Genomic DNA, 144,179 nt, shown 5'->3' on the forward strand with positions numbered 1-144,179 from the left:
GGTAAATTGTAGCTCATAGCAACAAGGTGATAAATCGATCATATTTCAAATACCACTAGAATCGTTAAAGCATTAGTTTATAACCAAGACCATAATAACCTTTACTGATTCAGCCACAAGATCATAGTCAAAATTGATTTATACTCATAAATCGTGGAGGTAAAGCAACAAATTGGCTTGGAAAGCCAGAATCTTTATCCTAAAGACACCACGATCGTCTCTCTATCCTTCCAAATGAGAAATTGACTTGAAATCTTTTATCAATAATTACGGATCCTTCGAATCGTTATTTTAGAGTTCAATCGAAAAAAGGCATAAAATTGTCGTGGAATTAGTCGTATTTCGATCGTCTGAAGTAACAACGATCGCGTAAAAAGTCCTTTTAAATTATTCTAAAGGACAAACTGACTGTAAGGGATCACATTCAAACCAAGGATCGCTCAATGGTTTGAATATGGTCCTTCTTTCAATGACAGTAATATTTACAAAACAAACATATACAACGCGGACTTAAAAGGACCATACAACAATCGGAAGGACCATATTGCAAACGAGAGGTTAAGCTTTTAGTAGCCTTTGAAGTCCAATTTCACCATTACTTTGAATCATACTTTGAAATTTCTCAATTTCTGCCCCAAAACGATTTGATCCTTTTACATCCTACTGTTAATCATATACAATTTTTTCTCCTCACAACAAAATCATTAATGAATAAAAATAAATCTACTACCGTGGGTGCAAAAACTCCACGCACTACAAATTTGTTAAAGAAAAGAGCAAAAATACATTATTATTATTTTTCACACACACACAAAAGACCCAGTTAAAGCAGGACATGATGACAAAAAGAAAAAAAAAAAGAAATGTATGAAAAACGAACTATAAACGGCAGCCAGCCTTCACGGTTTAATTGGTTGCAAACGATATAAATGTCATGCATTCGCATACAACAGCAACAATGAAATGTCAAATGCACAGAAAAAAAACTATGGCAGCCATTGATTTTGTAAAAAGGAAACAGACAGCAGCTTCTGCTAGTTCCTGACAGCTGCTTTGGTTTTTGTATGTTAAACGGCCACAATAATTTGGAGTTTTCCTTTTTTTGGTATATTGCTAGATCATTAATAGCAAATGTTGCTTAATGGTGGTAGTTGCTGGAGTTTATTATAAGGTGGTGGTTAACTGCTGGAAAAGGAAATAAAAAGTAATAGAAAAACACCCTTTTATCAAGAGCCAATCAGATTATCAGGTAAAGATCCATACAGCAACAAAACAAACTCTTGAATACTAGAGTAAAACAAACAACACACTCTCACCAAACTCAAATGCATTCGTGCAAGATTAGCTAACTCACTAAAGCAGAAAAGAGAGGATAGCTACAGCAAAACCTATAGCTGGACTCTTCTTTTAATGCCTTACCAACTCCAAAGAGAGTGCAGTGCAAGCTTTGATCGTTGCCATTGTTTAGCCACCACCAAATGTATAAATGTGTGTTGCCACACAACAAAAAAACGTGAATTAAAACCTTTAAACGGGTTTGAATTTTATTTAATTCACGTTCAATATCAAAATAACGCCCCTTTAGTTATCATATTAAGAGAGTTAGAGAGAATAAGCGCTCTATTAGCACAGCGGGCAGTCTGGCGCGTTTGTTTGTTATTTCAATAATTTTTATTATTTGTCTGTTTCGCGTTTTTATTTCAACGTTTATGGAGGAACCAGTTTTAGTGGTTTTTGTGATCTTGTTGCGGCTTTATTAATTTATGCTCGCGCGCTCTTTAGTTGTTGGCCAAGTGTCGTGCTGTTTGATTGAATAAAAGAAAAATAACGCGTTTTAAACTGCTAAAATAAAAGACAACGTTATTTTAAACAAAAAACGTACCGTTATATTAACAATATATAGTTTTTAGCCTTAAGAAATATTGCTTGCCAAAAAAAACCTCCAAGATAAGAAAAATAACATAAAGCCTTAAAAGCTTTTTAACAACTACCGTCGGTATATGGTTTCTAAAGCTTTTAATTATAGTGTTCAGTGTTTTAACAAAATAAAATTTATAAAAAAATTGAAACAAGAAAAAAAATTCCTTTTAAATTTATATTATAAGTGCAATTTTTATGATATCCTTTCTTTTTGCCAAGGCTAATTTTATGTTTAAGAAAATAAGTTAAAGGATTACTAAAGAATTTCTTTTTGTTGTACAAAAAAAAAAAACAAAAGTTCCTAGCAATATGGATATGTCTAGTGCAAATTCTTTGAATATGCGGCCCCTATTTGCGGGTTATCCTTTTCAAGGTGAGTGATTAAACGAAAATTGGATCTAAACCAAACTATCTGGGCTAAAGGAATCATAGGAACATTTAAAACATCCTTTATTGCAGCATTTTCCCTGTTAGCTTCTGTCTGCTTTCCTGTAGTGCTTCACGGCTCATGTCACCTTGGTGAAGCGCTCATTAGCTTGGTGTTATTGAAAGAGGTGCTACCAATATCTCTAGTCTGTCGTGGCTAGAAACTGGAGGATCTCAACTGTTGTCATATGTTGTCATATTGTGACATGTTAAGGGACTGTGATTGAGGTTTACCACTTCCTTTCAGGACAATTACTAAGTTCAGTGTCAGCACTCGGCACTTTTTCCATAGCTTTTAAAACATTTCCTAAATATCACCTCCTTTATTGCAGCATTTGCCCTGTTAGCTTCTGTCTTCTCTCCTGTAGGGCTCTACGACGCATGTCACATTGGTGAAGCGCTCATTAGCTTGGTGTTATTGAAAGAGGTGCTACCAATATCTCTAATCTGTAGTGGCTAGAAACTGGAGGATCTCAACTGTTGTCATATTGTGACATGTTAAGGGACTGTGATTGAGGTTTACCACTTCCTTTTAAGACAATTACTGAGTTCAGTATCAGCACTAGGCACTCCTTCCATAGCTTTTAAAACATTTCCTATATACCACATCCTTTATTGCAGCATTTTCTCTGTTAGCTTTTGTCTTCTCTTCTGTAAGGCTCCACCGCGCATGTTACCTTAGTGAAGCGCTCATTAGCTTGTTGTTATTGAAATCCCGGGTAATAGATGTGCTACCAATATCTACAGTTTGTCGTGCCTGGAAACTAAAGGATTGTGACATGTTAAGAGACTGTGATTGAGGTTTACCACTTCCTTTCAGGACAATTGCTGAGTTCAGTGTCAGCACTCGTCATTTTTTCCATACCCAATATGTATCTTTCTTTCTGCTTCGAGTGTGTTATTTCGGCTTGTAGAAGTTGAGAAATCGTTGATCTCTGCGGTAGTTGTGCGACTTGAAAAGGTTGAGGATTATGTAGGATCAACATCGCTTTTGACAACGTTGATCTAGGTGGTTCGTATTTCCGGTTAGTTGGAAGAAAAGTGGAGATTGTTGGGAATTGAGAAACCCCTCTCTATTGACTCAACGGAGTAATTGCTTCTTCCCTGTCAGGATATTCATTGGGTTTTACTTTTGGTCTTCGGCACTCAAAACTACCCAATAAGAGTCTATGTGCTGTTATCGAGTATGGTAGCTCGCAGAATTTGAGAAATCGTTGATCTTTGCAGTGGTTGCGCGACTTGAAAAGGTTGAGGAATATGTTGGATGGGTTTACTTCAACATAGCTCTTGACAACGTTGATCTGGGTAGTTCGTATTTCTGCTTAGGTGGAGGCAAAGTGGCCGTTGTTGGGATTTGAGGAACCCCTCTCTATTGATTCAACTGAGTGATTGCATTCTTCTTGTCAGGATATTCATTAGGTTTTGCTCATGATGCCTGTTATGTAGGGCTTCCCAATAGTCCTTTATTTGGTCTTTGACACTTAAAACTACCCAATAAGACTCTGTGTGCGGTCTTCGAGTCTGGTAGAGCGACTTTCCTCCTCGTCAGGATATTTATTGGGTTTTACTCATGATGCCTGTCATGTATTATTACTTCATTATGCGCAAACTTTTTCCAAATTCCCTTTGAAATTTCATAATACTTGGCACATCATACATTACAATCTTCACTGGATTACAGTAATGACAATTTCTCTTCGTGTTTCTTTTCTATTTCTCCTTTTCAATTCGATATTCCATTAGTCTCATAATAGTTTCCTAACATCTCCGTTTCGATTCCTGCAACACCTTTCTTGGGACATCTTTCATTGGAGTACTATTATCGTTCTCTTCTTCCAAGCTTTTCAATTCTAAGATACATTTAGAATGGCTTCAAGGTTTACAAATTCACGTTTCAATTAATACTTAGTTTTGGAAAATGATCATTAGAAACTTGTGTACTCAAATCCAATCTTTTGGAAGACTTCTAAAGCACACACTTTTCTTCAATATGTTCTCTACGAGTGTCACAGAACTATGAAGGGTTTATAAGAAGATCAAAGCCAAAGCTACTGATCCTACATCCAAATCCTAAACATCCTTAAAGCATTTGCAATACTTGATCAACTTTTAAATCATTTAGTGTTAAGGAGGATTATTCCGATCAATTCCAACTTGACTCTAGCTATAATACGTAAGCAAACTTAAAGTTCTTTTCTTTCTTTTTCGATTCCTGCTCGACTTTATCTAAATTCCTTTTGGAATTCCGTGATCGTGCAACACCTTTCTTGGGACATCTTTGATTGGAGTACTTTTATGTTTCTCTTCTTCCAAGCATTTCAATTCTAAGATGCATTTAGAGTGGCTTCAAGGTTTACAAATCCACGTTTTGATTGGTACTTAGTTTTGCGAAATGATCATTAGAAACTTGTGTATTCAAGTCCAACGTTTTGGGATACTTCTAAAGCGCACACTTATCTTTGATATGTTCTCTATGAGTGTCACAGAACTATGAAGGGTTCTTAATAAGACTAAAACCAAAGCTACTGATCTTCATCAGTTTGCATTGCCTTTCGTTAAAATCCTAATCCTTAAATCATTTGCAATACTTGAGCAACTTTTAAATCATTTAGAGTTAAGGAGAATTTTCCGATCAATTCCAACTGCACTCTCGTTATGACGCATAATCAAATATGGACTTCTTTTGAATGGCTACTATCGCTTTTTATAGAGAGCGGAAAGGAGCTAACCATGTTCTCAGTAATCAGATCTTCTCTCATATCTAATGTAACGGAAATCCGACTTTATCACTTTATTGAATACCGCAATGTGAAGGATTTAGTAATGATTTTACTGACATGTTATTTTGAACTAGATCTTTCATATCGTTGAATGGTGTGATCTTGTCAAATACAAAACTTTTTTCCTTTGCAAGTTTTTTAAATCAATTATCCTTTGAAAAGTGAAAATTCGAATAGGAAACTCTGTTGAGTGTTCTATCACTTCGAATATACTTTCGGTGAACTGATCTTTAGTTTCATGACAATACACAACCCATGATCATTTAAAGATCACTGAGTACATTATAAACAAACTATTCTAAAACATTTTCCAAGTCTTTGTAAGATTGTTGTTGAAGTTCTTTTATCGTTCGGGAAAGAAGATCCAATTGTTTTGGGATAATGAATATCTAGTTAGATCAATGATCTTTAAGCAATTCAGATGTGGACTGAATATTATTCCTTTACCATCAGCTACACCATTTAATCTCTGAAACTCTGTTAAAATATTGATAAACTTTCTGATATGATCGCAATAACTGATTGCTCTTTAAATCAAAAGTCCAAAGATGCAAAACCCTCATCGAAGACTAAAATAGATCGGATGCGCAAATAGTATGATCGGAATTATGTATATATCTAGAAGAAGGATCAATCGATATCTTTTAATGCGAAGCTCTAGTATCAACACAATTTGAGTGTTTTGTCGACATCATTCTAACATCTTAATGATCATTTGCCTTATAATGAATGATGGCGTGATCACTGTGAATTATCAGTTTTTTCTATAGCGTCACAGTTTTGGCTCATTAATCGATTTATTAGGTATAGCTTTAGATGTTGAAGTAACGTCACAACTGTAGTTTGAATCCAAATCACAAAAAGATAAAGAGAAAATGATCGATAAAAGTGAAAAACTTTCAAACTTCTTACATTTATGTTTCAAAATTTCCATAAATCTTATCGCAAAATAGTTCATAAGTAAGATCCGTTTTGCAAAGCCATACAGATTTTAAAGTCTCTGTATATGAAGCAAATTGTGCTCAAATGATAAAGCAAGTCAAGGTTCACATAAATGATCGCTTTATCTCTAATATTATCGGTACTTCAAAGGAAGAAATTATTTATTTTTTTATAATTTAATTAATTTTTTATTTATTTTATTTTCTTTTGTATACAGGTCAGGGTCGTGTTAATCAACTAGGCGGTGTCTTTATCAACGGTAGACCGCTACCTAATCATATACGTTTAAAAATCGTCGAAATGGCCGCTAGTGGTGTACGACCCTGTGTTATTTCCCGCCAATTGCGAGTATCACACGGTTGTGTTTCGAAAATATTAAATCGTTATCAAGAAACGGGCTCCATAAGACCGGGTGTTATAGGCGGCTCTAAACCCAAAGTAACCTCACCCGAAATAGAGGGACGCATTAAGGAAATGTGTAAAGCCAACCCGGGTTTATTCAGTTGGGAAATACGAGAAAAACTAATAAAGGTAAGTAGTGTAAAAGATGTTTTTTAGGACAATGAAAGGAATAATTTAAAAGTCTTTTGAAATAAGCAAAACTAAAGGAAACAGTGGCAAAAACCACATATTAACCTTTATAGTTTTTAGTCAAAGGAATTCCAAAAAGTCACGTGTCTGTTGGATAACTACTATAACTTCCGTTTGTTTTGTTATGAATGAAACTAAATTAGACAATGAAATGAAGAACCCCATAGAGTTTGTTTATAGTTTAAGGTCAAATAAATATATAGTGTATTATATAGAGCTAAAATGACATTAAAATGTCTAAGAGAAGGTGTTTTTTAGTTGACACGAAGTGTAATGCCACCCAAACCGTTAAGAAATTGATTTAAGTGAGGCGGCAAGGTGCAAACAAATTACATTTCACAGTCCAACTCTAACTTCCGCCTTGGCACGCACATTTATTTTCTCTTTTCCTACATTATTTTAATCATATATTTGCAAGTCGGTTCGGCTCGTCTGTTCTTAGTCGATTATGTCTATAGATTTTTGTTTGCACGTTGCATGGCATTGCAAATGTTTATTGTTGTTGACACCTTGAAACCTTTAGGCCATAGTTAATGGTATAGTATGTAGGTTCCTACGTTCATTCAGGTTTTTGTGCGGCATTGATTCATGAATGAAAATGTTATCCTTTTATGTGTCACATTTTGTAGCAGAGAGTTACCGCCTTTAAGTTTTTTTTTGTTTATTTTAAATTAGCGTAACTTTTGCATTGATTTTGTGATTTTTTATTATATTTTATAGGTTTTAGTTTTTGTGTGTGTTGCCTCAAAACCTACATCAATGATTCTTATTTTGAATTTGTTAAAGTTTTTCTTTTGTTTTTGTCTTTAAGGCCCAGACCAGTTGACGCTGTGGGTGTAGGTTAAGGGAAAAAGTAATTTCGTAGGTTTCCGTTATAGTTTGCTTTTGAGTGTCGTAGTGTTAAATTTATAGCAGATAGACTTGCTGGGAACGCTGTTCGGTTTACCATTAGAATCAAGGAACTTCACAAAGTTTTCAATGTGTTACCCGCGATATAAGTGCATAACTTCTGTAGTAGGGAATATCCGGAATAAACTGGATCTGATATCGAAGCTGAGTTTTAATCCTTTTGTTTGAAAGTATCCACACTTGACTTGTCTGGACACCAAACAAGAAGTCAATGTTAAGTCTAATTCGGGATATCTGATGCCTCTAGAACTTCTCCTCTAATCCTCTGCAAAGAATTCAAACAGCAATTTCCAACCTCTATGGAAGGAAGTGGTTTTCATCTATATCTCTCCAGCAGATAAATTTCCTAATAAAATGCAATTGTAGAAAGTCTCGTCGGGCCTTTTGATTTAAATCCAAACAGCAATTACCATCCCCTATGGAAAGGAGAAGTACTTTTCTTAATCGAGTGGTCATTGTTAAATTTGGTATATCTTGCGCCTCACGAACTTCTCTTCAGAGTGTCTGAATGGAATGCGCACTGCAATTTCCAATTTCCAAGGACATTTTTATATCATGCGGCTTGTACTGGACTCATTATCTTCGATGAAACCCATGTGTTAAATCTTTGGAATCAACTATAGCTTAATCAGAAGGAAGAGTCATTAATAGGTTGAAGTCCAATGAATGAACACAACCTGTTGTCATCTGGATCAATAGCTCCCTGTGGAAAAAATTCCGAGAGTTCTCATTCCAGAACCATCAAAGCAATTCAATGCTTGTTATGGCATTGAATTGCTGGGGTTCACTTACTACTAGGCGCCAAAGGAGAAATTCTTATCAATCCATTTTTTAAGATTTTTGATTCAACTTTCATTGGGGTGTAAAGGTTCAATCAGTGCGCAATTGAAACTGATATATGACTAAACAAACTTATCTGAATCGATGAAAAGAACCTTTGAGGAGGAACATCGCGACTGTGGTGAACAGTATAAAGAGTTGGGAACGTTTCCATTCTTAGGTTTCTAGAGAATTAACATATTGTGATCAGAGGTTCTTTGTGCTTCCTTTCCAATCGGACTTTTAATGCGGAACTTCGAAAGATAACGTGGAGACTGCTGTTATTAACAATAAGAGGAGTGGACGAACTCTTACTGAGAGCTCTTCTGTGAATAGAGCGTCGGCATTTTTGATACGTCTCCGATTGTAAAGTAAAAGGTAGAAATGTCCGAACTTATTCGGTGTTCCAAGTAAAAGTAGATAATCATCCAGTGTATCGTAAGGCACAACTTTGTATCAGGAGACTCTGGCCTATGATGTTGAACTTCTAGACGTAATACGACGACTGCGTTTTAAATCCAAATCTAAGAAGTACTATAAAAGATCACAGTCTATGAAATTAACGCAAACTTTTTCCTGTCTTTTGACGCACAATTTCAAGAAGTAACATGATAGCTAGGGTTTGCCTCTATATGTCGGAGGCAAACCATTCGGGTCTCTGTAAAGAATTAACGGAACTTTGAGAAATAGTGGAGAGAGAGAGAAATTGTTAGTTCTAGATGCGATCTCCGTCTGACTTTTAACGGAACGTCAGGGAGTAACACACGGCTGTTATTTAATTCGAATTCGTGGAAAAAAGGATACATGGACTTTGTGATTCGTGGAAAAAAGGATACATGGACTTTGTGATATTGATCTCAAATGTCATTAATAGAACGCTTAGAAGTAGTCATCGATTCCCAAACAATGGAAGGATTCTCGTCCATATAACAAAAACCTTGAAGCTCATCCTGTAGGTATAAAAAGTGTCGTTGTACTAAGAATTTTCCTGTTATTCTAGAGCATTGAGGTTGGAGGTCTACAGTTAGACTTGGACTCCCAAATAAGGCGAGGATTTTCATTTAGATAATAACAACCTTTAAGCCTATCCTGTAGGTGATACGTAATGTCTTGTACTGATGATTTGGTTGTTATTCTAGGCCATAGAGAAGAGTAGATCTAGAGTTAACCTTCGACTGCCAAATAAGGCGAGGATTCCCACCAACCTTCAACCGCATTCTGTAGGATATTAGTGACGTACTGTGAAGCATAAGGAAGTTCCATTAAATCCATCAATGATCACGAAAAATGATCCATAGTACATGTCCCAAGATCTTGCTTGATCGCGATCTTTAATCACTATCGGTAAACACTTCTAGCAGTGTCTATCACACTTCCCCCAAAACGGCGTCACATTCCAAAACTACATTTCACCTACGAAATTACTTTAAACCTTCACCAATATCTATCATTTTCAATACATACATGATCATTTCTTTATCAGCTTGCCTCATACTTCTTATAGAATCTTTCCTCTATTCGTCTTTATGAATTATTTGCTGTCTTTTTTTTCAAATTCACCAATGACGTTATTTCTATCTACATTTTGCCGTTTTAGTTTTTATTGTTTCAAACATTACTTTTACTTGAAAGCCGCAATTAGTTACACTTTAATATGCCGATAGTGTTATGATATCTTAACGTATGTATAGATTTATTTATAAGGAGTTAAAGAAACCCTATCTCAAGCCATTAAATATTCTGCAGATAGTTCACAAACATGGCCAAATATATGTTGTATTGATCGATTGATCATCATAATGTTTCATCACTCATTTGTACGTGTATCAGGTTTATCTATATGGTCATCTCTTTATTATCATCGTAGCGATCAATAAATTTCGCGCACACATATGAGTATGACTCCGTTTATTAGGGTATACCCTGATCATGGGGGAAATATTTTCTTTTTATTTAATTTTACTTTTTTTTTGGGAGTTGTGGTTAACTTTATTAATAAACTTCAAATATTTATTCACTGATATTTGGTACGCCCTATCTTATGTTGTTTTTTTCTTTTCCTAAATATTGTTGTTATTTTTTGCCCTCCTTTTCTATATGTTGTTGTTGTTATTATTGTTACATTGAGTAGGCTTTAACAGCCTCCAGGTGCGCTTCACGCTAAATTAGAATATGAGTTGCTTTAAATATATTTTGTTCTTTTAAACAACATTGTTATCCATTCAAGATAAGTCGCCCCGATGGACGAGCCAAATACCCTCTTGTCATCCGCTTTCATAGTTTGGCTGTCTGGCTATTGGCTTGATCTATGATCACTTGTGTTAGGGTTGTTCAATGTTATGTTTTGGTTTTAAGCCAATGCAGCCTACTACAAACATATTGCCGCATACCACATACTTAAAAATAGAAATTTAATCCAGGATTATATAATTCATTAAACATAATACAATTTGCATTTACTTGGCCATACAGAAATGCAAATCTGTTTGCTACTTATCTTAAACAATACAAGATCAATTGCCCATGATCTAATTTTTTCTTCCAAAAATCTTAATTGAATTGCTCTCTTTTTTATCTAAATTTACACTGCTAATTATTTCATAACTCAATATCTGCTGTTGCAACAGCTGCTATGACGCGCGTGTGTTTTTTTGAAATATTTATAAAGAAATTTTCCAATCAATTGTTGTTCGAAGTACTTAGATCATTTAGTTTAACAAATCTTTATTATTTTGTATATATAATTTTAGAGTTCGTGATTTAAAACGCCTCGTAAACGCCTTGTATTGCTTAAACTTTTGCTTTATTTAGTTGACTATAGAAAATAAATCAAATAGATTTGGCAAACATTGTAGCTTAAGGCCTTTTGTAGGTTAACGTTTTTTTTTCTATTTAGTGATTTATAAGATAAGCTTTTTTTAAACATATTTAAGGCGTCCTTATGTCTCTAAGATCGCAAAGATAGAAACTTTGTGGAGACCTTACTTGGGAAAGAGGGTGGGTGGTTGGATCAAAACAGATGTTTTTTTTTTAATTCTTAATGGATTCAGTATCAGATTGCTACTAGTTCTGTTCTAGTTCTATGCTAGTTCTGTTCTAGTTCAGTTCTACTTCAGTTCTAGTTCAGTTTTAGTTCAGTTCAGTTCTAGTTCAGTTCTAGTTCAGTTCTAGTTCAGTTCTAGTTCAGTTCTAGTTCAGTTCTAGTTCAGTTCTAGTTCAGTTCTAGTTCAGTTCTAGTTCAGTTCTAGTTCAGTTCAGTTCTAGTTCAGTTCTAGTTCAGTTCTAGTTCAGTTCTAGTTCAGTTCTAGTTCAGTTCTAGTTCAGTTCTAGTTCAGTTCACTTCAGTTCACTCTTCAATTCTGTTCTAGTTCTAGTTCAGTTCTAGTTCAGTTTCTAGTTCAGCTCTAGTTCAGTTCTAGTTCAGTTCTAGTTCAGTTCTAGTTCAGTTCTAGTTCAGTTCTAGTTCAGTTCTAGTTCAGTTCTAGTTCAGTTCTAGTTCAGTTCTAGTTCAGTTCTAGTTCAGTTCTAGTTCAGTTCTAGTTTAGTTCTAGTTCAGTTCTAGTTCAGTTCTAGTTCAGTTCTAGTTCAGTTCTAGTTCAGTTCTAGTTCAGTTCTAGTTCAGTTCTAGTTCAGTTCTAGTTCTAGTTCAGTTCTAGTTCAGTTCTAGTTCTAGTTCAGTTCTAGTTCAGCTCTAGTTCAGTTCTAGTTCAGTTCTAGTTCAGTTCTAGTTCAGTTCTAGTTCAGTTCTAGTTCCAGTTCAGTTCTAGTTCAGTTCTAGTTCAGTTCTAGTTCAGTTCTAGTTCAGTTCTAGTTCAGTTCTAGTTCAGTTCTAGTTCAGTTCTAGTTCAGTTCTAGTTCAGTTCTAGTTCAGTTCTAGTTCAGTTCTAGTTCAGTTCTAGTTCAGTTCTATTTCAGTTCTAGTTCAGTTCTAGTTCAGTTCTAGTTCAGTTCTATTTCAGTTCTAGTTCAGTTCTAGTTCTAGTTCACTTCCAGTTCACTTCTAATTCTGTTCTAGTTCTGTTCTAGTTCTGTTCTAGTTCTGTTCTAGTTCTGTTCTAGCTCTGTTCTAGTTCCAGTTCAGTTCTAGTTCAGTTCTAGTTCAGTTCTAGTTCAGTTCTAGTTCAGTTCTAGTTCAGTTCTAGTTCTGTTCTAGTTCTGTTCTAGTTCTGTTCTAGTTCTGTTCTAGTTGTTCTAGTTCAGTTCTAGTTCAGTTCTAGTTCAGTTCTAGTTCAGTTCTAGTTCAGTTCTAGTTCAGTTCTAGTTCAGTTCTAGTTCAGTTCTAGTTCAGTTCTAGTTCAGTTCTAGTTCAGTTCAGTTCTAGTTCAGTTCTAGTTCAGTTCTAGTTCTGTTCTAGTTCTGTTCTAGTTCTAGTTCAGTTCTAGTTCAGCTCTAGTTCAGTTCTAGTCAGTTCTAGTTCAGTTCTAGTTCAGTTCTAGTTCAGTTCTAGTTCCAGTTCTAGTTCCAGTTCAGTTCTAGTTCAGTTCTAGTTCAGTTCTAGTTCAGTTCTAGTCAGTTCTAGTTCAGTTCTAGTTCAGTTCTAGTTCAGTTCTAGTTCAGTTCTATTTCAGTTCTAGTTCAGTTCTAGTTCAGTTCTAGTTCAGTTCTAGTTCAGTTCTAGTTCAGTTCTAGTTCAGTTCTAGTTCAGTTCTAGTTCAGTTCTAGTTCAGTTCTAGTTCAGTTCTATTTCAGTTCTAGTTCAGTTCTAGTTCAGTTCTAGTTCAGTTCTAGTTCAGTTCTAGTTCAGTTCTAGTTCAGTTCTAGTTCAGTTCTAGTTCAGTTCTAGTTCAGTTCTAGTTCAGTTCTAGTTCAGTTCTAGTTCAGTTCTAGTTCAGTTCTAGTTCAGTTCTAGTTCTAGTTCAGTTCTAGTTCAGTTCTAGTTCAGTTCTAGTTCAGTTCTAGTTCAGTTCTAGTTCAGTTCTAGTTCAGTTCAGTTCTAGTTCAGTTCTAGTTCAGTTCTAGTTCAGTTCTAGTTCAGTTCTAGTTCAGTTCTAGTTCAGTTCTAGTTCAGTTCTAGTTCAGTTCTAGTTCAGTTCTAGTTCAGTTCTAGTTCAGTTCTAGTTCAGTTCTAGTTCAGTTCTAGTTCAGTTCTAGTTCAGTTCTAGTTCAGTTCTAGTTCAGTTCTAGTTCAGTTCTAGTTCAGTTCTAGTCAGTTCTAGTTCAGTTCTAGTTCAGTTCTAGTTCAGTTCTAGTTCAGTTCTAGTTCAGTTCTAGTTCAGTTCTAGTTCAGTTCTAGTTCAGTTCTAGTTCAGTTCTAGTTCAGTTCTAGTTCAGTTCTAGTTCAGTTCTAGTTCAGTTCTAGTTCAGTTCTAGTTCAGTTCTAGTTCAGTTCTAGTCAGTTCTAGTTCAGTTCTAGTTCAGTTCTAGTTCAGTTCTAGTTCAGTTCTAGTTCAGTTCTAGTTCAGTTCTAGTTCAGTTTCTAGTTCTAGTTCTAGTTCAGTTCTAGTTCTGTTCTAGTTCAGTTCTAGGTTCAGTTCTAGTTCAGTTCTAGTTCAGTTCTAGTTCGTTCTAGTTCAGTTCTAGTTCAGTTCTAGTTCTGTTCTAGTTCTAGTTCTAGTTCATGTTCTAGTTCAGTTCTAGTTCAGTTCTAGTTCTAGTTCTAGTTTCTAGTTCAGTTCTAGTTCAGTTCTAGTCAGTTCTAGTTCAGTTCTAGTTCAGTTCTAGTTCAGTTCTAGTTCAGTTCTAGTTCGTTCTAGTTCAGTTCTAGTTCAGTTCTAGTTCAGTTCTAGTTCAGTTCTAGTTCAGTTCTAGTTCAGTTCTAGTTCAGTTTCTAGTTCAGTTCTAGTTCAGTTCTAGTTCAGTTCTAGTTCAGTTCTAGTTCAGTTTCTAGTTCAGTTCTAGTTCAGTTCTAGTTCAGTTCTAGTTCAGTTCTAGTTCAGTTCTAGTTAGTTCTAGTTCAGTTCTAGTTCAGTTCTATTTCAGTTCTAGTTCAGTTCTAGTTCTAGTTCACTTCCAGTTCACTTCTAATTCTGTTCTAGTTCTGTTCTAGTTCTGTTCTAGATCTGTTCTAGTTCTGTTCTAGTTCTGTTCTAGTTCTGTTCTAGTTCTGTTCTAGTTCTGTTCTAGTTCTGTTCTAGTTCTGTTCTAGTTCTGTTCTAGTTCTGTTCTAGTTCTGTTCTAGTTCTGTTCTAGTTCTGTTCTAGTTCTGTTCTAGTTCTGTTCTAGTTCTGTTCTAGTTCTGTTTCTAGTTCTGTTCTAGTTCTGTTCTAGTTCTGTTCTAGTTCTGTTCTAGTTATGTTCTACTTCTGTTCTAGTTCTGTTCTAGTTCTTTTCTAGTTCTGTTCTAGTTCTGTTCCAGTTCTGTTCCAGTTCTGTTCTAGTTCTGTTCTAGTTCTGTTCTAGTTCTATTTCTTTCACTATTTTCCTCTAAACTCCCTTCCTTCAACGAAAAGTTGAAACTCTTTCCACATTTCCTTTTGCATAATATTTTGCTATAAACTAATATCCGAATGCTTTACAAAATAATTACAAAAAATTTTCTTAGCTAGACATTAAAAATAATTTTCATTGTCCATCATACAGGTGTCTACATGTCTAAGCAAATACAACACCCATCAAATTTTCTTACGAGACATTTTTTATTATTACTTTTTCTTTTCGTAATGCAAATAACTTGACACTAGTTTGGATGCAGCGCAGAAAAACTTGATAGATGAGATTAAAAGACAATTACAAAAAAAATGTAAAAGTATGACACAATTTTAAGATCCTTATGGAAATGTTATAGAAGATGAAATGGTTTCAGAGTTGCATATAAATTAGAAGTTTACTCATTTTAGTTCAAAGTTCTAAAATTGATGGAGTTGAACCTCTCTCCTTCTTGTGAACATTGAACTCAGAGATCTGTTGAAGATCTCTTAGTTTAAACGATCTTATTAATGGATTTCCGATTTGCATAGGTGCTTTTGGACAGTCTTAGATAAATTGACTTCTAACATTTATAACACTACAAGATCTCATTTCCTAAAGATCCGCTAAGAGTCTTACAACTTTGGTATTAAGTATAAAGTAAATAGCTTTGACAGTTTAGTTTGCTGTAATTCAATTTAATGACTTACAAGCAAAGTTATAGACTGTGTTAACTCTTTTGAGTGGCGTGTGCGCTTGAGCCTTTCATGTGGCAATTCGCACCAAGTGCAACTTCAAACTACAATTCAAATCTTTTATACTTTAGGTAACAAACCGACAGTCGCACCACACATTAAACTAACAACAATTTGTGTTATTTGTTGATCTTGTTAAGACTATAACGCCTTTTGGCCATTTCAATGAAAACACGAACAAAAACCCTCTCTTACTCATAGGCAAACATTGGAAACATATGAAAATTGTTGTCGAGAAAAATAAACTGACATTATGTCCATGTCAGAGATGAATAAAAATGTTCTAGGAATTAAGACGGGGTGGGGGTAATGATTTAACTGGAAATTGTTTTTTTTTTGGTCTTTATTGAATATATCATAATGTACGTACATTTACAAAAAGAGAGCCAGAGAAAATGTAATGTTGATTTGGATTTATAACCAACACTTGCTCAGATTTATGACTAAACAAACTGGTCAGAGGAGTTGCCTATTAAATCTGTATAAAATCAGTATTATTTCTTTCTATTTTATTTTTTCTTGAACACACAGTAGTGGTTTATTTATCATTGTTGCTGGATTGTATACCTTTTTTTTGAAAATCTGGTGGTCTTGTACTCTCAGCCACATATTCCAGCTAGGTGACAGCTTATCTTGTTTTTTGACAAGTCTTTGGGTTTGTGTTTTTTTCTTACTCTTTTTTCTATTATTTTTTTATTTAAATTATGTTTTGGTTTAAAGTCGTTATAAAGGAATCTAATGTTAAGATTGTATAGAGTTAAAAGAAAAATGTTTAACAAATTCAATTGAAATTTAATTAATTAGTTGACAGTTGGATTGACACTTGCACAGTATGTTTTCGAAGAGAGAGAGAGGGTTATGTTTGTTAACGGGTTAATAGATTTCTTTGTTGCTTTTTTATACTATTCTATTCTTCGTTAGAATTTTTCTGAAATTATAAGGAATTTGTTAGATTCATAATCTAATAAATCAAATCTTATGACTACATTTCAAATGATTGAAAAAAGTTTCTTTTTATATTGCAATTGAAGGTTTTAGAATTGATGAGGAGTTTGATTATTTGAAACTCTGCTCTAAAGGCAACTCAAAGTACTTGAAACATTTAAAAAAATAAAGAACTTTTTAACTCACGACTGAGTAAATAAAACTGGTTCCGTCAGGGAACACCGTAAGCAATAATTTTTAGTTTTCTTTTATGAACAGAACTAAAACAGAACTAGAACAGAACTAGAACAGAACTAGAACAGAACTAGAACAGAACTAGAACAGAACTAGAACAAAACTAGAACAGAACTAGAACAGAACTAGAACAGAACTAGAACAGAACTAGAACAGAACTAGAACAGAACTAGAACAGAACTAGAACAGAACTAGAACAGAACTAGAACAGAACTAGAACAGAACTAGAACAGAACTAGAACAGAACTAGAACAGAACTAGAACAGAACTAGAACAGAACTAGAACAGAACTAGAACAGAACTAGAACAGAGCTAGAACAGAACTAGAACAGAACTAGAACAGAACTAGAACTAGAACAGAACTTGAGCAGAACTTGAGTAGAACTAGAATAGAACTAGAACAGAACAGAACTAGAACAGAACTAGAACAGAACTAGAACAGAACTAGAACAGAACTAGAACAGAACTAGAACAGAACTAGAACAGAACTAGAACAGAACTAGAACAGAACTAGAACAGAACTAGAACAGAACTAGAACAGAACTAGAAAGAACTAGAACAGAACTAGAACAGAACTAGAACAGAACTAAAACAGAACTAGAACAGAACTAAAATAGAACTAGAACAGAACTAGAAGAGAACTAGAACAGAACTAGAACAGAACTAGAACAGAACTAGAACAGAACTAGAACAGAACTAGAACAGAACTAGAACAGAACAAGAACAGAACAAGAACAGAACTAGAACAGAACTAGAACAGAACTAGAACTGAACTACAACAAGAAAAAAGCCAGACTATAACCAAGACTATAGCGAAAACTATAGACAGTAAGTGCAATTGAAATTTCCTTAAGTTTTTTTAGTATTTTAAAATGTCTTTACAAAGTGTATGGGAATAAGGGATCTCTTGATCTTACGAAAAAGAAGTTATCATTTTTTATAATTGTCTCAATAAGCAGTCATCACATTCAATTTCATAATTTAAGTATTTATGTAAATTTAAATTAATTTTTGATGTGGATACACAATAAAACTCTAATCTATTAATAACTATTAATATGCTAATAAGTGTTTAAATATCTTGTTTTCTTTTTCTATCTCATAAATATTCACAGGAAGGTTTTACAGATCCGCCCTCAACATCATCGATAAGTCGCTTGTTAAGGGGTAACGATCGCAGCAGTGATGATGGACGTAAAGATTATAGTATACACGGTATATTAGGCGGTAAGTCAACTAACTAACAAAACATACAAAACTAACTTTAATTAATTAAAACACCTTCCAAAAAATATTTCTGAAAGAAGAAAAAAACAAACACTTGTTTGTCCCTTTTTTCTGTAAATAGAGGGTTTTAGTGAAAGAAGTAGAAGAAAAAAACTAGAAATCACTATTTTTGATCAAATTATAGATCATTTATTTGATAATTTGAAAATCATCATCAAATCATTTGTTGCACAAATCAACAGCATCGATAACACACCACAAAGCGGCGGCATTTTAACTTTGATCGTCTTAAAGAAACTTAGTGAGTTTTTTTTTTAAACAAAACACAACACTGAAAAGCCGCTCGAAGAAACCAACAGCTAAACAAAAGACTTTTTAGTTGGTTGGTAGAGGGGCAATCGGATTTTTAGTTTTTGTTTAAAGATTTTTCCCATTAGGTTCTCATCAAAACCCATAAAAATCTATAACATTCTAACAGCCGAGTGTACAGACGGACGGACAGACATTGAAATACATGACCAGCTAGCAAAGTGTTGATGATGACACCTTAGAAAATGATAATGATTATTATTTTACATTTCGTTTTCTTTAAATTTTTCTTTATCTTTTACTTGTACTTGCTATGTTACAAAAAAAAAATACGAAAGAAAAAGGTTTCAACCAAAAACACAATTAATAAGCTAGATTTTTTCAACTTGAAGATGTTTTTGGAAAGTAAGAAAATAAAAAGGCTAATTCTATAAATATGCAAAGTCATGCGATAAACGATCTCTAAAATATGTTAGTTGTTGGAATATATATAAGTAAAAACAAAACCTTAAAAAATAAATATAAACTGATAAAATAAAATCGATCTAGAGAGAGAGAAACAATATGTTGTAAAAGTGTTAATGATCTAAAAATGTTATTGTTAAGAAAATTGAGTAGAAAATTGTGTTTTTAGTTTAATTATGGAAGAAGAAAAGTGGAAAATATCTAATAATATGTAGAAAGTTTGGACTTGATGTGTTACATAGAGTTAACTCTTTTGCCATTAGAGACAAGAAAGATTCTCTATGAATCTTACTGTCATTAGTTGGCGAAAGTATTGCTGATTGCTTACCAAATGTATTAAGTTTAATTAGAGAAACAATTTAACTTCATAGAGACAATGAGGATCCGCTCATCAACCCGGTAATCTAGAGAAAAGCTATCCGATACCACAAAACCCTTACATTGGAAGTTTAAGGCATTCTTAACTTCTGAACTCAAACTCCCAGGAGGAACGCTCCTTGTTTTTTTCAATAATTGTTCGGCAGAGTTCGGTAGTAATAGAGAAGGTAGCCAATAGTTTCCTTCCCTTCTTCATTATGACTCACTTTTCAATAGATCGATCCATCATCTTGCATTTGCAATCTCTCAGAAGAGCTTCGCCGCATTTCCAATTTCTTATGATCTCAATAAAATATTTAATCCTGAAAACGATCTTTCCGAGTTTCCACAAAGCTATTACATTGATCTTTGTCTCCTAAAGAACGCTTAAGAGGTACTCTTTTTGTATTTCCAATAATTGTTCGGCAGATATCGTTGGTAAGAAATGAGATACCCACTCAGACCTTGCATTCTCAATAACTGATCAGAAGAATTGCCTCTCACTTCCGATTTCTTAATAGAAGATTTAATCTAGAGTACGAAAATTTCGGGTTTTAACCCTCAGATGGAAATCGAATCCACCACTTCCGGTCTATCAGACTAGAACACTAACCTCTAACCTATAGAAGGCCATATTGATTTTATTCTGCTATTAAACGCTTGGGATGAACTCTCTTTGTATTTCCAGTAATAGGTCAGCAGATATCGATAGTAATAGAGCAGGTGACCAATAGTTTCTTTCTCTCATTCACTCTGATACATCTGGCATAGAATGCCTTAAATGTCTTCATCAGAATAGTTGCCTCGCAGTTCCAGTTTTTTATAATATTTCTTCATAAAAGATTCAATCTACAAGTCGATTGAGTTGCCGATCACAGCCTCCTACAGATTCTTAACGCGGAACTCTCCTTAAATTTCCAAAAATTCCTCAACAGTGATCGATAGTGAAGGAGAGGTATCCAACAAAATCTTCTTCCCGTTCATTTGACTCTGACATCGTTTTCTGAGAGATCTATCAGGATTATATTGCATTCTCAATCTCTAGTCAGAGTATTTTTCTTATAATTTCATGCAGGCAGTTGATCAAGGTTACTGATCGCTGAACAGTTGATCAGAAGGTGACGATTTTCGAAGATTGCTTAGAAGAAGCCATTCAAGTTGTCTCAGTTGGCTGCTCTCGTTTACCATAATAACTCTTAAATAAGCCAATTTTTGGGAGATTCTAGTAGTCGAACAAACGATCAATAGTTGGCAATACCATTGATCGATGAACAGTTTCCGTTTTCCTACAGATATGACGACAGAGTACCCAATGGTTTCTTAATATTCATTATTATTACTCTGACATCGCTTGTAGATAGTTCCATAGAAATCATATTGCCTTCACAATCTCACGTCAGAGTATTTTCTTATAATTTCATTCAACTAATCGATCAATAAATGATTAGTAGGTATTGGTTTCCGACTAGAATACTCAATACTTTTTAAAGTATTTTCTGATCAAACCATAGATATTTTTCAATCGTTAAACTGTTGATCAGATAAGCTGCTTAGCAGTTGCAATCTCTTACAATTTCTCTTCATAGAAGATTCCATTCTTAACACACATCTAGCATTAACAATTTCTCATCAGAAGATGTCTCTCTTCGTCTACATTTGTTAGAGAACCTCCCTTTTGAACGAAGAAAGATCAAAATAAGTCATGAAGGAAGAAGTTGTCGCAATTTATAAATAGAACATAAGCCAATCTCATCATAAAACAATCTTATTAGTACCACGAAGCGGTATATTACTCAACCGACCATATAACAGAAGTAGTAAGATCATCTGGTGTTCGTTTACAAGAGATCCGATCATCAGTAGTTGCACATTTGTTCTTCAGTTTACAGACGATATGGCGCCTGTTACCTTGTAGTTGACAATGTTCCTAAACCCTTTATTGGTTCCACGAAGCGGCAAATTAATCAACCGATCATCAGCAGTCGGTTCTAATGATCAATGTGCATTCATTCTCAATTTAATACACGAAGTAAGATCATTTGATGTTCATTTTCAAGAGATCCGATCATCAGTAGTTCCACATTTGTTCTCCAGTTTACAGATATGTTCCTAAACTCCTCATCATTACGACGAAGCGGTATATTAAGTATCAAATCAAAACCTCTACTGTTAGCTCGATCATCAGTAGTCGGTTATAATGATCATTTAATAGACGCAGTAAAATCATCTGATGTTCGTTTGAAAAGTGATCCGATCATCAGTAGTAGATGCTACTGATCCGTTCGCTATTCTCCAGTTTACAGACGACATGGTGTCTAAGTACAATCAAAACCTATACTATTAGCTTGATAAAAGAGATTGATTGAATCTTCTTAGATTGAGTTACCTCTTTCGGTCAGTAAATCCACAGAAAATTTACAATTTAGATGTCGTTTGACCTTAAAATTATAGAAACATCGTTGCTAAACAATCACTTAAACAAGTTTATATTAGATCGATCATCATCATCATCTCAAATCGAAGATTCTCTTAGAAAAGGAATTACAGTTTCCAATTACACTTTGTTTCCGAAGTCGCAAATTGTAGACCAAGAGTCCTGGAGCTCTCAACTGAATCTCTTTGCATAGACAGCATCTCTCTCGTCAGTCCCTTTGATAAACTCACTATTTGTATAAGTTTTAAATGAAGAAATGAGACCCCATTTAGAGTTCCCTAGCCAAAGTCCGTATTCCACCCATGATCAATACATTAAGGGGGAAAGTTTTGGGTATTTATCGATTCCTGTTTGCCAGTAGCCCCTGTGTCCTTAAATATTTTTATATTTTCCCTTACCAGGAAACGTTAACGCCACAATATCTCAAAAACCTAAGGTATACAAATCTTCTTAACAAATGTTAATTACCTTAACATACAATAACTTCAAGGATTTCTCTCTCCATTGTAGATCGTCGTCCTTTGAAGATCAAACAACGCTAACCGCATTATATTTAACAAAATAAATAAAAACAAGTGAAAAAAATAGACCTAAAATACAAATATTTTGCAAATAATGGTTTAAAAATTTTTATATATTGTTTTATAAAACAACAACATTTTATAACAATTGTCGTGGGAAATTGTCTTTAAAGTCAGGGTCGTTTACCTAAAAACATACAATACCGAAATGGGCTAGTGTTTATTGATAGAAGAAGGAAAAACATAATAACTTTGACAAAAACTAAGTAGTTTAAGATCAATGAAAGAAACAGTTTCTATAATTTTTTCCACTCACTATCTCCTTCTCTCTCTCTCTCTCCGTATTTTCTTAAGGTATCTGTGAATGAATGGAAAACCTTAAGAAACATGTGTGTGAGAGTGTGTGTTTGTATAGATTTTCATGTCACTTAAGGTGACAATATTTTGACATTTCTTGTCTCTAAAACTGTGACCTTGTCGCCGAAATTAAAACAAGGAAAAATACTTTTTTTGTTGCCTTAAAACAATAATGAATATTGATTTTTTTTTTGTATTGTGCAAAACAACAAAAACTGAAAGAAATGTTTACAAAATTGTATAGAAAATGTATACATATAAACAAATAAACAGGTCGGTTGCTAAATTTAATGATTTGTCTTTCAAGTCAAACAGCCAAAACTCATTAAAGTATGTTAAACAATTTAAAAAGTTTTTCTGTTTCGTAACGAATCTTTTCATTTTGTAATTATTTCTTTTGTTATAAAAGATGTCATAAAGTGGGAAAGGAATATATTATAAAGACAAGTTTGTATGATCAAAGTCGGCCGTGAGAAACCCTTAATTAGAAATATGCAAAAAGAAAGGAAAAGGTATCTTTTTCAATTTAGTTTCTGGACTAAAACCAAAATGAGAATAGTTGAGACTTTAGTCGAGTCTTTAGACGAGTCTACAGTCGAGAATAGGCAAGAGATTATAGTCGTGTCTATAGTCGAACGTATAGTCTATAGACCGAACTATAGTCAAGTCTGTAGGCCAAACTAAAGTCGAGTCTATAGTCGAGACTGCTGTCGAAACTATAGTCGAGTCTATAGTCTAGTCTATAGTCGAGACTATTGTCGAGTCTATAGGCCAGACTATAGTCTAGTCTATAGGCCAGACTATAGTCGAGTCTATAGGCCAGACTATAGTCGAATCTATAGGCCAGAATATAGTCGAATCTATAGGCCAGACTATAGTCTAGTCTATAGGCCAGACTATAGTCGAGTCTACAGGCCAGACTATAGTCTAGCCTATAGGCCAGACTATTGTCGAGTCTATAGGCCAGACTATAGTCTAGTCTATAGGCCAGACTATATTCAAATCTATAGACCAGACTATAGTCGAGTCTATAAGCCAGACTATTGTCGAGTCTATAGGCCAGACTATAGTCGAATCTATAGGCCAGAATATAGTCGAATCTATAGGCCAGACTATAGTGTAGTCTAGTCAAGGCTATAGGCCAGACTATAGTCTAGTCTATAGGCCAGACTATAGTCGAGTCTATAAGCCAGACTAGTCTATAGGCCAGACTATAGTCGAGTCTATAGGTCAGACTATAGTCGAGCATATAGGCCAAATTATAGTCAAGTCTATAGGCCAGACTATAGTCGAGTCTATAGGCCAAACTATAGTCTAGCCTATAGGCCAGACTATAGTCGAGTCTATAAGCCAGATTATAGTCTAGTCTATAGGCCAGACTATAGTCTAGTCTATAGGCCAGACTATAGTCTAGTCTATAGGCCAGACTATAGTCTAGTCTATAGGCCAGACTATAGTCAAGGCTATAGTCCAGACTATAGTCTAGTCTATAGGCCAGACTATAGTCTAGTCTATAGGCCAGACTATAGTCTAGTCTATAGGCCAGACTATAGTCGAGTCTATAGGCCAGACTATAGTCTAGTCTATAGGCCAGACTATAGTCTAGTCTATAGGCCAGACTATAGTCGATGAAGTCGATACAAGAATATAGTCGATCCCATTATCGAGTCCAAAGTCGATACTCTCATTTTATATTTAAGATTGTATTCGAATCTATATTCGAGTCAATAGTAGGGATCATAGTGAATCTCTGAATGTAACTGGCCACTTGTATGTTACTACCTAAAGCTTATCTCTATTTGTTTATCAAATTATGTGTTTAATCGTCTGAATAATTAAAAGTTTCTATAAATAGAAATATTTAATTGAAAACTATTAAACTTTTAAAAGTTTTTTTTTTTTTTTTTGTTGCCACAAAATTATAACGAATTTTTTATTTGTTTAAACCTCACAACAATTTTTTTTGTAAATTTCAATGTTATGTTTGGAGTAACAAAAAAGATTACATTGATTGATGACAATACCTTTAGCTTCCATATACAACAGCTAGAAAAATACGAAACAAAATTTGAACGATTCATAGAAAAACCAAATAGAAATAAAAAACAATTAAAATAGTAACCAAAAAAATTGTAATTTTCAAACAATAACATAACAGAGAAGACAAGACACATCTAAAGAGAAATAGAAAAGCCTAAGCAGTAGTAGTAGATACAGTCTAATAAATTGTAAAGTTAACCAAAAGCAATTGATCTTGGCCACTGACAAAAGACATGTTAAGCTGTCTATCACTTATTTATATCAAAAACGATATTTGTGTAACAATTTGAAATATTTCCAACAAAAATTTTCAGCTTAAAAACATAACACATTTTAAAGAATAACATGACAGTTTTTTAAACACTTTTTTTTTATTTCTCTTCAAAGTTCAAGTAACACCCTCGAGGAAAATAACATAAGGAAAAAAAAGGTCAAATATGTTGTTGTGTTTAAAATTTTTTCTAATAAAATTCGAAAACTTTAAAATCTGGGTAATCAATAAAAATTTGACATCAAATGTTTAAAGTTTTTTTTTATTAACACACACTTACTCATTTCTTGTTTATCTTAAATACTGAAAAATTAATGGTTTTAACTTTTTTCTATAGTTTAAATTTTTTTTCTAAAAACAGTAGTTAATTTACTTTTTGAGTGAATGATGTTTAAATTATGTTAATTTCTTTAAATTTTTATTATCAGCATAATGACTGCTGTTTTCAAAACTATTGTTTTTTATTTTAAACTCATGTTGGCATTGGCTCTATATTTCTGGCTGCTATTGGCCATTTAAGGTTATAAATTTCATTTGTAATTTAATATGGCATTAATAAATTGTTATCAAAACTTTAGACGCCCATTTTCAACACCTCTTTAGTACAATAACAAGAAGAAAAATTAAAAGATTAATAACGTGTAATGTAGTAGATTTAATTAAAAGTAGAATGGAAAAAAAAGACTAGAATAAAGAAACGACTGTGCACTGAACTGAATGGTAAGGTTACTCACTCGATTATAGATTTCAAATAAAGTTTCGATTATGGTCGACTCCTTTGCATAACTAAAGAGGATATAGGTAGACTATAGACTCGGCTATAGACTACACTTTAGATTCGACTATGGCCTAGATTACCGACTTGTCTATAGGCTCTACTATAGACTCTTCTTTAAATTCGACTTTTAACTCGACTATATCCTCTTCTAGAGACTCTTCTATAGACTCGACTATAGACACCTCTATCGATTCTACTATAGACTCGACTATAGATTCGACTAAAGGCTCGACTATAGACTCAACTATAGATTCGACTCTAGACTCGACTATAGACTCGATTCTAGACCTGACTATAGGGTCTACTATATACTCAACTATAGATTCGACTATAGACTCAACTATAGACCCAACTATAGACTCGACTATAGAATCAACTATAGATTCGACTATATACTCAACTATAGACTCGACTATTGACTCGACTGTAACCTCGTCTATAGACTGAACTATAGATTCGACTATTGACTCAACTGTAACCTCGTTTATAGACTGAACTATAGATTCGACTATAGACTAGAGTATAGACTCCACTAAAGATTATACTATAGATTTTACTATAGCCTCGACTATAGACTCAACTATAGATTCGACTCTAGACTCAGCTATAGACACAACTATATACTTAACTATAGATTCGACTATAGACTCAACTATAGATTCGACTATAGACTCGACTATAGATTCGACTATAGAGTCGACTATAAACTCCACTATATATTCGACTACACACTCAACTATAGACTCACCTATAAACTCAACTATAAACTCAACTATAGACTCGAATATATACTCGACTACAACCTCGACTATAGACTCAACTATAGATTCGACTATAGACTCGACTATTGACTCTACTATAGATTCGACTATAGACTCGACTATAGACTCAACTATAGACTCAGTTATAGACTCGACTATAGACTCAACTATAGATTCAACTATAGAGTCGACTATTGATTCCACTGTAGATTCGACTCTAGACTCGACTATAGACTCCACTATAGACTCTGCTATAGACTAGACTATATATTCGACTATAGATTCGACTATAGACTCGACTATAGTCTCTTCTATAGACTCGACTATAGTCTCTTCTATAGACTCGACTATAGTCTCTTCTATAGACTCGACTATAGTCTCTTCTATAGACTCGACTATAGTCTCTTCTATAGACTCGACTATAGTCTCTTCTATAGACTCGACTATAGTCTCTTCTATAGACTATAGTCTGGCCTATAGACTCGACTATAGTCTGGCCTATAGACTCGACTATAGTCTGGCCTATAGACTCGACTATAGTCTCTTCTCGACTATAGTCTCTTCTATAGACTCGACTATAGTCTCTTCTATAGACTCGACCATAGTCTCTTCTATAGACTCGACTATAATCTCTTCTATAGACTCGACTATAGTCTCTTCTATAGACTCGACTATAGTCTCTTCTATAGACTCGGCTATAGTCTCTTCTATAGACTCGACTATAGTCTCCTCTATAGACTCGACTATAGACTCGACTTTAGACTAGACCATAGTCTCGAATATAGGCTCGACTATAGAATAGTCTATAGAGTCAACTATAGACTTCACTATAGACTATTCTATAGTCCCGTCTAGCCTCACTTTAGACGGAACTTTGTAATCTCTTATAGTGTTGACTACTGCATTGACTGCAGTCTGGGCAATAGACTGGATTATAACTCTGACTACAGACTCGATTATAGAATTGACTAAAGTCCTGACAATAGATATAAAGCTCTCTACTACGTTTTGTTCCATTTTTTTGACACTTGACGTTAAAATTTCATAAACTAAATGAGAATTCTATTATCGTTACGTTTACCCAACAAATCGTTTAAAATTCCTCTATTAGTCATAATTCCGGTAGCGCGTTTAATACGACAATTACATTAACTTTGTTTTTTAATTCATAATATTACAAACATGTTGCTTAATGTTACTTTTTATACAGTTAATTTCTAATAAAATTAAATTTTAGCTCATTGATTTTTTGTTGCTCTAACTTTCTTATGAATGTCATAAAGCAGTCAGCTGTTGTTATTGCCAAAAAAAAAGGAAATAAGTATATAATTTTCAATTTACTTATTTAAAACGTGCCTATCATAATTTTTAACTTTTTTTTGTTGTTATAATAAAAGGGTATAAAAGCATAAAAATGTTATGTGTCATATAGAGAGCATAAAGAAAATGACAGGCATCAGAGGGGAAAAATATATGTCGGTATTAAATATAAAATTTTAAATAACAGTTAAAAATTTAGGAGGGGAAATTTGTTAAAAAATTTTATAAGAGTATTAAAATTCTATTAAAATGTTTACATATACCTCTAACTCTAAAGGACTTACAGCAGATTTAGTTACAAGTTATATAACTTTAAAACTGTAGATACCTAATTTCTAAAGTTTGATAAACCTTAAATAAATGTTTGATAAATTTTATAATTTTTTCTAATTTTTCGTTTTCATCTTCTAAAAAAAAATTTCAAAACAACCCACGTAAATTTTTTAAATTCATGTTAATTTTTTTTATATTTTTTGCCTTAATACCTTGCTACCGGTTCAGTTAACATTTGTGGTTTTTTTATTGTAACAAAATTTTTTTGTTAAATATTTTTTTTTTATTCATATTCATTCATATTTCAATTTAACACTTTAAAAAAAAATATCTAAATAATGACTTCTTTTTTTTTCTAACCACAATACAAAAAAAAATTCAAAAAAATAACAAGTTTTATGAATCAATTGTAAAGCTAGAGCCACATAAATCAATTTGGTATAGAATTAAAATATTCATATATTTGGTAGGGAATTAATTAAATTATTAAAAAAAGTATTGAATATTTAATAATTAATTAGATTTTGTTTATATTCATAAGTTTTTTTCTCAAAGAAATAAAAGTAAAAGACCTCATAATATAAACGACAATAGGGGAAAATGTATACTAGACTATAAACTTGGCTCTAGACTAGACTAAAAACTAGGCAATAGTCCAAATTATAGACTATAGTCAAGACTATAGTCCAAAACATAATCCAGAATATAGTCCTTACTATAGTAATGACTATAGATTATACAATAGACTATTTGACTATAGTCCAAACCATACCATAGAATATAGTCCATCCTATAGACTATAAAATAGTCCAGACTATAATGTAGACTATAAACTAGACTATAGTCCAGACTTTAGATTAGTGTATAGTATAATTTATAATCAAGAATATACATTATGCTATAGTCCAGACTATAGGCTAGATTATAGATCAGACTAAAGATCAGACTATAGTCTAGACTATTGACTGAACTATAGTCCAAACTTTAGACTACACAATAGACTTAACTATAGGCCAGACTATAGACTAGACTATAGACTAGAATATAGACTAGAATATAGACTAGACTATAGACTAAACTATAGACTAGACTATAGACTAGACTATAGGCCAGACTGTAGACTAAACTATAGAGTAGACTATAGACCAGACTATATATTGGACTATAGGCCAGACTAATGACTGGACTATAGCAAAGACTATAGACTGGACTATAAGCCAGTTTATAGACTAGACTAAACGATAGACTATATACAGGACTATAGGACAGATTATAGACTAGACTAAAGACTAGACTATAGTCCAGAATCTAGACTAGATTATAGTCCCGACTACTCTGGAACACACTGTAGACTAGACTATAGTCCAAACTATAGACTAGACTATAGCCCAAACTATAGACTAGCCAATATTCAAGACAATAGACTAGACTATAGTTCAGACTATACTAGACTATACTGGACTATAGGCCAGACTATAGACTGGACTATAGGCCAGACTATAGACTGGACTATAGGCCAGACTATAGACTGGGCTATAAGCCAGACTATAGACTGGACTATAGGCCAGACTATAGACTGGACTATAGGCCTGACTATAGACTGGACTATAGGCCAGACTATAGACTGGACTATAGGCCAGACAATAGACTAGACTATAGACTGGACTATAGGCCAGACAATAGACTAGACTATAGACTGGACTATACTGGACTATAGGCCAGACTATAGACTGGACTATAGCCCGACTATAGACTGGACTCTAGCCCAGACTATAGACTGGACTATACTCAGACTATAGACTGGATTATAGGCTGGACTATAGGCCAGACTATAGGCCAGACTATAGGCTGGACTATAGCCAACAGTATAGACTAGATATAGGGCAGACTAAAGACTTCGCAATAAAAAATTGAATATGAATCGAAAAAGTACAAAAAAAAACTTACCCTATAATATTTCTGGAAGTTGGCTTCATAATTAGGACTCTATCCGAGAATTTTTTTTTAATAAATTTTATTTTATGATGATTATTTTTAATTACCGAACCGAACCGATAATTTTTAATTACCGCACCGTTTTTTATTATTTATTTTTATTTTTTAATTAAATTAAAACATTTAAACACTTTGCTTTAATAAATTTTATTTGCCATTTTATTTTTAATAATTTTAATTTAATTGCTTTACTAATGACTTTAGATTTTATTAATTACACGATTTTCTATAATTTACTTTTAATAATTGAATTAATTAACACTTTTTCTAACATTTATTTGCCTTTATTCCCTTATTAAAACACTTTATTACACTTCCCCTTTTAATTGAAATTACTCTTCCCCTTTTTTCTTATTTATTTACTTAAAAATGAGAACACTCTCCTTAAACTTCAATTTTAATGAGAGCATACTAAAACGACAACAAGAAATTGACTTAATAAAGCTCTTTACTAAGGCACTATTTACAAAAACTACAACAACAACACTACCGGCATTTATTGCAATCAAACCACTACTACATATTATTGTTGTTGTTAATTTTTCTTTATTCCTTCTTTTTTTTCTTCTTCATTATAAAAATGTTGCAAACTTTTTGCTGTTTACCTTACATTTACACACATTTTTCTTTATTATTTTTAATACTTTTTAATAATATTTTTACACTTTTATAAACTTTAACAATTGCTTAATAATATTATGTAATTTATTTCATATATTCACAACAATAAATTTAATTAATTACAATTTTAATACGAACGATTAACTTTGAAACACGCGTTCACTACGAATAAAACAATGACACTAATGAAAGTGTAAATAAAGCAAAAGGGTAAAGGGTTGCCTGGTGTAAGATGATTTGGTAATATAAGGGGAACATGGTGCGGTTATGGGGGAAGTCTAGTAAATAGTGAAGGTGAGAAGAGAAAGGGGTAATTAGTTAAAATTATATGAAATAAAGTGAATGAATTTAATTAATTCTAATTTATTAGACTTATTAACTGCTTTTTAAATAGTTTATAAAGTAGAATTATAAAAAAGCCCGCAGACTAGATAAAAGCTTAAACTAGACTATGGAATATACTATAAACTAGACTATGGAATATACTATAAACTAGACTATCGACTAGACTATAGACTAGACTGTAGACTAGACTATAGACTAGACAACAGACTAGACTACACTAAAGACTAGACTATAGAATATACTCTAGACTATAGACTACACTATAGACAATACTATAGACCAGACTACAAACTAGACTATAGACTAGACTATAGACTAGACTATAGACTAAACCATAGACTACACTATACTATAGACTATCGACTATACTATAATCTAGACTATACTATCGACTAGACAATGGACTAGACCATAGGCAAGACTAGACTATAGGATAGACTAGACTATGGACTAGCCTAGAATGTAGACTAGAATATAGGCTAGACAATACTATAGTCTAGGCTACACTGTAGATTAGACTAGACCATAGACTATACTATAAACAAGACTATAGACTAGCCTATAGACTGGACTATAGACTGGACTATAGACTAGACAACAGACTAGACTATAGACATATCTATTGACTAGATTAGAAACTAGGCTATTGACTTGCATGTATACTAGATTATAGAATGGACTAAATATTAGGTTATAGATTAGACTAAAGACTAGAACTGAACTGAACTAGTACTGAACTAGAACTGAACTAGAACTGAACTAGAACTGAACTAGAACTGAACTAGAACTGAACTAGAACTGAACTAGAACTGAACTAGAACTGAACTAGAACTGAACTAGAACTGAACTAGAACTGAACTAGAACTGAACTAGAACTGAACTAGATCTGAACTAGAACTGAACTAGAACTGAACTAGAACTGAACTAGAACTGAACTAGAACTGAACTAGAACTGAACTAGAACTGAACTAGAACTGAACTAGAACTGAACTAGAACTGAACTAGAACTGAACTAGAACTGAACTAGAACTGAACTAGAACTGAACTAGAACTGAACTAGAACTGAACTAGAACTGAACTAGAACTGAACTAGAACTGAACTAGAACTGAACTAGAACTGAACTAGAACTGAACTAGAACTGAACTAGAACTGAACTAGAACTGAACTAGAACTGAACTAGAACTGAACTAGAACTGAACTAGAACTGAACTAGAACTGAACTAGAACTGAACTAGAACTGAACTAGAACTGAACTAGAACTGAACTAGAACTGAACTAGAACTGAACTAGAACTGAACTAGAACTGAACTAGAACTGAACTAGAACTGAACTAGAACTGAACTAGAACTGAACTAGAACTGAACTAGAACTGAACTAGAACTAAACTAGAACTAAACTAGAACTGAACTAGAACTGAACTAGAACTGAACTGGAACTGAACTAGCACTGAACTGGAACTGAACTAGAACTGAACTAGAACTGAACTAAAACTGAACTAGAACTGAACTAGAACTGAACTAGAACTGAACTAGAACTGAACTAGAACTGAACTAGAACTGAACTAGAACTGAACTAGAACTGAACTAGAACTGAACTAGAACTGAACTAGAACTGAACTAGAACTGAACTAGAACTGAACTAGAACTGAACTGAACTAGAACTGAACTAGAACTGAACTAGAACTGAACTAGAACTGAACTAGAATGGAACTAGAACTGATCTAAAACTAAACTAGAACTGAACTAGAACGGAACTAGAACTGAACTAAAACTGAACTAGAACTCAACTAGAACTGAACTAGCATTGAACTAGAACTGAAATAGAACTGAAATTTTGAATATGTACGATACAAGATGTCATTGGGTTTTAAGACTTTCTTTCACTTATTATTGAAATCTTCGAACATATTTTTAACATTTTCATACTTAAAACGATTGATTAGCTAAGGATAGCAAAAAATCTAAAAAGATTTCTAGACAAATCTCCTCTAACAATAGACATGTTGTCTAAATGCTGTTAAATATTGCGGTAATTTGTTTTATACCACACCGCAAACCAAACTAACTTAAATAATGTACAAAACAAGCCCACTTCACCTGTGAAAAGATATCGGCCTACAAACAAAAGATCTAAGAAAAGATCTTACAGACCGACAACGAAAAATCACAAAGTCAAAGAGAATAAAATACAAATCACTTGAGCCAATTAATAATACTAGATGAGAAAAAATTAAGAGCAACAGACGTTAAAAAAGCATAACTAAAGCAGAGAAAAAGGATATTAAGGGCAGGTTAACCAAAATATTTCTTTAAGAAGTCACAATAGACAAAACGGAACCTATTGTTTTAGAGTTACATTAACAAATGGTTAAAAAACATATAGGAAGAAAGAAAGGCGGCTTGCTTTTTGAAGAGAGCTACAGTTTGTCGTAATAGTTTTGTAGGGGTTGGAAAAATTTTAGTTGCATAAATACAGGTTATAGAAGAAAGGGAGTTGTTTATATGATTTGCCAATTTCAACAATAACATCTTAAAGAATAAAGAGAATAACCTTTGAGACACAAAGACTCCCCTATTTTCTTTTTAGGGCCACAGAATAAAAGAAAATGCGGCAAGTGTTTGAAGTCAAAAGGCGTTAAATATTTTACACTTTACCTAATCTATACATACACTCTTGGCCTGGAAACCCTTAGGGAATGAGTTGCTATCAATAATACAAATAATACAAGTCACCAAACAAATGAGTTAAAAGGTCACCTAATGAAAACTACACAAAAAAAGGACCCAAATCTAAGCAGTGATAAAGCATATTTTTGCATATTTTAGTTTATTAGCACTTAAGCAAATATGTTTTAAAAAAACGTTAAAGGATATAGTTTTTTTCAAATCCTGGTGTGCGGTCTTTTAAGTTTATAAACTGTTCATTAAACTTATTTTCAAAACACATAAGTCATGTAATAACCTCCACTCCACTGAGAAGACAACGCCTTCGTTAAATTCTCTCACTTATTTTTCATTAAATAAAATTTTCTTTCTTCTTTTATTTCAATTCATTTCGTTTTTTGTTGTGTGTTTTTTGTGATAAATTTCATTTAGTTTCGTAATTTTCATGCCCGAAAAAAAGTGTCAACTTAACAAAAGCATTGACGGTATGAACAAATAAGCCGCCACACTGCGGCATCTTTAATACACCATGGGGAGTCCTGTGCGGTGGTTTTTCATGTCTTTGTACGATCGGCATTTTTCTCATTTGATTTTTGGCTGCCCCTACTGTTAATTCGGCTGCTGCTGCTGTTGCCGCTGGCTATTATTATTGATCGTGGCCAAAAATATAATGATGATGATGATCTTGATCTTAGTTTATGTGTTTTTTGTTATTTTTGTTTAATTTTGTTTGTGTGTTTTTTTCATTAGATGTGTGAGAGAGTAAGAGATTTGATTAGTTACTAAATATTTTATAAATGTTTTATCATACTAGAGGGGAGAAATTTGAAACAAAATGGAGGTGGACGAATAGAACTGTTTTTTAGTTTCCCTAGGGCTGAGGGAACTTGCCCAGAACTATACAGTTACAGAGCTGGTTCTTTGGATAACTGTTTCTTTAACGAACTCTACATTACAGCCAGTTAAAGTCAATTCTTCATAAGCTTTAACGAACAGATTGTTTATGTTTCAAAAAAGGTGGAGAATTTGGATTAGTTACGCTACTGGTTCATTGGTGACAAAGCCCCCAAACTCTTTTCAACATTTTGACTTTAAAAATCCTCTAATGTAAACAATGATAGTTTTTAAAGAATGATCGATGAAGTCCTCCATCAGAACGCTTCAGTTAATACTGATCGCTTTAAAGCATTGATCAATTACTTTATAGTTTCTGAATAAAATCAACTGATGCTATCGATTTGTATTAAGAGAGACTCATAGTCTTTCTACGAAGCATTCTGAAGACTGAAGGATCATTGCTTGTTATTTCTTTAAACGAATAACGAAGCTTCAGGTAATGCTGATCACTTTAAAGCAATGATCAATAACTACATAGTTTCTGAATGAAATCAACTGATGCTTAATACTGCTTGATTTGTATTAAGAGAAACTCCTAGAAAAACTTTTTATATGAAGTATTCTAAAGACTAAAAGATCATTGCTTCTTACTAAAACAATAACGATCTAGAACGTTTCCTCACTTCGAAACTATGTTGATGCGAAGTGATCGTTAATAAAACCAAGTGATCTATTTAATAGTTCTAATGTGTAACTATTGCACGACAAACTTAAGCACCACTTTGCTTTCTAGTGTTCAAAATTATTCTCGAAGATCGTAAGATCCGCCCAATATGCTTTAATGAATGATGTGTGTGCGATCGATATTTTGTCGGGTGATAAATTAGTTTTCCTTGCTTCCCCCGTGAAACATTTCTATTTTCAAACCTGCACTAAAACGATAGTTATAAGAGATCATTTTAAAATAACGATCAACGATCATTAATCCCGAATAGAAACTTTATTGTACAGAAAAATTTGGGTTTCCAATACTTATTTCATTTTGGAGCTGGAAATTAGTCTTTTAAGATCATGTCAATTAAAACTTTAGGATTATCTTTTATGGAACTAATATTCTGTAATAAATGATCGATTTTCACGATCAATCTTTCCGTTTTTAATACGACACTAAACCGAAAGTTATAAGAGATCATTTTGAAATAACGATCAACGATCATTAATCCCGAATAGAAACTTTATTGTACAGAAAAATTTGGGTTTCCAATACTTATTTCATTTTGGAGCTGGAAATTAGTCTTTTAAGATCATGTCAATTAAAACTTTAGGATTATCTTTTATGGAACTAATATTCTGTAATAAATGATCGATTTTCACGATCAATCTTTCCATTTTCTAACCTGCACTAAACCGTAAGTTATAAGAGATCATTTTAAGATAACGATCAACGATCTTTAATCCCAAATAGAATCGTTCTTATATAAAAAAGTTTGGGTTTCGAATGCTTATTTAATTTTGGACCTGGAATGAAGTTTTTTAATTATCTTCTATGGAACTAATATTCTGTACTAAATGATCGATTTTCACGATCAATCTTTCCATTTTCAAACCTACACTAAACCGAAAGTTATAAGAGATCATTTGAGAACAACTATCAACGATCTTTAATCCCGAATAGAAACTTTTTTATATAGAAAAGTTTGGCTTTCCAAAGCTTAGCACTATTATTTTTGTGGACCTGGAAAGTGGATCCTGTCAATTAAGACTTTAGGATTATCTTTTATGAAACTAACATTCTATAATGAATGATCGATTTCCACGATCAATCTCCAAAATTATATTTAAACCTCAAGCTGTTACGAATGTTAATAGTGTTCGTTTTAGAACACTGATCAGTGATCTTCACTTATAAATTGAATGGTTCTATAATTAAAGAGCTGAAGCTTCTAGATTTAATACTTCGGGATTAACTTCTACGATACTGTGTGTGAAATCCTTTCCAAATGTTAGGTAGAATTCCTCAAAATATACTATAATGATAGATATACTAAATGAACGATATCCACGATCAATTTCTGTAAACTGATAAATCATATTTTTTCCGTTTTTAAAAACAACATCGATTTGTAGTGTTTCTTTTCTTTGAACCTGTACCGACTATAACGTAAATAGAGTTTTTTTTTAGAAAACTGATCAGTGATCTTCAGTCTTGAATTGAATCGTTCTGAAATGAAAGAACTGAAGCTTTCAATAACACTAGCTTCCAAGATCCTTGTTAAAAGGCCTGTTTAAGGTCGCTTAATATGTTGCAATAAGTGATCGATCTCTAGAATCGATCGACTTTGAACTCAAAACTTCCTCTGGATGAGAACTTGAGAAATCGCTAAGGCTACAACGCAAAGATGCTGAATTTAAAGAAAACTACTCGAAGGTGCTGCCCATTTAATAAGTTTTAAAAAGGTTCGAACACGAAGATTCAAAGGATTCCTAACACTTTCTGAAACGCATACAGGAAGTAAATTTTTTCTCACCATTTTTCTTCTATTCCCTTTTACATTTCCCCTTAAATCTCATATGATTCCCAGCAATTTTTCTCCCACATTCGGCACAATGTTGAAGCATAACCAAATTGCCGGTAACGCCTAAATAACTCCCCGCTAAATCATCATAAAATAGCGGCTTACATTTTTTCTATCTTACAGAGTTGTATTTCATTTAGTTAGTAAAATGTCACTCACTAGAAACCATGTAAATTGTTATACAATTACCAGTAATAATAGCAAATATTCCTGTGTGTGTGGTTTCCTACAACACTTTTCCTTAACTACAAGCGTACGTAATACTATTTTATATTGACACTGTGTATGACACAATGATGTGTTTGTAATATAATCCTAGCTGTCAACTGGCACTAACCATGCCACCACATGACACTTGGACTACCGCCATTTCCTTTTATATATTAAGAAAGGGGGCTTAACATGTCAAATTAGGTTATTGCTTGCTTTTAACGATGAGATTTTCTTTTGTATTTCTTGAAAATATGAAAAAAATATATTGCGTGTTTTTCAAGTAAAACGGGGTTTAACTCTTAATATTGTCATACTAAATTGTGGACAGAGTTTTTTGTTTCTTTTCCTATTTTCTTTTTATACCCACCATCAAAAAAGATGGGGGGTATATTGATTTTGTCATTCCGTTTGTAACACATAGAAATATTGGTCATAGACCCATAAAAGTATATATATTCTGGGTCCTCATTAAATTCTAAGACGATCTAGCCATGTCTGTCCGTCTGTCCGTCTGTCCGTCCGTCCGTCCGTCTGTCTGTCTGTCTGTCTGTTGAAAGCACGATAGAGTCCGAATGGAAAGAGCTAGAGGGTTGAAATTTCACATAAATATTTCTTATAGGTAAGGTTTGTTTGGTATTGAAAATGGGCAATATCGGTCCACGTTTTCGGATAGCCCCCATACAAGTGGCCCCTCGAAAAACAGCTTTAACAGCCATAACTTGTTTAAAAATACGAATATAGCGATGAAATTCGACATAAGTAAGTTTCTTATGATCCAAAATCAATATGCGAAATTTTATGAGGATCGGTCCATAATTGACCCTGCCCCCCATATAAGGTCCCCTTCAGAAAATAACTTTAACGCTCATTACTGGCTTAAAAATACAAGTATATAGATGAAATTCGACATAAGTAAGTTTCATACGAGTCAAAATCTATATTTTAAAAATTTTATGAGGATCGGTCCATGATTGACCCTAACCCCATATAAGGTCCCCTTCAGAAAATGACTGCAACGCTCATTAATGGTTTAAAAATATGAGTGTAGCGATGAAATTCGACACAAATAAATTTAATACGAACCAAATTCTATCTACCAAATTTTATGAGGATCGACCCATAATTGGCCCTACCCCCCTATATATGGTCCCCTTCAGAAAATTACTTTAACGCTTATAACTGGCCTAAATATAATAATATACTCGTATATAGATAAATTCGACATAAGTAAGTTTCATTCGAGTCAAACGAGGTTTGATGGTGGGTATATAAGATTCGGCATAGCCGAATATAACACTCTTACTTGTTATAGTTTAAAATGTATTTTTTAGTGGGTTGTTTAGAATTTGTTAGAGCATATTATATTTTATGACACTTAATTTACATATATGGCGGTAATCTTTTGACAGATTTGTCACGGCCATAATGACATGTTTAGTATAAACTCTTAAAGACATATGCAATGTAAACACTATTTTTTTGGCTCTCTTTCACTTTGACACTCTTTCACAAACAGAGTTGCCAAAAGGGTTTTTTGTATATCGCTGGGAAATGTTATTTTCATAGTAAACAGATGTTAAACATTGTGAGGAATTTATTCTTTTACTTTTTAATTTAATTTCATTTATATTTTTATAGCCATTGAAAAATTTATGAGTTTTTATGGGCCATTTATAATTTGAAGTAGCTGACAGCAGCAGCAGCATCATCATTTAAAATAAGTTTTAAGAAACAGCTTTGTTCTTGTAGTTTTTCAAACTATTTATTTGTTCAATATTGTAGTATTTTACACAGCATGTTGCTGTTAGTCGAGAATGTATACAGATTGTGAAAGGTCAAAAGTTAAACGACTTCTTATAAAAATATTGATATTGAAGTTTACAAGCTCATAAAAATAATATTAATTATTTAAAAAAATGGAAACTTTTAATAAACAACATAAAATTAATTTGTATAACATAATATGTTAAAAAAGTGATCATGATGTTTGGACTATAATGAAGACTAAAGTCCAGGTAACATTCTAAAAATAACAGAGTAAAGTTCTAGCATGTTCTACATAAGTTTTTGCTCAGTTTTAGTTCAGTCCTAGTTCTGCTCTAGTTCTATTCTAGTTCTGTTCTAATTCTGTTTTAATTCTGTTCTAGTTCAGTTATGTTCTAGTTTAGCTATAGTTCAGTTCTAGTTCAGTTTTAGTTCAGCTCCAGTGTAGTTCTAGTTCAGTTCCAGTTCAGTTCCAGTTCAGTTCTAGTTCTGTTCTAGTACTGTTCTAGTACTGTTGTAGTACTGTTCTAGTTCTGTTCTAGTTCTGTTCTAGTTCTATTCTAGTTCTGTTCTAGTTCTGTTCTAGTTCTGTTCTAGTTCTGTTCTAGTTCTGTTCTAGTTCTGTTCTAGTTCTGTTCTGTTCTAGTTCTGTTCTAGTTCTGTTCTAGTTCTGTTCTAGTTCTGTTCTAATTCTGTTCTAGTTCTGTTCTAGTTCTGTTCTCGTTCTGTTCTAGTTCTGTTCTAGTTCTGTTCTAGTTCTGTTCTAGTTCTGTTCTAGTTCTGTTCTAGTTCTGTTCTAGTTCTGTTCTAGTTCTATTCTAGTTCTATTCTAGTTCTGTTCTAGTTCTGTTCTAGTTCTAGTTCTGTTCTACTTTTGTTCTAGTTCTGTTCTAGTTCTATTCTACTTTTGTTCTAGTTCTGTTCTAGTTCCATTCTAGTTCTATTCTAGTTCTGTTCTAATTCTGTTCTAGTTCTGATCTAGTTATGTACTAGTTTTGTTCTGTTGTAGTTCTGTTCTAGTTCTGTTCTAGTTCTATTCTAGTTCTATTCCAGTTATATTCTAGATCTATTCCAGTTCTATTCTTGTTCTATTCCAGTTCTGTTCTAGTTCAGATCTTGTTCTGTTTTAGTTCAGTTCTAGTTCAGTTCTAGTTCAGTTTCTAGTTCAGTTCTAGTTCAGTTCTAGTTCAGTTCTAGTTCAGTTCTAGTTCAGTTCTAGTTCAGTTCTAGTTCAGTTCTAGTTCAGTTCTAGTTCAGTTCTAGTTCAGTTCTAGTTCAGTTCTAGTTCAGTTCTAGTTCAGTTCTAGTTCAGTTCTAGTTCAGTTCTAGTTCAGTTCTAGTTCAGTTCTAGTTCAGTTCTAGTTCAGTTCTAGTTCAGTTCTAGTTCAGTTCTAGTTCAGTTCTAGTTCAGTTCTAGTTCAGTTCTAGTTCAGTTCTAGTTCAGTCTAGTTCAGTTCTAGTTCAGTTCTAGTTCAGTTCTAGTTCAGTTCTAGTTCAGTTCTAGTTCAGTTCTAGTTCAGTTCTAGTTCAGTTCTAGTTCAGTTCTAGTTCAGTTCTAGTTCAGTTCTAGTTCAGTTCTAGTTCAGTTCTAGTTCAGTTCTAGTTCAGTTCTAGTTCAGTTCTAGTTCAGTTCTAGTTCAGTTCTAGTTCAGTTCTAGTTCATTCTAGTTCTAGTTCTATTCTAGTTCTAGTTCTGTTCTAATTCTAGTTCTAGTTCTGTTCTAGTTCTGTTCTAGTTCTGTTCTAGTTCTGTTCTAGTTCTGTTCTAGTTCTGTTCTAGTTCTGTTCTAGTTCTGTTCTAGTTCTGTTCTAGTTCTGTTCTAGTTCTGTTCTAGTTCTGTTCTAGTTCTGTTCTAGTTCTGTTCTAGTTCTGTTCTAGTTCTGTTCTAGTTCTGTTCTAGTTCTGTCTAGTTCTGTTCTAGTTCTAGTTCTGTTCTAGTTCTGTTCTAGTTCTGTTCTAGTTCTGTTCTAGTTCTGTTCTAGTTCTGTACTAGTTCTGTTCTAGTTCTGTTCTAGTTCTGTTTTAGTTCTGTTTTAGTTCTGTTCTAGTTCTGTTCTAGTTCTGTTCTAGTTCTGTTCAAGTTCTGTTTTAGTTCTGTTTTAGTTCTGTTCTAGTTCTGTTTTAGTTTTGTTCTAGTTCTGTTCTAGTTCTGTTCAAGTTCTGTTTTAGTTCTGTTCTAGTTCTGTTCTAGTTCTGTTCTAGTTCTGTTCTAGTTCTGTTCTAGTTCTGTTCTAGTTCTATTCTAGTTCTATTCTAGTTCTGTTCTAGTTCTGTTCTAGTTATATTCTAGTTCAGTTCTTCATTAATTTCTAAACCTCTAAAATATTAATTAAAAAAATTCTTCTTTGTATTCCTAATAGTTTTTTTCTTAACAAAAGTTGAAATGAAATTCGAAAACCGGATATCCTTACACATTTATAAATTTGTTTGATATCATTTACCTTCTACTTTTGTAGCCAACACTTGCTTTAATTAATTTTTTATTTCCTTTTATAAAATTTTTTGAGGTTATTTTTTTTTTTGGTCTACCTTTTAACACAAAAGCAAACCCGGTGTGTGTGGCGAGGCGGTCGCTGTATTAATTCCTTTTATTTTGTGTGTGTGATAAAAAATATGGAAAAAAGGTCAACTCATGTGTTAAAAGTAGGGAAAATCCTTCCGGCTTTTTAGCCATAATTGATGACAGTTTTATATTACCGCAAACAACACACACGCAAACATGCGACGACAAAAAGGAGAACAAGTGTAAATGTCACATTAATTATTAAGGATTAATTTAAGATGGTGAAAGAAAAGCAAGAAAATGTGTTGAATAATTATTTTTATGTTTTTCTTTTATATTTGCAGCCAGAGATTCGGATTTAAGTGATACCGAATCTGAGCCCGGCATACCACTAAAACGTAAACAAAGAAGATCGAGAACTACCTTTTCGGCCGATCAGTTAGAGGCTTTAGAAAGAGCTTTTGCTCGAACTCAATATCCTGATGTTTATACCCGCGAAGAATTGGCACAATCTACCCAACTAACAGAGGCTCGCATACAGGTGTGGTTTAGCAATAGAAGAGCACGCCTGCGCAAACATTCAGGAGGTGGTGGTGGCGGCAGCATGAACGGTGCTATGGCGGCATCGGGAGTAAGCAACTCTGCAGCTGCTTCTACGGGAGCTAGTGGCTCTACACCCTTAGGTTTTGGTCCTTTAGCTATGGGTTCCATGGGTTATAGTCCAGCAGCAGGTACCACCGCCTCCAGTGGAGGCATGAATGACCAGCACAGTGTTCATGCAGCAGCAGCTGTTGCGGCGGCTGCCGCTCATCACCCAGCCCATCATCATCACCATCCTCACTCACAAATGGGAGGCTACGATTTGATGGCAGCCCAGTCGGCTCATCAAGGTTTTGCGGGCAGTTTTCATAATACCCATTTCAGTGGGCAGAATTATTATCATCAAGGTGGGTTTTCCGAAACTTTAAATTATTGAAATTCTCTCAAATATTGATTCCTTACAGAATACTAATAATTCTTTAAATGTTTTCCTCTTCTTATAGATTACTCCAAACTCTCTATAGATGACTTTTCCAAACTTACCGCCGAAAGTGTATCGAAAATATCACCATCACTACATCTCACCGATAATTATACCAAATTAGAAAATCCCTCAAATTGGTCTCAAGCTGCCGCTTATCAAACAGCCGCCGCCAATTATAATGCAGCAGCGGCCCATCATCATGCTCATGCAGCGGCGGCAACACAACATTCCCTTAATGATTATGCTGCCGCGGCCAATGTCTCGCTCTCACACAATAACCCCATGAACCCAGCAGCTGCAGTGGCAGCTTCAGCCTATCAACATCCCCTGCCTTCACAAGGGGATACCAAATATTGGAGCTAATTTATTTTTAAAAGAAGTTTTTGCACGGAACCCATAACACTGATCTTTTTTTTCATTTGTTCAACTTAAGGAGGCATTAAATAGTTTAATTTTATTGTAATTCTTACTTCAATTTTTGATTCATTGTAATTATTTATAACTGAAATAAACCGCTTATTATTCATATTTATTATTTATATTGACACATAAGAGCAATGCAAACATTAATGAATATTTTCATTCCACAATCAGCAACTCAAGTAGTTTGTTGTTAATACAAAGAAAACTTTTTAATAAAATATTTTTTCGCGTCTATTTTTATAGACATGAATTTATTTATGAAAAAATTACTATTACTTTTTCATATATTGTATATTATTGTCAGTTTAAGTTAGTTTTTAGGAATTTAACATATACGGGCCGAGCCGTTGAACTGTAAAATCGGCACTAACTATATTTATATGTATGTATACCAGTTAAACAAAGATTTATTAAATAAAGTTTAAATATAAAAATATTATTTACCTAAAATTAAAATAATAAGAGTTGTCTTTAATGAACTTGGGATCCGTTAGGATCTAAATTGCTCAGGCTATAGTCAAGATTAAAAAGACTAAAATCAAGAAATGAACTGGAACTAAACTTGAACTTAACTGCTAGAACTGAATTATAAATGAAATAGAACCGAACTAAAACTGAACTGGAATAGAACTAGAACTGAACTAGAACTGAACTAGAACTAAACTAGAACTGAACTAGAACTGAACTAGAACTGAACTAGAACTGAACTAGAACTGAACTAGAACTGAACTAGAACTGAACTAGAACTGAACTAGAACTGAACTAGAACTGAACTAGAACTGAACTAGAACTGAACTAGAACTGAACTAGAACTGAACTAGAACTGAACTAGAACTGAACTAGAACTGTACTAGAACAGAACTAGAATTGAACTAATAGAACTAAACTAAACTACAACTGAACTAGAATTGAATTAGATCTGAACTAGAACCGACTTAGAACTGAACTAAAAATGAACTAGAACTGAACTAGAACTGTACTAGAACAGAACTAGAATTGAACTAATAGAACTGAACTAAACTACAACTGAACTAGAATTGAATTAGATCTGAACTAGAACCGACTTAGAACTGAACTAAAAATGAACTAGAACTGAACTAAAACTGAACTAGAACTAATCTAGAACTGAACTAGAACTGATCTAAAACTGAACTCGAACTGAACCAAAACGGAACTAGAACTGAACTAGAACTGAATTAGAATTGAACTAGAACCGATCTAAAACTAAACTACAAATGAACTTGTACCGAACTGAACTAGAATAGAACCAGAATTAAACTAGAACTGAACTAGAATTGAAATAAAACTGAACTAGAACTTAACTAGATCTGAAATAGAACTAAACTACAACTGAACTAGAAATAGAACTGAACTAGAACTAAACTAGAACTGAACTAGAACTGAACTAGAACTGAAATAGAACTGAACTAGAACTGAACTAGAACTGAACTAAAACTGAACTAGAACTAGACCAGGACAAAACTAGAACTCAACTAGAAAGAATCTAGAACATTATTCAAAATTGTTTTTCTAACTTTATTAAAAAAGTTCATCTAAATTTGAAAATAAAATTTTGAAGCTGATTGTTTAATTTTAAATTTATGTAAACAAAAATCTTAATTCTTAAATTTTTTTTTAAATTTTATTAATTACAATTATCGATCACTCTTTAAACTTGTGTGTTTACTTCAGAGTTTAAAGTAAACACACAACAACGACAAGTAAATACACAACAAAAACAACAACTAAAATAATAGAAACAACAACTAAAACACCAACCTACTTCTTTCCCACTTACTAAACAACAACAAAACTTCACGCCACTTTAAAGTTTATACTTCACCATCAACTATTAACAAAAACAACACAACTAACCTCTTTTCTGACTCTGGCTAGCAGCCACCCATCTTAAACATTGAGACACTTTGTCATTGAATATTGAATTCACAAAAACAACAAAACTTTGCACTACCCCCTCTCCCGTTCTTCTTTTCATATATCATAAAACCAGAAAAAAGCTCCTGCCTGCAGCCTCCTTTAAACTTTGCCAATAATTTTTAGCTTTCAGACTTTTCTATTTCTATTGAATTTATGCAATAACAAAAACAACACTACATTGTAGTAACCTTTTTACTTACTCTTGCTTTCCTACTACTTGTAAAAAGAACTCCGGCCATCAGCCACTAATTTTAAATAACAAAAACAACTAAAAGCTCCCTCCTTCTTTCTTACCATCACTTTTTATCAAAAACAAAAAAGCTCCGGCCAGCAGCCACCTACCAATTTTGGCAACAATTTTTAAATTTGAGACTTCTCTTTTTCGATGGAATTTATGCAATAACAAAAACAACATTACATTTCAATACCTCCTTTCCTGCCTCTTGCTCCATTACACATTATTCTTTTGTTCCCAACAGCCACCTGTAACTTCAACTTTTTTCAGAATTTTCACTTACACTTTTTACTATTAAATTTCATATTTTTCATTAACTTTTTTACATAATATTATTAAGCATTTTTTAATTATAAATTTATGCAAAAATATTTGCAATTTGTTTAGTTTAAATAGCGAAAATTAATTAATTACTACGAGCACTTATTAAAAACCGACGAAACAATTGTATAATTACGCGCAAACTAAAAGAAAAATGTCAAAAAAGTTTGATTTGTTTTGTCTTGTTTATTATTATTGTTGTTGTTATTGATGCTTTACTAAATACTCTAATAAGAAATGTATGAGTGTATGTTTATGTATGAAGGAAGAGTTAGTGAGAATATTAATGCAAAACACTTCTTATTCCCACTTCTCAACCTCTTTTAAAAACAAACATAACAACAAACAACTAGGAAGGGAATAAATAGGCATAACAATAATAACAACAACAATATGGACATCAATTTGACAATTATCGTTTGTTATTCTTGTTAGTTTTAAGTGTTCCCGGTTTTGTTAAGTGTTTGTCATCAATAATTGTTAATAAAATGGGTAAAGATTAAAGAAATTAAAAATATTGTTAATTATTTATATAATTCAAATATTGCTTAATAATATTATATAAAAATATTATTAGAAAAATTAAGGGAAATTAGTAAAAAACCTGTGGAAACATTTTGGAAGGAAATATCAAAGAAACAGTATTGTCGTTAATATTTGTTAATAAAATGGTTATAACATGAAGAAATTAAAAATATTTTTATTTATTTTTATAATTTAATTGCGGTTTTATATGTTTATATAAAAAATTTGTTGATAATTATGAAAGAAAGTGGTGAAAATTAGGAGAGAAAATTTGGGAAGAAAAAAGCATGATGAACTATTTCAGATTAAGCAAAGTGTTGTTGTTTTTTAGTAAATTAAATCATATAGAAAAAACTAGAAATGAACTGGATGAGAACTAGAAAGAACTAAAACTGAATTGGAACTGAACTGAACTTGAACTGAACTAAAACTGAACTAGAACTGAACTAGAACTGAACTAGAACTGAACTAGAACTGAACTAGAACTGAACTAGAACTGAACTAGAACTGAACTAGAACTGAACTAGAACTGAACTAGAACTGAACTAGAACTGAACTAGAACTGAACTAGAACTGAACTAGAACTGAACTAGAACTGAACTAGAACTGAACTAGAACTGAACTAGAACTGAACTAGAACTGAACTAGAACTGAACTAGAACTGAACAAGAACTGAACTAGAACTGAACTAGAACTGAACAAGAACTAACCAGAACTGAACTAGAATTGAACTAGAATTAAACTAGAACTAGACTACAACTGCACTAGAACTGAAGAAAGAGTCTAGAGCATTATGTATTCAAAATTGTTTTTCTAACTTTATTAAAAATGTTCATTTAAATTTGAAAATAAAATTTTGAAATTAATATGTATGTAAATATGTACATATTAATTTCTTTAATTTTTTAACATTTTATTAATTTAAATTACCGATCACTCTTTATACATACGTGTTGTGTGTATTTATATACTTTAAGTAAGGTTTAAAGTAAACACACAACAACACACCAACCTACTTCTTTCCCACTTACTATTTTGCAAAACAACAACAATACTGCACGCCAGAAACAACATAACATGGCACTAACCTCTTTTCGCACTTTAGCTAGTAGCCACCCATCTAAAACATTGAAACACTTTGTCATTGAATTTTTGCATGACCAAAAACAACAAAACTTTGCACTACCTACTACTCTCCCGTTCTTCGGTTCATTATACAGTGGACGTCCAATAGTACGTATACTCTTTATTACGAATATCCAATAATACGAATGGCAAAATTGTTGCATTGTCTACTCTATAGTACGAATAAAGTCACAATTTTTCTGTTCGATAGTACGAATAACGCATTTTTTATTGGAATTTTTGGTTTTATTTACGTATGAATGAAGTTTTTATTATGTTTTTATTTTATTATTTCGGTATCATTGACCTTAAGCTCAGTAATTTTGAAGTTTTTTTGTATTTATTACAAGTGTTTTGTATTTTTAAAAATCCTATACACACAATTTACTGCATGTATATTTACAACAATTATTTAGTGTTATTAATTTATTTTATTGGAATTTTGATGACCCAAGAGAAGAAATTAAATTGGATGATAACGCCAATGAGGAAAGTATTTTATTAGTTCCCGACAATAACTCTGCTGAGAACAATATTGAAGCCTCAAAAGCGCTGTTATTGAAAAAGCCGTAAGAGTCATTTTACAATGTAATAAACAGCGATGTTAAATGATGGATTTTTTAATAAGTAAAATGATATTTATATACATATGTATGTATGAACTGTTAATTTTGAAAGTAGTGTGACTCCACATTCCAAACAATGGGTTTAAGGATAACTATTCTAATTTTTAAGAGAAAATTATAAATTAGAGAATTGTGGTATATTCCATTCAAGTTTCAAATAAAAGTTTTATGTAATCTGAACATTTTAATACATTTTAGAACACATATGTAAATTGCAAATTGTCTTTGGCACACATCTTTTTAAAAACATTAAAATTTAAATCCTTCTACATATATCTCATTTCAACCATTGGACTCACGATACTTTCAAAATTAACAATTCATATATGTACGTAAATATGTCCCTTTTATGCCCGTTTATGTACAAAAAATTTATTTAAAATAATACACATTTATTATATTTTGTTCCGTTATGTAATTTTTCATGAAAAATAAAACAAAAATAAATAAAATCCAATATTTTATGTGTATTATTTGAATTTAAACATACAAAATGTGTTGTTCAATAATACGAATTTTTCGGTATTACGAAAGGGCCTGACACTATATAATTCGTACTAGTGGACGTCCACTGTATTATAAAACCAAAAAAGCTCCGGCCTGCAGTCTCCTTTAAACTTTGCCAACAACTTTTAACTTTGAGACATTTCTATTTCTATTGAATTTATGCAATAACAAAAACAACACTACATTGCAGTAACGTCTTTACTTACTGTTGCTTTCTTACTACTTGTAAAAAGAACTCCGGCCATCAGCCACTAATTTTAAATAACAAAAACAACTAAAAGCTCCCTCCTTCTTTCTCACCATCACTATTTATCAAAAACACAAAAGCTCCGGCCTGCAGCCACCTACCAATTTTGGCAACAATTTATAAATTTAAGACTTCCCTTTTTCGGTGGAATTTATGCAATAACAAAAACAACACTACATTAAAATAACTACTGCCTCTGGCTCCATTACACATTATTCTTTTGTTCCCAACAGCCACCTTTAACTTCTGCTACCCACTTTTTTCACAATTTTCACTTACACTTTTTACTATTAAATTTCACATTTTTCATTAATTTTTTTACATAATATTATTAAGCATTTATTTAATTATAAATTTATGCAAAAATATTTGCAATTTGTTTACTTTTAATAGCAATAATTAATTAATTACTTCGAGCACTTATTAAAAACCGACAAAACAATTGTAAAATTACGCGCAAACTAAAAGAAAAATGTCAAAAATGTTTGATTTGTCTTGTCATGTTTATTATCGTTGTTGTTATTGATGCTTTACTAAATACTCTAATAAGAAATGTATGGAGTAAGTGTGTATGTTTTGTATGAAGGAAGAGTTAGTGAGAATAGTAATGCAAAACACTTCTTATTCCCACTTCTCAACCTCTTTTAAAAACAAATATAACAACAAACAACTAGGAAGGGAATAAATAGGCATAACAATAATAACAACAACAATATGGACATCAATTTGACAATTATCGTTTGTTATTCTTGTTAGTTTTAAGTGTTCCCGGTTTTGTTAAGTATTTGTCATCAATAATTGTTAATAAAATGGGTAAAGATTAAAGAAATTAAAAATATTGTTAATTATTTATATAATTCAAATATTGCTTTATAATATTATGTAAAAATAATATTAGAAAAATTAAGGGAAATTAGCAAAAAATCTGTGGAAACATTTTGGAAGGAAATATCAAAGAAACAGTATTGTCGTCAATTTTGTTAATATATGGTTATAACATGAAGAAATTAAAATATTTTTATTTATTTTTATAATTTAATTGCGGTTTTATATGTTTATATAAAAATTTTTTGATAATTATGAAAGAAAGTGGTAAAAATTAGGAGAGAAAATTTGGGAAGAAAAAAGCATGATGAACTATTTCAGATTAAGCAACGTGTTGTTGTTCTTTAGTAAATAAAATCATATTGTGGACAATTATTGAATTAGAAAAAACTAGAAATGAAGTGGATGAGAACTAGAAAGAACTAAAACTGAATTGGAACTGAACTGAACTAGAACTGAACTAGATCTGAACTAGAACTGAACTAGAACTGAACTAGAACTGAACTAGAACTGAACTAGAACTGAACTAGAACTGAACTAGAACTGAACTAGAACTGAACTAGAACTGAACTAGAACTGAACTAGAACTGAACTAGAACTGAACTAGAACTGAACTAGAACTGAACTAGAACTGAACTAGAACTGAACTAGAACTGAACTAGAACTGAACTAGAACTGAACTAGAACTGAACTAGAACTGAACTAGAACTGAACTAGAACTGAACTAGAACTGAACTAGAACTGAACTAGAACTGAACTAGAACTGAACTAGAACTGAACTAGAACTGAACTAGAACTGAACTAGAACTGAACTAGAACTGAACTAGAACTGAACTAGAACTGAACTAGAACTGAACTAGAACTGAACTAGAACTGAACTAGAACTGAACTAGAACTGAACTAGAACTGAACTAGAACTGAACTAGAACTATAGACTAGACTAGACTATAGACTGAACTACAACTGAACTAAAACTGGAATTGAACTAGAACTGAACTAAACTGAACTAGAACTGAACTAGAACTGAACTAGAACTGAACTAGAACTGAACTAGAACTGAACTAGAACTGAACTAGAACTGAACTAGAACTGAACTAGAACTGAACTAGAACTGAACTAGAACTGAACTAGAACTGAACTAGAACTGAACTAGAACTGAACTAGAACTGAACTAGATACTGAACTAGAACTGAACTAGAACTGAACTAGAACTGAACTAGAACTGAACTAGACTGAACTAGAACTGAACTAGAACTGAAACTAGAACTGAACTAGAACTGAACTAGAACTGAACTAGAACTGACAAACTGAATAATGAACTAGAACTGAAACTAGAACTGACTAGAACTGAACTAGAACTGAACTAGAACTGAACTAGAACTGAACTAGAACTGAACCAGAACTGAACTAGAACTGAACTAGAACTGAACTAGAACTGCACTAGAAACTGACTAAGACTAGTACAAAACTAGAATTTAACTAGAAAGAATCTAAAGCATTATGTATTAAAACTTGTTTTCCCTAGCTTTATTTAAAATGTTCATCTAAATTTGAAAATAAAAATTTTGAAATTAATAAATTCATATTAATTTCTTAGTTTTCTAACATTTTATTAATTAAAATTACCAACCACTCTTTATACGTGTTGTGGGTTATTACTTTTAAATTTAAAGTAAACACACAACAACTACAAGCAAACTCAACAACAACACACCAACCTACTTCTTTCCCACTTACTATTTGCAAAACAACAACAATACTGGACACCATTTAAAACTTTACCGTCAACTATTAACAGAGACATCACAACAAGGCACTAACCTCTTTTCGCACTTTAGCTAGCAGCCACCCATCTTAAACATAGAGACACTTTGTTATTGAATTTTTGCATTAACAAAAACAACAAAACATTGCACTACCCACTCTGCCGTTCTTCCTTTCATTATATTATAAAACCAAAAAAAAGCTCCAGCCTCTAGCCTCCTTAAAAATTTGCCAAAAATGTTTAACTTTGAGACATTTCTATTTCTATTGAATTTATGCAATAACAAAAACAACACTACATTGCAGTAACGTCTTTACTTACTGTTGCTTTCTTACTACTTGTAAAAAGAACTACGGCCATCTGCCACTAATTTCAAATAACAAAAACAACTAAAAGCTCCCTCCTTCTTTCTCACCGTCACTATTTATCAAAAACAAAAAAGCTCCGGCCTGCAGCCACTTACCAATTTTGGCAACAATTTTCAAATTTGAGACTTCTCTTTTTCGATGGAATTTATGCAATAACAAAAACAACACTACATTAAAATACCTACTGCCTCTTGCTCCATTACACAATATTCTTTTGTTCCCAACAGCCACCTGTAACTTCTGCCACCAACTTTTTTCACAATTTTCAGTTACACTTTTTACTATTAAATTTCATATTTTCATTAATTTTATACATAATATTATTAAACAATTATTTATTAATAAATTTATATAAAAATATTTTCAATATGTTTAGTTTAAATAGCGAAAATTAATTAATTTCCAAGAGCACTTATTCAAAAACCGACAAAACAATTGTAAAAATACGCGCAAACTAAAAGAAAAATGTCAAAAATGTTTGATTTGTTTTGTCATGCTTATTATTATTGTTGTTGTTATTAATGCTTTACCAAATACTCTAATAAGAAATTTATGAGTAAGTGTGTATGTTTATGTATGAATGTACAAGTCACGAAAATAACAAAAACAACTACACACCAATCTACTTCTTTCCCACTTACTATTTTGCAAAACAACAACAAAACTCCAGCAAGTTTTCAATTCAAACTTCAGTGTCAATTACATATTAACAAAAACAACACACCATGGCACTAACTAACTTCTGTTATACGTTTGCTTTGCTACAACTTGTAAAAAGAAACTCTGGCCAGCAGCCACCCGTCTCAAACATTGAGACACTTTGTCATTAGCTTTTTGCAATAAAAAAAAACAATAAAAAGTTGCATTACCATCCCTCCTGCTCTTCTTCATACTATTTATCAAACACAAAAAAGCTCCGGCCAGCAGCCTCCTACCAATTTTGGCAACAATTTTTAAATTTGAGACTTCTCTTTTCCAATGAAATTTATGCAATATTGTTATTGCATAAATTGAAATACTCCCTGCCTTCTGCCTATTGCACCACTGTACAATATTCTGTTGTTCCCAATAGTTACCTTTAACTTCTGCCTTCAACTTTTTTCACAATTTTCACTTACACTTTTTACTATTAAATTTCATATTTTTCATTAACTTTTTTACATAATATTATTAAGCATTTATTTAATTATAAATTTATTCAAAAATATTTGCAATTTGTTTACTTTTAACAGCAATTAATTAATTAATTACTACGAGCACTTATTAAAAAACGACGAAACAATTGTAAAATTACGCACAAACTAAAAGAAAAATGTCAAAAATGTTTGATTTTTCTTGTCATTCTTATTATTATTGTTGTTGTTATTAATGCTTTAGCAATTACTCTAATAAGAGTTAAGGAAGAGTTAGTGAGAATAGTAATGCAATGAAATTCTTATTCCCATTTGTCAACCTCTTAAAAATGTTATTAATGAAAATCACTTTAACAGAACAGAGAACAAACAATAAATTTCAAATTGATGCGCGTATTGTTGTTGTTATTATTGTTATGCATTTTTATTCCCTTATACTAGTTGTTTTTGGTCATGTTCGCAATTTAAATGTGGTGAGAAGTGGGAGCTGAAATTACATACACTCTTCCTTCATACAAAACATACACACTTACTCATACATTTCTTATTAGAGGAGTATTTTGTAAAGCATTAATAACAACAATAATAAGCATGACAAAACAAATCAAACATTTTTGACTTTTTTCTTTTAGTTTGTGAGTAATTTTACAATTGTTTCGTCGGTTTTTAATAAGTGCTCGTAGTAATTAATTAATTATCGCTATTTAAACTAAACAAATTCAAAATATTTTTGCATAAATTTATAATTAAATAAATGTTTAATAATATTATGTAAAAAAATTAATGAAAATGTGAAATATAATAGTAAAAAGTGTAAGTGAAAATTGTAAAAAAAGTTGGTGGCAGATGTTAAAGGTAACTGTTGGGAACAAAATAATATTGTGTAGGGGAGCAAGAGGCAGAAGGCAGGGAGTATGTATTTCAATTGTAGTGTTGTTTTTGTTATTGCATAAATTCCATTGAAAAAGAGAAGTCTCAAATTTAAAAATTGTTGCCAAAATTGGTGGGAGGCTGCTGGCTGGAACTTTTTGGGTTTTAAAAAATAGTATGAAGAAGAACAGGAGGAATGGTAGAACAACGTTTTATTGTTTTTGTTATTGCAAAAAGCGAATGACAAAGAGTCTCAATGTTTGAGACGGGTGGCTGCAGGCCAGAGTTTCTTTTTACAAGTTGTAGCAAAGCAAACGTATAACAGAAGTTAGTTGGTACCATGGTGTGTTGTTTTTGTTAATAGTTGACAGTGAAGTTTTCAACGAAAGCTAGCTGGAGTTTTGTTGTTGTTTTGCAAAATAGTAAGTGGGAAAGAAGTAGTTTGGTGTGTAGTTGTTTTTGTTATTTTCGTGAGTTGTACATTCATACATAAACATACACACTTACTCCATACATTTCATATTAGAGTATTTAGTAACGCATCAATAACAACAACAATAATAATAAGCATGACAAAACAAATCAAACATTTTTGACATTTTTCTTTTAGTTTGCGCGTAATTTTACAATTGTTTCGTCGGTTTTTAATAAGTGCTCGTAGTAATTAATTAATTTTCGCTATTTAAACTAAACAAATTCAAAATATTTTTGCCTAAATTTATAATTAAATAAATGTTTAATAATATTATGTAAAAAAATTAATGAAAATGTGAAATATAATAGTAAAAAGTGTAAGTGAAAATTGTGAAAAAAGTTGGTGGCAGAAGTTACAGGTGGCTGTTGGGAACAAAAGAATAATGTGTAATGGAGCAAGAGGCAGGAAAGGAGGTATTGAAATGTAGTGTTGTTTTTGTTATTGCATAAATTCCATCGAAAAAGAGAAGTCTCAAATTTAAAAATTGTTGCCAAAATTGGTAGGAGGCTGCTGGACGGAGCTTCTGTGTTTTTGATAAATAGTGATGGTAGGAAAGGAGGGAGCTTTTAGTTGTTTTTGTTATTTGAAATTAGTGGCAGATGGCCGGAGTTCTTTTTACAAGTAGTAGGAAAGCTAGAGTAAGTAAAGAGGTTACTGCAATGTAGTGTTGTTTTTATTATTGCATAAATCCAATAGAAATACAAATGTCTCAAAGTTAAAAATTTTTGGCAAATTTTTAAGGAGGCTGGAGGCCGGAGCTTTTTTTTGGTTTTATAATATAATGAAAAGAAGAACGGGAGAGAGAGTAGTGCAAAGTTTTGTTGTTTTTGTTAATGCAAAAATTCAATGACAAAGTGTCTCAATGTTTAAGATGGGTGGCTGCTAGCTAAAGTGCGAAAAGAGGTTAGTGCCTTGTTGTGTTGTTTCAATTAATAGTTGACGGTAAATGTTTTAAATGGCGTGCAGTATTGTTGTTGTTTTGCAAAATAGTAAGTGGGAAAGAAGTAGGTTGGTGTGTTGTTGTGTGTTTACATTAAACTTAAAAGTATGTACACACAACACGTATAAAGAGTGGTCGATAATTTTAATTAATAAAATGTTAAAAAATTAAAGAAATTAATACCTACATATGTATTTATTAATTTCGAAATTTTATTTTCAAATTTAAATGAACATTTTTAATAAAGTTAGAAAAAACAATTTTGAATACATAATGCTCTAGACTCTTTCTAGTTGAGTTCTAGTTTTGTTCTAGTCTTAGTCCAGTTCTAGTGCAGTTGTAATCTAGTTCTAGTTTAATTCTAGTTCAGTTCTACTTTAATTCTAGTTCAGTTCTAGTTCAGTTCTAGTTCAGTTCCAGTTCAGTTCTAGTTCAGTTCTAGTTCTAGTTCAGTTCTAGTTCAGTTCTAGTTCAGTTCTAGTTCAGTTCTAGTTCAGTTCTAGTTCAGTTCTAGTTCAGTTCTAGTTCAGTTCTAGTTCAGTTCTAGTTTAGTTCAAGTTCAGTTCAGTTCCAATTCAGTTTTAGTTCTTTCTAGTTCTCATCCAGTTCATTTCTAGTTTTTTCTATACGATTTAATTTACTAAAAAACAACAACACTTTGCTTAATCTGAAATAGTTCATCAAGCTTTTTTCTTCCCAAATTTTCTCTCCTAATTTTCACCACTATCTTTCTTAATTATTAACACATTTTTTATATAAACATATAAAACCGCAATTAAATTACATATAAGAATAAATAAAAATATTTTTAATTTCTTCATGTTATAACCATTATATTAACAAATATTGACGTCAATACTGTTTCTTTGATATTTCCTTCCAAAATGTTTCCACAGATTTTTTACTAATTTCCCTTAATTTTTCTAATAATATTTTTATATAATCTTATTAAGCAATATTTGAATGATATAAATAATTAACAATATTTTTAACAATTATTGATGACAAACACTTAACAAAACCGGGAACACTTAAAACTAACAAGAATAACAAACGATAATTGTCAAATTGATGTCCATATTGTTGTTGTTATTATTGTTATGCCTATTTATTCCCTTCCTAGTTGTTTGTTGTTATATTTGTTTTTAAAAGAGGTTGAGAAGTGGGAATAAGAAGTGTTTTGCATTACTATTCTCACTAACTCTTCCTTCATACATAAACATACACACTTACTCCATACATTTCTTATTAGAGTATTTAGTAAAGCATCAATAACAACAACAATAATAATAAGCATGACAAAACAAATCAAACATTTTTGACATTTTTCTTTTAGTTTGCGCGTAATTTTACAATTGTTTCGTCGGTTTTTAATAAGTGCTCGTGGTAATTAATAAATTTTCGCTATTAAAAGTAAACAAATTGCAAATATTTTTGCATAAATTTATAATTAAATAAATGTTTAATAATATTATGTAAAAAAGTTAATGAAAAATATGAAATTTAATAGTAAAAAGTGTAAGTGAAAATTGTGAAAAAAGTTGGTGGCAGAAGTTACAGGTGGCTGTTGGGAACAAAAGAATAATGTGTAATGGAGCAAGAGGCAGGAAAGGAGGTATTGAAATGTAGTGTTGTTTTTGTTATTGCATAAATTCCATCGAAAAAGAGAAGTCTCAAATTTAAAAATTGTTGCCAAAATTGGTAAGTGGCTGCTGGCCGGAGCTTCTGTGTTTTTGATAAATAGTGATGGTGAGAATGAAGAGGGCAGTGTAGTGCAGCTTTTAGTTGTTTTTGCTATTTAAAAAAAGTGACAGATGGCCGGTGTTCTTTCTACAAGTAGTAGGAAAGCAAGAGCAAGTAAAGAGGTTACTGCAATGTAGTGTTGTTTTTGTTTTTGCATAAATCCAATAGAAAAAGAAATGTCTCAAAGTTAAACATTGTTGGCAAATTTTTAAGGAGGCTGCAGGCCGGAGCTTTTTTTTGGGTTTTATAATATAAGGAAAAGCAGAACGGGAGAGAGGGTAGTGCAAAGTTTTGTTGTTATTGTTAATGCAAAAATTCAATGACAAAGTGTCTCAATGTTTTAGATGGGTGGCTGCTAGCCGGAGTGAGAAAAGAGGTTAGTGCCATGTTGTGTTGTTTCTATTAATAGTTGACGGTAAATGTTTTAAATGGAGTGCAGTATTGTTGTTGTTTTGCAAAATAGTAAGAAGTAGGTTGGTGTGTTGTTGTGTGTTTACTTTAAACTTAAAAGTAAATACCCACAACACGTATAAAGAGTGGTCGGTAATTTTAATTAATAAAATGTTAAAAAATTAAAGAAATTAATATGAATTTATTAATTTCGAAATTTTATTTTCAAATTTAGATGAACATTTTAAATAAAGTTAGAAAAACAATTTTGAATACATAATGCTCTAGAGCCTAGACTCTTTCTAGTTGAATTCTAGTTTTGTCCTAGTCTTAGTCCAGTTCTAGTGGCAGTTGTAGTCTAGTTCTAGTTTAATTCTATTTCAGTTTTAGTTATAGTTCAGTTCTAGTTCAGTTCTAGTTCAGTTCTAGTTCAGTTCTAGTTCAGTTCTAGTTCAGTTCTAGTTCAGTTCTAGTTCAGTTCTAGTTCTAGTTCAGTTCTAGTTAGTCAGTAGTTCTAGTTCAGTTCTAGTTCTAGTTCTAGTTCAGTTCTAGTTCAGTTCTAGTTCAGTTCTAGTTCAGTTCTAGTTCAGTTCTAGTTCAGTTCTAGTTCAGTTCAGTTCATTCAGTTCAGTTCAGTTCTAGTTCAGTTCTAGTTCAGTTCTAGTTCAGTTCTAGTAGTTCAGTTCTAGTTCAGTTCTAGTTCAGTTCTAGTTCAGTTCTAGTTCAGTTCTAGTTCAGTTCTAGTTCAGTTCTAGTTCAGTTCTAGTTCAGTTCTAGTTCAGTTCTAGTTCTAGTTCAGTTCTAGTTCAGTTCTAGTTCAGTTCTAGTTCAGTTCTAGTTCAGTTCTAGTTCAGTTCTAGTTCAGTTCTAGTTCAGTTCTAGAGTTCTAGTACAGTTCTAGTTCAGTTCTAGTTCAGTTCTAGTTTAGTTCTAGTTCATTTCTAGTTCAGTTCTACTTTAGTTCTAGTTCAGTTCTAGTTCAGTTCTAGTTCTAGTTCAGTTCTAGTTCAGTTCTAGTTCTAGTTCAGTTCTAGTTCTAGTTCAGTTCTAGTTCAGTTCTAGTTCAGTTCTAGTTCAGTTCTAGTTCAGTTCTAGTTCAGTTCTAGTTCAGTTCTAGTTCAGTTCTAGTTCAGTTCTAGTTCAGTTCTAGTTCAGTTCTAGTTCAGTTCTAGTTCAGTTCTAGTTCAGTTCTAGTTCAGTTCTAGTTCTAGTTCAGTTCTAGTTCAGTTCTAGTTCAGTTTAGTTCAGTTCTAGTTCAGTTCTAGTTCAGTTCTAGTTCAGTTCTAGTTCAGTTCTAGTTCAGTTCTAGTTCAGTTCTAGTTCAGTTCTAGTTCAGTTCTAGTTCAGTTCTAGTTCAGTTCTAGTTCGGTTCTAGTTCAGTTCTAGTTCAGTTCTAGTTCAGTTCTAGTTCAGTTCTAGTTCAGTTCTAGTTCAGTTCTAGTTCAGTTCTAGTTCAGTTCTAGTTCAGTTCTAGTTCAGTTCTAGTTCAGTTCTAGTTCAGTTCTAGTTCAGTTCTAGTTTAGTTCTAGTTCAGTTCTAGTTCAGTTCTAGTTCAGTTCTAGTTCAGTTCTAGTTCAGTTCTAGTTCAGTTCTAGTTCAGTTCTAGTTCAGTTCTAGTTCAGTTCTAGTTCAGTTCTAGTTCAGTTCTACTTCAGTTCTACTTCAGTTTTGGTTCAGTTCTAGTTCAGTTCTATTTCAGTTCTAGTTCAGTTCTAGTTCAGTTCTAGTTCAGTTCTAGTTCAGTTCTAGTTCAGTTCTAGTTCAGTTCTAGTTCAGTTCTAGTTCAGCTCTAGTTCAGCTCTAGTTCAGTTCTAGTTCAGTTCTAGTTCAGTTCTAGTTTTGTTTTTATTCAGTTCTAGTTCACTTCTAGTTCAGTTCTAGTAGCAGGAATTGTCAAGAATATAACCAGTATAGGTAGACTTTGGCCCATATTCCTCCACTGAAATAAATGAAAGTTTTTTTTAGTTGCAACTCTAAGCTGAATTAAGGGTTTCCTTTGATCAATAATTCCTAAAAAGCGGCATTTGCGACAAAATCAGTAATACTTACCTGTAGTTAAAATATTTGAATAAAACTTTAAGTTTCAGTTATTTTTAGATAGTATAGGAAGTGAAACATTGACATTGAGTTTATTTTACTGTTTTGTTGTTGAAATAATTTACATACTTTTTTGGGGTTTTAATATAGTTTAAATAATTTTTGTTTTTAATTGTTTATGTGTTTAAATTTATTTCGTATTGACAACATCAGACTTACAATTATTGTAAATATGTTTATTTATTTTTTAAATTTTTATTTGTTTTTGTTTTATATTTGTATATAGTAGTATAATATAATACTGTTGAAATTTTTATATTTTTTTTAACATTTATTTATATAATTTTTTTTTATAAGTAAATGATGTTTTTTTTGTAATTAAAACAAAATTATTGTCAATTTTTTATTACAAGAATTTTTTTTATAATTTTTTTTATAAATTTTGGGTACACAAATAGTTTTCTCTTTAAATTATTGTCTTTTCTTTGTTTCCTGGGCAAACAAATACTCGGTTTAGAGAGTTTTTTTGTTTGCAAATTTTATTACTAAAAATTATTGTCCTTTTTTTTTTCAAGCAGTTTTTTTTTGTTTTTTTTAATTTATATATAATTTAAATACATGCAATATAAATTATTATATTTTTTTATATGTATATATATTTTAATAAGAAAAAATTATTGTCTTGCTTATTAATTAGTATTTTTTTAATATTTAAATATCAAAGTTAGGAATTTATGTTTTTTTTTTGTTAAATATTTTGTTTCATTTGCAATTATTGTCTTAGATTCAAATTTAAAAACAAAAACTCTCACTTTCTAGCCTTTTTATATATTTTTTTATAATAAATAGCAGCCATTTTTTTCAAGGGTTTTTTCAAAAAAAAATTTAAAAATTTTTTTTCTTTTTCTAAGATTTTTTTTTCTTCTTCTACTAAATGATATTATTGTCCAGATATGTTGTAATTTTATAAATAGTATTTAAGATATGATAATATTGATATATAAATGTTGTTGTTTTTTTAAGATTTTTTTCTGAAAGTAGAGTTTTAAATATTTTCAAACATTATTTGTTTTAACACATTTTAAAAGTTTTCTACTAAATTTTTTAATTAATTTGCTTTAATATTTTTTATAAATTTATATAAATATTTATAATTTTTTTTTTTTTGTAATTTTTTTAATAATTAATTTAATAACGATAATTAGCATCATTACGCCGAAAACTTCTGCGATGCATGGCTGTTATACGTGGTGGTGTGCCCCAAGTATGTAAAGGACCATTTAGGGCGGCCGGATGTCTTAAAATATTTGGTGTAGCCGCTGAATAAGAGGGCAAATAGTTGGTATTAATACTGCGTGAGTGTTCTTCGGTTTGTACATATTTTGGCCAGCGACCACGTATACCAGTAGCACCCCAATTAACCACGGGCCGATAGGGTAGGAAACATCGTTTACAAACGGCTGCGATGGGTTGACGCAGTCGCTCTGGTTGGGGGTAATACTCGACCTAATTAGCCATAGCATATATAGGATATTTGCCAATAAAACAAAAAGAATAAAACAATTATTTGTAATTATTTAATATTTTTCTATATGCTCAAAAAAATAGTACTTTCACATTTAATTAATTAAAATTAAAAAATAGATTTTTTTCTGCTTAAACATTTTACACATTTACACAGTTGCTAATTTAATTACTTGTTAAAGTTTGTTTATAACTAATTTATTTATAACATTCTATGCTTTATATATATCGCTTCATACACAGCCATTGACATTTAATTTATTTATAGTTTTTTTTTTTATAAATAATTTTTCATTACCATTCATGCAAGTTTGTTGCTATAGTTAGTAAATGCAATAATGTATTTTCTTAAAATAGTATTATTTACAGTTTTTTATATAATTTTTTTTTGAATACATTACACACCAGTTTATAGTTCAGTTCAAAATCTAAAGGTCTGTCTAGAAACTGGGTCTATACAATCTTGTTTTCTTGGCATACTGTCTTGATCACAGTCTGGTGCTTAGAACAGGCAATAGTCTACACTATAGTCCTGACTATATTATTGTCTGTAGTCTATTCTACACATTCTCTTAAGTTTCTATAATCAGGTCAATAATCTTATTTATAGCTCTAGGTCAGTTCTAGTTCTGTTCTAGTGCTGTTCTAGTACTGTTCTAGTTCTGTTCTAGTTGTGTTCTAGTTGTATTCTAGTTGTGTTCTAGTTATGTTCTAGTTGTGTTCTAGTTGTGTTCTAGTTGTGTTCTAGTTGTATTCTAGTTGTGTTCTAGTTGTATTCTAGTTGTGTTCTAGTTCTTTTCCAGTTGTGTTCTAGTTCTGTTCAAGTTCTGCTCTAGTTCTGTTCTGGTTTTGTTCTAGTTCTGTTCTAGTTGTGTTCTAGTTGTGTTCTAGTTGTGTTCTAGTTGTGTTCTAGTTGTGTTCTAGTTCTGTTCTAGTTCTGTTCTAGTTCTGTTCTAGTTCTGTTCTAGTTCTGTTCTAGTTCTGTTCTAGTTCTGTTCTAGTTGTGTTCTAGTTCTGTTCTAGTTCTGTTCTAGTTCTGTTCTAGTTCTGTTCTAGTTCTGTTCTAGTTCTGTTCTAGTTGTGATTCTTAGTTGGTCTAGTTGTGTTTCTAGTTCGGTTCTAGTTCTGTTCTAGTTCTGTTCTATTTCTGTTCTAGTTCTGTTCTAGTTCTGTTCAAGTTCTGTTTCTAGTTCTGTTCTAGTTTCTGTTCTAGTTCTGTTCTAGTTCTGTTCTGTTCTAGTTCTGTTCTAGTTCTGTTCTAAGTTCTGTTCTAGTTCTTTTCTAGTTCTGTTCTAGTTTTGTTCTAATTCTGTTCTAGTGCTGTTGGTATTCTGTTCTAGTTCTGTTATAGTTCTGTTATAGTTCTGTGTCTAGTTCTGTTTTTAGTTCTGTTCTAGTTTGTGTTCTAGTTGTAATCTAGTTCTGTTCTATTTCTGTTCTAGTTTCTGTTCTGGTTTTGTTCTAGTTGTGTTCGTGTTGTGTTCTAGTTTGTTCTAGTTCTGTTCTAGTTCTGTTCTAGTTCTGTTCTAGTTCTATTCTAGTTCTGTTCTAGTTCTATTCTAGTTCGGTTCTAGTTCGGTTCTAGTTCTGTTCTAGTTCTGTTCTAGTTCTAGTAGATATTAATTATATCTTAAAAATTTTATAAAATGTTTAAAATTACTGTGCTTTAAAAATTAATATAAAAACTCGCATTCAGAGATATTTTTTAAAACCTCATATTAACATATTTTGCGGTATTATGGCCACCCTATGTATAAGCCAGTGTGGTAAAAATAGTAACGGTTCAATGTTTTTTGTGGTGTGTTATAGATGGTAGTTGTCTTTACTACTTAAATCAGTTATTTTTCCTTACTTAGCTCCCTAAAGTATGCAACACATTATGTTGTAATAAGAATAAAAGCAAACAATAAAGCAAGGAAAAGAAACCCATTTCCAATAAGAATTTTATAATTTAAAAAATATAATCTTGTTTTTATTGGAAACAGTGTATGAAATTATCAGGAATTATAAAGATTTCATAAGAATTATGGAAGAAATTATACAAGATTTTCTTAAAAATGAATTATTTGTTTTACTTCTTAAGTTGCACTAAAACACATTTAATCCACATATTGTTCTTAATGTTCCCAACAAATCTTCTAAAATTTTTCACTCTACCACAAAAACAAAAAGTTGTGGTTGTATAAACAAATAAAAACTAAAAGTTTTCTTGCAGCAAAAAGTTAAATAAAAATCATTAGTTTTCTTAGTAGTTTGCTGCAACTCTTGCCATGCTTTTAAATTGCAGTAAAACCTCAATTCATTTTTAAATTTCCTTTCTAAAGAAAGATGAAAAAAAAACAAGGAAATTATATTGTTCTATGTAGTAGAAAACTAACATCGTCATCATTGTCACCAACAACATCTTTAGTTTTCATCAACACACACTATCGTCACCATTAACACATGACATTGTTCCAACTTATAAACTAATAAAAGTGAAGAAAAGTTTTTCTCTGTTCTTTTGCAAAAGACAAACTTAAATATAATACAGTGGAACTAAAAAGCATAATAGAAAAAAAACAGGCATACAATTAAGTCACATTCACACATACTACATATAGAGTACATATTTGTATAATAGTTGGCAGAAACTTTGGGCAAATTGAAAAGGTTTTCTCTCAAGGATAAAATAATAAAAGTAAAATAAAATTTTATGAATAATTTATTAAGAGTAAAATGGAAGTTACACATTTCTACTTCATTCCTAATTCAGTTCAGTTCTAGTTTAGTTTTAGTTCAGTCTTATTTCAATTCTAGCTCAGTTCTAGTTCAGTTCTAGTTCAGTTCTAGTTCAGTTCTAGTTCAGTTCTAGTTCAGTTCTAGTTCAGTTCTAGTTCAGTTCTAGTTCAGTTCTAGTTCAGTTCTAGTTCAGTTCTAGTTCAGTTCTAGTTCAGTTCTAGTTCAGTTCTAGTTCAGTTCTAGTTCAGTTCTAGTTCAGTTCTAGTTCAGTTCTAGTTCAGTTCTAGTTCTAGTTTAGTTCAGTTCTAGTTCAGTTCTAGTTCAGTTCTAGTTCAGTTCTAGTTCAGTTCTAGTTCAGTTCTAGTTCTAGTTCAGTTCTAGTTCAGTTCTAGTTCAGTTCTAGTTCAGTTCTAGTTCAGTTCTAATTCAGTTCTAGTTCAGTTCTAGTTCAGTTCTAGTTCAGTTCTAGTTCAGTTCTAGTTCAGTTCTAGTTCAGTTCTAGTTCAGTTCTAGTTCAGTTCTAGTTCAGTTCTAGTTCAGTTCTAGTTCAGTTCTAGTTCAGTTCTAGTTCAGTTCTAGTTCAGTTCTAGTTCAGTTCTAGTTCAGTTCTAGTTCAGTTCTAGTTCAGTTCTAGTTCAGTTCTAGTTCAGTTCTAGTTCAGTTCTAGTTCAGTTCTAGTTCAGTTCTAGTTCAGTTCTAGTTCAGTTCTAGTTCAGTTCTAGTTCAATTCTAGTTCAGTTCTAATTCAGTTCTAGTTCAGTTTTAGTTCAGTTCTAGTACATTTCTGGTTCAGTTCTAGTTTCTAGTTTACTTTAATTTAAAAAAGTGTATTTCCTTTCAAACCTTAAAACACCCCAGGTTGTAAACAAAACAAATAAATTGAAAAACTTTAACAACGAAATCTAAGTTGTAGGTATTTAATTTTTGCTTTCAAAGTCTCTTTACTAATATAAAATCCTAGAAACTGCGACGAAAACAAACGAACCTAAAGCGGAAATTAAATCAAATAAACTTAAATTAAAAACAGCTTTAATAAATAACAAAAGGTGAACAGATAAAAGGTCAAGCTGTTAAGGCTGCTGGTCCAACCATTCAAAATCGAGAAAAACAGAAACAAGAAAATAAACACTCTGCTGGAAATTAAATAAAGGAAAATGAGTAAGAAAACATAAAATACTAAATACTACGTAAAGAAATATTAAAGCAAATCAAGAAAAAATTTAGGAAAAAAAAGAAAGCTGTTAAATAAAGTAAAAGAATATAATTTATATAACGGATATAACAATTGTTAAGATTTTGAATGGAAAGAAGGAAAATTACACACACACACTCACACTTGCTAAAGCAACTGAAAAAAATGATAATAAAAATCCACTACCAAAGCAAAATAGACAGGAAGTACAGGCAAACACACACTCACACTTGAGAATGTACGACAGAGTATTCAATAGAAAACAGGTGTGTGTTTGTTTATTTGTTTGTCTGAATGTTTGTATATGTATTAGAAGAAGCATTAGAAGATATACTACACACACATGCAATATTACAGTTACAACATACATATACTCAGAGCAGCTGCATTGACATTAAAGCTTAATGTTTTTTTTAAATAACTTTTTCTATATCTTTGTATTTGTTTGTAATATTAAATGCTCGTATCCTGTTTAAAATTTTATTTTACAATACACTCCTTCTGTTTGTTATTGTATTTCAGTCGTTTTTACGTTGTTCTTCAAGGTTTTAATAAAACCAGAAACGTAACTAAGGAGAATAGAAGAGAAGATAATAGATTTGAACTAGAACAGAACTAGAACAGAACTGGAACAGAACTAGAACAGAACTAGAACAGAACTCGAACAGAACTAGAACAGAACTAGATCAGAACTAGAACAGAACTAGAACAGAACTAGAACAGAACTAGAACAGAACTAGAACAGAACTAGAACAGAACTAGAACAGAACTAGAACAGAACTAGAACAGAACTAGAACAGAACTAGAACAGAACTAGAACAGAACTAGAACAGAACTAGAACAGAACTAGAACAGAACTAGAACAGAACTAGAACAGAACTAGAACTGAACTAGAACTGAACTAGAACTGAACTAGAACTGAACTAGAACTAAACTAGAACTGAACTAGAACTGAACTAGAACTGAACTAGAACTGAACTAGAACTGAACTAGAACTGAACTAGAACTGAACTAGAACTGAACTAGAACTGAACTAGAACTGAACTAGAACTGAACTAGTACTGAACTAGAACTGAACTAGAACTGAACTAGAACTGAACTAGTACTGAACTAGAACTGAACTAGAACAGAACTAGAACTGAACTAGAACTGAACTAGAACTGAACTAGAACTGATTAACTAGAACTGAACTGAACTAGAACTGAACTAGAATTGAACTAAACGAACTAGAACTGAACTAGAACTGAATAGAACTGAACTAGAACTGAACTAGAACTGAACTAGAACTGAACTAGAACTGAACTAGACTGAACTAGAACTGAACTAGAACTGAACTAGAACTGAACTAGAACTGAACTAGAACTGAACTAGAACTGAACTAGAACTGAACTAGAACTGAAATAGAACTGAACTAGAACTGAACTAGAACTGAACTAGAACTGAACTAGAACTGAACTAGAACTGAAACTAGAACTGAACTAGAACTGAACTAGAACTGAACTAGAACTGAACTAGAACTGAACTAGAACTGACCTAGAACTGAACTAGAACTGAACTAGAACTGAACTAGAACTGAACTAGAACTGAACTAGAACTGAACTAGAACTGAACTAGAACTGAACTAGAACTGAACTAGAACTGAACTAGAACTGAACTAGAACTGAACTAGAACTGAACTAGAACTGAACTAGAACTGAACTAGAACTGAACTAGAACTGAACTAGAACTGAACTAGAACTGAACTAGAACTGAACTAGAACTGAACTAGAACTGAACTAGAACTGAACTAGAACTGAACTAGAACTGAACTAGAACTTACTAGAACTGAACTAGAACTGAACTAGAACTGAACTAGAACTGAACTAGAACTGAACTAGAACTGAACTAGAACTGAACTAGAACTGAACTAGAACTGAACTAGACGAACTAGAACTGAACTAGAACTGAACTAGAACTGAACTAGAACTGAACTAGAACTGAACTAGAACTGAACTAGAACTGAACTAGAACTGAACTAGAACTGAACTAGAACTGAACTAGAACTGAACTAGAACTGAACTAGAACTGAACTAGAACTGAACTAGAACTGAACTAGAACTGAACTAGAACTGAAACTAGAACTGAACTAGAACTGAACTAGAACTGAAACTAGAACTGAACTAGAACTGAACTAGAACTGAACTAGAACTGAACTAGAACTGAACTAGAACTGAACTAGAACTGAACTAGAACTGAACTAGAACTGAACTAGAACTGAACTAGAACTGAACTAGAACTGAACTAGAACTGAACTAGAACTGAACTAGAACTGAACTAGAACTGAACTAGAACTGAACTAGAACTGACTAGAACTGAACTAGAACTGAACTAGAACTGAACTAGAACTGAACTAGAACTGAACTAGAACTGAACTAGAACTGAACTAGAACTGAACTAGAACTGAACTAGAACTGAACTAGAACTGAACTAGAACTGAACTAGAACTGAACTAGAACTGAACTAGAACTGAACTAGAAATGAACTAGAACTGAACTAGAACTGAACTAGAACTGAACTAGAACTGAACTAGAACTGAACTAGAACTGAACTAGAACTGAACTAAAACTGAACTAGAACTGAACTAGAACTGAACTGGAACTGAACTGTTATTTCCATGTAACTTAAACTTCCTTTAGCTACGTCCCTGTTTCTAAATTCCTTTAAAATAATAGGAATTTATTTAAAAAATGTTGTTTTATTAAATATTTCTTTTAACATTCCATCTCTTGTTATTTTTTGGCATTAAAAAACGTACAAAAATTTGTCAACAGAAGCTTCATGTCTTCAATTTTTTTTGTTACATTTTCCATATTACATTGATGTTATTGTTTGTTGTTTTTTTTGCTGCCTAAATAATACACATCTATTAAATTATTTGCAAAAATAAATTGTATTCAAATTTGAATACAAAATACAAAAGTATCAAATAAATTGAAAAAAGAACTCAACAACCTAAAAGTAGGCTTTTGTTTAAAACAGATTACATTTTTTGTTCACAGCCTAAATATAGACTACAAATGTTATGTTTGTGTTTTTTTCTGTGCTAGAATGTAGGTGTTTTGCATATGTGTTGTTTCTGGCATGTTGGTATAAGTGTGTATGTGTGTGAGTGCAAAATTACATGCTTCAATTACAAATTCCACAAATCAAATACTACGTTTTTCAAGGCAAGGGAAACTTATTATTGTGCGACACACAACACAACAGAACAAAAAAACTTAATTTTGAAACTCAATCAATTAAATTAGAAATTTCGTAACGAAAACAAGAAACAAACTGAACACATTTTAGGAGAAGAAGTAGTAGAAGAAGAAGAAGAAACAGAAAAGATAGCACACAAATCACCGCCATTTACTCATACAAATTGCCTGGCACGTCCAGAACGACTAAAACGGCCTCCACCTACACCGGAACCAGCGGTACTGCGCAGAGCCCTATACGAGGGCAAAAATCCCGAACGATATACAGCACCTATATGACGTTTTGAGGGTACCGGTGCAAAATGTCCCTCCTCATCCTCCTCCTCATCGGCAGCCGCTTCATCAGCTAAATCTTCAGCTACACTATGACTGTCAACGGCTTCGTCGGGCAGATGATTGACAGTTGTTAGTGGCGTTAGATCTTCATCATCAAGATTTTGTAATAAATGTGCATGTTCTAGACCAAATAGTTCGGGATCCTTAGAGGTATCTTTTGGGTTTTCAATTTAAATTTTTGGAATTTTGAGTTTTTTTGTTGTTAGTTGGGTTTAGTAGTAGTAGTAGTATTTGTTTTGGGTAGTATATATATATATAAATAATTTGTTAAATTTATAAGGCATACTTTTAGGTTTTTCTTAAGATATTTTTTTTTAAGTATTTGTATATATATTTTTATTTATATTATCGTTTATATTATATATACAAACATATATTTCCATTTTTTTTTTTTTGCATTATATACATTCCTTTATTAAACTAAATTTACAATAATAACACTCACCTAAAAATCTCTTTTGGGCCCTTCCGAAATCATCCCAATCTAAATCGGCATAAGTGCCATAGTTCCAGTAGTAAGCCAAAGGATCAATATAATTATTATACTCAGCTGGCAAATACACATCATCTTCGGAACGCTTCAATTGCACACCACCATGCACCGGAGATCCCTTCAAAGCTCCAATATTACGTTTCTCGGCGGCATTGTTGTACATACGTGAGTTATAACGTGCCACTGAAGCTAAATTCCTCTTAGGATCATTACGATTACCCAACATACCCAAACGTGCCATGGTAGCCAAGTTACGTTTACCATTTTGTGGCAATTGGAAATCTCTAGCTAAAGTGCCAATATTACGTTTGCCATAACCCATTAAACCACCCGAACGTGCCAAAGCTCCCACATAACGTTTATCTTCGGAGCGTTGTTCGCCATCGGGTATTATCTCAGGATCGGGTGTGGGTAATTGTCCATTTTTAGCTAGTGTAGCTAAACTACGTTTAGCCGCTGCAGCTGCATTGTTGTTGTGATGTAAAAGACCTTGAGCTGCGAGGGCGGCCACTGAACGTTTATCTTCTTCTAAATAGTCCATGTCATTGTTGAGGCTTTGTTCTTCGCCCTCTTCGAGCTGGCGTTCACGTAATATGTTGCGTAGTTGGTTGCGCAAAGAAGCGGCCTGTAAAAAAATAAACAGTTCAAATAAGTTAGGTTCTCTTTCAGATATAGTTGAGTTTTAATTAAAATTCGATTCGATTTTTGGTTCTAGTTAAGTTTTACTTGAGCTCTAGTTCCATTTTAGTTCTAGTTCAATTATAAATAATTGTGTTCTTGTTGAGTTTTAGATGAGTTCTACTTCGGTTCTAGTTGAGTCCTAGTACCGTTCTGGTTCAGTGTTGGTTCATGTAGTTCCGCCCATTCAAGTTCTAGTTCAGTTCTAGTTCAGTTCTAGTTCAGTTCTAGTTCAGTTCTAGTTCAGTTCTAGTTCAGTTCTAGTTCAGTTCTAATTCAGTTCTAATTCAGTTCTAGTTCAGTTCTAGTTCAGTTCTAGTTTAGTTTTAGTTCAGTTCTAGTAGTTCTAGTTCAGTTCTAGTTCAGTCTAGTTCAGTAGTCTAGTCAGTTCTAGTTCAGTTCTAGTTCAGTCTAGTCAGTTCTAGTTCAGTTCTAGTTCAGTTCTAGTTCAGTTCTAGTTCAGTTCTAGTTCAGTTCTAGTTCAGTTCTAGTTCAGTTCTAGTTCAGTTCTAGTTCAGTTCTAGTTCAGAGTTCATAGTTCAGTTCTAGTTCAGTTCTAGTTCAGTTTCTAGTTCCAGTTCTAGTTCAGTTCTAGTTCAGTCTAGTTTCAGTTTAGTTCAGTTCTAGTTCAGTTCTAGTTTAGTTTTAGTTCAGTTCTAGTTCAGTTCTAGTTTAGTTTTAGTTTCAGTTCTAGTTCAGTTCTAGTTCAGTTCTAGTTTCAGTTCTAGTTCAGTTCTAGTTCAGTTCTAGTTCAGTTATCCTAGTTCAGTTCTAGTCAGTTCTAGTTCAGTTCTAGTTCAGTTCTAGTTCAGTTCTAGTTCAGTTCTATTGTTCAGTTCTAGTTCAGTTCTAGTTCAGTTCTAGTTCAGTTCTAGTTCAGTTCTAGTTCAGTTCTGTTCAGTTCTAGTTCAGTTCTAGTTCAGTTCTAGTTCAGTTCTAGTTCAGTTCTAGTTCAGTCTAGTTCAGTTCTAGTTCAGTTCTAGTTCAGTTCTAGTTCAGTTCTAGTTCAGTTCTAGTTCAGTTCTAGTTCAGTTCTAGTTCAGTTTCTAGTTCAGTTCTAGTTCAGTTCTAGTTCAGTCTAGTTCAGTTCTAGTTCAGTTTCTAGTCAGTTCTAGTTCAGTTCTAGTTCTGTTCTTAGTTCTGTTCTAGTTCAGTTCTAGTTCGTTCTAGTTCTGTTCTAGTTCTGTTCTAGTTCTGTTCTAGTTCTGTTCTAGTTCTGTTCTAGTTCTGTTCTAGTACTGTTCTAGTTCTGTTCTAGTTCTGTTCTAGTTCAGTTCTAGTTCTAGTTCTAGTTCTAGTTTCGTAGTTCTAGTTCTAGTTCTGTTCTAGTCTGTTCTAGTTCTGTTCTAGTTCTGTTCTAGTTCTGTTCTAGTTCTGTTCTAGTTCTGTTTCTAGTTCTGTTCAGTTTCTAGTTCTGTTCTAGTTCTGTTCTAGTTCTGTTAGTTCTGTTCTAGTTCTGTTCTAGTTCTGTTCTAGTTCTGTTCTAGTTCTGTTCTAGTTCTGTTCTAGTTCTGTTCTAGTTCTGTTCTAGTTCTGTTCTAGTTCTGTTCTAGTTCTGTTCTAGTTCTGTTCTAGTTCTGTTCTAGTTCTGTTCTAGTTCTGTTCTAGTTCTGTTCTAGTTCTGTTCTGTTCTGTTTTGTTCTGTTCCAGTTCTGTTCTATTTCTGTTCTAGTTCTGTTCTGTTTTGTTCTGTTCCAGTTCTGTTCTATTTCTGTTCTATTTCTGTTCTAGTTCTGTTCTATTTCTGTTCTAGTTCTATTTTAGTTTCTGTTTTAGTTCTGTTTTAGTTCTGTTTTAGTTCTGTTTAGTTCTGTTCTAGTTCTAGTTCAGTTCTAGTTCTGTTCTAGTTCTGATCTAGTTCTGTTCAGTTCTGTTCTCTTCAGTTCTAGTTCTGTTCTAGTTCTGTTCTAGTTCTGTTCTAGTTCTGTTCTAGTTCTGTTCTAGTTCTGTTCTAGTTCTGTTCTAGTTCTGTTCTAGTTCTGTTCTAGTTCTGTTCTAGTTCTGTTCTAGTTCTGTTCTAGTTCTGTTCTAGTTCTGTTTTGGTTTTGTTCAGTTCTGGTGTAGTTCTAGTTCTGTTTTGGTTTTGTTCAGTTCTGTTCTAGTTCTGTTCTAGTTCTGTTCTAGTTCTGTTCTAGTTCTGTTCTAGTTCTGTTCTAGTTCTGTTCTAGTTCTGTTCTAGTTCTGTTCTAGTTCTGTTCTAGTTCTGTTCTAGTTCTGTTCTGTTCTAGTTTCGTACAATTATTCTCTTTTTTTAAATTGAATGTTTATTAAGTTTGCTTTTAACTCTTTAACCTCTTTTATTACCTTTTGCTTTTCTAACGTGTTAAATAGTTTATCAATTTGAAATTAAACTAAATCCCAACAGAATAATTTCATTACATTTTCCTTCCCATAAGAAGTTTTGTTCTTTTCTTAACGTAATGGCTTCGGTCATTGTCTCAAATGGGGAAGTAAATGGAAAAATATGTTAATAATACTTACGTGCATTTGATACTGAGGACTTGGATACACCAATTGATTTATAATGGATTCCAATTCACAAGGTGATACATTGGCAACATCATCTGTGGCTTTAACGGCACGTGGATGTTGTAGCTGGAAAGAGAAGTGAAAAGGCAAGAAGAAAGGAAAGTCAATTTATGAGAAACGCAAAAAATGTTCCTTTAAATATAAGCCTTAAACAAAAATTGCGTTGAAATGAAAAGAGATTGGAAAAAAGAAAAAAAAGAAAATGTTTTCCTCCACAAAGAAGTAATTTAATGGCTCAACAATAAACACTCTTTTCATAAAAAAGTTGAAAATGAAAACAGAAATTAAATGTTTTTATGATGTTGACAGACGATGTTTTAACAAAATGGCATTTATGTCTTTACAAACAGGAGACAGTATTTCCAGGAAGAATTGAGAGAAAAAAGAAAGTGTTTTTTAATATGTGTGTATATGCACAACAACAAGAACAACAAGCTAAATGTAAAAATAATTGCAAAATTGTAAAGAAATTTAATTTAAAATTAAGCTAAAGTTTCCATTTTCTTACTTGCTTTTCTAACAAAAATTCCTTTAGTTAATGAATTTATTTAATAGAATTTCTTATATGACTAGAATTTTTAATGTTGTATACTTTCTGGCTATTATAATAAACCTTCATGCATAAAAAACTTTGCATACTTTTAGGAAAAAATAAAATTACATTAATTGTATTAAAACACTCAGTGGGTTTTTAAAATTATAGTTAAATTTTTGCGTTTTCGCAACTGGAATTTTAATGAGAATTAAAATTATTTTTATAAAATTTAAAAAGAGAGATAAGAAGTATTCCTCTTTAAAATATTAGCATACCTTAAAAGGATTAAATTTTCTGTAGTTTGTTCTCTTATAGTTACAATAACATTTGACATTTAAACGCAATTTACAACAAATTATGGTTAAATTTAAACATTTGTTTTGCCTACCTTTAGGCGTTTCATTTCCACCTATGCAAATTGTAGCCTATCTTACAGGCTTTAGAAAACGTTATTGAACACCTCCTCTAACATTTATAAAAAGAAATCTTACAAATACTTACAATCTTTAAAAGATTTAAGCATTTTCCGAAAACTCCTTTATAAACCTGTAAGTTGTCTAAAGAAGCTTTTCCTAAAACTTGCCTACTTTTAGGATTTTATTATTTCAAACATTTGTTTAAGCAATTCTAATTCCCCAAGTGAACAAATTTAATAGCCTACTTTTAAGTGTAAGCAAAGTTTTTTTCTTGCAAAACAGAGGCATACTTCAAGGAGTTTAAAACTTTAGTTTTGTTTAAAAGCAATTGTAAAAGTTAATTTTTATTCTAAGTGTTTATTCTAACACTTAAAACTTTTATATTCTGTATAAAATTTAAATTTTTTTATAATATTTTTTTCTTTAGCTTAAGGTTTCTCCAAAAATTGTTACATATTTTAAGGGGTTTTATTAAGAAAAGTCTACTTTTAGGCAAATAAAATGTATTTTTAGATTTCTTTAAGAGTTCATTATACTAAAAATTACTTTGTTTTTAAATTTAAATGACTGAATGTCAATACACTTTTATGAAAATTAGCTATGAAGGTCAGCCATTGGCAGAGATTCAATTTATTGTTATTAAATTAATGAAAATAAGTTCAGTTCTAGTTCAGTTCTAGTTCAGTTCTAGTTCAGTTCTAGTTCAGTTCTAGTTCAGTTCTAGTTCAGTTCTAGTTCAGTTCTAGTTCAGTTCTAGTTCAGTTCTAGTTCAGTTCTAGTTCAGTTCTAGTTCAGTTCTAGTTCAGTTCTAGTTCAGTTCTAGTTCAGTTCTAGTTCAGTTCTAGTTCAGTTCTAGTTCAGTTCTAGTTCAGTTCTAGTTCAGTTCTAGTTCAGTTCTAGTTCAGTTCTAGTTCAGTTCTAGTTCCTAGTTCAGTTCTAGTTCAGTTCTAATTCACTTCCAGTTCAGTTCTAGTTCAGTTCTAGTTCAGATCTAGTTCAGTTCTAGTTCAGTTCTAGTTCAGTTCTAGTTCAGTTCTAGTTCAGTTCTAGTTCAGTTCTAGTTCAGTTCTAGTTCAGTTCTAATTCAGTTCTAGTTCAGTTCTAGTTCAGTTCTAGTTCAGTTCTAGTTCAGTTCTAGTTCAGTTCTAGTTCAGTTCTAGTTCAGTTCTAGTTCAGTTCTAGTTCAGTTCTAGTTCAGTTCTAGTTCAGTTCTAGTTCAGTTCTAGTTCAGTTCTAGTTCAGTTCTAGTTCAGTTCTAGTTCAGATCTAGTTCAGTTCTAGTTCAGTTCTAGTTCAGATCTAGTTCAGATCTAGTTCAGATCTAGTTCAGTTCTAGTTCAGTTCTAGTTCAGTTCTAGTTCAGTTCTAGTTCAGTTCTAGTTCAGTTCTAGTTCAGTTCTAGTTCAGTTCTAGTTCAGTTCTAGTTCAGTTCTAGTTCAGTTCTAGTTCAGTTCTAGTTCAGTTCTAGTTCAGTTCTAGTTCAGTTCTAGTTCAGTTCTAGTTCAGTTCTAGTTCAGATCTAGTTCAGTTCTAGTTCAGTTCTAGTTCAGTTCTAGTTCAGATCTAGTTCAGATCTAGTTCAGTTCTAGTTCAGTTCTAGTTCAGTTCTAGTTCAGTTCTAGTTCAGTTCTAGTTCAGTTCTAGTTCAGTTCTAGTTCAGTTCTAGTTCAGTTCTAGTTCAGTTCTAGTTCAGTTCTAGTTCAGTTCTAGTTCAGTTCTAGTTCAGTTCTAGTTCAGTTCTAGTTCAGTTCTAGTTCAGTTCTAGTTCAGTTCTAGTTCAGTTCTAGTTCAGTTCTAGTTCAGTTCTAGTTCAGTTCTAGTTCAGTTCTAGTTCAGTTCTAGTTCAGTTCTAGTTCAGTTCTAGTTCAGTTCTAGTTCAGTTCTAGTTCAGTTCTAGTTCAGTTCTAGTTCAGTTCTAGTTCAGTCCTAGTTCAGTTCTAGTTCAGTTCTAATTCACTTCCAGTTCAGTTCTAGTTCAGTTCTAGTTCAGATCTAGTTCAGTTCTAGTTCAGTTCTAGTTCAGTTCTAGTTCAGTTCTAGTTCAGTTCTAGTTCAGTTCTAGTTCAGTTCTAGTTCAGTTCTAGTTCAGTTCTAGTTCAGTTCTAGTTCAGTTCTAGTTCAGTTCTAGTTCAGTTCTAGTTCAGTTCTAGTTCAGTTCTAGTTCAGTTCTAGTTCAGTTCTAGTTCAGTTCTAGTTCAGTTCTAGTTCAGTTCTAGTTCAGTTCTAGTTCAGTTCTAGTTCAGTTCTAGTTGATCTAGTTCAGTTCTAGTTCAGTTCTAGTTCAGTTCTAGTTCAGATCTAGTTCAGATCTAGTTCAGTTCTAGTTCAGTTCTAGTTCAGTTCTAGTTCAGTTCTAGTTCAGTTCTAGTTCAGTTCTAGTTCAGTTCTAGTTCAGTTCTAGTTCAGTTCTAGTTCTAGTTCAGTTCTAGTTCAGTTCTAGTTCAGTTCTAGTTCAGTTCTAGTTCAGTTCTAGTTCAGATCTAGTTCAGATTCTAGTTCAGTTCTAGTTCAGTCTAGTTCAGTTCTAGTTCAGTTCTAGTTCAGTTCTAGTTCAGTTCTAGTTCAGTTCTAGTTCAGTTCTAGTTCAGTTCTAGTTCAGTTCTAGTTCAGTTCTAGTTCAGTTCTAGTTCAGTTCTAGTTCAGTTCTAGTTCAGTTCTAGTTCAGTTCTAGTCAGTTCTAGTTCAGTTCTAGTTTCAGTTCTAGTTCAGTTCTAGTTCAGTTCTAGTTCAGTTCTAGTTCAGTTCTAGTTCAGTTCTAGTTCAGTTCTAGTTCAGTTCTAGTTCAGTTCTAGTTCAGTTCTAGTTCAGTTCTAGTTCAGTTCTAGTTCAGTTCTAGTTCAGTTCTAGTTCAGTTCTAGTTCAGTTCTAGTTCAGTTCTAGTTCAGTTCTAGTTCAGTTCTAGTTCAGTTCTAGTTCAGTTCTAGTTCAGTTCTAGTTCAGTTCTAGTTCAGTTCTAGTTCAGTTCTAGTTCAGTTCTAGTTCTAGTTCAGTTCTAGTTCAGTTCTAGTTCAGTTCTAGTTCAGTTCTAGTTCAGTTCTAGTTCAGTTCTAGTTCAGTTCTAGTTCAGTTCTAGTTCAGTTCTAGTTCAGTTCTAGTTCAGTTCTAGTTCAGTTCTAGTTCAGTTCTAGTTCAGTTCTAGTTCAGATCTAGTTCAGTTCAAGTTCAGTTCAAGTTCAGTTAAAGTTCAGTTCAAGTTCAGTTCAAGTTCAGTTCAAGTTCAGTTCAAGTTGAGTTCAAGTTCAGTTCAAGTTCAGTTAAGTTCAGTTCAAGTTCAGTTCAAGTTCAGTTCAAGTTCAGTTCAAGTTCAGTGCAAGTTCAGTTCAAGTTCAGTTCAAGTTCAGTTCATGTTCAGTTCAAGTTCAGTTCAAGTTCATTCTGGTTCAGTATTAGTTCATTTATAATTCAGTTTTAATTCTATCTAGTTCTCATCCATTCAACTCTAGTTCTGTTCCGTGTTAGTTCGTTTCTAGTTCAGTTCTAGTTTTTTTCAAATTTATCAATTATCTACAATATGATTCACTTTACTAAAAAACAACAACACTTTGCTTAAACTTAAATAGTTTACAATGTTTTTTTTTTCCTCCCAAATTTTCTCTCCTAATTTTCAACATCTATCTTTCTTAATTAATAATATGTTATATAAACATATAAAACAACAATTAAATTATAAAAATAAACAAAATATATTTAATTTGTTCTTGTTATTGCCGTTTTAATAACAAATATTGACGGCAATACTGTTTCTTATATATTTCATTCCAAGAAGTTTCCACACTTTTTTCACTAATTGCCTTTTAATTTTTAATAATATTTTTATATAATCTTATTAAGCAATATTTAAATTATACAAATAAACAAAAACATTTTCAATTTCTTTAATTTTTAATCATTTCATTAACAATTATTGACAACAATCAAATCACTTAACAAAACCGAGAACACTTAAATCAAACGATAATTGTCATAATGATGTCCATATTTTTGTTGTTATTATTGTTATGCATTATTACTAACTTCCTAGTTGTTTGTTGTTATGTTTGTTTTTAAAAGAGGTTGAGAAGTGGGAATAAGAAGTGCTTTGCATTACTATTCTCACTAACTCTTCCTTCATACATAAACATACACACTTACTCATACATTTCTTATTAGAGTATTTTGTAAAGCATTAATAACAACAACGATAATAAACATGACAAGACAAATCAAACATTTTTGACATTTTTCTTTTAGTTTGCGCGTAATTTTACAATTGTTTCGTCGGTTTTAATAAGTGCTCGTAGTAATTAATTAATTATTGCTGTTAAAAATTAACAAATTGCAAATATTTTTGCATAAATTTATAATTAAATAAATGTTTAATAATATTATGTAAAAAAGTTAATGAAAAATATGAAATTTAATAGTAAAAAGTGTAAGTGAAAATTGTGAAAAAAGTTGGTGGCAGAAGTTACAGGTGGCTGTTGGGAACAAAAGAATAATGTGTAATGGAGCAAGAGGCAGGAAAAGAGGTATTGAAGTGTAGTGTTGTTTTTGTTATTGCACAAATCCAATAGAAAAAGAAATCTCTCAAAGTTAAAAATTGTTGCCAAAATTGGTAAGTGACTGCAGGCCGGAGCTTTTTTGTTTTTGATAAATAGTGACGGTAAGAAAGAAGGAGGGAGCTTTTAGTTGTTTTTGTTATTTAAAATTAGTGGCTGATGGCCGGAGTTCTTTTTACAAGTAGCAGGAAAGCAAGAGTAAGTAAAGAGGTTACTGCAATGTAGTGTTATTTTTGTTATTGCATAATTCCAATAGAAATGTCTCAAAGTTAAAAATTGTTGGCAAATTTTTAAGGAGGCTGGAGGCCGGAGCTTTCTTTTTTTGTTTTATAATATAATGAAAAGAAGAACGGGAGAGTGGGTAGTGCAAAGTTTTGTTGTTTTTGTTAATGCAAAAATTCAATGACAAAGTGTCTTGATGTTTAAGACAGGTGGCTGCCGGTCGGAGCTTTTTTACAAGTAGCAGAAAAAGCAAAAGTGAGAAAAGAAGTTAGTGCCATGTTGTGTTGCTTTTGTCGTTGCAAAAATCCTATGGAAAAATACCACAAAGTAAAGACATACATATGTACATACATACATCTGTATGTATGTAGTTGATAGTGAATTTTTTAGTAGCAGCAAGCTGGAGTTTTTTTGTTGTTGTTTTGCTAAATAGTAAGTGGGTAATAAGTAGGTTGGTGTGTTGTTGTTTCTGTTATTTTAATAGGTTCTCTAAATTGTGGTCGGTAATTTTAATTATTAATATTACAGAAATTAATTTTTTTACATATGAAAATTAAAAATTGAGCAATAAAATTTTAAAATTTAGATCGATTTTATTTTAAAGTTTTAATGAATTTTATTTGAAAATTTAGATAAATTTTGTAAATAAAGTTAGTAAAAAGTGCTGAATAATGTTCTAATTCAGTTTTAGTTCAGTTCTAGTTTAGTTCTAGTTCAGTTCAGTTCAGTTCTAGTTCAGTTCTAGTTCAGTTCTAGTTCAGTTCTAGTTCAGTTCTAGTTCAGTTCTAGTTCAGTTCTAGTTCAGTTCTAGTTCAGTTCTAGTTCAGTTCTAGTTCAGTTCTAGTTCAGTTCTAGTTCAGTTCTAGTTCAGTTCTAGTTCAGTTCTAGTTCAGTTCTAGTTCAGTTCTAGTTCAGTTCTAGTTCAGTTCTAGTTCAGTTCTAGTTCAGTTCTAGTTCAATTCTAGTTCAGTTCTAGTTCAGTTCTAGTTCAGTTCTAGTTCAGTTCTAGTTCAGTTCTAGTTCAGTTCTAGTTCAGTTCTAGTTCAGTTCTAGTTCAGTTCTAGTTCAGTTCTAGTTCAGTTCTAGTTTATTTCTAGTTCAGTTCTAGTTCAGTTCTAGTTTAGTTTTAGTTCAGTTCTACTTCAGTGCTAGTTGAGTTGGCGTTTAGTTCTAGATGAGTTGTAGTTGAGTTCTGGTTGAGTTTTAGTTGAGTTCTAGTTGAGTTCTAGTTCAGTTCTAGTTCAGTTCTAGTTCAGTTCTAGTTCAGTTCTAGTTCAGTTCTAGTTCAGTTCTAGTTCAGTTCTAGTTCAGTTCTAGTTCAGTTCTAGTTCAGTTCTAGTTCAGTTCTAGTTCAGTTCTAGTTCAGTTCTAGTTCAGTTCTAGTTCAGTTCTAGTTCAGTTCTAGTTCAGTTCTAGTTCAGTTCTAGTTCAGTTCTAGTTCAGTTCTAGTTCTAGTTCAGTTCTAGTTTAGTTCTAGTTCAGTTCTAGTTCAGTTTTATTTTCGCTCTAGTTCTGTTATGATTCTGTCCTGGTTCTGTTATGATTCCGTCCTGGTTCTGATCTAGTTCAGTTCTAGCCTATTTCTTCTTTAGTTCAGCTCTGTTTTAGCTCTAGCTTAGTTCTAGTTCAATTCTAACATAATTTTTATTCAGTCATAGTTCAAGATATTCAGAAATTTTCAGAAAATTCTTTTTTATTGAAATTCAGAATAAAGTTTTTAAATAAAGTGTCGATCATAAGAAATATTGCAATACAGCCTGAACAAAAAAAGAGGAAATGCCTACGACGAAAATTAATCAACAAAAGTTCCCAAATTTTGTGAAATTTAGTATAATCAAGTGTAAAATGCAAAAAAAAATGCCCAAATGGTCTGTAATGAAGAAAAGCCAAAATAGTGTGTGTGCGTGTATTTAAAATATATATATTAAAAATTAAAGAAATAAAATAAAAAAATCAATGTAATTAAAGTTCAATAATAAAAGGCTAGAAAAAATGGGCAATAGTAAAATAAATAAAATAAATAAAATTAAAAAATAATAAAAATACAAAATTAAAAGTTTAAATAAAATTAAATTAAAATTAATAAATAATATAATATAAAAATATAAATAAAATAAAATATTAAAAGAATTAAAAAAATTTAAAATTAAATAGTTAAAATGTAAATGAAACGACAATAATACATCGCTAAACGGATATCATAAGGAGCTGTTAATAAGGTAAGTGGATTTCAGTTTATTTTAACTTTACTATGTATTAAACCTATTTTAAACAGGTCCATGATTAGGACTAGCACACATGAATTAACATTTTTATACAGGTATCTTTCGAATTGAGTCCCTACCGTAACAAACCTCTTCAAATCTTTTTTAACGCTGTGTTTAGATTAAATTTTATATAAATAAGTTTTAGTTAATCAAAAACCTTGTTTATAAAATTTTCGTAATATCTGCTCTTAGGCAAAATGTTTACCCAAATCCAAACTGACAAACTGTAACAGAAAAACCAGACAGTTGAACAAATACTACATGTTTTTAAGAAATGACAAATATAAAAATACTTGAATGAAATTGAAAAACGAAAACAGACAAATAAGCCTTAAAGGCTGTTAACTTAAACCCTCTGTTATCATACCAAAAAAATCTGGTTAAAAAGAAATAACTGTCACAAAAACCTTTAGGCTCATTCCCATTGCCATAAGTAATAAACATTTATCTACAACTTAATAAATGTTAAAACACTGACTTTTGCTAGAACTTTTTACTTACTTGTTGTTGTCAAATTCTTTTATATAAAAAAACAAGTCTCAACATGTGTTTAAATAAAGCTTTTCAAGAGAAAGCAATATAGAAATTCTTGAAAAGAACTCTACCTAAATGTAGGTGGTAATTTATGTAGCGTTGCAGCCTGAAAATATGCTTTAAATGACAGGATTTCGTATAAAAAAAAAAGATTCAAACATATTTTAGTTTTCTAAAGAAAAGAAAATATAAAACAAATGAAATGTTTTTAGCTTAAGTAGGTCTCCTTAACCCTTAAAGTATACCTTAATGTATTTCTTTATTATAGCATATTTGTAGGTGTTTGTTTTTTCTGCTTAAACCTTCATACAAGAAAAATACATTTCCTCAGCTTTTGTTGAGGCACTGACAAACACATTTTTGGTTTCCTTTGTATGGAAAATGCCTGTTTTTTTGTTTAAATTTAAACGTATTTTCCTGCCTTAACCTTTAAAATAAATGTCTTTCCTTTTCACTTAAACTAAAGTTTACTAACTTGATTTTATATAGAAAAATATATACTTTTACACCGAAATTTAAAAGAAAAACTATAAACTGTAAAGCATGACTATGCATAAAATAAAGCTGATTATAAACAATTTTGTTAAGTGGTATGTGCTCTTCTCTAAACACAACTTAAAGTGTGTTAAAAAATATTATATTTAGCTGTAAAATATCATAATAGTTAGTTTTTCTACTTATATTTTCTTATACACAAATAGTGTTTTAAATACGCCTACAAGGTATGCTATACTATTTGTAAAGCATACTGTTAGGCAGGCTTATTTTGTAGTGGCAATAAATAACCTGTGTAGGTTATAAAGGTATAATGCCTATGCAGGAAAAAAGTTGTGTTATATATAAAAAAAAAAATCTTTAATGTGAGTCATATATTTTAATTAAAGTTATAAATCATTGTAAATTTAAAAAAAGTTATTGTTTCAAAAAAAGGAAATTGAAAAATTGTGTAGGTTTAATAAACAAAAGTGACAAGAATTACTGAAAATCAACAAATAAGTCATAGCAATTTTTAGAACTTGTTTAAGTGGATAAGTTTTCTGCTGTGAATAAGTAAAGAAATTGCTGAGTCCCATTCATGTTTATAAAGATGAAGCTAAGTCACGTGGATGAATCTAAGCCTTCGGTGGATTAGTGTTTAGTACATGAGTCCATTAGACCGGTCAACACTGCAAAAGGATCGCATAACAGTTAGAGGCCTACGTGTACTTCAAAATAAGTAATGCTTGAATTTGAGATTGTTTCTCAAACCATTCGATCATTCTGGAGGAGAGAGAGAGATTAATTTGAGATTATTCCTAAAACTACCAGATTAATGTCAGCGATTTCTGGAGGACAAAACGATGCGTGGTTTATTAACTCCGAGGAAAAGTATTGACAACTTAAGCTCATCAGTATAAAAGATATCAATACATTCATGTGTCCTTGAATATGTTTACTATGAGGTAAACTAGTGGCAGCTAACTCGGATCTGTTGAAAACGAAATTGCACCTTAGTCTATTAGATTATATTCATATTCTGAATAGGATCTTCAATATGTGTATTCCGAGAAAAGTTGTTGGCAACTTCCTTGAATCAGTTGAGAAGATATCGATTCATTCAAAGGTTATTCTTGGATGAGTTCTTAGACATGTAAATTCCGAGAAAAACTACCGTTCACTTACTCGCATCAGTTAAGAAGGTAACGATACATTCATATGTTTTTGGAAATGGTGACACCAACGAAAACTACTAGCAACTAACTGGGATCAATAGAACCGGAAATTCTTCCTTAGTCTATTAGTTCTTGGACATGTGGAATTCGAGGTAAACTACTTGCAGTTTAGAACTCGATTGGGCTTCTAACTGGTATAATTACTGGGCACTTCATGATTGGACATATATCGGAACGTATGGGCTACCCACATTATAGCTATTGTGGAAGCTGTTTGGACGAGGAGGAAGTGGAATCGGTACAATACCTTCCATTGGTAGAGCTCTTTTTCATGATCTGGACTGTCTCAAAGATGCGTCACTAGTAAACATGATCGGTTTTATAAGGAACCAAATAATCAACGAAATTAGGGAGGGAAACCATTCTCTCAACATAAGGGAATGGCAAATCTAAGGGTATCACTTGTGGCCCTGGCCTACGAGTGAACTCGCTAACTAGCGAGCAACCCACGTTACCTAACTTACAGTTTACTCGCATTAGTTGAGGATATGGGGGATCTATGGATAACTAGCAACTACTCAGTTGAACTTGTAGTCTATTAGACAATGTTCATATTCAGCATGGGTTCTTGAACATGCGGACTCACAGTAAAACTACTGACAAGTTATTCGTTTCAGTTGAGAAAATATCCATGGGTTTATGGGTTATTTTTGCATGGACACACTAGGACATTAGGTCACCAAGGAAAACATCTGACAGCTTACTAGCTTTTGGACATGTGGACACTAACAACTTACTCAAGGGAGTTGAGAAGATATCGAAGCATTCATATGTTATTCTTGCTTGGGTTCTTGGATATGATCACTCGGAGGATAACTATTGGCAACTGATTTGCATTATTTTCAGGATATGTATATCGAGTTTGGCCATAAAAGTTCTTTGTAAAGAAGACATATTGAGACATTCCTTGGCTGTCCAGACTATGAACATATTCTGTTGGTAACACTGAGTTATAGATATCGGTTGAACTTGAAAATACTACCATAATACTATAGCGTGATTTACACAGCAGTTATTAAGGAAAACGTGAATGTCAATATCTTTAGATACCATAAGAAGAGACATCTGCTTATGGTGGCAAACAGAAAGCAGTAGTGTGGATATAACCCAATGGATATTGTTCAAAAAATGCCCAACTGCTCTGGAAGAGTTAATGAGAAATGCATTGATTGTCTGTCCATGAATTCTTGGACTCTATAAAAAACATCTGGTAACAGCTAACTACTTCCTCGAATCGGTTAAGTAGTTCCTTAGTCTACAACCGTAACACAACTCGAAAAAGGGGTTAAATGGAGAAAGGAAAACTAATTTAAAATATCTAAATGAAAAATTTAATATAGTGGCCTTCTGACTCGAGGAGAATATGAATCATACAATGAAAATTGTTCAAAAATTTCGAGCATTTATAGAAGAGATATTTAGATATTGCAAGAACTGAAAGAAGATACTGAAAGAAACTGCAGTTCTAATACTGGGAAACTGAAGAGCTGTAACTGCAAAAGTTGGAAAAATGAACCAAACGACTAATAAACATCTCATCCATACTTTTCCGGTACTTGGTGTCCCAAAGTCATTTAGGAAGCCGTGGAGTAACTCTAGTATTTTTAAGAATGAACTTCGTCAAAGATGTAGACGAAAGATAAGACGAAGACTAATGATCATCTCATCCATACTTCTTCGCTACTTGAGGTCCAAAGTTCATTACCTGTTGATATTTTGAGATACATATCTGGAAGAAGATGTAACAATTTTGTGGAATTTACGCGAAGAGAGAAGTACTGTCCTTAATATCTTGCCTTTAAGAGAAGAAGATGTGAACATACCGTAGCCGAAATGCTGATAACAAATAGGCATTCGGATCCCTGACATCATATTTTTATTGTCAATCGAAAACTGGACTCGATTTTTAAAAATTTCCTCAGACACCAATATCTGGTACAAGTTATATAAGGAGAGAGTGTTATTTAGAATACATTTGTTGTATTTACAACTTAGTAACTAACGTTAGTGACTGAAGCACTTTTCACTGGTTTCTAAGCATAACTATTGTATGAGTTGAAGGTACATAAACGAAGAGAGGATTGCTGAATAGTATTTGCAAACAAGAGGATTTAAATGAAACAGTACATTAACTAAACTAATGCTGATTGAGTCTCTACAATCTACTTGTTGAGAGAAGAGGACGTGAACATATTTGCTGTGATTTTTTGGGGCTTAAATGCTGATAATAAAGAGGCCTTTCGATTCCAGTCAAGTGCAAACTATTTCAGCCTAAATGACGCAACTGATCCTGATTATTTAGCTGTAACTTGCTCATCTCTTTTCCTGTATTTTACTCACACAAAGGACTTCTCATTGAAATCCTCCGATTCTTTTCATTTAGTATTAAAGCAAATGGGAGATAAGCATTCATACTGTCACAACCATTTTCTAAAGGCTTTAACTATTCCTCAACGACAAGCAGCGCCCTCTATGTAATCATAGCAAAACTTTTTAATGTTATCTTGCTAAATGTGTCACATACTCTTAATGAAATATGTAATATAAAGGATTTGTTAAACATAAACTAATATAAAATAATACGATTACCAACAATTTACAGCTGTAAAGTAAGTGAAATAAAATAAGATTTATTTAAATGCTTCAACATAATAAACATCCCCCCCAGCAAAAGCACTCACATACTTAAAGTATGTGTAAAAAGCTTAAACATGTATAAAGCAAAGTATGTGTAAAAGTAGATTTTATTTTATAAAAAAAACATACATATTTCAAACTATTGTTTGCAAAAAAGAACGAGAGAAAAGAAAAACTTTTAAAATATCACCCTAAAGTATGCAACAAATTTTTTCCACATAATCTGTAAGCTAATGGTTTTCATATTGTTTAAGGGAGAGAGAGAGAGAGTAAGAGACGATTGTTTAAACAATATACCAACATATTTATTATTTTTTCTAGGGTAAACCAAATATAAAAAAGGGATAAAAAACACATCATAAAAGTTATCTGTTTCCATGGCGGACTAACTAACGGGTCCGTCAGTTATATTTATAACATTTTTTTTTTTTTTTTTGTTAAAAAATAGTTTTTCCTTGTTCATGTTTAACATTTTATTAGCTTGTGTTATTCAGCCTGAAGGAGAAAACATGAAACTGTTATCATTTTTTGTGAAATAAATTGAAAAAAAGTAAAAAAAAATAAAAAGAAAAAAGGTTTTATTTGTTAAGGATGTCAAATACACCTGTTGCAAATAACTATGTCTTGTTTAAAGCAAAACAAGTTAATTATTTGCTTAAAAAGACAAGTTCTTTGTCATTTGTAATCTAACAAATATTAACTGTCAAAAAATATTTATTTTAAAAACAAACAAAGGCTTAAGACATTGCTTAATATGACAGAAATTTATAAAATATTTTCCGCCTTTAGCTTAAACTGACATTTAACAGGAAATACTTAAAAGAAATTATACACATAACTGTTAATTTGTAAAAAAATTCTTTCCTAAATATATACTTTGAAGTATTTTTAACTAGAACAAACAAAAAAAATGTTGCCTACCTTTAGGTGTTTTCTAACAAATTATTGATTTTAAAAGATTTTAACTTTAACAGTAACAAAATTTTAAGAATTCTTGTTAAACTAAAGCATACTTTTAGTTATAAGTCAAATTAATTGAAATTCTCTTAACAACGCTTAACAACAGTAAAATAACAGTAAAGTAAAATATGAAAAACATTCAAGCTAATTTTTCACATTTTCCTCTATTTACAGCATACTTTTTAGACTCTAGCATACTTTAAGCAAATATTTAAACTGCAAGCAATTTAAATTTTTAAATAAAAAACAGGAAAAAATTGCTACACCTAAGAATTTGCTGCTACTTTTATGGAATTATAATAATTATGGAAAATATGGTTAAATGTATAAAACTATAGTATACTTTAAGTAGTTAAGGTTTATTATATACTAAAACTTTATATGGTTGCAATTTGCATAACAAAAATTACAGTAAATCTGTGCAACCATTGAAGTTAATCTGTATTTTATAAGCATATAACACTTGATATAATAAAATATTATAAATTTATATAGTATACTTATAGGTGTAGTAGGATTTAATAAAATGATACGTGTTGTTAGGTGTTTTAAATTTAAATTAACTGGAAAAGCTTTAAAACAAGAAAAATTTTAACAGTATTTTCCGTAGTTCAGTTCTAGTTTAGTTCAGTTCTAGTTTAATTCTAGTTTAGTTCCAGTTCAGTTCTAGTTCATTTTTAGTTCAGTTTTAGGTCTCTTCTAGTTCAGTTATAGTTCAATTCTAGTTCTGTTCTAGTTCAGTTCTAGTTCATTTCTAGTTCATTTCTAGTTCATTTCTAGTTCAGTTCTAGTTCAGTTCTAGTTCAGTTCTAGTTCAGTTCGAGTCAGTTCTAGTTCAGTTCTAGTTCAGTTCTAGTTCAGTTCTAGTTCAGTTCTAGTTCAGTTCTAGTTCAGTTCTAGTTCAGTTCTAGTTCAGTTCTAGTTCGATTCTAGTTCAGTTCTAGTTCAGTTCTAGTTCAGTTCTAGTTCAGTTCTAGTTCAGTTCTAGTTCAGTTCTAGTTCAGTTCTAGTTCAGTTCTAGTACAGTTGTAGTACAGTTCTAGTTCAGTTCAAGTTCAGTTCTAGTTCAGTTCTAGTTCAGTTCTAGTTCAGTTCTAGTTCAGTTCTAGTTCAGTTCTAGTTCAGTTCTAGTTCAGTTCTAGTTCAGTTCTAGTTCAGTTCTAGTTCAGTTCTAGTTCAGTTCTAGTTCAGTTCTAGTTCAGTTCTAGTTCAGTTCTAGTTCAGTTCTAGTTCAGTTCTAGTTCAGTTCTAGTTCAGTTCTAGTTCAGTTCTAGTTCAGTTCTAGTTCAGTTCTAGTTCAGTTCTAGTTCAGTTCTAGTTCAGTTCTAGTTCAGTTCTAGTTCAGTTCTAGTTCAGTTCTAGTTCAGTTCTAGTTCAGTTCTAGTTCAGTTCTAGTTCAGTTCTAGTTCAGTTCTAGTTCAGTTCTAGTTCAGTTCTAGTTCAGTTCTAGTTCAGTTCTAGTTCAGTTCTAGTTCAGTTCTAGTTCAGTTCTAGTTCAGTTCTAGTTCAGTTCTAGTTCAGTTCTAGTTCAGTTGTAGTTCAGTTCTAGTTGAGTTCTAGTTGTAGTTCAGTTCTAGTTGAGCTCTAGTTCTGTTCTAGTTCAGTTCTAGTTCAGGTCTTGTTCAAGTTCAGTTCTACCTTTAGTACAGTTTTAGTTCAATTCTAGTTCAGTTCTACTCCTAAAAATAGACAAGTGAAGTTAATCATTGCTGCTTACTTAAGATCAGTCAGCAGAAAAGAAAACATTTAAATGTCGCATCCTTATATATATTAAACATTTTTCACTTAAATTTCAGCCTACATTTATAAGCTTGCCTAAAATATTTTCCTAATTTAAACATTAATCATACTTAAAGGATTTAAACAATTACTTGTGTTGACTTCAAGGCGTTTGTCACTTTCATCATTTTCTTTTAAAGCATACTCTATAGGCATGAACAAATTAATTAGCATTTTATTTTTTAATTTAGTCCTCTTTATTTAATCCTTAAAATGATAATATACTTGTTAATTTCTTATTATTTTAGAGAACACAGAGAACACGGTTGACTTTTTGACAAATTTAAATTTGTTCATATTCACCTTAAGGTATGCTTTTGTTAATGGTGTTTGTTAAAACAAGCTTTTAATTAGCTCCTCCATAATATAGACTAATTACTTGTGCAAATTGGTTTAAGCCTTAATGACTTTGCCACACACACACACCAAACAAATATGATTGATGACAACATTATTAGGCAACCAGAAACGTGTTTTCTAGAGTATAATTTTTTAATAATGAATCAAAGTAATTGAGCAAAAAATAACTACCACAGCCTAGAAATATGTCATAATTTTATTGGACACATGTTTTGATTTATCTTGTTAATTAAAGTTTGTTTGCAACAAGGATTTTTAATTTTTATTAAGCAAACTTTATTGTTCAAAGACTAATTTAAGAATATAGTATACTTTTAGGAGCTTAATAAATAAATCTTTAAGTATAAATTTAATAGAAACATTGTTATATCTCTTTTAAATTCTCAAAAGTTTTAAACATTTTTTGTATTTTTCTTCAAAACATAAGTAGTATTTAAGCTTCATTTGATTTAATTTTACCATATTTTTTGCGACCTTAAAATATTCATTTCCAAAAAATTATATTTATAACTTTCGTTTATAAAGGATTTAGTTAAAAATTCAGTTTTTATCTTTCTTTATATAACACAGGCCTTAAAAAAAGCTTTTAATTTTCTACCACACATGCATATACACATAAGTATGTATATTTCCTTAAAATATGCAACATTTTATTTAACAATGTTTGAGTGATAAAAGCTTGCTGTTAACAACAAGAAAAAAACAGTTACATACATATAGGCGTATGTTTATAAAGCATATTTTTATAGCAAAATAACTACCAACATTTTATTGAAGTATAAATTTATTTAATAAAATGGTATATTTTTTACACAAAAGTCCTGCAAATCCTTTGAAGGGTAACAGAAAATATAGTTGCATATACATATACATACATATTTATAAAAAAGGGCTGTTAGAGAGTTTAAGTCCAATGAAATCCAATGAACTTTTTGCAAAATTTGTCTTTAATTCTAAATTCTTTAACTAGTTTTTAAACTTACCCTCCTAAAGATATGCAGCCATATCTAAATACTCTGAATATCAAAAAAATCTATGCACATGTCTCTAAGTGACGTTTTTTAACATAAATTTATAAAATTTAAATCAAATTTTCTTGCAAAAAACACAATATGTGGTTTCGTTTGACAACAAAAGTTTTTATATTTTGTTCATAAATTTAAAATCCCCTTGGCTTTATAAAAAAATACTTATAAAATTTATTACATTGCTGCACCGGCATGCTGGTAAATATGCTTTAAAAAAAGATGTTCTTATATACCCTTAAGATATACTGTAAACTATATTTAACATATTTTATTTCAAAGTAAAATTTGTCTTCAAAGATATACGACGTATGTGAAAATGTCTTTGTATAAATGTTAAGGAAATCTTAGCACCCTCTATTTAAGTATGCAACAATATACTATTTCAATTATTTTATAGTCTCTTCATTACACTAAAAGTATGCTAAAGAAATTCCATTTAAAATTTAAGAAAAAAGATTTTTAATTCGAAAAACTTAAGGAGTTAAAAAAAAAATATTTTATTGGTATGTACATGAGCTGAACTAGAACTGAACTAGAACTGAACTAGAACTGAACTAGAACTGAACTAGAACTGAACTAGAACTGAACTAGAACTGAACTAGAACTGAACAAGAACTGAACCAGAACTGAACTGATCTAGAACTGAACTAGAACTTAACTAGAACTGAATTAGAACTTAACTCGAACTGAACTAGAACTAAACTAGAACTAAACTAGAACTAAACTAGAACTAAACTAGAACTAAACTAGAACTAAACTAGAACTAAACTAGAACTAAACTAGAACTAAACTAGAACTAAACTAGTACTAAACTAGAACTAGAAATGAACTAGAACTGAACTAGAACTGAATTAGAACTGAACTAGAACTGAACTAGAACTGAACTAGAACTGAACTAGAACTGAACTAGAACTGAACTAGAACTGAACTAGAACTGAACTAGAACTGAACTAGAACTGAACTAGAACTGAACTAGAACTGAACTAGAACTGAACTAGAACTGAACTAGAACTGAACTAGAACTAGAACTGAACTAGAACTGAACTAGAACTGAACTAGAACTGAACTAGAACTAGAACTGAACTAGAACTAGAACTAGAACTGAACTAGAACTAGAACTAGAACTGAACTAGAACTGAACTAGAACTGAACTAGAACTGAACTAGAACTGAACTAGAACTGAACTAGAACTGAACTAGAACTGAATTAGAACTGAACTAGAACTGAACTAGAACTGAACTAGAACTGAACTAGAACTGAACTAGAACTGAACTAGAACTGAATTAGAACTGAACTAGAACTGAACTAGAACTGAACTAGAACTGAACTAGAAACTGAACTAGAACTGAACTAGAACTGAACTAGAACTGAACTAGAAACTGAACTAAAACTGAACTAGAACTGAACTAGAACTGAACTAGAACTGAACTAGAACTGAACTAGAACTGAACTAGAACTGAACTAGAACTGAACTAGAACTGAACTAGAACTGAACTAGAACTGAACTAGAACTGAACTAGAACTGAACTAGAACTGAACTAGAACTGAACTAGAACTGAACTACTGAACTAGTACTGAACTAGAACTGAACTAGAACTGAACTAAAACTGAACTAGAACTGAACTAGAACTGAACTAGAACTGAACTAGAACTGAACTAGAACTGAACTAGAACTGAACTAGAACTGAACTAGAACTGAACTAGAACTGAACTAGAACTGAACTAGAACTGAACTAGAACTGAACTAGAACTGAACTAGAACTGAACTAGAACTGAGCTAGAACTGAACTAGAACTGAACTAGAATTGAACTAGAATTGAACTAGAATTGAACTAGAACTGAACTAGAACTGAACTAGAATTGAACTAGAACTGAACTAAAACAAAACAAAACTAGAAGTGAACCTCTAGTATATTTACGGTCAGGCAAAGTTACTTGTTAATAAACTTCTTATAAATTATCTAATACAAATATATGTAATCATATTACAAAACCATAACCATATGTTTCGAGAGCTTACATTCAAATTTACAGCCTACTTTAAGGTGTCAGCCACAGCCACCAATAAATCATAATTAAATTTAAATTGTCTACAAGTTATGAAAAAGAAAATAATAAGAAAGGGTACAAAATTTGTTTTTATTAAAGCTACTCTCATAAGAAAATACCTACTCTATTCAAAATATACATATATATACATTATATTCACAAACAAATAAAAAAACATTTATTTTGGGGTATGATTTTAGGCGTTTGTTGGCAAAACTAATGTAGCTAATAAAATACTCTTTAAGATTTTGTTACAAATTAAAACGTACTAAAAGCAATTAAAAAAATTGACTTTTTAAGGGCGTGGAAAGGAAAAATAAAACTTTTTAACAAACGGCAGAAGTCAATATTTATTTAAACAAAACTTTTTGCCTAATTTTAGGGGCCTTTGAAATATATGAATATATGTATATAATTGTGTTTTTTATGATGAGAATTTTGAGAAGAAAGTTTGAAATTAAAATTTATTATTTGCTAATATGGAACAAATATTTAAGTTTTAAGAGGCCATTTAGGTAATACTGCTTAATTTAAGGCATTAAAGGCATTACTGTTTTATTACTTTGTTAATTTTATAGCATTTTTTTAAATAATTATGCAAATTACTTCTGAGTATTAAAAAAACTTAACGGGAAAATAGTTCAGGAAAAGAAAGTATAAACTTAATGGAGCATACCTTAGGGCGGGTAGAACAAACTACAAAAGTTTTTGCTATTGACCTATTAAAACAGCTTTTGAAAACTTAATTAACAAACAAACTATTCCATACTATTGAACTGGTAACACTAGATTCTAAATATTTTTTAGAAACCATTCTAATATTTATGACCCAACTGTTTTCTACGATAAAGTGAAGCACATGTTAAGGCTAAGAAATATTCTACTGTTACTTAATGACTGACAATATTATTATAAATATAGTTTTTCTACTTTTGTTATCAACTACTAACAGTTCCATTGAAATTTTTTGTAAAATACTTTAAGGCTGTTTATTTTAAAACATGGTAAATAAAGCATATTTGTAGGAGTTCCATTAAAATAACAATACGAAGTAATTTTCTCTATTATTTTTTTTTTGTAACATGAGTGTGACAGCAAAGAGAAACAATTTTCTCAGATGCAATAATACTTTTTTCATATGAAATCTATTTTTAGGCAAACCTATTTAAAATTGTTTATATGAAAAGTATATTGTGTTTCAAAAGGGAAGGCATGTGCGTTTATTATTAAATATTATTAAATTTTGTTGTTCGTTGGTAGAACTTTAAGAGATGCAATTTAATTAAATAATGAAAGCTCGTGATCACTTGAACGGAACCAGAACTGATGTAGAAACGAAATAGAACTGAACTAGATTTAAAATAGAATTTGAACTGAATTTGTACTGAACTAGAACTGAGCTAGAACTGAACTAGAACTGAACTAGAACTGAACTAGAACTGAACTAGAACTGAACTAGAACTGAACTAGAACTGATCTAGAACTGACTAGAACTGAACTAGAACTGAACTAGAACTGAACTAGAACTGAACTAGAACTGACTAGAACTGAACTAGAAGTGAACTAGAACTGAACTAGAACTGAACTAGAACTGAACTAGAACTGAACTAGAACTGAACTAGAACTGAACTAGAACTGAACTAGAACTGAACTAGAACTGAACTAGAACTGAACTAGAACTGAACTAGAACTGAACTAGAACTGAACTAGAACTGAACTAGAACTGAACTAGAACTGAACTAGAATTGAACTAGAACTGAACTAGAACTGAACTAGAACTGAACTAGAACTGAACTAGAACTGAACTAGAACTGAACTAGAACTGAAACTAGAACTAAACTAGAACTGAACTAGAACTGAACAAGAACTGAACAAGAACTTAACTAGAAACTGAACTAGAACTGAACTAGAACTGAACTAGAACTGAACAGAATGACTAGAACTGAACTAGAACTAGAACTGAACTAGAACTGAACTAGAACTGAACTAGAACTGAACTAGAACTGAACTAGAACTGAACTAGAACTGAACTAGAACTGAACTAGAACTGAACTAGAACTGAACTAGAACTGAACTAGAACTGAACTAGAACTGAACTAGAACTGAACTAGACCTGAACTAGAACTGAACTAGAACTGAACTAGAACTGAACTAGAACTGAACTAGAACTGAACTAGAACTGAACTAGAACTGAACTAGAACTGAACTAGAACTGAACTAGAACAGAACTAGAACTGAACTGGAAAAAAAATTGAACTAGAATTGATCTAAAACTGTACTAGAACTGAAATAAATAGAAAAAATTGTTGCATACTTTTAAGCATTTTTCATTTTAATAACAATACTCCTAGTTATTTGCCGCATTTAAATAATCTAATTTAGATACAGTTTTCAGGCTCACCTAGTAAACTTATCAATATTTCATCCTATTTATAGCATATTATTAGGCTTCAGCTAAATTATCATTATTCCGTTCTACAAAAACTGTTAAATATAATCATTTTTTAATGTTTTTTTTTTGCTACTTATTCTGTTAAAATATTATTATTTCTTTTAGTTTTTTGTTACAAATGAACCCTTTTGTAATAACCAGGCTATTAATAAAAAATTAAAAAAAAACTAATATATATTTTAGCATTTAGCATGAACGTTTGTACGTGCCAGTCCTGGTCAGATGTTTCAGCGATTGCAATTGCTGTATGTACTTATTAACTATAGGGATAATATGGCCTGTTTGCCTGCACACCAACTACATAGAGGTTAAGGTAGATATTTGGGAGGGGATGTGTGTTTGAATAGGCTTTCCGCTAAAAGTGTAAATTTCTTAATGTCAGCTAAACAATTAATAGAGTTTAAAAATTATTACGAATTTTAATTCGAGTATTTACTTAGCTCTAAAACTTAGATGTTTTACTTTTCTCTATTTGCTGTTCACCCTATTATATGTATATTTGCTGTCCTGACTGCGTGCTTCATTTAACATTACCAATAACATTAGCGTGAAATTGAAATAAATGGTTAAGCAATTAGTAACAAATACGTATACAAAATGAAAATTGTGTTTTTCAAACAGTTGGAAAACAAATAAAATTATATTAAATATTGAACAAAATGTATTGTGTTTACTAAAAGATGAGAGTCTGGTTGGTATATGAAATTCCACCTTTTTAATGTTTAGCCATTAAAGATTATTATGGTATTATAGAGCGATAAAGCCAATTATTATTTCAATTAAAAATAAAACTGCTACATGTAGTGATGACTTTTGAGTCACTATATTTTCATGTATAGTTTAGTAATAGTTCAGTTCTAGTACAGTTCTTGTACAGTTTAGTACTAGTTCAGTTCTAGTTCTGTTCTAGTTCAGTTCTAGTTCAGTTCTAGTTCAGTTCAGTTCTAGTTCAGTTCTAGTTCAGTTCTAGTTCAGTTCTAGTTCAGTTCTAGTTAAGTTCTAGTTCAGTTCTAGTTCAGTTCTAGTTCAGTTCTAGTTCAGTTCTAGTTCAGTTCTAGTTCAGTTCTAGTTCAGTTCTGGTTCAGTTCTAGTTCAGTTCTAGTTCAGTTCTAGTTCAGTTCTAGTTCAGTTCTAGTTCAGTTCTAGTTCAGTTCTAGTTCAGTTCTAGTTCAGTTCTAGTTCAGTTCTAGTTCAGTTCTAGTTCAGTTCTAGTTCAGTTCTAGTTCAGTTCTAGTTCAGTTCTAGTTCAGTTCTAGTTCAGTTCAAGTTCAGTTCTAGTTCAGTTCTAGTTCAGTTCTAGTTCAGTTCTAGTTCAGTTCTAGTTCAGTTCTAGTTCAGTTCTAGTTCAGTTCTAGTTCAGTTCTGGTTCAGTTCTAGTTCAGTTCTAGTTCAGTTCTAGTTCAGTTCTAGTTCAGTTCTAGTTCAGTTCTAGTTCAGTTCTAGTTCAGTTCTAGTTCAGTTCTAGTTCAGTTCTAGTTTAGTTCTAGTTCAGTTCTAGTTCTAGTTCAGTTCAGTTCAGTTCTAGTTCAGTTCTAGTTCAGTTCTAGTTCAGTTCTAGTTCAGTTCTAGTTCAGTTCTAGGTCAGTTCTAGTTCAGTTCTAGTTCAGTTCTAGTTCAGTTCTACAGTTCATTCAGTTTCGTTCTAGTTCAGTTTCTAGTTCATTTAGTTCAGTTCTAGTTCAGTTTCTAGTTCAGTTCTAGTTCAGTTCTAGTTCACAGTTCTAGTTCAGGTCTAGTTACAGTTCTAGTTCAGTTCTAGTTCAGTTCTAGTTCAGTTCTAGTTCAGTTCTAGTTCAGTTCTAGTTCAGTTTCTAGTTCAGTTCTAGTTTCAGTTCTAGTTCAGTTCTAGTTCAGTTCTAGTTCAGTTCTAGTTCAGTTCTAGTTCAGTTCTAGTTCAGTTCTATTCAGTTCTAGTTCAGTTCTAGTTCAGATTCTAGTTCAGTTCTAGTTCAGTTCTAGTTCTAGTTCAGTCTAGTTCAGTTCTAGTTCAGTTCTAGTTCAGTTCTAGTTCAGTTCTAGTTCAGTTCTAGTCAGTTCTAGTTCAGTTCTAGTTCAGTTCTAGTTCAGTTCTAGTTCAGTTGTAGTTCAGTTCTAGTTCAGTTCTAGTTCAGTTCTAGTTCAGTTCTAGTTCAGTTCTAGTTCAGTTCTAGTTCAGTTCTAGTTCAGTTCTAGTTCAGTTCAGTTCTAGTTCAGTTATAGGTCAGTTTTAGCTCTAGTTCATTTCTAGTTCAGTTCCAGTTTTGAGTAGAGTTTAATTGAGTTTATACCATTGTTAATAGATATCCAATTGAAAAAGAAATAAACTTCTCTAACTAATGTTTTGTCAATAAATTAAAAAAAGTTGTTTATTAAATCTTATTTTATTTCCCTCCACTTGTGAATATCGTTTGTTATAGCAAATATATCATGAACTTGTTTTGTTATTAGTTGCCCCCAACAACCCAATTGTTCCATTAATTCCTTAATTTAACAAACAACATGTTCAAAAATAAAGCAAAATTACCTTTATTGTTAAAGACCTTCAAACACTTATATAAAATAATATGAAATGAAAATTAAAAAAAAAAAACGAAAAAAATCTTAATGTAATTTTTATCATTAAACATAATACTAAAACTTTATTCGAAGCCTGCTTTAAGGCATCCAGTAAAAATATTTTAGAGCCATAAAATTACAAACATTTCAATTGCCTTATTAAAATGACACAAATTATGGTCCAGGCAAAAATGTGCTCAAACTTTTAGCACAATCTAAAGACATTTTGGGAAAATTAAGACATATTTTTTGCTTTATGTTTTGTAAAAAAAAGAGAAATAAGAAAAAATAACATTAATATACAAAAAAGACAGAGTTGATGAAGATTTTGCTGTGGACGTGGGAGTGTGCTAAACAATTTATTACAGTTAGTAAATTCAGTTCTGCTCAAAAAATATATAAAATATTTTAGTAATTTTACACAATACACCACAAAGCACAGTGGTTTAGTTTAGAAAATTAAAGAATATTTAATATGTTAAACATTGCGACTCATTTCAAAATTAGATTAGAACTTAACTTTCTGTTTCGATCTTTCGTAACTTCTAAAATTTTTTTTTATATTTTATAACCCCCAATTTCACTGTTCACCTCCTGAATGTATACCATAAATACTTTAATCTTTATTTGTTTCATTTGAACAGTAAAAGCAACAAATACTTACAACAACAACAACATATTTCAATTTATTATTGTTTTTGTTGTTATTACGATTTTCAGTTGCTGCTGTAATAAAAATAAAGTTCTCTGTTGACTGCATTCGACTGGCATAACTTTACTAAATCACTTGGGCCACAAACTCAACATGGCCACAGGTCATTTTCTGTTTTGTTTCAACTTATCCATATATAGAATACAAAAGACTGAAATTGTTAATATACAATCTCTTAAATACAAATAGAGATTTAAACAAACTCTGTGCTATATTCCAATATGATATTTGTAGGCATATTAGGCAGGTTCACGAAAATAAGCGCTTGGGATTATTCTTTCTGATTCTGTTCTAGTTCTGTTCTATTTCTGTTCTAGTTCTGTTCTAGTTCTGTTCTAGTTCTGTTCTAGTTCTGTTCTAGTTCTGTTCTAGTTCTGTTCTAGTTCTGTTCTAGTTCTGTTCTAGTTCTGTTCTAGTTCTGTTCTAGTTCTGTTCTGTTCTAGTTCTGTTCTAGTTCTGTTCTAGTTCTGTTCTAGTTCTGTTCTAGTTCTGTCCTAGTATTGTTCTAGTTCTGTTCTAGTTCTGTTCTAGTTCTGTTCTAGTTCTGTTCTAGTTCTGTTCTAGTTCTGTTCTAGTTCTGTTCTAGTTCTGTTCTAGTTCTGTCCTAGTTCTGTTCTAATTCTGTTCTAGTTCTGTTCTAGTTCTGTTCTAGTTCTGTTCTAGTTCTGTTCTAGTTCTGTTCTAGTTCTGTTCTAGTTCTGTTCTAGTTCTGTTCTAGTTCTGTTCGAGTTCTGTTCTAGTTCTGTTCTAGTTCTGTTCTAGTTCTGTTCGAGTCCTGTTCTAGTTCTGTTCTAGTTCTGTTCTAGTTCTAGTTCTAGTTCTGTTCTAGTTCTGTTCTAGTTCTGTTCTAGTTCTGTTCTAGTTCTGTTCTAGTTATGTTCTAGTTCTGTTCTAGTTCTGTTCTAGTTCTGTTCTAGTTCTGTTCTAGTTCTGTTCTAGTTCTGTTCTAGATCTGTTCTAGTTCTGTTTCTAGTTCTGTTCTAGTTCTGTTCTAGTTCTGTTCTAGTTCTGTTCTAGTTCTGTTCTAGTTCTGTTCTAGTTCTGTTCTAGTTCTGTTCTAGTTCTGTTCTGTTCTAGTTCTGTTCTAGTTCTGTTCTAGTTCTGTTCTAGTTCTGTTCTAGTTCTGTTCTAGTTCTGTTCTAGTTCTGTTCTAGTTCTGTTCTAGTTCTGTTCTAGTTCTGTTCTAGTTTCTGTTCTAGTTCTGTCTAGTTCTGTTCTAGTTCTGTTCTAGTTCTGTTCTAGTTCTGTTCTAGTTCTGTTCTAGTTCTGTTCTAGTTCTGTTCTAGTTCTGTTTAGTTATTTTCTAGTTATGTTCTAGTTCTGTTCTAATTCTGTTCTAGTTCTGTTTTAGTTCTGTTCTAGTTCTGTTCTAATTCTGTTCTAGTTCTGTTCTAGTTCTGTTCTAGTTCTGTTCTAGTTCTGTTCTAGTTTTGTTCTAGTTCTGTTCTAGTTCTGTTCTAGTTCTGTTCTAGTTCTGTTCTAGTTCTGTTCTAGTTCTGTTTTACCTCTGTTCTAGTTCTGTTTTACCTCTGTTCTAGTTCTGTTCTGTTCTAGTTCTGTTCTAGTTCTGTTCTAGTTCTGTTCTACTTCTGTTCTAGTTCTGTTTTACCTCTGTTCTAGTTCTGTTCTGTTCTAGTTCTGTTCTAGTTCTGTTTTAGTTATGTTCTAGTTATGTTCTAATTCTGTTCTAGTTCTGTTCTAGTTCTGTTCTAGTTCTGTTCTAGTTTTGTTCTAGTTCTGTTCGAGTTCTGTTCGGGTCTAGTTCTGTTCTGTTCTAGTTCTGTTTTAGTTCTGTTCTAGTTCTGTTCTAGTTCTGTTCTAATTCTGTTCTAGTTCTGTTCTAGTTTTGTTCTAGTTTTGTTCTAGTTCTATTCTAGTCTTTGTCTAGTAAATCCTGGACCCGCCTAATAATATATAGCTATATACAGATAAATATAAATGTTTATTTGTGTTGTGTTCAATTTTGGTTTATGGGGTAGAAAACAATTTACTCTTAAACCAAACAACAGCAGCAACAACAACAACATTTCACTACATTTAATCAGTGTTTTAGTCCTTAAAATCACACATGTATGTATGTATGTCAGTGTACACGAGTATATAAGGACATGAGGGATAAATAACAGTGAGTGAAATTGTTGTTTAAAGATTTGATAACTGACTTAAGTACTTGACATTTTACGGTGACATAAAGATGAAAGTTGAAAATAAAAGGAGATTAAATACAAAAATTAATTTAAAGCTCAAATCGATATTAAGCTGAGGAGGAAAACAAAAACAACGGCAACATCATGAACATTAAGAAGAGAGAAAAAAATCGACACAATACAGAGATTTATAGTGAATCTGTTGGTTTTAGTTGGCGTTTAGAAACGATTTTTATTACCGAACACGTATCCACTTAAAGCTAACTAAAGTTTTCTTTGTTGTGTTTTAAATTGGCTTAAAAGTGTAGTGGAATTTTAGGAGTCAACTGTGGACAAGTGCTATAGAGCAGCAGAAGATTAAAGTAAACTAATTGACAGGGTAATTAAGTAGAACAGCTATAGGAATTTTTGTCGCCAAATAAGATTGGCAGCACAGATAATGGCAATAAAGAACAGACGAGGCAAAAAACACAATAAGATTTTTAGATAAAGCATATTGACCGTTAAAGGAGAGTGGGAAAAGTTAGATAAACTAAAGTTGAACTTTCATATTTTTATTCAATTATGTCTGTAATATATTAAATTTAAATAATTTTAATAAAAAACTTTTATCAAAAATGTTAAAAGTTTTTGGCAATTTATCAATAGTTCATTAATCTAATATCTAGACAAGAATGATTTATTAAAAAATGTTATGTTTTGAGCAGTTTTTGCCAAATACCCAAAAAAATCTTTGTTGATAATTTTAAATATAGTCTATCATCAAATTTTTGCATTTAAATACTCTCCAAGAAGATATTAACAACAAAATAACTTATGAAACAAAAACCTTATTTGCAATTATTTGTAAAACAAGTATTGCATACTTTGTGTATAAAACATATAACAAAATCTAAAGTATACTTGTAGGCTTCAAAAACATTTAAATGACATTTATCACAAGGACTTAGAGCAGACAATGCAGGCAACACTTGTACATGAATATAATTTGAGAAAAAAATACTTTTTTTTAGAAATGCTTTAACAAAAGATAAGTAAGCAATCATAGCATACTTATGGGATAAATATAAGAAAAATATATTTTTAGATTTTAAAAAATATTTTAAATAATATTTAGATGACATTTATTTTAATGTTTATGGTTTGAGTTCAGTTCCAGTAGAGTTTTAGTTCAGTTCTAGTTCAGTTCTAGTTCAGTTCTTGTTCAGTTCTAGTTCAGTTCTAGTTCAGTTCTAGTTCTAGTTCAGTTCTAGTTCAGTTCTAGTTCTAGTTCAGTTCTAGTTCAGTTCTAGTTCAGTTCTAGTTCAGTTCTAGTTCAGTTCTAGTTCAGTTCTAGTTCAGTTTCTAGTTCAGTTCTAGTTCAGTTCTAGTTCAGTTCTAGTTCAGTTCTAGTTCAGTTCTAGTTCAGTTTAGTTCAGTTCTAGTTCAGTTCTAGTTCAGTTCTAGTTCAGTTCTAGTTCAGTTCTAGTTCAGTTCTAGTTCAGTTCAGTTCAGTTCTAGTTCAGTTCTAGTTCAGTTCTAGTTCAGTTCTAGTTCAGTTCTAGTTCAGTTCTAGTTCAGTTCTAGTTCAGTTCTAGTTCAGTTCTAGTCTCAGTTCTGTCAGTTCTAGTTCAGTTCTAGTTCAGTTCTAGTTCAGTTCTAGTCAGTTCTAGTTCCGTTCTAGTTCAGTTTAGTTCAGTTCTAGTTCAGTTCTAGTTCAGTTCTAGTTCAGTTCTAGTTTCAGTTCTAGTTCAGTTCTGTTCAGGTTCTAGTTCAGTTCTAGTTCAGTTCTAGTTCAGTTCTAGTTCAGTTCTAGTTCAGTTCCTTAGTTCGTTCTAGTTCAGTTCTAGTTCAGTTCTAGTTCAGTTCTAGTTCAGTTCTAGTTCAGTTCTAGTTCAGTTCTAGTTCAGTTCTAGTTCAGTTCTAGTTCAGTTCTAGTTCAGTTCTAGTTCAGTTCTAGTTCAGTCTAGTTCAGTCTAGTTCTAGTTCTAGTTCAGTTCTAGTTCAGTTTTCTAGTCAGTTCTAGTTCAGCTTTAGTTCAGTTCTAGTTCAGTTCTAGTTCAGTTCTAGTTCAGTTCTAGTTTCAGTTTCTAGTTCAGTTCTAGTTCTAGTTCAGTTCTAGTTCAGTTCTAGTTCAGTTCTAGTTCAGTTCTAGTTCAGTTCTAGTTCAGTTCTAGTTCAGTTCTAGTTTAGTTCTAGTTCAGTTCTAGTTCAGTTCTAGTTCAGTTCTAGTTTAGTTCTAGTTCAGTTCTAGTTCAGTTCTAGTTCAGTTCTAGTTCAGTTCTAGTTCAGTTCTAGTTCAGTTCTAGTTCAGTTCTAGTTCAGTTCTAGTTCAGTTCTAGTTCAGTTCTAGTTCAGTTCTAGTTCAGTTCTAGTTCAGTTCTAGTTCAGTTCTAGTTCAGTTCTAGTTCAGTTCTAGTTCAGTTCTAGTTCAGTTCTAGTTCAGTTCTAGTTCAGTTCTAGTTCAGTTCTAGTTCAGTTCTAGTTCAGTTCTAGTTCAGTTCTAGTTCAGTTCTAGTTCAGTTCTAGTTCAGTTCTAGTTCAGTCCTAGTTCAGTTCTAGTTCAGTTCTAGTTCAGTTCTAGTTCAGTTCTAGTTCAGTTCAGTTCTAGTTCAGTTCTAGTCAGTTGTAGTTCAGTTCTAGTTCAGTTCTAGTTCAGTTCTAGTCCTAGATCAGAGACTTTATTCAGGATTAGTAATAATCTAGTTAGAAACAAACAATTTTCACAATAATCATATAATTTTGAACTATAAACCAACCCCCCTCCATACAAATTTGATTTTTATTATTTACACAAAAAAACCGTTTGCCATCAGTCCTATCTTCCTTTGATGGCCCCTTAAAGTATGTTATTTATAAAATATTCACCCAAAAAAATGATAATTTATTTATCTTAACAAAACACTACTTGTTAGAGTGTATGTGGTCGTAATAAGGCTTTAGAAAAACACTCTGTAAACATGGGTTACTGTTGGGGGGGAACGGTGGGGTAGTTTTTCCTTTTTATTGCCAAAAATATAAATAAGCAACAGGATGTTAGAAGACCCACAATACTGTTTTCATACTGTTATAAAAATAGGCAAACAGTTTTTTTGTTATTAAGAATGGAATGTAGAAATATATATATATATGCGGCCTGGAAATTGATGAGGAGTATTAAATTTATTATGAAGGAAAAGGGATTGTTTTTTACACTGTATAAGCAAATATCAAATATGGAAGCTGGTTTTTAGGCAAATATAATAATATATAACCTTGAACAAAAGAAATAAATTGTATTTAAAGGAAGCCGTGGTGGTTGGGTTTAGAATATTTCCTAATTGTTAAAAAATATTTTCATAAACAAACAATTTAATAGAATGTTGTGGTTTTTGTGGCCAAAAAATATTAAATTAATGTTAATAATTTGTAGAATATTTCAATTTAATAAAGCAAGCGATAAAATAATTAATAATTATTTTCAACCAAAAAGTAAACCACACATTTTAAACAAAATTTAACTTAAAGTATACTTTGGTTGTTAGCTTTAATCAATTTTTTTATTAAATCATAATAAAAACCAATGATGTAGCATACTTTAAGGCATTTAAATGTCATCAGGTTATGGTAATTGACTTTAACAGTGGACAACTTTTAAAAAGGTGAATTATTAACTAAAGGTCAAAGTTTAATTTAAATAATTAATAATAAAATGTAAGTGATGGGTTTTTTTTAAAATATCAAGTGGCCTTTATTTTTTATAAAATAACAAATTAAGCTTTATTAAGGAAATATTAAAGTTCTATAGAAATCATTTAGGAAAATTTCTGTTGGCTTAGTAATAAAATACATAATTAATTAAACTTTTGTGCCAATAAATAGCATAAGATAATATCTTGTTAATAAACAAATAATACTAATAACAATTCCAACACAAAAATGACTTATTAACAAAAATTTTCCACAATTCATTAAGAAAATTGTTTTAGGATTACAATTAAATAATAGAAAAATCTCTTTATAAACATCTCATCAAAAATTTAAGAAATATTTTCTTAAAACTTCAATTTTCCTTTTGTTTCCCAAATTTTTCTCTCACATTTCTTTCTAGTTATACCAAGAACTGTCAGAATTGTTTCGTTAAAATGTTCAACATTTTTTTTTTTTTTTTTGAAATTCAATCAGTACAAAGTGTTGCCTACATGTAGGAGTTAAAGTTTATTACATAAATTGCATAGTTTTAGTCAAACAAAAATTCGATTTTATATTAAATCTACTTAGTGAAGTGTAACTAATATCCTTTTTTTTATTTGGTAAATCTATGGCAGTGGAAGTATTGTTCGTTATGGCCACCAGTGCAGTTGATAGCAATTCAATTGAAAGGCACTAAAGCCTGTATAATAGTGGTGTATTGCGTGGAAATTTCGTGCCGTAAAACTATTTTTTTTTTTGGTAAAACTACTAGTTTGCTGGTACAGATGATGGCTATAATAAATGAAAAGTTATGTAATTAAATAGTTTAAAATTGTGTAGGTTGCTATTGACGGCTGTAATGGCAGGGATTTTAAGGGTTTTGTTTCAACAAAGTTTAATTTAACCGAGAAATTTCAACATTTCAACTAAATTACCATAAATGGCAAACTTTATCTGTAAGTTTTTTAAAATGTTTTCATAATAATTTTATCTTAATATTTCACCTCTAACAAAGAAATACTTCAACATCCTGTTTTTTATACCTTTTGTCAATGTTTGTTTTGTAGAGATACTAGTTCCCTTTTTAGCAATTTATTGCTATTGTTAAATAAAAGTAAAGCCCTGTTTACATAACGTCTTTTGAAGCACTATTTTGGACGCCCTGCCTAACCAGTAGAGCTCTGTTCAAATAAATAAATCGTTTTTCACATAATTTTAGAGGTAGAGGGGATAGATAGAAAAAAAACAAATGTAAATGGTTTGCTAGAACTGAACTAGAAAAGAATTGGAACTGAACTAGAACTGAACTAGAACTGATCTAGAACTGAACTAGAACTGAAACTAGAACTGAACTAGAACTGAACTAGACTGAACTAGAGCTGAACTAGAACTGAACTAATGAACTAGAACTGAACTAGAACTGAACTAGAACTGAACTAGAACTGAACTAGAACTGAACTAGAACTGAACTAGAACTGAACTAGAACTGAACTAGAACTGAACTAGAACTGAACTAGAACTGAACTAGAACTGAACTAGAACTGAACTAGAACTGAACTAGAACTGAACTAGAACTGAACTAAACTGAGAACTGAACTAGAACTGAACTAGAACTGAACTAGAACTGAACTAGAACTGAACTAGAACTGAACTAGAACTGAACTAGAACTGAACTAGAACTGAACTAGAACTGAACTAGAACTGAACTAGAACTGAACTAGAACTGAACTAGAACTGAACTAACTGAACTAGAACTGAACTAGAACTGAACTAGAACTGAACTAGAACTGAACTAGAACTGAACTAGAACTGAACTAGAACTGAACTAGAACTGAACTAGAACTGAACTAGAACTGAACTAGAACTGAACTGAACTGAACTAGAACTGAACTAGAACTGAACTAGAACTGAACTAGAACTGAACTAGAACTGAACTAGAACTGAACTAGAACTGAACTAGAACTGAACTAGAACTGAACTAGAACTGAACTAGAACTGAACTAGAACTGAACTAGAAGAACTAGAACTGAACTAGAACTGAACTAGAACTGAACTAGAACTGAACTAGAAACTGAACTAGAACTGAACTAGAACTGAACTAGAACTGAACTAAACTGAACTAGAACTGAACTAGAACTGAACTAGAACTGAACTAGAACTGAACTAGAACTGAACTAGAAGAACTAGAACTGAACTAGAACTGAACTAGAACTGAACTAGAACTGAACTAGAACTAACTAGAACTGAACTAGAACTGAACTAGAACTGAACTAGAACTGAACTAGAACTGAACTAGAACTGAACTAGAACTGAACTAGAACTGAACTAGAACTGAACTAGAACTGAACTAGAACTGAACTAGAACTGAACTAGAACTGAACTAGAACTGAACTAGAACTGAACTAGAACTGAACTAGAACTGAACTAGAACTGAACTAGAACTGAACTAAAACAGAACTAAACAGAACTGAACTAGAACTGAACTAGAACTGAACTAGAACTGAACTAGAACTGAACTAGAACTGAACTAAACTGAACTAGAACTGAACTAGAACTGAACTAGAACTGAACTAGAACTGAATTAGAACTGAACTAGAACTGAACTAGAACTGAACTAGAACTGAACTAGAACTGAACTAGAACTGAACTAGAACTGAACTAGAACTGAACTAGAACTGAACTAGAACTGAACTAGAACTGAACTAGAACTGAACTAGAACTGAACTAACTGAACTAGAACTGAACTAGAACTGAACTAGAACTGAACTAGAACTGAACTAGAACTGAACTAGAACTGAACTAGAACTGAACTAGAACTGAACTAGAACTGAACTAGAACTGAACTAGAACTGAACTAGAACTGAACTAGAACTGAACTAGAACTGAACTAGAACTGAACTAGAACTGAACTAGAACAGAACTAGAAGAGAACTAGAACAGAACTAAACAGAACTAGAACGGAACTAGAACAGAACTAGAACAGAACTAGAACAGAACTAGAACAGAACTAGAACAGAACTAGAACAGAACTAGAACAGAACTAGAACAGAACTAGAACAGAACTAGAACAGAACTAGAACAGAACTAGAACAGAACTAGAACAGAACTAGAACAGAACTAGAACAGAACTAGAACAGAACTAGAACAGAACTAGAACAGAGCTAGAACAGAACTAGAACAGAACTAGAACAGAACTAGAACAGAACTAGAACAGAACTAGAACAGAACTAGAACAGAACTAGAACAGAACTAGAACTGAACTAGAACTGAACTAGAACTGAACTAGAACTGAACTAGAACATAACTAGAACAGAACTAGAAACAGAGCTAGAACAGAACTAGAACAGAACTAGAACAGAACTAGAACAGAACTAGAACAGAACTAGAACAGAACTAGAACAGAACTAGAACAGAACTAGAACAGAACTAGAACAGAACTAGAACAGAACTAGAACAGAACTAGAACAGAACTAGAACAGAACTAAAACAGAACTAAAACAGAACTAAAACAGAACTAGAACAGAACTAGAACAGAACTAGAACAGAACTAGAACAGAACTAGAACAGAACTAGAACAGAACTAGAACAGAACTAGAACAGAACTAGAACAGAACTAGAACAGAACTAGAACAAACTAGAACAGAACTAGAACAGAACAGAAACAGAACTAGAACAGAACTAGAACAGAACTAGAACAGAACTAGAACAGAACTAGAACAGAACTAGAACAGAACTAGAACAGAACTAGAACGAACTAGAACTGAACTAGGACAGAACTAGAACTGAACTGGAACTGAACTAGAACTGAACTAGAACTGAACTAGAACTGAACTAGAACTGAACTAGAACTAGAACTGAGCTAGAACTGAACTAGAACTGAACTAGAACTGAACTAGAACTGAACTAGAACTGAACTAGAACTGAACTAGAACTGAACTAGAACTGAACTAGAACTGAACTAGAACTGAACTAGAACTGAACTAGAACTGAACTAGAACTGAACTAGAACTGAACTAGAACTGAACTAGAACTGAACTAGAACTGAACTAGAACTGAACTAGAACTGAACTAGAACTGAACTAGAACTGAAACTAGAACTGAACTAAATGAACTAGAACTGAAGAACTGAACTAGAACTGAACTAGAACTGAACTAGAACTGAACTAGAACTGAACTAGAACTGAACAACAAACTGAACTAGAACTGAACTAGAACTGAACTAGAACTTAACTAGAGCTGAACTAGAACTGAACTAGAACCGAACTAGAACTGAACTAAAGAAAAACAGTTTTTCCCTTTTATAATTTACTAAAATTCCATATTTCTAATAACAACTATGGGAAATGAAATTCGTTGTTGTTTTTTGCTTTCGTTGATTTCAAGGTTGACCAAATCCCTAAGGAAGTTATGAATATTTTATGAAAAATATGTATATGTGTGTAAGATAACACATGCCAAGCAAGCTACAATACAATATATGTAAATATTCCATATTTTTGTGGGAAAAAAATCCAATTCTTTTTCAGGCTGCTTTTTTGGCATTAATTTTTTCTTTTGTTAGAAGAAAATAGAAAAAAAGAAGACCTTTAAGGAAAATAATAATTGATTATTATAATATGTCAAAAGGTTTACAGGGGTCAATGAAATTATATTTTTATTTATTTGTTTATTTCTTTTTCTAGGGTGCTTTTAGGCCTTTTTTTGTTTCGGTACAAGGTAGGAAGGTAGAAGGTTTTAATAAGCCTAGAAAATATGTTTAGGTCTTTGTTGTTTCTATAGACAGCAATTTATTTTAATTGAATTTATTATGAGGTTTTGGTAATAACTCATTGTTTTTAGACTTTTTTGATAAATTTATTTACTAATGATTTCTATACAAATTTGAAATGAAGTTTAGGAATTATAGTTTTATTAATAACTGTACATTATTATTATTTAATAATGATGATTTTCTGGTGAATTGATAGAGATACATATAATACGGAGATTTTATTTCAATGTCATTTATGACGTATGATTGATATTATTGTTTTATATTGAAAAAAATCTATTATTAAACATCAAGTATACGCCCAGTATGCAGTAGACTTATTTAAAATTATAATCATTGCAATGCTGGTTAAACTTTAGAACTTATTTAAATGGAAATAGCTGAGACCCTTTACATCTATAAAAAATGGCAAAATATGGTAAATCATTTTAATTTTCCACCAACTGTTTCAAGGCCAAACAGTTTTTAGGCCAATTTTTCTATAAAATTTCTTCATGTTATCATTTTTTTTTTTTGTAATTATCCTCTACAAAATATTTTTTCTAACAAATGATTAAAGTTTTTATTTTCCCCAACTTTTTTTTGAGATAATTTTAAAATTTATGATTAAATATTTTTCACTGTTAGCTGGCGAAAAACACACACCAAAAAAAATCATTTATCAGCCATGTTTGTTTTGTTTGTTTGTTCCTCGGGTATGCTTACCACAAGAAACCATATAATCCATAAGACAATCAACATAAATTGTATGGTAAAACAGAAATAAAAGGAAAAAACTTAAAATTAACAAAAAAAAGACTTACACGCCATTTTGCCATTCCCATTGAAGTGTTAAACGTTTGATAAAAATTCAAAGAAATATATTTGGTTTAAATTTGAAAAAAAGATGGTTTAAAAAGGCTGCAAAAATACACACAAATACTTCTCTCACAATTCAAGCGGAAATAATAAGTGTTATTTGATTTACAATCTTTTCGTTTTCTTTCTTAAATGGCAAATAAGCCAGAGATTTAATACGGTATCAGTTATTTTGATACATAGTAATTTACTTATATAAATTTTATTTTCAAAATTATTTAAATCATTTATTTATAAGAAAAAGGTTGATTTTAAATTGAGATTTCTACAAATTTAACAATGTAATTTTGAAACGGAAATACAGTTTCCGGAAAAGACAAAATTAGAAGTCTAGTTAGATTAAATAGTCCAGACAATAGACTAGATTATGTCTTGAATATAAACTACGTAGAACTGAAACTACATAAGAACAGAACTAGAACAGAACTAGAATAGAACTAGAACAGAATTAGAACAGAACTAGAACACAAACTAGAACAGAACTAGAACAGAACTAGAACAGAACTAGAACAAAACTAGAACAGAACTAGAACAGAACTAGAACAGAACTAGAACAGAACTAGAACAGAACTAGAACAGAACTAGAACAGAACTAGAACAGAACTAGAACAGAACTAGAACAGAACTAGAACAGAACTAGAACAGAACTAGAACAGAAACTAGAACAGAACTAGAACAGAACTAGAACAGAACTAGAACAGAACTAGAACAGAACTAGAACAGAACTAGAACAGAACTAGAACAGAACTAGAACAGAACTAGAACAGAACTAGAACAGAACTAGAACAGAACTAGAACAGAACTAGAACAGAACTAGAACAGAACTAGAACAGAACTAGAACAGAACTAGAACAGAACTAGAACAGAACTAGAACAGAACTAGAACAGCACTAGAACAGAACTAGAACAGAACTAGAACAGAACTAGAACAGAACTATAACAGAACTAGAACAGAACTAGAACAGAACTAGAACAGAACTAGAACAGAACTAGAACAGAACTAGAACAGAACTAGAACAGAACTAGAACAGAACTAGAACAGAACTAGAACAGAACTAGAACAGAACTAGAACAGAACTAGAACAGAACTAGAACAGAACTAGAACAGAACTAGAACAGAACTAGAACAGAACTAGAACAGAACTAGAACAGAACTAGAACAGAACTAGAACAGAACTAGAACAGAACTAGAACAGCACTAGAACAGCACTAGAACAGCACTAGAACAGAACTAGAACAGAACTAGAACAGAACTAGAACGAACTAGAACAGAACTAGAACAGAACTAGAACAGAACTAGAACAGAACTATACAGAACTAGAACAGAACTAGAACTAGAACAGAACTAGAATTACAGAACTAGAATTAGAACAGAACTAGAACAGAACTAGAACAGAACTAGAACAGAACTAGAACAGAACTAGAACAAAACTAGAACAGAACTAGAACAGAACTAGAACAGAACTAGAACAGAACTAGAATTAGAACAGAACTAGAACAGAACTAGAACAGAACTAGAACAAACTAGAACAGAACTAGAACAGAACTAGAACAGAACTAGAACAGAACTAGAACAGAACTAAACAGAACTAGAACAGAACTAGAACAGAACTAGAACAGAACTAGAACAGAACTAGAACAGAACTAGAACAGAACTAGAACAGAACAATAGAACAGAACTAGAACAGAACTAGAACAGAACTAGAACAGAACTAGAACAGAACTAGAACAGAACTAGAACAGAACTAGAACAGAACTAGAACAGAACTAGAACAGAACTAGAACAGAACTAGAACAGAACTAGAACAGAACTAGAACAGAACTAGAACAAACTAGAACAGAACTAGAACAGAACTAGAACAGAACTAGAACAGAACTAGAACAGAACTAGAACAGAACTAGAACAGAACTAGAACAGAACTAGAACAGAACTAGAACAGAACTAGAACAGAACTAGAACAGAACTAGAACAGAACTAGAACAGAACTAGAACAGAACTAGAACAGAACTAGAACAGAACTAGAACAGAACTAGACAGAACTAGAACAGAACTAGAACAGAACTAGAACAGAACTAGAACAGAACTAGAACAGAACTAGAACAGAACTAGAACAGAACTAGAACAGAACTAGAACAGAACTAGAACAGAACTAGAACAGAACTAGAACAGAACTAGAACAGAACTAGAACAGAACTAGAACAGAACTAGAACAGAACTAGAACAGAACTAGAAACTAGAACAGAACTAGAAAAACAGAACTAGAACAGAACTAGAACAGAACTAGAACAGAACTAGAACAGAACTAGAACAGAACTAGAACAGAACTAGAACAGAACTAGAACAGAACTAGAACAGAACTAGAACAGAACTAGAACAGAACTAGAACAGAACTAGAACAGAACTAGAACAGAACTAGAACAGAACTAGAACAGAACTAGAACAGAACTAGAACAGAACTAGAACAGAACTAGAACAGAACTAGAACAGAACTAGAACAGAACTAGAACAGAACTAGAACAGAACTAGAACAGAACTAGAACAGAACTAGACAGAACAGAACTAGAACAGAACTAGAACAAACTAGAACAGAACTAGAACAGAACTAGAACAGAACTAGAACAGAACTAGAACAGAACTAGAACAAACTAGAACAGAACTAGAACAGAACTAGAACAGAACTAAGAACTAGAACAGAACTATAACAAACTAGAACAGAACTAGAACAGAACTAGAACTAGAACGAACTAGAACAGAACTAGAACAGAACTAGAACAGAACTAGAACAAACTAGAACAGAACTAGAAACAGAACTAGAACAGAACTAGAACAGAACTAGAACAGAACTAGAACAGAACTAGAACAGAACTAGAAACAGAACTAGAACAGAACTAGAATCCGAAATAGAACCAATCTAGAACAGATCTAGAACAGGAACTAGAACAGAGCTAGAACAGATCTAGAAAAAATCTAGAATAGAAATAGAACTAGAACATAATTAGAACAGTATAAGACCTGAATGCTAGTTCAGTCTATAGAATAGACTATAATCCGATCTATAGTGCGGACTATATATTAGACTATAGTCCCGAGTATAGACTAGATTATACTACCTACTAAAGTGTTGTCTATAGACTTGACCTTATCCCTGTTAATAGACTACTCAGAAGTTCTGACTTTAGTGGGGCCACGACTATAGTCCTGTCTAGACTAGACAGTCCCTTCTATAAAATGGACAATCCCACTGTAAACTGGACTAAAGGCCCGACCATGTACTGGACTGTAGTCCCGAATTCTTGAATTTCTATAGTCTCCACTATGTATGTATAGACTTGACTAGAGATTTGACTATATTCTTGACTATAGAGTAGTCTATAGACTTGACTATAAACTGGACTTTACTAGTCCTTACTGCTGTTTCGATTAACAACCATTCTATACTCCGAACTATAGCATAGACTAAAGGCTATAGCCTATACTCCATTCTGTCGAAACTAAATTTCAACGTTTTAGTTGTGAAATTTATAAAAATACTTAATTTTCAAGATTATTTTATGAAATTTAAAATTCTATGCATAAACTGTCAGTTAAGGCTTTAACTGAAATTAAACATTTTGTGAAATTGATATCTAATCTGATTTTGCCATACATTTCTGCAAAAAAAAAAATCAGTTTTCCATAACATATTTAAATTTCTAAATGTCATATGTTTGTAGCCAAACAAACAAATGAATGATATTGATTGATTTGCCAAAGAACGTATACATATACCAGCTTTAAGCTATAATAAATTTAACAAAATGTGTCAAAGATCTAAAAACAAAAAATACAGTAAGAAATGAAAGAAATAGACCACAAACAAGTATCAACAAAATGACATTTTACAGATTTCCAATCATTACAGATATTTTAGAATTCTTGATTTTGCTCTTATGAAAACCCATGTAATATGTTTGTTATCACGAAGAAAAATGAAGGAAAATCGTGAAAAAGCAAGAAATTTTTAAATTGAACATTTTTTTGGAACAGTGTCGTTATGATTAATATTAATTTTCTAACAATTTAAGATTTCCTAATAAAAAATTTATAAAAAATGTTTTAATTTTACAAAATTTTTAAGCAAAAACTTTTAGTAACAACTGGACTAAAATGAAAACAATTTCGCGAATATTTCTATAGCAAACAAACTTTATATTATACATCTTAATCTCTGATTTATAGATATTTTATTAAAATTCCTTAACTTTATTATTTTTCTTTCTTGTAAAATTAATATTGAAATTCCTGTCATTATCTTCAACGTTCTGTTTGCATACTTTTCCCTTTTATTTGTTTTTCATGTGATTTTTATAAAAAATTATTTTTATTTATCTGCATATTCATGTTTAATACTTTTATATATTTGATTTTTTTCACACAGTCCATCATTTCTATACATTATTTTCTACTTATTTATTTTAATGTTAATTCTCCCTCTTCCTTTGTTAAGGACAATGCTAGAGCTGTGATGCTTCAGGATAAATGTGTATGCGTGTATGTGTGTTATTTTTCTGTCATTCTACTTTTTTCATTTGGCTGCTTCTTTTGTGTGTGTATGTCTTGTACAAATAATGTGCAACATTATTATTTATTGGCAGCTACAGTGACATGAGTTTTTTTTGTAGTGAATCTTTTTTTAACATTTAACAATTTATGCTACATGGTTTGAACATTACGAATTAAATATTTACCTTAGGGGGGCTTCCAAAAAATAGCTAGAATCGATCTTGAACCGAACTAGAACAGAACTAGAGAGACAAGAAACAAGAACTAGAACAGAACTAGAACAGAACTAGAACAGAACTAGAACAGAACTAGAACAGAACTAGAACAGAACTAGAACAGAACTAGAACAGAACTAGAACAGAACTAGAACAGAACTAGAACAGAACTAGAACAGAACTAGAACAGAACTAGAACAGAACTAGAACAGAACTAGAACAGAACTAGAACAGAACTAGAACAGAACTAGAACAGAACTAGAACAGAACTAGAACAGAACTAGAACAGAACTAGAAACAGAACTAGAACAGAATTAGAACAGAACTAGAACAGAACTAGAACAGAACTAGAACAGAACTAGAACAGAACTAGAACAGAACTAGAAACGAACTAGAACAGAACTAGAACAGAACTAGAACAGAACTAGAACAGAACTAGAACAGAACTAGAACAGAACTAGAACAGAACTGGAACAGAACTAGAACATAACTAGAACAGAACTAGAACAGAACTAGAACAGAACTAGAACAGAACTAAAACAGAACTAAACAGAACTAGAACAGAACTACAATAGAACTAGAACTAGAACAGAACTGAACTAGAACAGAACTAGAACAGAACTAGAACAGAACTAGAACAGAACTAGAACAGAACTAGAACAGAACTAGAACAGAACTAGAACAGAACTAGAACAGAACTAGAACAGAACTAGAACAGAACTAGAACAGAACTAGAACAGAACTAGAACAGAACTAGACAGAACTAGAACAGAACTAGAACAGAACTAGAACAGAACTAGAACAGAACTAGAACAGAACTAGAACAGAACTAGAACAGAACTAGAACAGAACTAGAACAGAACTATAACAGAACTAGAACAAACTAGAACAGAACTAGAACAGAACTAGAACAGAACTAGAACAGAACTAGAACAGAACTAGAACAGAACTAGAACAGAACTAGAACAGAACTAAACAGAACTAGAACAGAACTAGAACAGAACTAGAACAGAACTAGAACAGAACTAGAACAGAACTAGAACAGAACTAGAACAGAACTAGAACAGAACTAGAACAGAACTAGAACAGAACTAGAACAGAACTAGAACAGAACTAGAACAGAACTAGAACAGAACTAGAACAGAACTAGAACAGAACTAGAACAGAACTAGAACAGAACTAGAACAGAACTAGAACAGACTAAACAGAACTAGAACAGAACTAGAACAGAACTAGAACAGAACTAGAACAGAACTAGAACAGAACTAGAACAGAACTAGAACAGAACTAGAACAGAACTAGAACAGAACTAGAACAGAACTAGAACAGAACTAGAACAGAACTAGAACAGAACTAGAACAGAACTAGAACAACTAGAACAGAACTAGAACAGAACTAGAACAGAACTAGAACAGAACTAGAACAGAACTAGAACAGAACTAGAACAGAACTAGAACAGAACTAGAACAGAACTAGAACTTAACTGAAGCTAAACTAGAATTGGACAATCGAGATTATAAACTGTATTCTAGAGTATGGTCTATGACTTGTAGTCAGGAAGGAAATTCAACTTCCTCGATTTTAACCTGAACACCCTAACCCCTGCACTATTTTAAATTGTATTTCATCATCATGTGAAAATTACTGTTGTTGTTTTTGTTTTCCTGATACATGTAGCTCGTACGTATTTGCATATGAATGATGACAAAGCGCAACAGCTTTAAAGAATGACAACAATGATGAGGTTTTTCTTCTGTATTTTTTTTACCAAGCTTTTGCCATAAACATTTTCCTACATGAAAATCCTTGGAAAATGTCACAAGTGAAAGTGAAGCTAAAACGAATGAATAATAACTGGCAAAAAGACAACAATGGTTGTTGGTCTTAGAGTTAAATGCTTTTTGTGAGATAAATGTTAGTGGAAAAGAAAATGTATAATGAAATTTTAATTTTTTTTTTAAATATGAAAATTGAAAAGGAAGTCAAAATAGAAAGAAACAACAATTTTTGTAAATGTTAATGGTTTTTTTACAGTTTAGTTGTTTTAGATATAGAATTTTAAGGGAAAATACACAAGACGTATGAGTAATATTAATTAGGATTTCGCAAAATGTACAACAGACGTATGAGTAATAATAATATTGAAATATTTTTAAAAGTAGTAAAAGTATGTTTAACAAACATTAATTAATAGAAAGCTTAGGCAAGTTTTGCTGCTAAGCAGCAGAATAAGTAAATAATTAAAGTTTCTTTGAAATATTACTCTTAATTTATCTTCATACTACGCTATGCGTATGAGTAATATTAATTTTGTCATCTAACAGATGTTTAATTTATACAAAACTTTTGTAAATCAAAATGAATACAATTCATTCTTTGTATTTGCTTAATTTCATTATAATTATTATTTCCTTCACTTGAATTACTTTCTATTCTTCTAATTTATTCATTTATTTTCTTAATAACAAAATTCTTTTGAATGTTCTTTCTTTATTTTACTTTTCTTCCTTTCCTAATGACATAATTTTATAACCCAAAATTGTAATCATGACTTTATTAGAAATTCTTGGTCTTTTCTTAAAAATCATTTTATTTAAGAAATTTCTAAACCCTTTTGCTATAAACACAAATGGCCTCTCTTTCTGTGTGTTTTGTGATGTAATAAATCCTTTTTTGTTTATTTTAAGCAAAACGTTCCATTTGTATAATTTAATTACCAAAGACAATGACATTTTTTTATTTAATTTTACATCTATTTCAATATAAAAACCGCGCGTGCTAAAACTTGTTGAATAGAAAAAATATAAAAAGTACTTCTTTTTTTCTTATTTCTTTCTTATACATCATTTTTAATTAGTTTTCTTCGACATTTAACAATAATAGCTTGTCTTCTCTAAAAAAATCCTTTACAAATTATAGCTAAAAACTCGTTAGATGTCATATTGTTGGCTTTAAAAGTCCTTGACCATGAATTGTTTTAGTTTCATTATTACCCTGGTTGTACTAAATCCAAAGTAAACAATATCAGTTGTAGAAACAAGGGATAAAATTGTAATTGAAATTGTGTAAAAAAAGCCTTGAGGAGAAATAATAAGCTATTTACTTTATTGACGGCAATAAAATGGAGATGTCGTTTGACGTTAAAGGCAATATTTAATTTTTTCAGGGCTCAATAAAAGTTTTTAATATAAAATTATATGTGTTTAGATTTCCTTTTGCCTAAGATTTATTAAATAAAAATTTATAAATATTATTTATCTTCATAAAAATTTTAATTTTTTCAAAGATAAATTACAAAAAATCAATTTTAGACTTTTTTTGCAAATATTCCCAGAGTTTTCCTACATATAAAACTACACAAAAGCTAAATGCAAAAAACTGAAGCATATTTGCAGGCTTGTTTAATACCAACAAAAGAACTAGAGTAGAACAGAACTAGATCAGTACTAAACCAGAACTAGAACAGAACTACAACAGTATGCACTAGAATATAAGAAGAGAAATAGAACTGAACTAGAACTGAACTAGAACTGAACTAGAACAGGACTAGAACATAATTAGAACAGCACTAGATCAGAACTAGAACAGAACTAGAACAGAACTAGAACAGAACTAGAACAGAACTAGAACAGAACTAGAACAGAACTAGAACTAGAACAGAACTAGAACAGACTAGAACAGAACTAGAACAGAACTAGAACAGAACTAGAACAGAACTAGAACAGAACTAGAACAGAACTAGAACAGAACTAGAACTGAACTAGACTGAACTAGAACTGAACTAGAACTGAACTAGAACTGAACTAGAACTGAACTAGAACTGAACTAGACTGACTAGAACTGAACTAGAACTGAACTAGAACTGAACTAGAACTGAACTAGAACTGAACTAGAACTGAACTAGAACTGAACTAGAACTAAACTAGAACTGAACTAGAACTGAACTAGAACTGAACTAGAACTGAACAAGAACTAAACTAGAACTGAACTAGAACTGAACTAGAACTGAACTAGAACTGAACTAGAACTGAACTAGAACTGAACTAGAACTGAACTAGAACTGAACTAGAACTGAACTAGAACTGAACTAGAATGAATTAGAACTGAACTAGAACTGAACTAGAACTGAACTAGACCTGAACTAGAACTGAACTAGAACTGAACTAGAACTGAACTAGAACTGAACTAGGAACTGAACTAAGAACTAGAACCTAGAACTGAACTATGAACTGAACTAGAAACTGAACTAGAACTGACTAGAACTGAACTAGAACTGAAACTAGAAGCTGAACTAGAACTGAACTAGAACTGAACTAGAACTGAACTAGAACTGAACTAGAACTGACTAGAACTGAACTAGAAATGAACTAGAACTGAACTAGAACTGAACTAGAACTGAACTAGAACTGGAACTAGAACTGAACTAGAACTGAACTAGAACTGAACAGAACTGAACTAGAATCTGAACTAGAACTGAACTAGAACTGAACTAAACTGAACTAGAACTGAACTAGAACTGAAGCTAGAACTGAACTAGAACTGAACTAGAACTGAACTAGAATGAACTAGAACTGAACTAGAACTGAACTAGAACTAGAATGACTAGAACTGAACTAGAACTGAACTAGAACTGAACTAGAACTGAACTAGAACTGACTGAACTGAAACTAACTAAGAACTGAACTAGAACTGAACTAGAACTGAACTAGAACTGAACTAACTGACTAGAACTGAACTAGAACTGAACTAGAACTGAACTAGAACTGAACTAGAACTGAACTAGAACTGACCTAGAACTGAACTAGAACTGAACTAGAACTGAACTAGAACTGAACTAGAACTGAACTAGAACTGAACTAGAACTGAACTAGAACTGAACTAGAACTGAACTAGAACTGAACTAGAACTGACTAGAACTGAACTAGAACTGAACTAGAACTGAACTAGAACTGACTAGAACTGAACTAGAACTGAACTAGACTGACTAGAACTGACTAGAACTGAACTAGAACTGAACTAGAACTGAACTAGAACTGAACTAGAACTGAACTAGAACTGAACTAGAACTGAACTAGAACTGAACTAGAACTGAACTAGAACTGAACTAGAACTGAACTAGAACTGAACTAGAACTGAACTAGAACTGAACTAGAACTGAACTAGAACTGAACTAGAACTGACTAGAACTGACTAGACTAGAACTAGAACAGAACCTGGAACTAGAACTAGAACAGAACAGAACTAGAACAGAACGAGAACAGAACTAGAACCGAACTAGAACAGAACTAGAACAGAACTAGAACAGAACTAGAACAGAACTAGAACAGAACTAGAACAGAACTAGAACAGAACTAGAACAGAACTAGAACAGACTAAACAGAACTAGAACAGAACTAGAACAGAACTAGAACAGAACTAGAACAGAACTAGAACAGAACTAGAAACAGAACTAGAACAGAACTAGAACAGAACTAGAACAAACTAGAACAGAACTAGAACAGAACTAGACAGAACTAGACAGAACTAGAACAGAACTAGAACAGAACTAGAACAGAACTAGAACAGAACTAGAACAGAACTAGAACAGAACTAGAACAGAACTAGAACAGAACTAGAACAGAACTAGAACAGAACTAGAACAGAACTAAACAGAACTAGAACAGAACTAGAACAGAACTAGAACAGAACTAGAACAGAACTAGAACAGAACTAGAACAGAACTAGAACAGAACGAAACAGAACTGAACAGAACTAGAACAGAACTAGAACAGAACTAGAACAGAACTAGAACAGAACTAGAACAGAACTAGAACAGAACTAGAAACTGAACTAGAACAGAATAGAACTGAACTAGAACAGAAATAGAACTGAACTAGAACTGAACTAGAACTGAAATAGAACTGAACTAGAACTGAACTAGAACTGAACTAGAACTGAACTAGAACTGAACTAGACAGCAATAGAACTGAACTAGAACTGAACCGAAACTGAACTAGAACTGAACTAGAACTGAACTAGAACTGAACTAGAACTGAACTAGAACTGAACTAGAACTGAACTAGAACTGAACTAGAACTGAACTAGAATATAACTAGAACTGAACTAGAACTGAACTAGAACTGAACTAGAACTGAACTAGAACTGAACTAGAACTGAACTAGAACTGAACTAGAACTGAACTAGAACTGAACTAGAACTGAACTAGAACTGAACTAGAACTGAACTAGAACTGAACTAGAACTGAACTAGAACTGAACTAGAACTGAACTAGAACTGAACTAGAACTGAACTAGAACTGAACGAGAACTGAACTAGAACTGAACTAGAACATAACTAGAACAGAACTAGAACTGAACTAGAACTGAACTAGAACTGAACTAGAACTGAACTAGAACTGAACTAGAACTGAACTATAACTGAACTAGAACTGAACTAGAACTGAACTAGAACTGAACTAGAACTGAACTAGAACTGAACTAGAACTGAACTAGAACTGAACTAGAACTGAACTAGAACTGAACTAGAACTGAACTAGAACTGAACTAGAACTGAACTAGAACTGAACTAGAATTGAACTAGATGTTATTTTTCTATTTATTTCAAAAGTTTTATTGTCGTTTTGTTATTAACACTTGAATGATACTTAAGAATTTTAAATGTTTTTAATTAGAATTTATTACCTTGATAAGTGGACCTTCCTTTAGCTTTGAAGGACAAAGTTTTAATGTTCTGTTTTCATTTTAATTAAACTTTAACAGGTATTTCAAAGGACAATTTAATTCAATAGCTTTTTAAAAAAAATCAACAATTATTTGGCAAAATCTAATGAAGTAAATGAAATTAAGTTTAAAGGTACAAAAAGAATTGAAAAAAGTTTTTCTTTTTAAATAACGAAAAATATATTCTGTGGCTAAAGATTTTAGTTTATGGCCATTAATACCCTCACCACAAAAAGATGTTAAGGAAAAACTTTAAACACAAAAGCTAAAATTTTATCATTAATCTTTAACTTATTTACAGTAAACTTGTAGAAAACCAACAAAATAAACTAAAACCATTGAAATGAAAAGAAAACTAAGTTTATAACACGCCCTTCCACTTTCCGTTTCCGTTGCAAAAGCAACAATCGTTGCTATTTATCACAACATTATTAACATTTAGCAGAAACTAATAATCTGAAGAAAGAATGTGAAAACATGCAAAAGGATTTAGACTGAATATAAATGACTAAATTTACTGCAGTCCTTTCTAGAGTTAAACAGAAGAATATAAGGAGAAATAAACTTACAACATTCAACAGCATGCCAAACAGGACACACAATTTGATAACGGCCAAAGGATGTAGGTTCTTCTTGTTGTTGTTAACTGGCGGCATGTTGAACAATTTAAATTTCAAACACTCACTGATAATAGAAATATGCATACAATTCCCGACAAATAAATATGCACTCAAAGTTAGTGGAAGTTTTTTTTTCAAATTTTTAAATCAAATTCAAAACTTGTTTAATCCTTCTTGGTTTTCGTTTGCACCGTTACACTGTGCTTTAAATGGAATCCAAATATTTATTTAAATCAATTTAAACACTGCTAATCCTTTTATTATTAATTGTGTTTTTTTCTCTATATTTTCTGCTTTAGCTTAACAAAAAGGAACTTTTGGTTTATTTTTTAAAATTTTTACAAATAAAAACTGAAAACTTGTTACTTTTCTTTATTTAAATATTTTTTCTTATTTTTCTCTACTGCTGTCGGCAGCAAAGTCGTTATTGATACTAATCACAGTTAGCAGGATACCAGGGCTTTTATACTCTTCGCTCTCTTTATTGTTTTCCTATTATAAGACCATTTTCTAACGGTTACTTTCACAGGATATGTGAGAGACATTCATTGTATTAAGTTACTCTCCAAAGAGTATAGAAAGCAAATTTTAATGAATTCTCTTGTTGCTCGTTTTTATTTTGTTTTTTAATGAGCCTGAACTGTTGCTGGTTTAAGTTTTTCCTTAAGTTGAGTATTTGTTAAATCGAAAAAACCGACACCGCCTTCAGAAGACTATGACGTCATGAACGACATGGTTTAGAGACCGAAAATAAATGTGTAACGGATATCCTTTGTTGCATGAAATGCATAAAAAAGGACAGTGGAAAAAAGTTCTAGTTCTGTTCTAGTTTAGTTCTAGTTTAGTTCTAGTTAAGTTCTAGTTCAGTTCTAGTTCAGTTCTAGTTCAGTTCTAGTTCAGTTCTAGTTCAGTTCTAGTTCAGTTCTAGTTCAGTTCTAGTTCAGTTCTAGTTCTGTTCTAGTTCTGTTCTAGTTCTGTTCTAGTTCTGTTCTAGTTCTGTTCTAGTTCTGTTCTAGTTCAGTTCTAGTTCAGTTCTAGTTCAGTTCTAGTTCAGTTCTAGATCAGTTCTAGTTCAGTTCTAGTTCAGTTCTAGTTCAGTTCTAGTTCAGTTCTAGTTCAGTTCTAGTTCAGTTCTAGTTCAGTTCTAGTTCAGTTCTAGTTCAGTTCTAGTTCAGTTCTAGTTCAGTTCTAGTTCAGTTCTAGTTCAGTTCTAGTTCAGTTCTAGTTCAGTTCTAGTTCAGTTCTAGTTCAGTTCTAGTTCAGTTCTAGTTCAGTTCTAGTTCAGTTCTAGTTCAGTTCTAGTTCAGTTCTAGTTCAGTTCTAGTTCAGTTTCTAGTTCAGTTCTAGTTCAGTTCTAGTTCATTCTAGTTCAGTTCTAGTTCAGTTCTAGTTCAGTTCTAGTTCAGTTCTAGTTCAGTTCTAGTTCAGTTCTAGTTCAGTTCTAGTTCAGTTCTAGTTCAGTTCTAGTTCAGTTCTAGTTCAGTTCTAGTTCAGTTCTAGTTCAGTTCTAGTTCAGTTCTAGTTCATGTTCTAGTTCTGTTCTAGTTCTGTTCTAGTTCTGTTCTAGTTCTGTTCTAGTATGTTCTAGTTCTGTTCTAGTGTCTATGTTCTAGTTTCTGTTCTAGTTTCTGTTTCTAGTTCTGTTCTAGTTCTGTTCTAGTTCTGTTCTAGTTCTGTTCTAGTTCTGTTCTAGTTCTGTTCTAGTCTGTTCTAGTTCTGTGTCTAAGTTCTGTTCTAGTTCCGTTCTAGTTCTGTTCTAGTTCTGTTCTAGTTCCGTTCTAGTTCTGTTCTAGTTCTGTTAGTTCGTTCTAGTTCTAGTTCTGTTCTAGTTCTGTTCTAGTAATGTTCTAGTTCTGTTCTAGTTCTGTTCTAGTTCTGTTCTAGTTCTGTTCTAGTTCTGTTCTAGTTCTGTTCTAGTTCTGTTCTAGTTCTGTTCTAGTTCTGTTCTAGTTAGTTCTAGTTCTGTTCTAGTTCTGTTCTAGTTCTGTTCTAGTTCTGTTCTAGTTCTGTTCTAGTTCTGTTCTAGTTCTGTTCTAGTTCTGTTCTAGTTCTGTTCTAGTTCTGTTCTAGTTCTGTTCTAGTTCTGTTCTAGTTCTGTTCTAGTTCTGTTCTAGTTCTGTTCTAGTTCTGTCTAGTTCATTCTAGTTCTGTTCTAGTTCTGTTCTAGTTTCTGTTCTAGTTCAGTTCTAGTTCTGTTCTAGTTCTGTTCTAGTTCTGTTCTAGTTCTGTCCAGTTCTGTTCTAGTTCTGTTCTAGTTGTTCTAGTTCTGTTCTAGTTCTGTTCTAGTTCTGTTCTAGTTCTGTTTCTAGTTCTGTTCTGTTCTGTTCTGGTTCTAGTTCTGTTCTAGTTCTGTTCTAGTTCAGTTCTAGTTCTCTTCTAGTTCTCTTCTAGTTCTGATGTAATTCTGTTCGGGATTCCAATAAATTTATGAAATTATTCCGGTTTAACCACTGTCTACTCTAAAATACCCAAAGAGCATCAAATTTCTCTCATATTTTATTAACTTTATCCGTTTCTCTTAACAAGTCCCACAAGAGTTCCAACACATACATATGTATATTCAGAACTCTTACTATCAAGGACCTGCGCACTAGCAACCACACACTTCACAGCATTAACAAGAACAAACAGTAAATGGATACCTTCAGCTTATGTTGGTTAATAAAGTCCTAAGAAATTTGATTTTTTTTAAAACCAAACATCAGTATCATTATAGCAAAAGCAACAATATCAATACCATCAACATTATCCTTGCAGAAGAAGGATTCTACCGGGCTGCTGCTGGATGCTCGAAGAAAAAAAACAATGTTAACATATGGACAAGAAGAAGATAAAACCATAAAGATGATTATTGTTGTTATTTAGGGGTTTTTAGTTACTACTGTTGAAGGTCTCCAAGGACTGGCAATGGCAAAATGTTGCAAACATGAGCTGCTACAGCTGCCTGCTGCTCATGTTATGTGGATTTAAAACATTCATTACATCTACAATGTATAAAATTATACATTTGATATAAAAATTACGACGCAATTTTATGAATTATGAAATTAAAATTTGTGATTTATCCGCAATTGCAGGATTTTAATTGAATTTAGAGAAATCTTGTCATTTTTCAGTGATAAAATAAAAAGAGATATGTTCTAGAATTTAGTTGAACTAAATGCATTTAATTTAAAAGAAATGTTAAATATTGGAAATAACAGAAATTATTTGAAATTTCGCTCCTTTTTTAATAAAAAAACATTATTTTATTTGTTTGCTAATTATTTATTTATATTTATTTCTTTTTTATTGTTTTTTCTTTATTTATCATTAATATATATATTTATTTAAATATTGTAAAAAGGTTTTTATTCAGCATACCAATTGTCATTCATTGTCAATCAATTCCTTTTCTTTAGAAAAAATCTTGCCCCAAAAAATATTCTTAAATATTTCTTAGTTCTCTTAGCTAATTGCTTTTTTACCAGTAATTTATTGTATCATTTATGTCAATTTATTATCAATCTAATTTTCGATCTTATACATTCAAATATTTATTTTTCTTCATTTTTCTCATTTTCAAAACAAAACGAACACTTTTCTTTAAGCATTTCCGGGGGAAAGAGACAGTTACATACGTTTTTTCTTAAAAATTTAAACAATATTAAGGTTTTATTGTATATAATTTCTTAATAATTTATTAATATTTTTATATTTAAAATATCACTGGTTTAGAGTTATTTTTTTAAATAATATGAGTCTTTCCCTTAAGTGCAAACAAAGTATTAAAAATTAATAAAACTAAATTAGAACTAAACTAGAACAGAACTAGAAAAGAACGAGAATAGAACTAGAACATAACTAGAACAGAACTAGAACAGAACTAGAACAGAACTAGAATAGAACTAGAACAGAACTAGAACAGAACTAGAACAGAACTAGAACAGAACTAGAACAGAACTAGAACAGAACTAGAACAGAACTAGAACAGAACTAGAACAGAACTAGAACAGAACTAGAACAGAACTAGAACAGAACTAGAACAGAACTAGAACAGAACTAGAACAGAACTAGAACAGAACTAGAACAGAACTAGAACAGAACTAGAACAGAACTAGAACAGAACTAGAACAGAACTAGAACAGAACTAGAACAGAACTAGAACAGAACTAGAACAGAACTAGAACAGAACTAGAACAGAACTAGAACAGAACTAGAACAGAACTAGAACAGAACAGAACTAGAACAGAACTAGAGCAGAACCAGAACAGAACTAGAACAAAACTAGAACTAGAACAGAACTAGAACAGAACTAGAACAGAACTAGAACAAAACTAGAACAGAACTAGAACAGAACTAGAACAGAACTAGAACAGAACTAGAACAGAACTAGAACAGAACTAGAACAGAACTAGAACAGAACTAGAACAGAACTAGAACAGAACTAGAACAGAACTAGAACAGAACTAGAACAGAACTAGAACAGAACTAGAACAAAACTAGAACAGAACTAGAACAGAACTAGAACAGAACTAGAACAGAACTAGAACAAAACTAGAACAGAACTAGAACAGAACTAGAACATAACTAGAACAGAACTAGAACAGAACTAGAACAGAACTAGAACAGAACTAGAACATAACTAGAACAGAACTAGAACAGAACTAGAACAGAACTAGAACAGAACTAGAACAAACTAGAACAGAACTAGAACAGAACTAGAACATAACTAGAACAGAACTAGAACAGAACTAGAACAGAACTAGAACAGAACTAGAACAAAACTAGAACAGAACTAGAACAGAACTAGAACATAACTAGAACAGAACTAGAACAGAACTAGAACAGAACTAGAACAGAACTAGAACAAAACTAGAACAGAACTAGAACAGAACTAGAACATAACTAGAACAGAACTAGAACAGAACTAGAACAGAACTAGAACAGAATTAGAACAGACTAGACTGACTAAATTCTAGACTATAGACTCGACTATAGTCTAGATAATAGACTCGACTGTAGACTCGACAATTGACTCGACTATAGATTTAGCTATAGAATCGACTGTAGGCACACTAATCTAAAGACCCGACTCTTGACTGTAGACTCGAAAATGTAATATCGACAATACCCTGTAAACTCGACTATAGCCTCGACTTTAGAATCATATATCGACTCGCATATAGTCTTGACCATAGAATCAACTATAGACTCGACTATAGTTTTGACTTTGTATTCAACTATAGACTCCACTATAGTGTCGACTATAGACTCGGCCATAGACACGATTAAAGACTGTTGACTCGACTTTGGTTTCGACTATGGACTAGACTATGGACTCGACTACAGTATCTACTATAGACTGTAGGCTCGACTAAAAACTTGACTATGGACTCGACTTTGGAACTGTATAAAGGCTCGCGTATAGTCTCGACTATATTTTCGAATATAGACTCAACTGTTGAGTTAACTATTGATTAGATTATAGTCTCGACTATAGACTCAACTGTAAACTATGCTATAGCCTCAACTATAGTCTGGACTACAGACTCAACAGAAGACTCGACTATACACTCAACTATAGACTCTTCTGTAGTCTAGTCGGTAGACTGGACTATAGCCTCAACTTTAGACTCGACTTATTGCCTCGATTATATAATTATAGTGCCGACTTTTGCCAGGTATATACATAGATTGGCTTAATGACTGTCCTAAACTTTATTTTGTTTTGTTCCACACTTTATGGAAAGACCCATATGTTATTTACTTGTTTATTTTAATTAATTATTCATTTATTTTGTTTATTTATTACCTTAATTTATATAAAAATTTTTAGATTTTAAATATAAATACATGTAAATAATTTAGTTTATTTTATTATTTATGCAAATTAAATGCTAAATAAGCAACAAAAATATATTCTATTGATTTATAAATATATAAAGAGCAAATGTTATTTAGTTTACAGGCAATCAATTCAAATTGTACAATTTGTTTAGAGGGGGTGACAATGATAGGGGCGTTTAAAAAAAAACAAGCTCGTTAAGCAACAGGACGATAGAGTACACATAGACGGACATATTTATGTTAAAATCGAGGCAGAAATATTTTTTTATTTTCTACAATTTTTTCTGTTTGTTTTTCAGTTTTAATTAATACAATAATTACATTACTTAATACTATGTAAAGCTTATTAACATTAAATATCAATAATAAAGCAAATAAATTTAAAAAAAACTGTTAAATGGAATTAGTTTTTTTTTATAAATACAATGGTAACCCTTTTTTTAAACATAATTTTATAACATAAACCACATTTTCTGATGCTTTAAAGCAATAAATGATAAAAATCATTGTATAAAAAAATTTTTGTAAAAACATAAATTTTCATAAATTATATAATTTAAAATAAAACATTGCAAAGAAGATTTTTCTTGTGGGGAAAAAACACCCCACGTGCAAAAAACCACTGGCCATAAAGTTTTTGCTTACAAAATGTTAAACAAAAAAATAAAATACAAAAAATATGAAATGCATCACTGATTTTTTGAATGCATAAGTTTTGCAAACACTTGAGGGGAAGGGAGTAGATATATAACAAATGTTTGTTTTTAAAGTTCAAAATGTTTTAAAAAAGTTCTGACAAAGGTTAAAACACGAACAGGAAGGAAGTTTGACAAATGTTTGGTTAAATGATTTTGAACTGAAAGAAATCAGGTTCATGATACATAAATGGTTTATAAGAAAATATTTTGTATCCATAAGTAGGCAGATAAAAATTTAAGAATCAAAACTAATCTTAAACAAAAATCTAAATTTTTATTTATTTATCACAAAAAAATTTATTAAAAATTTAATTTTCAAAAAAAAAAATTCACTAAAAAATTTTATATTTTGAAATAATTTTCTAAAAACTTTTCATATTTTTACAGCTCCTCTACGATGTCAATTTTTAATCAATAGAACTGCAAGACCAAAAACATCTGGTAAGCTAAAAAAACATTTTTTATTAAGAAAACATCATAAAGTCTGAATTTGTTAATATAAAGTTCAGAAATAACACAGAACTATTTTTAATATAGTAAAGTCAATAGTACAATCGATAGTAAGGACTGGGGTCTAGTCTAAACCTTTGTCTATAATCGTATCTTCATGTGCCCAAGTCTATAATAAAGTCTATAGTTAAGTCTATAGCAGCCTCGGATCCAGCTCGAGAACGGAGGGGGGATAAATAGTTTTTTTTTACCTATTTTCTTTTTTCCTTATTTTAATATTTTGTATGTAAAATTTTCGGTTTTGGGGGTCTAGTCTATAGTCTAGTCTATAGTCTAATCTATAGTCTAGTCTATAGTCTAATCTACAGTCTAGTCTATAGTCTAGTCTATAGTCTAGTCTATAGTCTAGTCTATAGTCTAGTCTATAGTCTAGTCTATAGTTTAGTCTATAGTCTAGTCTATAGTCTAGTCTATAGTCTAGTCTATAGTCTAGTCTATAATCTAGTCTATAGTCTAGTCTATAGTCTAGTCTACAGTTTAATCTATAGTCTAGTCTATAGTCTAGTTTATAGTCTAGTCTATAGTCTAGTCTATAGTCTAGTCTATTGTCTAGTCTATAGTCTAGTCTATAGTCTAGTCTATAGTCTAGTCTATAGTCTAGTCTATAGTCTAGTCTATAGTCTAGTCTATAGTCTAGTCTATAGTCTAGTCTATAGTCTAGTCTATAGTCTAGTCTATAGTCTAGTCTATAGTCTAGTCTATAGTCTAGTCTATAGTCTAGTCTATAGTCTAGTCTATAGTCTAGTCTATAGTCTAGTCTATAGTCTAGTCTATAGTCTAGTCTATAGTCTAGTCTATAGTCTAGTCTATAGTCTAGTCTATAGTCTAGTCTATAGTCTAGTCTATAGTCTAGTCTATAGTCTAGTCTATAGTCTAGTCTATAGTCTAGTCTATAGTCTAGTCTATGTCTAGTCTATAGTCTAGTCTATAGTCTAGTCTATAGTCTAGTTCTATAGTCTAGTCTATAGTCTAGTCTATAGTCTAGTCTATAGTCTAGTTCTATAGTCTAGTCTATAGTCTAGTCTATAGTCTAGTCTATAGTCATAGTCTATAGTCTAGTCTATAGTCTAGTCTATAGTCTAGTCTATAGTCTAGTCTATAGTCTAGTCTATAGTCTAGTCTATAGTCTAGTCTATAGTCTAGGTCTATAGTCTAGTCTATAGTCTAGTCTATAGTCTAGTCTATAGTCTAGTCTATAGTCTAGTCTATAGTCTAGTCTATAGTCTAGTCTATAGTCTAGTCTATAGTCTAGTCTATAGTCTAGTCTATAGTCTAGTCTATAGTCTAGTCTATAGTCTAGTCTAGTCTATAGTCTAGTCTACTAGTCTAGTCTATAGTCTAGTCTAGTCTATAGTCTAGTCTATAGTCTAGTCTATAGTCTAGTCTAGTCTAGTCTAGTCTAGTCTATAGTCTAGTCTATAGTCTAGTCTATAGTCTAGTCTATAGTCTAGTCTATAGTCTAGTCTATAGTCTAGTCTATAGTCTAGTCTATAGTCTAGTCTATAGTCTAGTCTATAGTCTAGTCTATAGTCTAGTTTATAGTCTAGTCTATAGTCTAGTCTATAGTCTAGTCTACAGTCTAGTCTATAGTCTAGTCTAGTCTAGTCTATAGTTTAGTCTATAGTCTAGTCTATAGTTTAGTTTATAGTCTAGTCTATAGTCTAGTCTATAGTCTAGTCTATAGTCTTGTCTGTAGTCTAGTCTATAGTCTAGTCTATAGTCTAGTCTATAGTCTAGTCTATAGTCTAGTCTATAGTCTAGTCTATAGTCTAGTCTATAGTCTAGTCTATAGTCTAGTTTATAGTCTAGTCTATAGTCTAGTCTATAGTCTAGTCTACAGTCTAGTCTATAGTCTAGTCTATAGTCTAGTCTATAGTTTAGTCTATAGTCTAGTCTATAGTTTAGTTTATAGTCTAGTCTATAGTCTAGTCTATAGTCTAGTCTATAGTCTTGTCTGTAGTCTAGTTTATAGTCTAGTCTATAGTCTAGTCTATAGTCTATAGTCTAGTCCATAGCATCGTCTATAGTCTAGTCTATAGTTTAGTCTATAGTGTTGTCTATAGTCTAGTCTATAGTGTAGTCTATAGTCTAGTCTATAGTCTAGTCTGTTGTCTAGTCTATAGTTTAGTCTATAGTGTAGTCTATAGTGTAGTCTATAGTCTAGTCTAAAGTGTAGTCTATAGTCTAGTCTATAGTCTAGTCTGTTGTCTAGTCTATAGTCTAATCTATATACATATCTATAGTCTAGTCTAAAATCTAGTCTATAGTCTAGTCTATAATCTAGAGCTGTACTAGAACTGAACTAGAACTGAACTAGAACTGAACTAGAACTGACTAGAACTGAACTAGAACTGAACTAGAACTGAACTAGAACTGAACTAGAACTGAACTAGAACTGAACTAGAACTGAACTAGAACTGAACTAGAACTGAACTAGAACTGAACTAGAACTGAACTAGAACTGAACTAGAACTGAACTAGAACTGAACTAGAACTGAACTAGAACTGAACTAGAACTGAACTAGAACTGAACTAGAACTGAACTAGAACTGAACTAGAACTGAACTAGAACTGAACTAGAACTGAACTAGAACTGAACTAGAACTGAACTAGAACTGAACTAGAACTGAACTAGAGCTGAACTAGAACTGAACTAGAACTGAACTAGAACTGAACTAGAACTGAACTAGAACTGAACTAGAACTGAACTAGAACTGAACTAGAACTGAACTAGAACTGAACTAGAACTGAACTAGAACTGAACTAGAACTGAACTAGAACTGAACTAGAACTGAACTAGAACTGAACTAGAACTGAACTAGAACTGAACTAGAACTGAACTAGAACTGAGCTAGGAATGAATTAGAACTGAAGTAAGAGTAAATTAAATCAAAACTTTTGTTTAAATATTGGAGTTTAGATTGTATTGGGTCATTTAGGTGTTCGTGTGGAAGGTTTCCTTTCAACATTTCTTAGTTGTTGGTTTGACTTAAATTATTTCATATTTGATTAACGAATCCAATTTATTTTAACTTTCAACTGTTTACTTTCAATTAGTATTGTTTAAACATTTTTTGTTTATATGATTTTTTCCAAACAGTATCTATTTCAATATTTATTTATAGAATTAACATTAATTTAAACTATCTTTTTTTTCGAAAAAAAAAAAAAAAATATTTGTGAAATAAACATTAAAAGCTTATGTCATGTCGGTTTTATATTTCAAAATAAGCCGGTTTAAAATTGAAAAAATAAATAATTTAAATAACATACTATTGTATATATTTTATTTAATTTTTTTGTGTCTCTTTTTTATATTTTGTTATTTTTTCAACACCAGCAGCGCAGAACCAATTCTTTAAACAAATTAACATGTTTTGCATTATAATTAACTTGGCCAGACAGCATGGCAATATCAGGGTTTTAGTATTTTTTTCACTGTTCAACCACAGCTCAAACATAAAACAAGTGTTTGGCAGTAGATAATAAAAGTATTTTTAATTAGAACCCACAAATAAAAGAGGAAAGTAGTGCAATTGTAGCATAAAGTCAGGTTTAGAATAGATAGCTGGTTAATTATAGAGAATTTACAGGCTATAAATCAATTTTCTGGGGTTTTAGTTTTTTTTGTTGAAAAATTTCATTGTACTTAATAATTAATGGTTTGCTGACAACAAAAACACTGACAATTATTTCAAAACTGTCAAGTAATTTATAGTCAAACTAAAATTTTTTGATAAAAACTGACATTCAAACACAAAATCGTACTCTACTTTTAAAACACCTTCAATTCCACAAAGTTCTTTGCTCTACTCAAACTAGTTTGATTTCAATTCAAAATCTTAAAAAAGGGTTTACCAATAAAAATGTCAATTTAAATAATAAAACTAAAACAATAAATTTAAATATTAAATTAAAAATTTATTTTAGCAAAACGCAAAAGAAAACATACAAACATAGATATACATTATACATTTTGTTTATTACAATATATAAATTTTGATTTTATTAGTCTCCGGTCCTTCAGTTTGTCGGTCTTTATTATGGAAATGTGTTTTATTTTATTTTAATAATATATAAATTATTTCTTATATTTTTTTTGTTAATATTATTTAAGAAAATAATTCATAAATTGACTTAAAAGCTAAAATTTATTAATTAAATTATTTATTTTTTATACAAATGTTAAAATAAAAACTATAAATATTTCAAAATATTTGTATGAGTTCATAAAAATTAAATCGAATTATACAATATAAATTGCTAAAACTGAAAATCAATAAACCGAGACAGAACTGACCTAGAACGGAACTAGAATAGAACTAGAATAGAACTAGAATAGAACTATAACAGAACTAGAAAGAACTAGAACATAACTAGAACAGATTAGAACAGAACAGAACTAGAACACAACTAGAACAGAACTAGAACACAACTAGAACAGAACTAGAACAGAACTAGAACAGAACTAGAACAGAACTAGAAACAGAACTCGACACAGAACTAGAACAGAACTAGAACAGAACTAGAACAGAACTAGAACAGAACTAGAACAGAACTAGAACAGAACTCGAACAGAACTAGAACAGAACTAGAACAGAACTAGAACAGAACTAGAACAGAACTAGAACAGAACTAGAACAGAACTAGAACAGAACTAGAACAGAACTAGAACAGAACTAGAACAGAACTTAGAACAGAACTAGAACAGAACTAGAACAGAACTAGAACAGAACTAGAACAGAACTAGAACAGAACTAGAACAGAACTAGAACAGAACTAGAACAGAACTAGAACAGAAACTAGAACAGAACTAGAACAGAACTAGAACAGAACTAGAACAGAACTAGAACAGAACAGAACAGAACTAGAACAGAACTAGAACAGAACTAGAAAGAACTAGAACAGACAGAACATAACTGAACAGAACTAGAACAGAACTAGAACAGAACTAGAACAGAACTAGAACAGAACTAGAACAGAACTAGAACAGAACTAGAACAGAACTAGAACAGAACTAGAACAGAACTAGAACAGAACTAGAACAGAACTAGAACAGAACTAGAACAGAACTAGAACAGAACTAGAACAGAACTAGAACAGAACTAGAACAGAACTAGAACAGAACTAGAACAGAACTAGAACAGAACTAGAACAGAACTAGAACAGAACTAGAACAGAACTAGAACAGAACTAGAACAGAACTAGAACAGAACTAGAACAGAACTAGAACAGAACTAGAACAGAACTAGAACAGAACTAGAACAGAACTAGAACAGAACTAGAACAGAACTAGAACAGAACTAGAACAGAACTAGAACAGAACTAGAACAGAACTAGAACAGAACTAGAACAGAACTAGAACAGAACTAGAACAGAACTAGAACAGAACTAGAACAGAACTAGAACAGAACTAGAACAGAACTAGAAACTAGAACAGAACTAGAACAGAACTAGAACAGAACTAGAACAGAACTAGAACAGAACTAGAACAGCACTAGAACAGAACTAGAACAGAACTAGAACAGAAACAGAACTAGAACAGAACTAGAACAGAACTAGAACAGAACTAGAACTGAACTAGAACTGAACTAGAACTGAACTAGAACTGAACTAGAACTGAACTAGAACAGAACTAGAACAGAACTAGAACTGAACTAACTGAAAGAACTGAACTAGAACTGAACTAGAACTGAACTAGAACTGAACTAGAACTGAACTAGAACTGAACTAGAACTGAACTAGAACTGAACTAGAACTGAACTAGAACTGAACTAGAAACTGAACTAGAACTGAACTAGAACTGAACTAGAACTGAACTAGAACTGAACTAGAACTGAACTAGAACTGAACTAGAACTGAACTAGAACTGAACTAGAACTGAACTAGAACTGAACTAGAACTGAACTAGAACTGAACTAGACTGAACTAGAACTGAACTAGAACTGAACTAGAACTGAACTAGAACTGAACTAGAACTGAACTAGAACTGAACTAGAACTGAACTAGAACTGAACTAGAACTGAACTAGATCTGAACTAGAACTGAACTAGAACTGAACTAGAACTGAACTGTACTGGAACGAACTAGAACTGAACTAAAGTTTGTTTTTGTTTTTCTCATTTTATATCTTTTCTCTAAAGCTTTCAAGTTTTTCTAAAAGCTTTTATAAACTTAATTGAAAAAGCTTTCGTTTATCATTTGTATTAGCAAATTTATATTGTATAATTCTATAATTTATAAAAATAAAAGTTTAAAACAAAAAAAAATGATTTATATATTCTTATAAAAAGTTTATTTTTCAAAAAGTTTTCTTTTATTATTTTATAAAAATTGGTTTTATTTATAGAAGGAATGTAGTTTTATGTAATTTATTTTAAATATGGTTTTGCGACTAAAAACAATTAAAACTTGTATATTTTGTTTAATATTCTTAGAGTTTTCTTTTTTTTTTGGCAAATTAAAAAAATATTTAGAAATTTTATACACAATTATGTTTACGTTTAATTTTTTTTTATAAATTTTATGTTTTTTTAATATAATTTCTTATAATATGTTTTTTTTTTAGCAAATTTAAAAGAAAAAAGTTATGCTTCCTTAAATACCCATCTAATGAATTTTAAATTTTCTTAGAGATTTTTCGTTTTAGTTTTATAGAAGTTTTCATTTAAAAAAAATTCTTCAATTCATTTTTCAATTCATATTGATGGGTCTACAACAGGTACAACAACAAGACAAAAAAAATAATAAATGCTACCCTAGTTTAAAATTAAAATTAGAAAATAATTCATTACTACAGTTAATTAATTCTCAGCTGTTTTCTTACTTTTCTTTCTATACTTTACATACAAAAATAGCTGTCTGTGTTTTTTTTCTCACATATTATTAAAGAAATTAAAAATTAGCATACGTTTGTTTTAACTTTAATTATAATTATCATAATAATTCGTTTTTATTTTATTCTAAATGTAAAATGAACGTAAAACTGTTAATAGAGTTGCCATACTGGCCGCATAGATAATGCTCTGTTGTAGGGTTGTCGTGGTAGCTGAGTTAGCTGTTGATGCTCCAATGCCTGCTAAAGCGGTATTTTGATGTTTTGCTGCTATATTTTCGGGTTTATCTTGTGGTATTTCATTACTGGCTGAAGGTTCATCTTTCATGGATTTTTCCAGAGAATCGGGTCCGGAATGGACAGGACCCATATTGGTCATTTGCACTACTGGAGGTTCATGAATGGGTCGGGGAGTTCCTGCACTGGTGGTAGTGGCATGTGTTGTAGTCGAAGTGGTGGAAGTTGTGGATGTGACAGGTACAAAGGTACCATTTTCGATCCAATAGGGATTTGTCAATTCTAATTTGACATCTTTCAAGTAGGATTTGCGTACCTTTAAGAAATTTAATAACAATTCATTATTATATGGTTCTAATTCAGTTCTAGTATAGTTCTAGTTCTGTTCTAGTTCTGTTCTAGTTGTTCTAGTTTCAGTTCTGTTCTATCTGTTCTAGTTCTGTTCGAGTTCTGTTCTAGTTATGTTCTAGTTCTGTTCTATGTTATGTTCTAGTTTCTGTTCTAAGTTCCTGTTCTAGTTCTGTTCTAGTTTCTGTTCTAGTTCTGTTCTAGTTCGGTTCTAGTTCTGTTCTAGTTCTGTTCTAGTGCTTCTAGTTCTGTTCGAGTTCTGTTCTAGTTTCTGTTCTAGTTCTGTTCTAGTTTCTAGTTGTCTAGTTCTGTTCTATGTCTGTTCTAGTTCGTTCTAGTTATGTTCTAGTTCTGTTCCTAGTTCCTAGTTCTAGTTCTGTTCGAGTAGTTCTGTTCTAGTTCTGTTCTAGTTGTTTCTAGTTCTGTTCTAGTTCTGTTCTAGTTCTGTTCTAGTTCTGTTCTAGTTCTGTTCTAGTTCTGTTCTAGTTCTGTTTCTAGTTCTGTTCTAGTTCTGTTCTAGTTCTGTTCTAGTTCTAGTTCTGTCTAGTTCTGTTCTAGTTCTGTTCTAGTTCTGTTCTAGTTCTGTTCTAGTTCTGTTCTAGTTCTGTTCTAGTTCTGTTCTAGTTCTGTTCTAGTTCTGTTCTAGTTCTGTTCTAGTTCTGTTCTAGTTCTGTTCTAGTTCTGTTCTAGTTCTGTTCTAGTTCTGTTCTAGTTCTGTTCTAGTTCTGTTCTAGTTCTGTTCTAGTTCTGTTCTAGTTCTGTTCTAGTTCTGTTCTAGTTCTGTTCTAGTTCTGTTCTAGTTCTGTTCTAGTTCTGCTCTAGTTCTATTCTAGTTCTGTTGTAGTTCTGTTCTAGTTCTGTTCTAGTTCTGTTCTAGTTCTGTCTAGTTCTGTTTCTAGTTCTGTTCTAGTTCCAGTTCTGTTCTAGTTCTGTTCTAGTTTCTAGTTCTAGTTCTAGTTCGTTCTAGTTCTAGTTCTGTTCTAATTCTGTTCTAGTTCTGTTCTAGTTCTGTTCTAGTTTTAGTTCTGTTCTAGTTCTGTTCTAGTTCTGTTCTAGTTCTGTTCTAGTTCTGTTCTAGTTCTGTTCTAGTTCTGTTCTAGTTCTGTTCTAGTTCTGTTCTAGTTCTGTTCTAGTTCTGTTCTAGTTCTGTTCTAGTTCTGTTCTAGTTCTGTTCTAGTTCTGTTCTAGTTCTGTTCTAGTTCTGTTCTAGTTCTGTTCTAGTTCTGTTCTAGTTCTGTTCTAGTTCTGTTCTAGTTCTGTTCTAGTTTGTTCTAGTTCTGTTCTAGTTCTGTTCTAGTTCTGTTCTAGTTCTGTTCTAGTTCTGTTCTAGTTCTGTTCTAGTTCTGTTCTAGTTCTGTTCTAGTTCTGTTAGTTTCTGTTCTAGTTCTGTTCTAGTTCTGTTCTAGTTCTGTTCTAGTTCTGTTCTAGTTCTGTTCTAGTTCTGTTCTAGTTCTGTTCTAGTTCTGTTCCTAGTTCTGTTCTAGTTCTGTTCCTAGTTCTGTTCTAGTTCTGTTCTAGTTCTGTTCTAGTTCTGTTCTAGTTCTGTTCTAGTTCTGTTCTAGTTCTGTTCTAGGTTCTGTTCTAGTTCGTTCTAGTTCTGTCTAGTTCGTTCTAGTTCTGTTCTAGTTCTAGTCTAGTTCTGTTCTAGTTCTGTTTCTAGTTTTTTCGTGTTCTAGTGCTGTTCTAGTTCTGTTTCTAGTTCTGTTCTAGTTCTGTTCTAGTCTTTCTGGTTCTAGTTCTGTTCTATGTTTTGTTCTAGTTTCGTCTGTTCTGTTCTAGTCGTAGTTCTGTTCTAGTTCTGTTCTAGTTCTGTAGTGTTCTAGTTCTGTTCTAGTTCTGTTCTAGTTCTGTTCTAGTTCTGTTCTAGTGTCTGTCTAGTTCTGTTCTAGTTCTGTTCTAGTTCTGTTCTAGTTCTGTTCTAGTTCTGTTATAGTTCTGTTCTAAGTTCTGTTCTAGTTCTGTTCTAGTTGTCTAGTTCTGTTCTAGTTCTGTTCTAGTTCTGTTCTAGTTCTGTTCTAGTTCTGTTCTAGTTCTGTTCTAGTTCTGTTCTGTTCTAGTTCTGTTCTAGTTCTGTTCTAGTTCTGTTCTAGTTCTGTCCTAGATCTGTTCTAGTTCTGTTCTAGTTCTGTTTTAGTTCTGTTCTAGTTCTGTTCTAGTTCTGTTCTGGTATCAAAAACTTACCTCTGCCTTAATTTTTCTCGATACGCTGTCCTCACTGCCAGCATAGAAGGCATACAATTTCGCACTATAGGGAGCATCCAAAGTCACATAATTGCCCTTGAGTGTAACATTAATGGCGGTACCAGGCCAAAGTTTAGTATTCACCGATTTAGTTTCAAAGCGCTTTTCACTATGTTTCAAGGCCCAGTTGATTTCTGCAGGTTTGGAAGCATCATTTTCGAATACCTTAGTAGGCAAGCCACGGGCCACGCCCTCATGTGAACCCCAGTACTGAACATGATCAAAACCATAAGTCAAGGCAGTTTCCACTACACTATATTTGTCGCCCGTATTAGCCAAGACACCAAAAGCTATAGATACAAGAAAATCATTAAATTTAGACTAAAATGCTTAATTCCATGAAACTTACCCAACTCGGTAATATTTTCTCTCATATCCAAACGTATCTGATCTAATCTGATATCTTTCAATTCATAACGGAAAGGTTCGGTTTCCACCAAGACTTCTCCCTCATCGTAATCCTTTTCCACATTCGATTCCATTACCTTAATTTTACCCAAACCCACGGGATCTAAACGGCCCAAATTAAAATCGGCACCCTGTTGTTGACCTCCCTCAGCGGCGTTACTCTCAGTCTGGGGTGCCTTATGTCTGCCTATGTAAGCATCTTCTCCTATACGAATAGCTCCCACTGGCACACCCACATTAAATTTACGCCAATGTTTCCAGGACACTTTACCCAAATGACCCTTATTGATCAACACATCAAATGTATTGTATTTCATATTTTTATAATGGGCCGCTTTGCAAACATGAGACTGTTGTATCTTCTCCGTATGACCAATGGTACCGACACCATCAATATTCACCCGACACACATAAATGGGATAGTGTTCCTCTTCGGTGATATATTTACCGCCTTCAACGGCATACTGCAGTTGTTTGGGATCTTTGAGATCGTATGTTTCCCACACTAGAGTACTGGAGGTGACCAACTGGCCCAACAGAGTGGAGGCATTTTTGTATGTGAGTACTGAATGGACGGCAGCTTGGCTGGATGTAACGAAGAGGAAGAGTGCTAGTGTTAGGGAGCATATATTGAGGCTGAGAAACCTGGGTAATCTCGGTGGTTTTTTACTTGAAGACAACATTTTTGTGTTTATTTTTATGATTTTTTTTTCTGGTAGCAGGGGAAGTCTAGAGGGAGAGGAAGGAACTGTAAAGAAATTAAAAGAAAGTAAAACATTAATGTTTTATTTTTAAAACTTTTGCTTAATTTAAATATTTATTTCAACCAAAACTAACTACTTGCGACGACTAATTGACAACTTTTGTTGTCTGTCTATCATGTCCTTGTCCAGAAAAAAAAACCGGCGTCAAAGGGATTTAATCAACAAATCAAATAACCCAACCAGTATGATGTTGATCCATTTAGACATGCATCGATTTGTTATTCAACTTCTCGTTTTGTCTCTACTTAAGTGGAAAACAAATTCAATTTGAATAAACTAGAAAAATCGAGAGAAAAACATAAGAAATAATTGACCACAGGGTCAATACAAGGCACTTTGCTTAACTAAAGTACTTTATTTAGTAGATAGAATTCTTTACATTTAGATAGAATCCTTTACATTTTCTACAGCAAGTGCTGATGCTTCAATAATATGGTCGTCATCATTATCATCATGAACATCTTCATTATACATTTTTAGGATAACGACAAATTTATTTTTTGTACGGAAGTTAAACTAACAGCTGATGATAGACAATAGTTTACTAATGAACACACACACTATTTTTAGCAACGAATAAAGCTCAGGGAGGAGAAAGAGATAAAGAATTAAAGTGAGTTGGTGTTGGTGTAATGGCCGAAAAAGGATATTGATATATTGCAACTTTATATCCGGTACATAAGGCGAGTCGGTAGAGTATACTATAGTATACAGTTGAGACTATAGATCAGTGTATAGTCGAGACTGTAGATCAGACTAATGTCGATTCTATAGTCGAGACTATAGATCTCTCTATATACGAGACTAAACATCTATAGTCGAGACTAAACATCAGTCTATAGTCGATATCATAGATCATTCTATAGTCGAAGCTAGATCTATCTAAAGTTGAGACTATAAACCTGTCATAGTCGAGACTATAGATCATTCTGTAATCAAGAATCGAGACTATAGATCAGTCTATATTCGAGTATATAGATCAGTCTATAGACGATCGGATCAGTCTAAAGTCGAAGCTATAAATCTATAGACTATATAGATCTATCAACAGTTGAAACTATAGATTATGTTATAGTCTAGACTATAGATCAGTCTACAGTCGAGACTATAGATCAGTCTATAGTCGAGACTATCGATCAGTCTATAGTCGAGACTATAGACCAGTCTATAGTCGAGACTATAGACCAGTCTATAGTCGAGACTATAGATCAGGCTGTAGCTGAGAATATAGATCATTCTAAAGTCGAGACTATAGATTAGTTGATGGTCGCGACTATAGATCAGTATATAAATCAGTCTATAGTCGAATCTATAGATCAGTCTATAGTCGAGACTATTGATCAATCTATAGTCGAGACTTTACATTAGTCTCGAGACGTTAGATCAGACTTTAAATCAGTCTGTAGTCGAGACTATAGATCAGTCTGTAGTCGAGACTATAGATCATTCTATAGTCGAGACTATAGATCAGTCTATAGTCGAGTATATAGATCAGTCTATAGTCGAGTATATAGATCAGTCTATAGTCGAGTATATAGATCAGTCTATAGTCGAGCATATAGATCAGTCTATAGTCGAGTATGTAGATCACTCTATAGTCGAGACTATAGAACAGTCTATAGTCAAAACTATGGATCAGTCTACAGTCGAGACTATAGATCCGTCTATAATGAATGCAATAGATGAAGACTATGGAAGACTATAGTTTAGACTATAGATCGGTCTATAGTCGAGACAATAGATGAGTCTATAGTCGAGATTATAGATCAGTCTATAGTCGAGACTGTAGATCAGTCTATAGTCGAGACTTTAGATCAGTCTATAATCGAGTCTATAGATCAGCCTATAGTCGAGATTATTGATCAGTCTATAGTCGAGAATGTAGTCTACAGTTAATGCTTTAGCTCAGTCTATAGTGAAGATTATAAGTGAGAGTTTAGAAGTGAATGTGTAAAAGTAAATGTGTAGGTGTAATGAACGAGAAACGATATAAATATATTGGTTGTATGTGTTTGTTTAGTAACTTTATATCCGGTATACTGAAACATAAATTATAATGAAGAGTGTTTTTGGCCTTAACTAATATTGATTATTTTAAGTGCAAATTTGTAGCAAAAATCATTCTATTAGTCCCAGTACTTTTATCACTGATAGGGTCATTTACATGTCTATATTTGTTATTGACAAAAACTAATGACCCAATGGATCCTTTTGTCTTTTTTTCCCAGCTTTTTACTCCTTTCTACTATTACCGACATTGAGTACACAAAATATTTAGTACATTCATTCACTTTTTGTTGGACAAGTGTACATGACATAGACAGAGTTCATTTCCATTTGAGTCTAACAACAACAACAGCAATAACTATTGGATTTCATTAAATATTTGTTTAGTACCGACAATATAGAGAAAGAGTCCATACATGTGTTTTCACAAATTTACACACACATTTACATAATTTTCATTTAAGTTATTGCAATAGTATTAGTGTTTGTTGTCCTTCGTAATACTATACATCATATGTATGTATGTTATGTCCTTTGCAAAAATGTTGTTTAAATGATGGCATTTGTAAGTGTGTGTTTGATTGCGTCTGCATATGGCCAAGTTAATATTTATAGTTGTCATTTGTTGTTGAGTGGAAAAAATAAAAGCTTTTTTTCTGTTTTTGTTTTTATTCTAGAAATATAAAAAGGACCCGTCTTTCTATACAGACTTATGCCACTTGAGTGGTTTCTATAACATCACTCCTATACAGATGTAAATGTAAGTAGTTGTTATTTATTGTTGTAGTTGTTATTTTTCGCATACATCATACATGTATTTTAGTATTTATACTTGTTGGTTGTCATAAGGACCTCTTCTATTGTGTTTTTTTTGTTGTTGTTTTCTTTATTTTGCTAAATTTTGAAAATAAAAACAACAACTTTTATTATAAAATGTTTTCTTTTAAATTTATTTTCTATAGACGTTTTGTATAAAAAACAGGCTTTTTCTTGTAAGAATTTTTTTCATAAACATCTTTCAGATCTTTTGTCTAAATCAGTTAAGAAAAACACTTTTTACAAACACAGAAATTGTTTGGTTAATAGACATATACACAAGATAATAATTTTCATTTTTGGTGAAATTTATAAATTTATGTAAAATTGCAAAATTTGAAATTTTTTATTAATAAGAAAATTTTAGCAGAATTTAAAATGTTTGCTTAAAATTTCATATTCTAGTAAAAATCTGAAATTAGAATCAAAACAGAACTAGAACAGAACTAGAACAGAACTTGAACAGAACTAGAACAGAACTAGAACAGAACTAGAACAGAACTAGAACAGAACTAGAACAGAACTAGAACAGAACAGAACTAGAACAGAACTAGAACAGAACTAGAACAGAACTAGAACAGAACTAGAACAGAACTAGAACAGAACTAGAACAGAACTAGAACAGAACTAGAACAGAACTAGAACAGAACTAGAACAGAACTAGAACAGAACTAGAACAGAACTAGAACAGAACTAGAACAGAACTAGAACAGAACTAGAACAGAACTAGAACAGAACTAGAACAGAACTAGAACAGAACTAGAACAGAACTAGAACAGAACTAGAACAGAACTAGAACAGAACTAGAACAGAACTAGAACAGAACTAGAACAGAACTAGAACAGAACTAGAACAGAACTAGAACAGAACTAGAACAGAACTAGAACAGAACTAGATCTAGAACAGATCTAGAACAGAACTAGAACTGAACTAGAACAGAACTAGAACAGAACTAGAACAGAACTAGAACAGAACTAGAACAGAACTAGAACAGAACTAGAACAGAACTAGAACAGAACTAGAACAGAACTAGAACAGAAATAGAAACAGAACTAACAGAACTAGAACTAGAACAGAACTAGAACAGAACTAGAACAGAACTAGAACAGAACTAGAACAGAACTAGAACAGAACTAGAACAGAACTAGAACAGAACTAGAACAGAACTAGAACAGAACTAGAACAGAACTAGAACAGAACTAGAACAGAACTAGAACAGAACTAGAACAGAACTAGAACAGAACTAGAACAGAACTAGAACAGAACTAGAACAGAACTAGAACAGAACTAGAACAGAACTAGAACAGAACTAGAACAGAACTAGAACACTAGAACAGAACTAGAACAGAACTAGAACAGAACTAGAACAGAACTAGAACAGAACTAGAACAGAACTAGAACAGAACTAGAACAGAACTAGAACAGAACTAGAACAGAACTAGAAAGACTAGAACAGAACTAGAACAGAACTAGAACAGAACTAGAACAGAACTAGAACTGAATTAAAACAGAAACTAGAACAGAACTAGAACTGAACTAGAACTGAACTAGAACAGAACTAGAATAGAACTAGAACAGAACTAGAACAGAACTAGAACAGAACTAGAACAGAACTAGAACAGAACTAGAACAGAACTAGAACAGAACTAGAACAGAACTAGAACAGAACTAGAACAGAACTAGAACAGATCTAGAACAGAACTAGAACTGAACTAGAACTGAACTAGAACTGAACTAGAACTGAACTAGAACAGAACTAGAACAGAACTAGAACAGAACTAGAACAGAACTAGAACTAGAACAGAACTAGAACAGAACTGAACTAGAACTGAACTAGAACTGAACTAGAACTGAACTAGAACTGAACTAGAACTGAACTAGAACTGAACTAGAACTGAACTAGAACTGAACTAGAACTGAACTAGAAGTGAACTAGAACTGAACTAGAACTGAACTAGAATTGAACTAGAACTGAACTAGAACTGAACTAGAACTGAACTAGAACTGAACTAGAACTGAACTAGAACTGAACTAGAACTGAACTAGAACTGAACTAGAACTGAACTAGAACTGAACTAGAACTGAACCAGAACTGAACCAGAACTGAACCAGAACTGAACTATACACTAATATTGATATTCAGGACTAAAGTCTCGTATGGACTATTAGAGTAGTATGTTTATGTATGTTCTACCCCAGGTTTTCCATACAAAAACTGGTATGCATGAATTTTTCGCCACTGGTAACCAGTCTGGTAAGTAGTTGATAAAAATGCATGGGTGGGAGTATGTGTACGTTTGAGATGTGTGTTATGCATGGGTGGGAGTATGTGTACGTTTGAGAATGTGTGATAGGTGAAGGGGGGGTGGTGGTTTGAGAGGGGGGGTGTGGGGTGTGTGTATGCTGGGTGTAGGGTGAGTGTGTGGTGTGTGTATGCTGGGTGTAGGGTGTGTGGGTGCTGGGTGTAGGGTGTGTGGGTGCTGGGTGTAGGGTGTGTGGGTGCTGGATGTAGGGTGTGTGTATGCTGGATGTAGGGTGTGTGGGTGCTGGATGTAGGGTGAGTGTAGAGTGTGTGTGTGTGTGATGTTGGAGGTCCATCTCTGCATCGGTGAGGGTGTTATTAAATTTGTGATTTGTGAGTGTAGTGTGTTTTCCATCCATGGGATTTGTTAAAGTGCAATTAAACTGTTTGCGGTTTTATTAATGCGAGCGCGTTTGAAAAGTGTATGCAATAATAAGTTTGCGGTTTTAAGAGTTGGTGCGCGAGTGCATTACAATGTAGTTTTTGTGGTTTTAATGAATTGGTGCGCGAATGAGTTGGTGCGCGAGTACATTACAATATAGTTTTTGTGGTTTTTTAAGAATTTTTTTTGCACACTTGGAATATAAAAATATTTTTAAAAGTAGAAAAAAGAATCGATTATAAGAATTTTTTATAAAAATTGCAAATAAAAACAATGGATTAAAATATATATATATTTTTCGTGGTTTTAAGAATTTATTTTACATTTTCGTGATAAGAAATGTAAGACTTATGTTGAAATTTTTTAAATAAAAAGGGGTTGTAAGTAGAGAAAATTTTACTAATTTAAATATTCAACCGTTTAATAAAGTTTAAAAAAATAATAATAATAATATGGATCGTTTTAGTTTTGTTTTTGTGTCTGAAAATAATCTCTGGTACGACGAGGTACTAGAAATGCAGTTAGCGTCTGCATCCAATTTTTGGATGCAGATGAGGGAAGAAAAAAGATTTTTTCCTACGATAGAAGAACTACTGGCTCCTCTTCTCATCGAAACTGCCAAGAGAGGAGGTATGAACTGTATGAACATTAACCGTGTAGAGATCACATGGACTGATGGGACGGGGCTGGTACAATTTCATGAGAATGGCGAAAAGTTTATATTTGGATTCTTAGAGTTAGCTGAAAATGGAGTGGTGCTTGTGGGGGAGGTTCCCCATAAGTACTACTTTTTATATAGCGATAGTGATAATATATTACATTAAAAAAAAATAAAACAAATAAATAATAAAAAATTAAAAAACAAATTTATGCATTTCTTTTTTTATTTAAATTTTATTGAAGGTACAATTTTTACATTTATATAAGTTATAAAAATTTATAATTTGTCTAGCTTCTTCTTCAACCTCGCTCTTCCTCTGTTTATAGAAGGTACAACGGCAAGTGTCTGGTCCAC

General features: G+C 31.9%; 3 protein-coding genes across 5 annotated transcripts in view; 1 reads left to right on the top strand and 2 right to left on the bottom strand.

Moving 5' to 3' along the window:
- Positions 1–1,905: 1,905 nt before the first annotated feature.
- LOC119604261 (protein gooseberry-neuro) lies at positions 1,906–42,749 on the top strand. The gene is made up of 5 exons (XM_037956761.1): positions 1,906–2,293; positions 6,286–6,599; positions 17,782–17,897; positions 41,647–42,245; positions 42,342–42,749. The coding sequence occupies exons 1-5, from the start codon at positions 2,230–2,232 to the stop codon at positions 42,683–42,685; spliced, it is 1,437 nt and encodes a 478-aa protein (XP_037812689.1). The 5' UTR covers positions 1,906–2,229; the 3' UTR covers positions 42,686–42,749.
- A 17,224-nt stretch (positions 42,750–59,973) lies between these two features.
- Positions 59,974–120,212, bottom strand: LOC119604268 (neuropeptide-like 1). 3 transcript variants are annotated; one of them, XM_037956773.1, is made up of 5 exons: positions 119,737–120,212; positions 71,480–71,593; positions 68,273–68,945; positions 67,698–67,981; positions 59,974–60,321 (listed from the first exon to the last, which is right to left on the bottom strand). In XM_037956773.1, exons 1-5 carry the CDS (start codon positions 119,869–119,871, stop codon positions 60,004–60,006), a joined length of 1,524 nt encoding a protein of 507 aa, XP_037812701.1. In that variant the 5' UTR covers positions 119,872–120,212; the 3' UTR covers positions 59,974–60,003. The 3 variants fall into 3 exon arrangements, with proteins under 3 accessions (XP_037812701.1, XP_037812700.1, XP_037812702.1); XM_037956772.1 differs by having other exon boundaries at positions 67,653–67,981; XM_037956774.1 differs by having other exon boundaries at positions 60,037–60,321; positions 67,637–67,981.
- Positions 120,213–133,017: 12,805 nt separating this feature from the next.
- Positions 133,018–144,179, bottom strand: part of LOC119604259 (protein unzipped) — a 94,755-nt gene continuing 83,593 nt past the window's right edge. Inside the window, exons 4-6 of the mRNA XM_037956757.1 lie at positions 136,835–137,641; positions 136,426–136,775; positions 133,018–134,212 (exon numbers count right to left, since the gene is read on the bottom strand). Of these exons, the coding sequence (XP_037812685.1) occupies positions 133,787–134,212; positions 136,426–136,775; positions 136,835–137,576 (1,518 nt within the window). The 5' untranslated portion in view covers positions 137,577–137,641 and the 3' untranslated portion in view covers positions 133,018–133,786. The remainder of the gene's footprint in view (positions 134,213–136,425; positions 136,776–136,834; positions 137,642–144,179) is intronic.

Source organism: Lucilia sericata, unplaced genomic scaffold (assembly GCF_015586225.1).
Source record: "Lucilia sericata isolate MDLA Ls3-8-SP2 unplaced genomic scaffold, ASM1558622v1 Contig000376F_arrow, whole genome shotgun sequence".
In the NCBI taxonomy this organism is placed as follows: Eukaryota; Metazoa; Arthropoda; class Insecta; order Diptera; family Calliphoridae; genus Lucilia; species Lucilia sericata.

Coding starts and splice junctions, on each gene's coding strand:
- LOC119604261 (XM_037956761.1), top strand. CDS start 2,230: ATGGATATGTCTAGTGCAAATTCTTTGAATATGCGGCCCCTATTTGCG. Junction 2,294..6,285: donor TGCGGGTTATCCTTTTCAAG/GTGAGTGATTAA, acceptor TTTTGTATACAG/GTCAGGGTCGTGTTAATCAA. Junction 6,600..17,781: donor TACGAGAAAAACTAATAAAG/GTAAGTAGTGTA, acceptor AAATATTCACAG/GAAGGTTTTACAGATCCGCC.
- LOC119604268 (XM_037956772.1), bottom strand. CDS start 119,871: ATGCATATTTCTATTATCAGTGAGTGTTTGAAATTTAAATTGTTCAAC. Junction 71,594..119,736: donor TTGGCATGCTGTTGAATGTT/GTAAGTTTATTT, acceptor TTCTCTTTCCAG/CTACAACATCCACGTGCCGT. Junction 67,982..68,272: donor GGCCCAAAAGAGATTTTTAG/GTGAGTGTTATT, acceptor AAAACCCAAAAG/ATACCTCTAAGGATCCCGAA.